The sequence below is a fragment of the Aquarana catesbeiana genome, linkage group LG03 (genome assembly GCF_042186555.1).
Source record: "Aquarana catesbeiana isolate 2022-GZ linkage group LG03, ASM4218655v1, whole genome shotgun sequence".
In the NCBI taxonomy this organism is placed as follows: domain Eukaryota; kingdom Metazoa; phylum Chordata; class Amphibia; order Anura; family Ranidae; genus Aquarana; species Aquarana catesbeiana.
In genome coordinates this window covers 129,223,318-129,358,324 of record NC_133326.1, presented here as the reverse complement: position 1 = coordinate 129,358,324, position 135,007 = coordinate 129,223,318, and the positions used below count along the sequence as shown (strand labels likewise).

The 135,007-nt window shown below is 43.1% G+C and overlaps 2 protein-coding genes across 2 annotated transcripts; one reads left to right on the top strand and one right to left on the bottom strand.

The window, feature by feature from the left end:
• Positions 1-57,845: 57,845 nt before the first annotated feature.
• On the bottom strand, positions 57,846-98,167 carry LOC141131674 (uncharacterized). Its single transcript, XM_073619219.1, has 7 exons — positions 97,958-98,167; positions 83,522-84,183; positions 80,857-81,504; positions 75,965-76,630; positions 69,598-70,095; positions 61,967-62,260; positions 57,846-58,506 (listed from the first exon to the last, which is right to left on the bottom strand). The coding sequence occupies exons 2-7, from the start codon at positions 84,081-84,083 to the stop codon at positions 58,106-58,108; spliced, it is 3,069 nt and encodes a 1,022-aa protein (XP_073475320.1). The 5' UTR covers positions 84,084-84,183; positions 97,958-98,167; the 3' UTR covers positions 57,846-58,105.
• Positions 98,168-98,246: 79 nt separating this feature from the next.
• Positions 98,247-134,628, top strand: LOC141131675 (hydroxymethylglutaryl-CoA lyase, mitochondrial-like). Its single transcript, XM_073619220.1, has 9 exons — positions 98,247-98,405; positions 105,578-105,661; positions 109,576-109,683; positions 115,993-116,088; positions 120,496-120,644; positions 122,436-122,499; positions 122,605-122,793; positions 127,025-127,150; positions 131,203-134,628. The coding sequence occupies exons 1-9, from the start codon at positions 98,328-98,330 to the stop codon at positions 131,302-131,304; spliced, it is 996 nt and encodes a 331-aa protein (XP_073475321.1). The 5' UTR covers positions 98,247-98,327; the 3' UTR covers positions 131,305-134,628.
• The last annotated feature ends 379 nt before the right edge of the window (positions 134,629-135,007 follow it).

Below are 135,007 nucleotides of genomic sequence, written 5' to 3'. Positions count from 1 at the left end.
CTACATTAAGGGTATCATAGGATGATAAGCATTATTATTAAAAACAATACAGTAAAGCACTTTATCTACTGAAAAACAGTTGTTGGACAAATGTTGTTTAATGCATTTTTAACCCAATGAATGTTGGTGCAAATCTACCATTAAAATTGGAGTAAATCACTGACATAAATAAATGGTGAGTGTCAAGGAAATTTCCCTCCAAATAAATAAGAAATACAGTAGTGTTGTAATAAGAGAAAAACGTCTGGGAAAAGCAGTGAGCCAATCACATTGGCAGGAAATATGCAGCCTACACAGTGCCTTCGAGGGCCATGTTTTTTGCAAGGAAGCAACATTAAAATATTTTGGCACTAAGAAGGTATTAATATGAGATTTACTGTAGTAGGTCATTTATAATATTAATCATTTACAAAATGTGCTCTGTAATATTATATAGTGTGATATATTTATATATATATATATATATATATATATATATATATATATATATATATATATATATATATAATATAAACTGTTTATAGCAAATGTTTACTACTACTACTACTGCTACTAATGCTACAACTATTACTACTGATACACAAGTGACAAAAGTCACCTTTGGATTGCTATAATTCTACTGGTTAAATGAATATATATAAAAAATAACACAGCAGCATCTCTATTCTATTTCACATTCTGTTTAAGTGGGGTTATGAGTTCTAGTTTTGCACAAAGCATATACTGTTTCCTTCCTACTCCTCCAGATGGAAAGTCAGCATGAAAGGACATGTACAGTAGAAATATTGTAGTGTAACTGAGGATACATCAGAGCCATATGGACATAAGTGGAAGAATGTTTACATTCTGGTCCAGCAACTGGCATGGGATATTAAAGAACCAGTGAATCACTCTTTTATTACAAGATGCACCTGACTGTGATATTTTTCTGGATGCAATACGGAAACGCTATGAGTGCATTTGAGGGAGAACATTTGACATCATTTAGAAACGTGAAAAAAATGGAAAAACCAAAAGCGCAAGATTAGGCAATTTTGTCTCCAGTTGCACAGGCCGATATATCATGCCCTTATTGCTAATTGTTTAATGAATTTTTATATAATGTGGAAAATGTAACTTCCATGTTAATAAGGTATTTCAATATTAAATACAGGGTTTCAAGTTTTATTGGTGACTGCTATAAAAGAAAGTGTCCTTGAATTTATAATGAATTGGAAATAATATAAATAATATAATGTCAACTATAAATGAACAGCATACTTCATTATATGTTTCTAGATTTAGAGACATTCCACTCTAAATAAGCCCCTTATTTACAGTTACATGGCTTATAAGGTTGAAAAAGAACACAAGTCCATTCAGTTCAATTTACGTGTCTGTATGATTGTTAGTTAGACTGTTATTAAAGTTTTTTGAAGTTGTTGACAGTTCTAGCTAATATCACTTCCTGGGGGAGGGAGTTCCACATTTTTATGTCTCTAACAGTGTTTCGCAATCTAAGATTAACCACTTAACGTCCGCACTGTAGCAGATTTACTGCTACAGGGTGGCCGTTCTGTGCAGAATCACGTATATAAAAGTGATTCTGCACCTCTGGGTAGGGGGCGTGCTGGCGGCGCACCGATTCTGCTGTGATTAGTCATAGCAGAAGCCAATCAGCTGGTGCCAGCCAATTGATCTCCACCGGCACCCACTATAAAACAAGGAGAGAGGCTGGACGGAGCTCTGGCTATGTAAAGGCATATGATGGATTTTAATCCCTGCTTTGCAGTACACAAAAGCACTGGCTAGGCACACATTTATCCCTTTGACCACCCTAGATGTATAACCCCTTCCCAGCTAGTGTCATTAGTACAGTGACAGTGCATATTTTTAGCACTGATCACTGTATTAGTGTCACTGGTTCCCAGAAAGTGTTAAAAGTGTCAGTTAGTGTTGGATTGATCGCCACCATTACTAGTATAAAATAAATAAATAAATAAAAATTCCAGTATATATCCTATAGATTGTAGATGCTATAACTTTTGCACAAACCAATAAATATATGCTTTTTTGGGATTGTGTTTTTACCAAAAAAATGTAGCAGAACACATATTGTCCTAAATTATAATTTTTTTTTTCTAAATTGTTGATCTTTTTTTTGTTTATAGCGCAAAAAACAAAAAATGCAGCGGTGATCAAATACCACCAAAAGAAAGCTCTATCTGTGGGAAAAAAGACATACATTTTTTTGGGCTTAGCGTTGCATGATCGCACAATTGTCAGTTGAAGTAACTCGACGCTGTATCGCAAAAAAAAAAAAAGGCCTGGTCATTTGGCAGGGTAACTCTTCCAGAGGTCAAGTGGTTAAACTTCCTTTCTTCTAACCTCAAATCATGATCCTGTGTCTTTCTCAGAGATCCTAGATTTAACAGTTCTTTACAATTACATTTCATATATTTGTCCATTGTAATCATATACCTTCTTAATTGCTTCTTCTCCAGAGTGAATATCTGTAATCTATGTAATTGATCATAGTGGCTGAAGTCCTCCACCACTCCTATTAATTGTGCTCTTTGCTAAACTCCAGTGATAGGTTAGGATCAGATAAAATACGCTAAAAAGTGCCTGTCCTTGAAGTGATAAAATCAATTTTTTTCTTTACATTTGACATTGATTTGAAGCTCATATAATTAAAGTCTTATGATATTACTGCAGTGATGTTGTACTTGTAGTGCTACCCCTGTAGGAGCCGCTAAGTAGATGCCCTGGGTTCTTTTCCTAGTAAATGCCCCTCAGCCAGGCACACAGTTCCCATCACCCTCCAGGTTCAATATCCAGTCTAGGTGTATGCTTTTTGGGTGCTTTAATGAAAGCTTGAACTTGGGTAGGTAGTGGGTAATTGTAGCATACTCTGGTAACCTTTAGTAGCAATTGGAGGACACTTCTCCTTCTCCTAAACCTTCTTTAAACCTTCTCCTTTAGAACTGTGAGCCAAGTCCCTGCACAAATAAAGGATGCATTAAGCTTTGTAGTAGCAACCTGAGGAAATATAATATAATAATAAATAGACTGAGCTCTTCAAGACACCAGACACAATTTCACGTGTAAACACGCTGACTCTAGTATGGCAGCAGCACACAGTCTCCAGGATCTCTCACACCGGTCTGTACTCACTAATGTTTTTGGATAATTGGTTGCTTCCTTCCAATATCTTCCAGACACTTTCACCCAGTAATACCAGACTAGATCCTGGGAAGACAGCCCCTCAGTCAGCTTCAGGAAAACTCTCAGCAAAGTAGGCCTCCAGCTATCCCAACTGAGGCCTCGATGAACTGCAGGCATATGGCAAAATTGCCTAGAGGGCAAACAGCTCATTCTCAGGGAAAAGGACCACTCTGTTCTCAGTCTGAAAGTATTTGTACATACTCCCAGCCACCATATGGGCACCTCTCCCCAGGAATTGGCCAGGGCTGCATAAATATTCACCTGCTGATTAGACTCTTTCTGCCCACTACATTTCTGGACAAACAGGGGGAAGCAGTTAATCCTGCAGCCACTAAAACACAGAACAGACCAGAACAATCAAACACAGCTACACTGATTACAGTCATCCAGAACTAAATTTGCCTTACGATGAAAGTGGTCTAGTTAAAATTTACCTAACCTAGCATCTGTCTAGGAGGGAGATACATACTTTTCCACATTTTAATGCAGATAAGTCAATGCTCCTCTGTGATCTCTGCCTCTTCCTGTATCTCCTTCAATCTCTTTGCCATAGAACTATTGAGAAACAGGAAGGAATGAGAACAAAGGTATAATTATTCTTATCTCAGCAATCTCTGCTCATACAGCACCCTTACTACACGGCCATGTGTACTAGATACATGCATTTTTGTTTTTTTATTTTTTGTAATAACTTACTGTAATCTGCTTTTATAATCCCTGAATACTATTGTACTAGAGTTAAACATCAAAAATGACTGCTTTTATTTGCTAATGTATTTTTGATGCTAATGTGAGGGCTACTTATCTGAAATAATAAATATATTGGTTTAAATGTTAAAATACAGGAATTGCTTTATCAGAAACGAGTTTTTCTAAATATTAGCCGGATTTTTATTTTATATGGTACAATTTATGTGAATTTACTTTTTTGTGACTTTTAGCATATTGTCATGTGGCATGTTTGTTATCTGCAATATAAAGATTTGTAGATGAGCTATTTTCTGGCCGCCTATCAGATACTGCAGTCAGCATCCTTGGTCAATGACTGCAGCTAGAAAAATCAATTACATAATATGCTGTAGAGAGCTGATCCATGGAATTAATTTACGAAAAGAAAAACTTGGTTATAGTGCTGCACTGGTAAATAGAAAGCATATTAGGGGAGTGAGTATCCCTTTAGCTTCCCTTCTTCAACAGCAAAGCCCTTCCAATCCCTGGCAGAGTGTTTTATTGTAAATTGGATAGTCAGGTTTGATTTCTTCACACAACCTATTCTAATAAACGAATGCATATATATTGTTCCTGCGTGATCAGAGTAAACGTTCAGTTTGAAGAGTGTTACTTTCTGTCTTGTTTTCTATATGATTACATTGAAAGTAACTGACATATAACAACAGTCTGCTTTATGACCAGAAGGTGGCAGCAAACAATTATGTCTGCTACTAGTCATCAAAGAGGCCTGATCTGGGAAATGTTATATTGCACACTTCCATCAAGGTCCTCCTGCCATTGTAAACCTCTGTAGCTAATTATAAATGATTGGATGACTTGCCATTTTCTATTCTTACCTAATTTTGTGCAGACTACACAGATCTACATCTACCTTGTGTGAGTGTGGATTACTTTTGTGGTGTTCCACCAGGCAGAAATTGGATAGAAAGCTTCTCACTTTATTGCTATCTATGTTCTAGTATGGAAACGTTGAATACAAGTATTTAACTGTAACGCTGGTAGATTTTTAATCTACCGCTTATATGTAAATTTAGTGGGTCATCTGTTCTGTACCTAGTTCAGATCTAATCTATGGTTAAATTAGCTTCTGTTCCAGCTTTGGTTGCGTTGCGTGCAGTTCTACTCCGTCGCCTGTAGATGTCAGTGTCACTACGGACCGGAGCTGGAAAGCAAAAACTGAGGTGTATTGAGGGCTCTTCTTTCTCAGAAGTAACTCGGCAGAGGTTGTCCCCTGCGGTGCATTCTGGGAAGGGTATTTAAGGGACAGACGCCATAAAACATGCACTGGTTACTCCCATACGTAAAAAGCTGTCCTTGGACCCTACCAATCTTAACAACCTACGCCCTATCTCCTTGCTCCCTTTTTCCTCTAAACTACTTGAGCGTCTGGTTTACAACCAACTGAGTGACCACCTCATTAAAAACAACCTTCTTGATCCCCTTCAATCTGGATTTCGCCCTCAACACTCCACAGAAACTGCTTTTTTAAAACTCACAAATGACCTACTAACTGCAAAAACCAACGGACACTATTCTGTACTCCTACTTCTGGATCTTTCAGCTGCCTTTGACACGGTTGACCATCCCCTCCTCCTCAAAAAACTTTACTCCCTCAGTCTCCATGACTGTGCTCTTCAGTGGCTCTCATCCTACCTATCCCAACGCACATTCAGCGTCACTTACAATTCTACTTCCTCCACTCCTCTTCCCTTCTCTGTTGGGGTCCCCCAAGGTTCTGTTCTTGGACCTCTTTTATTTTCAATCTACACCTCTTCCCTGGGTCAGCTGATAGCCTCTCATGGCTTTCAATATCATTTCTATGCTGACGACACACAAATCTATCTCTCCACCCCTCAACTCCTTCCATCAGTCTCCTCACGCATCACTGACTTTCTAACCAACATATCTGTATGGATGTCACACCACTTCCTCAAACTCAACTTGTCCAAAACAGAGCTTATAATATTTCCTCCCCCACGTGCCTCTTCCCCTGACTTCTCTGTCAAGAGCAATGGCAAAACCATCCACCCGTCCCCACATGTCAGGGTACTAGGTGTTATCCTGGACTCTGAACTCTCCTTTTGGCCCCACATCCAATCACTTTCCAAAGCTTGCCGCCACAACCTCCACAACATCTCCAAACTACGTCCCTTTCTAACCAATGAAACCACAAAGGTCCTGATTCACTCCCTGGTTATCTCTCGCCTCGACTACTGCAACTCCTTCCTCATTGGCTTACCTTTAAATAGACTATGGCCCCTTCAGTCCATCATGAATGCTGCTGCCAGACTCATCCACCTTACAAACCGCTCAAACCGTGTCTGCTACCCCTCTCTGCCAATCCCTCCACTGGCTACAACTCACCCAAAGAATTAAATTCAAAATACTAACAATAAGTTACAAAGCCATCCACAACTCTGCCCCAGCTACATCACTAGCCTAGTCTCAAAATACCAACCTAATCGCCACCTCCATTCCTCCCAAGACCTTCTGCTCTCTAGCTCCCTCATCACCTCCTCCCATATCCGCTCCAGGACTTCTCCCGAGCCTCACCCATCCTCTGGAATTCGCTACCCCAATCTGTCTCCAAATTTATCCACCTTTAGGCGATCCCTGAAAACTTTCCTCTTCAGAGAAGCCTATCCTGCCTCCATCTAACAACTGCACTATTTTCTCCATTAGCTCATCCCCTACAGCTATTACCCTCTTGTATAAATTGACCCTCCCTCCTAGATTGTAAGCTCTAACGAGCAGAGCCCTCTGATTCCTCCTGTATTGAATTGCATTGTACTTGTATTGTCTGCCCTAATGTTGTAAAGCGCTGCGTAAACTGTCGGCGCTATATAAATCCTGTATAATAATAACAATAATAATAATAATAATATGTAAATTTAGTGGGTCATCTGTTCTGTACATAGTTCAGATCTAATCTATGGTTAAATTAGCTTCTGTTCCAGCTTTGGTTGCGTTGCGTGCAGTTCTACTCCGTCGCTTGTAGATGTCAGTATCACTACAGACCGGATCTGGAAAGCAACAAACTGAGGTGTATTGAGTGCTCTTCTTTCTCAGAAGTAACTTGGCAGAGGTTGTCCCCTGCGGTGCATTCTGGGAAGGGGTATTTAAGGGACAGACACCATATTTCTTGGTCTCTTTCTTTCCACCTGCTGGCCCTCCTGGCTGACAGGTATGTGCTAGGAGTCCTACCTTGTGGTCCTCTGGGCCAGAGGACTGCGTTGCTGCAGCATGTGGGTGGGCCCAGAAGTCTGTCTGGGGCCTACTACAACTGTTGCAGAGATGGTCCTGTGCTGTCTGTCTTGCGGGAAGAAGCCAGACAATTGAAAAGAATCCAGGGGAGGACCCATCTTGGAAGGATCATGCGGAGCGCTGGTCTGGAGAGGGGCCTGGTGACTCAGTTGGAGGACGCATCTTAAGTTAACCTAACACATAATACTGCCGGGTCGGCTTAAAGGTTACTGTGTTGCTGTTCATCTGAAACTACTACATCCTGTGGCAGAGGATCGTACAGTTTTGTTTTACTCAAGTCTGTGGCAGAGACTTTTTGTTCGTGCTACGCTCTGGCTGCTAGGTTAGTGAGAGAAGCCTATCCGGGCGGGCAAAGATTTAATTCTGAACCGAAGATACATTCATCCCTGAGATTTTAATTCCTTAGTGCTACACCAAGAAAAGGTATTTGAACTTTCCTGCAACTCTTCTTCTACCTTTTTCCTGCTACTTCTTCCAGTTATCTCCCATTAAAGCATTGGATAAGTACTAAAGTGACTGTTGCCTACATTGTCAAATAATAAGCTCAACGTGGACTCTAAGTCTGGTATTGGTGAAAATACAGATAAAAAGGTGACGGAAACAGCCCGCTTTAAATCAGCAGCTCCACCGTGAGTTATTGCTACATAAATAAAGTAGGAATAAATTAAATTAAAAATGTGTACAGGAGTGCAGAGCCTGCAGCAGCATGGGCGTGTTTAAAACCTATGATCACAGTGACTGTCAAAGGAAAGTTTTCCAGCACCGAGTTTCTTTGCAGATCTGATATGTTATGTGATAAAAGAAAGAAAAGAAAAACTGTAACCTTCATTTTGCTCATTTGTTTATGCAAGCTGGAGTATCACCAGAAAATTAAGGATTATTTTTAATGATGGTATGGTATTTTTTTTTTTTTTTTTTTTTTATTAGAGTTCATATCATTTTTCACAGAGCAGCAGTCATTTTTCTCAGCTCATGAAGTAGTTTGTTCTTTATAATTCATCCCTTACAATCTCCTGTTTTTATATATGTTCTTTCTTCTCTGTTATTCTCTACGTCTTGTCCTAGTACTTGTACTCTGGTCCCCTCCCCCACCCATCCTTGATTATCTTGCAATGGGCATCCTTCTTATGGGCCTGTTCTTCACTATGCCAAACTGCATATGCATGATAGCCATATTGTCTTGGCCATGGCAACTGGCACATAAGCATAAAACCATTTCCGTTCTTTCAACTATATGGTTCCTCCCTTCCTATTAGCTTGCTGTGGGCATCCTTCCTTATTGGCGTAACACCTCCGCCTGATTTACCCACTGCCCTAGGCTGTGTCTGTATATGCACAGCTGGCATGTTGGCTTGGATACTGCCCCCTGGCACATGCAAATAACGCCACTTCTGGCAGGTGGCCATCTTGGTGTGGTTCATCTGGTGCAAGAAATAGTATGGGAATGGGGTGGGCTCCACTGCATTCCTGAACTGCGGCAGCCACAGTTGCTCAAGTAGGATCTGCCTTCCTGTATGCTGAGCATACTCTGGACCTCCTGAGGCAGTTGTTCCTGGGGCTGTAATTACTGCTACTATTAATGACCTGTGAGTAGATGGTTTGGATCCTCTTTTCATAATATGTATTTTTCTATCCTAGCTGCTCATTCTGTTTGCGATGGCTTTGTATCTACATAAACCTCTACATCTACTCTCTACATCTACATAAAACAATTCCCAACAGTCCGTTAGTTAAGGGGTCACCTGAAGGATAGGTATTTGATTCTAAAAGAAGGCCCACGATTCTAACACTTGCTCCTGTTTCTAATAGCCATGTCAGAAAGGACCAAGATCTGGAGGTTCACAATCTCATCACTCCTCTAGACGTAACTGTTCATCCGCAAGATCGCACTAATCTTATCGCAGATGGTCCTCCTCTCCTTTAGAGAGAATTGCTCCTATTACTCTCTATAGTGTATTCATGCCTAGTACATGACTGCTAAACCTGTTAGAGGAAAGTACTACCTGATAAATTAGTGGGCCAAAACTGCTTCTCTGATGTGACTAGAGACAGAGACTCTGAGGATAGCCAAATGGCTTTAATTGTCCACCTGGTGATGAACAATTCTTTTGCAGACTCTTTTGAGGCTTTAGATCGTTAACCACTTCAGCCCCGGAAGGATTTACCCCCTTCCTGACCAAGCCCTTTTTGCGATATGGCACTGCGTCACTTTAGCTGACAATTGTGCGGTTGTGCGACGTTGTACCCGAACAAAATTGACGTCCTTTTTTTCCCACAAATAGAGCTTTCTTTTGGTGGTATTTGATCACCTCTGCGGTTTTTATTTTTTGCGCTATAAACAAAAAAGATTGACAATATTTTTTACTTTTTGCTATAATATATATCCCAAAAAAATATATAAAAAAACAAATTTCTTCTTCAGTTTAAGCCAATATGTATTCTTCTACATATTTTTGGTAAAAAAAATCGCAATAAGCATATATTGATTGGTTTGCGCAAAGGTTATCGCGTCTACAAAATAGGGGGTAGATTTATGGCATTTATATTATTTTTTTTTATATTAGTAATGGCGGCGATCTGCGATTTTTATCATGACTGCGACATTGCGGCAGACAGATCGGATACTTTTGACACTATTTTGGGACCATTGACATTTATACAGTGACCAGTGCTATAAAAATGCACTGATTACTGTGTAAATGTCACTGTCAAGGAAGGGGTTAAACACTAGGGGGCGATCAAGGGGTTAAATGTGTTCCCTCAGCATGTTCTAACTGTAGGGGGGATGGACTCACTAGAACATGACAGAGATCACTGCTTCCGATCACTGGGAGCAGTAGATCTCTGTCATGTTGCTAGGCTGAACAGGGAAATGCCTTGCTTACATCTCCCCGTTCTGCCTCTCCGTGCCCACTAGCTAGTCGCCGATGACGGAGTGATGTACGGGTACGTTGTTTTGCGCACCCGTGCTAATATGCCGACATATATCGGCGTGAGCCGGTCGGCAAGTGGTTAAGAAGCTCCTTGTGCTAAGCCTGATCCTGCAGTTATTGATCAACCCTGTGCTCCCATACCAAATCCTAAATGGCTGGAAGAGGCCCAGCAGCTAAAAAGGGATGAATCTGAGGAAGAAGTGGAGGAGCCAGAGCACTCTTTCTCCAGCTTTGACTTTGCCTTACTCAGTGACTTTGCTGTGGCCAAGTCCTCAATTCAAAGGGAAGAGCTGGAGGAGGCTCCCAAATATTTGCCCCCATACTATCCACTCTTGAAGAGGGAATTACATTCATTTTCCTTAATGGATGAGATTAGAAACATTTTTTGTAAGGAATGAGAGAAGTCAGAGGAAAAAAAACAGCACTGCATAATCACTTATCCAAGCAGTATCTCTTACGACAACCTGGTTCAGCTTATATAATTTATAAGGTCGAAAAAAAAAGACCCAGGCCCATCCAGTTCAACCTATGTGGTTGTGATTTGTGTTGTCTGACAATTCCCATGGCCCTGTATATTCTACTCCTTGAGGAAGGCATCTAAAAGTTTTTTGAGGTTGTCGACATTATCAGCTAGTACCACTTCCTGGGGGGAATCAGTTCCACATGTTAACTGCTCAGTAAAGACTCCCTTCCACAATCTGAGATAAAGTGCCTTTCTTCTAGCCGTAAGGCTAGGTTCACATCTGTGCAAGTGATTGCTGCTGTGCAGAAGATGTGTGTGGGTGCCATTAATCCTCATGGCATGACATATGCACTGGAAATCGCTCCCACTGGGAACCTGGCCTTAATAGGGGTTGCATGCCGTCTTCAGGGACCTTAGAATAAATGGTTTATCACAGTTACTGAAGTCACCTTTGATGTATTTGTACATTGTAAACATATCCCCTCTTAAGCACCTCTTCTCCAGAGTAAATAACTCTAATCTAAGTCATTGATCCCTATAGTTGAGATCCTTCATCCAACAAAAGTTGGGGTTGGAGGCCTCCTAATAGGAAGTTACAAGAGGATCATGCAGATTAAACACAGGATTTTTATTAAAAAATAATAGTACAGAGACTAGATAAAAAATTTCACCACCTTCACCTCAGTTGTATTTTAAAAGAAGACAACATTGTCTTAAGTGGTGCAGCTGCAGCATACGTTGCACATACATACTGTACAAACATCACATACTGTACATGGTCACGACACCACGTGAGTTCTGACGTCACAGATGATGCAGCCTAGCACATCTGCACATGCTCCATGTACCTAACGAGGACAGTGGGTTCCATCTTGGAAAAGGCACTCTGATCTGACCCCACAGAGACTAGACCAGACGGGTGGCTATCTCTTTATCTCCTGAGCGAGACCCAAGTAACCAATGCTGTTTCAGCCTCATTCCTGAGAGCCGCATGTACGAGGGAGCTGGCTCCAGGAAACAGGTTACTTCATCGCATATGGTCGGGTTACTTACCTTACTTTGACTTTTTCAGAGGGACTCTGTGCTTTATAGTGAGTGAAGATATTAGATTCATATGTTGCTTGGAAAATGCCATTTGATGTCTACAATATCCTCAATCTGGTATACTCACTGAGTCACACATTCATGAATCTTTAAATGGAACTTCCTATTTCACAGCCAGTGAAGTTTGATTTATTCACCCGATGTCTGGTTATAGCCTATACTTTAGCTATAATTACAATTACAATGAGTCTATCATCAGTTTACATACTGTCCATTTAATACACTTATTCCCAATACCGGCTGGTTAGCTAGACATTCCTAATTATGTATATGATTTATGTATATATGTGCAACGTGCGATGCAGCTGCACCACTTAAGACAATGTTGTCTTCTTTTAAAATACAACTGAGATGAAGGTGGTGGAATTTTTTATCAAGTCTCTGTACTATTATTTTTGTAATAAAAATCCTGTGTTTAAGCTGCATGGTCCTCTTGTAACTTTCTTTTAGGGGGCCTCCAACCCCAACTTTTGTTTAATGTCTTTATGAGTTACCTGGACCACACCTCTATAGTCAGCAATCACCTGGGACGCTGTATTTGATTATATACTGAGCCTTGCAGTGCTTAGACTCTAGTGAGTTACTGGCACACAATCTTTGTGTTCTGTTGGTTCTTATGAGGTCCTTCATCCCCCTTTTTAATTTTGTTGCCCTTCGCTGTGAACTCCTTTAAATTGAACATGTACGGTATGTCCTTTTTAATGTATGAGAATATTTTTCTAGCTTTCTTTGCTGCAGCTTGGCATTGCATACTATTGCTAAGTCTATGATCTACAAGCACCTCCAGATCCTTTTCCATCACTTATTTCCTCTCCTAATGTGTATTTTGTATGTGTATTTTTAACACTCAAGTGCATAACTTTACATTTCTCAATATGGAACTTCATCTGTCGAGTAGCTGCCCAAACATCTATTTTATTAAGGTCTTCCTGTAATGATGCCACATCCTGTGATAAAGTTATTTCCCTGCATAATTTGCCATCATCAGCAAACATTGAAATTAAGCTCTTAATTCCAAACTCTATATCAATAATAAACAAACTGAACAGCATCAACCCCAAAACAGAACCCTGGGGCACACCACTCACACCTTTAGACCATTTAGAGGATGAGTCATTTATCAATACTCTCTGGACCTGTTCATGTAACCAGTTTCTTAACTATGTAAATACATCAACTCCAACAGACCTTATTTTTTACATTAAATTTGTATGAGTTACATTATCAAATGCCTTAGCAAAATCTAGATAAAGTACACACACTGTACTCTCACCACCTATTTTCTCACTTACTTCCTAAGAGAGCAATAACATGTTGTCTGACAAGAACAGTTTTTCATAAATCCATGCTAGTTTTCACTTATGATACCTTTATTTCTGTAGAGGGTCCCTGCTCATTACCTCAAATACATTACATACTATTAATATTAGGCTGATTGATCTGTAGTTTTCTGATATACATTTTGATCCATTTTTGTAAACTGATACCACAATTGCGCTACGCAAATCAGTTAAATCTATTCCATTCAGTAAAAGTGTCTTTAAAAAATCTGAAATAGCGGCTTGGCTATGACTGAGCTAACTTCCCTAAGGACTCATTGGTGTAAGTCATCTGGACCCTGATGTTTTGTTTATATTAACTTTCTCTAGTATCTTTTGTACCTAGTTTTCAGTCAACCAAGGAATGTACCTTTGGTGAAACATTATTAATATTACTGTTAGGACTAATAAATCTGACTTTTGCATCTGTAAAAACTGAAAGAAATTATATAAAACCTCTGCCTTTTACATGTCATTTATGACTAGCTTCCCATGTTCATCTGTTATGAGGCCTATCTGTTCTTTTCACAGCCATTGTACTATTAATGTATTAAAAAAAAAAATATTTATTTTACTTGCTATAGCAATATGTTTCTCATATTCCATTTTAGCAGCCCTGGTTGCTCCCTGACATTTTTTATTGTATTCCTTGTGTATGGTACTAAATTTTCATCTAACCCTTAAATTATTCTATTTATTGCTATGAAAAGCCAAAATAAAGGAAAATTACTGATAAAAAAAATGGGATAAACCAGACATTTTTGTGCATTAATCCTCATGATTCATGTTACTGGGGACATGGCAAGAACATGTAATTCACCTATAAACTTCATGCTATAATGTTTCCATCTTTCCCATCTCAGAAATTTGGTAGACATGTATTAGGGTTGCCAGACTGACAGCTCCCAACATGCCTGGGGATTTGGTTTACATGTAGAACAAAGCAGATAAATGATACCAAGCTTTAGAGGGCAGGATTAGGGTATTTTCCCAAACTAATTGACATCAGGCAGGAACAGTAATGACACTGAGTGGAGAAGCCAGGACTATAGTGAGGATCACAGGGGGGTAAAGACTAAGCGGCTCCCATGGACCATTGGATGCCCACCTTCCATGCTTTAAGAGTAGTACACATCAAATAGTGAGCAAGTAGAGGGCTTTAGGTCTGACAGAAGATGTCCGAGGGTTCCACTGAGCCCAAAATCAAGACCTCTAGAGTGATCGATTAGTTTTTTTAGATCTGGGGTAAGCCATCAGTGGGCAGTCACCAACTATGTTGCTATGTAATAATTGTACAGGTACGGCATGGCCAGTCCTTCCAATTTAGTAGGTCTAGTTAATGCAGGGGTGGGCAAATAATTTTCCCAATAATAATTTTGGAGTTTTGTGGAGAGCTGCACCAAAGTTTACTGTATAGTGAAAAAATATTTAGATTAAACCAGCAGCCTTAGGTGAACAGCACTTGACTGTGAAGGTCCATAAGTAAGTAAACATAGAGAAAACAAAGGAATACTAAAGCGCTGCCTAATTGAATGCTACCATGCATAAATAACAAATTAATTTAAACACATGCAAAAAATAGTCCACATGTATCTTCCAGAAATGAACAAAAGTGCAGTTTCTTAGTAATGCTGTGTGCTATTCCTTTAACTGAAGTGCAAAATCATTTTAGTGCGGTACTCCCCTCCAGTGCTCCCACTCACTCACCAACGGTTGTAAATTCTTACATATGAGTTAAGAGTTATATGCACTTGATACTCAGTTGTCCTGGTGTTGCCGGGGCTTATATTCCTCCTCTGGGATCACTCCTTTTGTGCAGGAGCACTCCTAGGATTGCTGGGACTTGTGTTCCTCCTCTGGGACTGCTCCTTTAGTGTAGTAATAATGCTTGGGGTGATGGTTTACTCTCACATGTAATGGGAATGACAGAAGGGATCCACATAACGTAATTTTGTTTATTTAAAATCACATGCAAAATTGGTTATACTTACCTAAACAGTATAAAACAGAGAAGGCAGGACGCGCAGAATCTATATAAAAATCTGGTTTTAATCAAGGCAGAGAATAATAGATTCTTGCAGAACCAAAAGCACTACGAAATGGGGGAACAGGTGGGTCATATGTTAGCAATGATAACACGGAACCAGGAAGGCTCATCCACTATAGCTGCTATTGAAGACAGAAAGGGGATAATAAAGTATGATACAGAGGGCATCCAAAAGATATTTGTAGATTCCTATTCACAGTTGTATGAATCTGAAAACTTAAATGTAAGGGAAAAGACTGAACAATTCTTAGATAATCTAACTATGCCCAAGCTGACCTCAATAGAAAGGGAATCCTTGGATATTCCTATAACTCTGGCAGAGCTGGAGGAAGCGGTGGGACAAATTCAAAGCAACAAAGCTCCAGGGATGGATGGACTCCCCGTGGAGATATATAAACTATACGGTCAGATCCTGATCCCAGAACTCCTCGAAGTACTCAATGAAGCATATGTCACACGGGAACTCCCTAAATCAATGATGGAAACAATAATAATCATAATTCTAAAACCGGATAAAGATCCACTAAAGCCCGGTTCTTATTGCCCAATATCTCTCCTTAAATCTGATGTTAAAATACTAGCTAAGGTCTTGGCAAATAGGTTATCCAGACACATTGATACTTTGATCCATAGGGATCAAACAGGTTTCATCCCCTCCAGATCAGCAGCAACAAATATTCGCAGACTCTTTTTGAATCTGCAATTGCCAATGGACAACGGGGGAGCTGGTGCCATTCTGTCATTGGATGCCCAGAAGGCATTTGACATGGTAGAATGGGAGTATCTATGGATGGTATTGATTGCCTTTGGTATAGGTCCAGGCTTTATAACCTGGCTAAAATTATTATATAAAGACCCTAGGGCAAGGCTGCGGATCAATGATACTATGTCACCAGCTTTCCCGTTATCCCGGGGAACTAGACAAGGTTGCCCCCTATCCCCGTTGCTGTTTGCATTGGCGGTGGAACCATTGGCCGCCGCGATTAGACAGTCTTCGGGGATAGAGGGATTCCGACGTGCAGGAAGAGAGGACAAAATATCCCTATTTGCAGATGATGCCTTAATCTTTCTGAGCGACCCCACAAAATCCTTAGAGGAACTCATGACACTTGTATCGGCATTTGGACAGTTTTCTGGGTTTCGCATCAACTGGGAGAAGTCGGTATTGATGCCACTATATAAAGCAAAAATTTCATTACCAGACTGTGCAAAACAAATTCAAATAAAACATAAAATTAAGTATTTAGGGATCCAGGTAACTCGAAAAGTGGGGGATTATGTGGACCTTAACCTTAGACCACTATTGACTAGGCTTAAAGATAAATGTCGGACCTGGTGCAAACTCCCATTAACTGTGATTGGCAGAGCCAATCTTATAAAGATGATTTGGGCCCCACAATTATTGTACATTCTTCATAACTGCCCGATGTGGATAGCCGCATTTTGGTTTAAAAGGATAGAAACGCTTTTTCGCGAACTCATTTGGAAGAAAAAATATGCACGTATTAAATTAACAACCTTAATGCTGGCTAAAGATGAGGGGGGACTCTCTATCCCACATCCAAAAAATTACTTTTTGGCTTCACAAACCCAGCAATTTTTTGGCTGGACAGAGGTAGATGAGAATGATCCCATACAGGGGTTATTACTTCCACTGGGTAAGGGATATTCACTGATGTCCCTACTAGAGACAAAAACCTTTCAGAAAGATAAGAAATTCATGACAGGTGAGCTATTCAGTAAGGTATGGCTAGCAATAAAAAAGATTACTAGCATTACAGGTTATACTTCCTATACACCAATATGGAATAACGCAAACTATGAGGAAGTGCAGAGATTGGAGGGATTTGGGCTTTGGCAAACTCAGGGGCTGAGATATGTGGAACAACTGTTTTGGAACGATAAGATAAAATCATTTGCGCAAATATCTGAGGAATTTGGGATTCCAAGACAGAGGTTCTTTCAGTATCTCCAGCTTAGACATGCTTTTCATGTCCAGGCCCGTACATCTGTATTTAAGCTTAATGTCTCTAAAATAACAATATTGTTGAAGAAAAGGGATCAAAAGAAGGGACTTATCTCTAAAATATATGAGATATTGCAGTGTAAATTTAAGGAAACGGTAGTGGTGCCGGCCAGGTCGCAGTGGGAACGAGACCTGGGAGCACTGACTGACGCTCAGTGGTCGGAGGTCTTGTCTGCGATCCCAAAGGTATCTCTGTCAGCTACTCAAAAATTAACACAACTTTTTATTACACATAGATCATACTATACCCCCAAAAAACTATTTAAATGGAAACGCAGGGAATCCCCCCTATGCCCCCGATGCAGTGGTGCACCGGCTAATCTAATACACATGTTGTGGAAATGCCCCAAACTCCATCGTTACTGGCAGAATATAATTAAAAACATAAATAGCGCATTAGGTATAGAAATTTCACTAGACCCAAATTTATGTTTATTAAATATAGTGGAGGAACCAAATATCTCAAAACATACCCATACTGCAATGACGAGAGGCTTGTTTCAGGCACGAAAGCTAATCGCTCAGAAGTGGATATCTATATACCCCCCAACAGTCAAAGAATGGAGAACACAAATAAAAGAAACCATAATAAAGGAGGAATTTATTTATACACATAGAGGGAGCCAAGATAAATTTGACGCTATCTGGAAAAGCTGGGTAGAGGCCTGGGACAATGAAAATAAAAGATGAATCAATATGGGAGAGGGACAATATTGGGTTTGGGTAGGGGATGGGAGGACGGGGGGGGGGCTTTTGGGGTCGAGGGGGGGGGGAGAGATACAGTAGGGGGAGGAAATTTATTTTTGTTGTCGTTGGGTTTTGCCCCCTTTTTTTTTATTTGAGGGCGGGTGAATGTTAGAAGCAAGATTATGTATCTGGAATAAAATGTATGGAGAAATGTATAACTTGTACTGCTATGAAAAGAATAAAAAAAGTACTGAATCAGATAAAACAGAGAAGGATCACCAGACCAGAAGTGGCACATCGACGTGTGTTCCACAATGCGCTCCACTGACCAAAAATGACGTCACCAATAGTTACCACATAACATGTTTCGCCCCTCACACTGGACTTCTTCAGAGGTCAAGAGGAGCTAGCCACATATAATCCAAGGGAGAGGCTATTACATACTTTCATGTCTGAGTGTCAAAAGAGCAAATTGCTCAGATAACAACATCCAGGGGTGTTACACCAAAGTGATCTCCTATCTATAATGCAGGGTATTTATATGGTAACAGAGGGATGTTCAATACAAATTAAATGTGAGGTACTGGCAAGCCACGCAAAAACCTATGCGATGCAGAAAAACCAGGATGGTGCCTGTCCATCTAGGTTCCACGGAACGTATGACGTTATCATGCACAGTGGTGCTGGCACAATAGGCGTCCCAACTGATAGGGTGCATCGGCACCTTAGCACGGAAGGGCAGGCACCACACAGTGGAGGAAAGTCTGGGGGAGGGACGGGGGGGTACTTGCCAAAGGCATTGTTCTCAACACCCTGGGAGAGTAGACAACTTGGACACAACCACCAAGGGAACCAAAAAACCAAGGCGCCACTAACACCCCCAACCAAGGAGGAGCACAGAAATGCCCCAGGTGCACTGGGCAAGGGTGAGAAACGCCAAGGACTGCACCACAGTGACACACCAAAACCAGACTACAACAATATAACCATATATGACCAATGCCATTTTCAACAAATATTGAGTTTAAACTATGTGTATACAATAAAATACATACATGTCATATCATATTACAGGAAACATAATTAACAATGACTAGATTTTATATACACAAGTGATAAAGTATAGAATATGCAGATCACATTATTGACATCTCTTTGCACCACAATAGAGACCAGAGAGATTGAAAAACACACTTTTTGACTGTCAAACAAAATAAGAAGAAAAAGTTTATTCCAAAAATGGTTTATAACTTGTGGCTTTTAAGCTGAAGGGAGAGGTGGCTTGTAAATGGACAGTCCGCCTCATCATAACCTGAAGCAATTGTCTGTTCCGTTCCCCTCCACGAGGGCCCTTGTGCACCCTGTCAAGTTCAATAAACAATACATGAGAAATGTGATAGTTATGTTGAAAGGCCATGTGTCTGCCAATAGGAGAACTTAAAAGAGAAGTATGGGTTTTTGTTTCTTTCCCCATTTATACTTACCTAGGTGGATGCAGCATGGGACCGATGCTTCGTCTGTTCCACGGCTTCTCTACACTGAGAACCGAGCCATCGAACATCGCCGATGGCTCAATTCCCACAGATCCCTGAGAGGAGAGCTGCTGACTGTCAATCAGCAGCTCTCCTCTCTGCTCCGCCACACTCACTGGAGCGCTAAGCTGTGGAGGGGCGGGGATTGGCCGTCTCAGTCTCGCTGTGATGCTGAGACAGGCATCAGTCCAGGCACCTGGCAGATCCAGACTTCATGATCCTGATGACTCGGTGCCTGTACTGATTCCAGAGACGTCAGCAGAGAGCGGACTTCAGACCGCTCTCTGCTGAAAACGGGTCACAGGAGTGCAAAACAAATTCCACTCCTGTGACCCTTAGGAAAAGCCCAGCAAAACGAGCTCAGGCTGGACTTCTCAGGCTGCCCATCGCATACAGGTGGTCTCGCACATGCATCCAAAACGGCCATTGGGTTTTTTCCACATAAAACAAGCCACACTTACATTGAAACAAATAAATGACTCCTGCATTATTACAATTTACAAAATGTCTGGGCCTAAACAAACTATCATCAGGGACAGCCACATGCCTGTTGGTCTCAACATGATGACAGTAGGCACATTCCTCACATTAATAAGTGCCATTTGTAATATAGGTATCACCACTCCTAACATTGGTACATACTCTGCACCAGGGAATCTCTTAGCAAGGTGGCATGCTTGTATGTAAATTGTGGAATTTTGCCAACAAACTTTTTAACTGTAGGATCATCCATAAGGCGATACCAGCATTTCTTCAAGATATTCAAGTTTTGGCCCTGTTTTGTGTATCTCGTAATTAGCCGAATAGTATCTTGATCATCTCTCTGTCTCTTTTGTTGCAATAATTTTTCCCTTGACTGCACAGTAGCCCTTTCATAGGCTTTCTTCAAACAGGATCTGCTATACCTTTTCTGAAGTAATCTATCAGTAATCTAGCTTATCAACCTCCTTGTGGAAACAGATATCATTAAAGTAATTCCATCGGATCTTTAGGCATTGACTAAACAGAATTGACTTTAATAAGGTGAGAGCTATCAGTGTGAAGAATCATGTTACCAGCAGTGCTTTTATGAAAGAGGCCATTATGTGCGTTTTGCTATTATCTGATCCTGAAAATTCTACGTCAAGAAAAGTGACTTTTCGTTGATCATAAGCAGTGGTAAATTTGAGGTTGAAATCTCTATTCTCGTTATTATCATTGTTATTAAATTGTAGCAGAGACTCAAAGACACCCCATACCACAAAGACATCGTCTAAATAGCGATGCCACAATAGTACATGATTGGTGTATGCAGTCAAATTCTCATCAGCAAGCATTTGGCGTTCCCATTTTCCCAGACACAGTTTGGCATAGAAAAGAGCACAGGATGTACCAAAAGCCACCCCCTGTATCTGGAGGCAATGGGAACCACCACATTAAAGATATTATGTTGGAGAATAAACTTTAACATATCCAAAATAAACTGATTGTAGGCCCATTGGTCCTTACTTCTTTGATGAACTACAGTGTTGATGGCCACAAGGCCCCTGTTGTGGGGTATACTACTGTTCAATGATTCAACATCAATGGTCACCAAAATGGTGCCTTTAGAAAGCTGTAGATCCTGTATGGTCTTTAGAAAATTAATAGTGTATTTTACAAAAAAATAGAAGACTGAATATGTGGGGGCACAGATGTGCATCTATCATATGACTAGCCTTTTCCGTAAGATTCCCTCTACTCAAGACTATTGGTCTACCAGAAGGTTTTTTTTTACACTTTTATGAATTTTCTTGAAGGCATAAAAAGTAGCCACTTTGGGGTCCAGTGTTCTTATATATTCCAAAGTGACTTTTGAAATAATTTCATTATAGAAGGCCAAATCAAGCAACCTATATAAATCCCTATTTGATTTTTCAATCAAGGATGTAGGTACTGGCCTATACCACTCCTTATTGCGTAGAATTTTATGGCACATCGCCTCATATTGATGGTTGTCTATAATGACCACATTACCACCTTTATCAGATGGCTTAACCGCTTGCCGACCGCTTCATGCACATACACTGCGGCAGAAGGGCACGTACAGGCATACTAACGTACCTGTACGCTGCCCCTTGAGAAGCGGCTTGCGGGCACGCGCGCCACAAGCTCCGTGAGTGTGATCACGTGGCCCACGGACTCAATGTCCGCAGGGATAACTGCGATCGTCTCACGGAGAAGACGAACAGGGAAATGCTAATGTAAACAAGCATTTCCCCGTTCTGCCTAAAGACACTGATCACAGCTCCCTGTAATCAGGAGCGGTGATCAGTGTCGTGTCACACGTAGCCCCTCCCCCCCACAGTTAGAATCACTCCCTAGGACACACTTAACCCCTGCAGAGCCCCCTCCTGGTTAACCCCTTCACTGCCAGTCACATTTACACAGTAATCAATGCATTTTTAATCGCACTGATCGCTGTATAAATGTGAATGGTCCCAAAATAGCGCCAAAAGTGTTCGATCTGTTCACCATAATGTCGCAGTCACGATAAAAATCGCTGATCATTGCCATTACTAGTAAAAAAACAATTATTAATAAAAATGCCATAAAACTATCCCCTATTTTGTAGACGCTATAACTTTTGCGCAAACCAATCAATAAACGCTTATCGTGATTTTTTTTCCCAAAAATATATAGAAAAATACGTATTGACCTAAACTGAGGAAAAAAAATATTTTTATATATTTTTTGGGGATATTTATTATAGCAAAAATTAAAAAATAATGTGTTTTTTTCAAAATTGTAGCTATTTTTTTGTTTATAGCGCAAAAAATAAAAACCGCAGAGGTGATCAAATACCACCAAAAGAAAGCTCTATTTGTGGGAAAAAAAGGACGTCAATTTTGTTTGGGAGCCACGTCCGCACGACCACGCAATTGTCAATTAAAAAAAAGTGCTCTGGTCTTTGGCCAGCCAAATGGTCTGGGGCTTAAGTGGTTAATAGTGATCTCGCATTAGTTTCTAAGTTAGTGTAAAGCTTCACATTGAGATTCTGTAAAATCAGATTGCTGCGTGTTCTGCATTGGCATAGACATTATCTTCTTGATTGTTGTAAAAAAATAAGGATGTTAGTATTTGTACGTAATGTGGGAAATTTGCTGGCTTTATTCTTAAATTTGTCAATATAAAAGTTCAATCATTGCCAGATGCCTCAAGAAGAAGTTGCTCTAGATCAATCTCATCAATTTAATTTCTGACCTCATTTTCCTCAAGGAGGTCACCCTAGAGTCCGTCTCATAAACCGATACCAATCTACATCGTGAAGGTCATCTGTAGTATTGTTCTTGTCATGTAAGACTCAGAGAATAAGTTTATGGGCAAATAGGTGAAGGTCTATAATGATTTCAAACTTGTCTGTATTTTGATCTGGGCAAAGGCTCAAACCAAAAAATAATGTAAACTTGGTTTATCTGAAGTTAACATATGAGAAAAGAGGTTGATGACATCTAAGCCACTCTGTCTGTGTTCAGGTGGGTCACATACAGTTGTATGCCCATGCAAGTTCACATTGTAGAGGGTGTGTCTCCCCGTTGATTTTCTAAAGAAATGGTTGCACTACCTTGTGTTTTGGGGATAGTGCCTGATAACGTGGAAGTCAGTGTTAGTAATTGTACATCATCCAAAGAACAAAGTGCATAGTTGTGACTAGACCACCAAAAGTTTAACCTCTTTTTTTAGAGCAATAATGCCGTGCTTGTGTTACCCCTGCTCTACCTATACTTATACCTATATGGGACTTAATTAGGAGCGAGGCTTGTTTGAATAGGTATGAGGGCTATGTATGTAGTGATGTATTGTGGACACCTATTTAGGGATTTGAGCAGCCATGTAGACGCAGGGTTGTCATATTTTTCATATAGTTACTATGTACAGGGTTAAGTGATTTTCTTACCTTGTTTATAATTTACTTACTTGTGATGGAGCGCTTTTTTAATCGGCTGGCATATGCTGTGTCCAAATTCGGTAGCTCTGTTCCTATGATCCTTTGTGCTGTTTTCACCACATAAAACAGGCACTTCTTATCCTCCGCCCTGCAGCTGGCATACCACACTACAGCGCAGTGGAGAAGAATACTCTCAATGGTACAATGATAGAAATTGACCAGATGCCTTAAGGGCAATCCAGCCTGCTTCCTGCTTTCGTCTCTGCTGCACTTTTTTCACAAAAAAAAAAAAAAAAGTATTTTGAGACCATGACAACTCCCTTGTAATATGCACTCCCAAAAATGTAATAGTGTCCACCCTTTCCACCTCCTCACCACCTATATAAACCGGGAAATGATTGATCTTTCTTGATCTCCTATAATCCACTATTATTTCTTTAGTTTTTGCCGTATTGAGTATTAAATCATTTTCTCTACACCACTCAACCAAATGCTGAATTTCCTGCCTATAAGCTGTCTCATCATTATCTTGTATGAGTCCCACTAAAGTGGTGTCATCAGTAAACTTCGCTATAGTGTTAGATGCATGTATGGGAGAACACTCGTGCGTGAACAATGTAAACAGGGCCGGACTTAACAAACATGAATGTGGTACCCCTGTATTCAAAATAATAGTGTTAGACACCTGATCTCCTATTCTCACCATTTGTGGCCTGTTTGTTAGAAAATCCATAATCCATGAGCCCAGCAATGGACATAGGTCCAAAGCTTTTAACTTTTTCACTAATTTGTCAGGGACTACTGTGTTAAATGCAGAGCTAAAATCAATGACTAACATCCTAACATATGTGTTTGAGTGCTCAAGATGTGTTAAGGCAGCATGCAATGTAATAGCAATTGCATCATCTGTGCATCTATTTTCACGATAGGCAAACTGATACTTATCCAGATCTACAGGAATGCTTGCCTTAAGATGTGAAAATACGAGCCTCTCAAAACATTTCATGATGATAGGAGTTAGGGCAACTGGGCCATAATCATTTAAGCATGATACAACTGATTTTTTTAGGTATTGGGACAATAGTAGTAGATTTAAAACAAGAAGGTGCTGCAGCTTGCTTCAATGACAAATTAAAAATATCAGTAAAAACACCTGCTAACTGGTCTGCACATCCCCTCAGTATACGGCCTGACACCCCGTCTGGTCCTGCTGCCTTTCTGATGTCAATCTTCCTCAAATTTGACCTGACCTCATGTATTTTTAATAAAAAAATTAAAAATAAATGGTCGTCCTCCACTAGTTCTTTACTATGGGTTTCACATCTCATATTTTGACCCTCAAAGCGAGCAAAAAATTGGTTTAAGGTGCCAGGGAGCACTTTACAAACCTGTGTATTCCTAGATTTAAAATCTACCATTGTTTTAATCCCCTTCCACATGCTACAATAATTTTGATTTTCAAAATTAGATTCAATGCACTGTTTATATCTACGCTTAGCATCCTTAATGCCTTTCTTTACTTCATTCCGAGCTTTCCTATAGGCCATAGGGTCGCCCGATCTAAAGGCCACATCCCTTGCTCTAAGCTGAGCCCTTACTTTACCATACCACTATGTTGTATGCTTTTCAGTGAACAAATTCTCTTCACCCCTGAGGAAGAAAGAAATGTTGAAACCCATCAGGAATAAAGAGATTTGTACACAACAACCATGACCGTACATTTACATTGACAGACCCTTGAGTTTTTTACCTTACAGTATTACAGGTATTAGTTTTAAAGTATTTGTTTAAAAAATGATTTTTTTATGGATTTATATTCCCAAGTAAGTCAATTGCTGTCCTTGCTGCATGTTGATAGAGCTATCCATTCCAAAGGTTGTCTCAGAGTCAATGAAGAAAAATTGTGACTTCTCTCAGTTCACTTGAAGACCAGAAACCTCGGCATACCAGCCCCACACCCACAGAGCAAACATAGGGAAGACCCAGCATCCTGTAGAAACAATAAGAGATTGTCAGCATATAGGGCTACCCTTTCTTCGAGCCAGCCTAGTTTCAAGCATGTTAAAAAGCAAGAGGTGCCTCTGCAATGAGCTCCATCACAATAACAAAAAGGCCTCCGTAAAGGCAAAAAGAGCCACTGAAATGCATAGCTAACATGGGGGTCTGGTTAATTTCTGGATCCAACTTATGAAAACACAGGAAGCCCATTCTCCCAATCACTGTCAACAGCTAAGACAACTATTGTTGTCTTGTATTGTGTCAAAAGTTTTTTCTATGTCTGGGAAGACTACAATTTCCTGCCTGAATTTCTGAGGGAAGTATGTACATTTGTGAAGAAACACCCTAAACAGATATCTGTGGCTTTTAATGTGATAAACCCAGTTTGGGTTTCCTACACTTTCTGTTCTCTTTCTTATACACCCTGTTTTAGAGTGAGATTTAACTGCGATGACTGATACTGCACCTCTGTGGAAATATTGTTCCTGTTTGCCTTTTCTCTTTTTTTGGTTTCCAACCACTTTTTGGTTTATTGACAATGCTCCTTCCACTGTTACTTGCTGTACCACATAATATGGAAACATGTATGTGTTTTGTGTATTCATCTCAATAAACATTTATTAAAAAAACAAAACAAAACAAAACAAAAAAAACTGTTTTGTCTAGATCAGTGACCGAGGTGATAATGTTGCTGAGACAGGTCAATAATATTTTTTGAGAATATTCAGATCACAATTAGGGAGGGCTATGGGCCTATCAGGAGAACAAAGAAAGTTCTTTGGGGGGGTTATGAATGAGAACACATTGAGATGAAACCACATCTAAATAGGGACTGATTCTGGAAGACTGTACAAAGGATAGTGTTAGCAGCAAATTTTTATGGACTTCACTAACAAAACAAAACCGAGCTTCAGCTAACACTTTATAAACAGCAACTTTTTTTAAGTTAAGATAAAGGTTTTACATAAATTAATCATAGATGACTGATGTAAGCACAGAAAGAATTTCTCCTGCGCTCGTGAAGGCGTTGTTGGTATTGTGGTAGTACTTACAAAAGAAGAAAAATTATAAGATGATCATGCGTGTCCCACTGCCTAAACTGGCCAGGGGTGGTCCGAAGAGGGCTAAGTGGAAAAAAGAGGTGGAAGGCGCATGAACTATCGCTTGGATCAAGATGATACAGTTTATTCATATACAAAATAGATAAATGCATATAAAAACATTCTACGTATTCATAAAAGCTGGGTTACAAAATATACACATTAAAAGTTAGAAGTTAGACATGCCCATGCAGGGGCAAGTGCTCAAGGTGGGCAGACGCATTTCGAGGGGTTCCCTCTTCATCAGAGCCTTGAAGAACAAAAGAGAGTCCAATATGGTAGACCAACATGAAAAGGAGTGGCTAGTTGAGAGGTGTATCACATGGTAAGTGATCGGTTCTCCTTAGCTCTACAGCTGTCCACATCCCAGCGCTCTATATTGCGTAGAGAGATGCAATTATATATAGCGTAGAGAGATAAGCGATTGGACAGGTCCACCATATGTGTATATAAGCACCAGGTTCTGAGCAGCCACGGAAGCAAGTCCCTGCATGTTTCAGAGTATAATGTGCGACTTGAGTCAGAACTAGGCACGAACAATAACATAATTTATAATTAGTTTTGATGAGTGCCAGTACATTCTGAGCACATGATTTAGTGGTGTCCCAAATTGGCTGCCATTGTTGTGGCTCCAGGGTGATGCTGAGATCTGATTCCCACTTCTGTATGTAGACATGACAGGAGCCAAAAATAAGATGAGAATATTCTCAGAAATACTACCGGTACCTCGAACTACATTAGAAAGGTAGAGGGAGATTAGGGAAGTAAACAAGTGGCTGAGGAGCTGGTGTAGTAAGGAGGGGTTTGGGTTCCTGGAGAACTTCTCAGTCAGTTACCAGTTCTATAGAAGAGACGGACTGCACCTAAATGAGGAGGGTCCAGATCTGCTGTGAGTGAAGATGCGTGACATTGGTGAAACCAGTCAGGGACCAGCATTGCTGGAACAGAGTGACGCTCCAAGTTGCCAGGGGAAGAACTCCTCCAGTGAGGATGGGAGTAAAGCCAAGGGGAAGGAAAGGAAAATTTTGGTGGTAGGGCATTCAATTCTCAGAAGGACGGGGGGGGGGTGAAGACCTGGCTGTCATAGTGCACGTTGGCACCAATGACAAAGTCAGAGGAAGATGGAGTGTCCTAAAAAACGATTTTAGGGATTTAGGAGCTAAATTGAGGAATAGGACCTCAAAGGTAGTATTTTCAGAAATACTACCGGTACCTCAAACCACATCAGAAAGGCAATGGGAGCTTAAGGAAGTAAACCAGTGAAGGAGCTCATGTAGAAAGGAGGGGTTTGGGTTCCTGAAGAACTGGGACGATTTTTCAGTCTGTTACCAGCTCTATAGAAAGGACAGACTGCACCTAAATGAGGAGGGTGCAGATCTGCTGGGAGTGAAGATGGCCGAAAAGTTAGAGGGGCTTTTAAACTAGGTGACGAGGGGAGGGTCCAGAGGTAGATATAGTCAGCGCGGAACATATTCCAGAGGGTAGAATTGGGGACATTAGTGGTAGGTTGACTAAAGCACATAAACCCAAGGTAAGTATAGTAACAAGTCCTATTTGCAATCTCAGAACACCCAATAAGAGGACAGTATGCGACCAGTCTAAACTACGTGGCATGTTCTCCAATGCCAGGAGCCTGGCGGACAAGATAGGAGAACTAGAGATACTGTTGTACGAGGAGGATTTAGATTTTGTGGGCATTTCAGAGACTTGGTTCAACAGCTCTAATGATTGGCTGGCAACCATTCAAGGGTATTCCCTTTATCGCAAGGATAGAGAGGGTAAAAAAGGGGGAGAGGTATGCCTGTATATCAAGAATAATGTACAAGGGAATGTGAGAGATGACATCACTAAGGGAGCTAGGGAGGAGGTGGAATCCTTATGGGTAGAGCTCCAAAGGGATGAAACTAAGGGGAAAATAATACTGGGAGTATGCTATAGGCCCCCTGAGGAAGGAGGGGGAGACGGACCTCCTATCACAATTTGGATTAGCAGCAAGGATGGGAAGTGTCACCATAATGGGGGATTTTAATTATCCAGACACAGACTGGGCGGAAGAAACCATGCATTCGTCTAAGGCTCACCAGTTCCTAACTGACTTGCAGGACAATTTCATTGGTCAGATGGTAGACGCATCAACTAGAAAGCGTAACTAGACCTACTGATTTCCAACAATACAGACCTGATCACGGATGTGGAAATAAGGGTCAATTTAGGAAACAGCGATCACAAGTCAATTAGCTTCAGTATAAATCACACAAATAGGAAACATAAGGGGAATACAAAGACACTGAATTTCAAAAGAGCCAACTTCCCTAAACTACGATCCTTGCTAGAAGATATAAATTGGGATAGAATCTTAGGAACAAAGAAAACGGAGGAGAGATGGGTTTGCTTTAAGAGCATATTAAATAAGGGCATTAACCAGTGCATCCTATTGGGGAATACATTTAAAAGAGTGAACAAAAGTCCTGGATGGCTTAACTCCAATGTAAAAATGCATATAAAAGCAAAGGAGAAGGCCTTCAAAAAATACAAGGCTGAGGAATTATCATCAGCATTCAGACTTTACAAGGAATGCAACAAGAAATGTAAGGGTGCAATTAGGACGGCTAAGATAGAACATGAAAGACACATAGCGGAGGAGAGCAAAAAAAACCCAAGAAATTCTTTAAGTATATAAACAGTAAAAAAGGGAGAACAGACCATATTGGCCCCATAAAGAATGAGGAAGGAAATCTGGTTACAAAGGATGGGGAGATAGATGGCGAGGGTATTGAATGTATTCTTCTCCTCAGTCTGGGGGCTTCAGTAACCAAAACTGTAGTGTTTATCCTCATGACACATCACAGGAAGCACCCTCATGGCTAACAGAGGGCAGAATTAGAGATAGACTTGAAAACGTAACATTAATAAGTCACCGGGACCAGGTGGCTTGCACCTGAGGGTCCTTAGGGAACTCAGTCAAGCAATTGCCAGACCATTGTTCCTAATTTTTACTGACAGTCTACTAACTGAAAGGGTACCAGATGATTGGAGAAAAGCCAATGTAGCATCAATACTTAAAAAAGGGCCAAAATACATCCCTGGGAATTACAGACCAGTTAGCCTAACATCAATAGTATGCAAGCTCCTGGAGGGGATAAGGGACTATATACAAGATTTTAGTAATGAAAATGGTAACATTAGCAGTAATCAGCATGGATTCATGAAAAATATTTCTTGCCAACCATCTATTAACCTTCTATGAGAAGGTGAGCTGCCATCTAGATAAAGGAAGGCCCGTAGACGTGGTGTATCTGGATTTTGCAAAAGTATTTGACACAGTTCCCCGTAAACGTTTACTGTACAAAGTAAGGTCCGTTGGCATGGACCATAGGGTGAGTACATGGATTAAAAACTGGCTACAAGAGCGAGGTTGGAGATAAATGGGGAGTACTCGAAATCGTCAGGGTTGGAAAGTGGGGTCACCCAGGGTTCTGTGCTGGGGCCAATCCTATTTAATTTGTTCATAAACAACCTAAAGGATGGAGTAAACAGTTCAATCTCTGTATTTGCAGACGATACTAAGCTAAGCAGGGCAATAACTTCTCAGCAGAATGTGGAAACCTGAAGATCTGAACAAATTAATAAGGTTTAATGTGGAAAAATGTAAAATAATGCATTTGGGTGGCAAAAATATGAATGCAATCTACTCACTGGGGGGAGAACCTCTGGTGGAATCAAGGATGGAAAAGGACCTGGGGGTCCTAGTAGATGATAGGCTCAGCAATGGCATGCAATGCCAAGCTGCTGATAACAAAGCAAACAGAATATTGGCATGCATTAAAAAGGGGATTAACTCAAGAGATAAAGCAATAATTCTCCCACTCTACAAGACTCTGGTCCGGCCTCACCTGGAGTATGCTGTCCAGTTCTGGGCACCAGTTCTCAGGAAAGATGTACTGGAAATGGAGCGAGTACAGAGAAGGGCAACAAAGCTAATAAAGGGACTGGAGGATATTAGTTATGAAGAAAGTTTGCGAGCACTGAACTTATTCTCTCTGGAGAAGAGACGCTTGAGAGGGGATATTATTTCAATTTACGAATATCACACTGGTGACTCCACAAAAGGGATAAAACTTTTCCGTGCAAGGGAGTTTAATAAGACATGTGATCAGTCATTAAAATTAGAATAAATGAGGTTTAACCTTAAACTGTGTAGAGGATTCTTTACTGTAAGAGCGGCAAGGATGTGGAATTCAGTTCCACAGGCAGTGGTTTCAGCAGGGAGCCTCAATAGTTTCAAAAAACTATTAGATAAGCACATGAACGACCACAACATACAGGGATATAGAATGTAATACTAACATATAATCACACACATAGGTTGGACTTGATGGACTTTCAACCTCACATACTATGTAAATATATTTAACTATGTAATATCAAGCTTGGGGAGTATGGATCCTTATGACAGCGGTTTTCGAAGGGGGCGTCAAGGTTACCCCTTTATCAGGGACAGGGACCGTAGACAGAATTAGATATCTGACTTTTTTTTTTTTTTTGAATAGCGGAAGGTTTCGATTCTAGGCAATTTCATGTCTGCTTGCAAAGTATTAAATTACTTAGGGCCACAGGAATTCAAGAGGCTATGCATGTCAGTGATTTTCAGGTCAACCCGATGCCAAAGCGCATGTGGGTTCTCTTATCCTGGTGGAAATGCATGGTTCCCAGGGAAGGACATTAAGGGCAAAAGAGGGGAATGAAGCCTGTCGAAAATTTAAGGTCATCCCATATGGATAGGGAATGCAGAGTGACGGGCTTCTATAAGGAGGATCTATCACATTGAAGAAGCCATAGTGTGCTAGAAGTAGAATATAATTTTTTTAGTGTAGGTAAATTGTCAGGCTTGGCTTGCAGCCAAGCCTGTTTTGTTTTGATAATCTGGGTTGGGTGAGTAACTCAGGAAGGGCTGAATGACTCACAGGCAGCATCTCTGAGACCTCACCCTACTTCTAGAAACTTGCAGAAGATTCTAGAAGAATGAGAGTGGAGGAGAGGAGGAGTTGCCTGGAGTATTCTGAGGGCCATGACCAATCCCCAACAGATTGGTTGGCAGGGGGCAGGCCCCTCAAATACTCAGGGTCAGCCCAGCTGGGGGCAGTGGATTTTGGGTGGGAGATGGAGTGTTAGGCTGTCGGTGGCCCTTGAGGGTAGCCCCTAGTCTGGGGGGAGTGACCTCAGGCCTGGGCTCGGGTGCAGAAGGGACCTTCTTCATGATAATGACACACAGAAGGGTCCTGACCAGAGGCACGGGAGCAAAGTCGAGGATAGCAGAACACTGCCGGGTGAATCTCCAGGGAGGAAGATAGCCAGGAGGACTGGTGAGTTTACAGTCGGAGGACTGAGAGCCACGCCTTAGAGGACTGGGTGCAAGCAGTCTGGAATGGATGCAGAATCAGTCTGGGAGGACTGTGGAGTCTTAGCCAGGAGGACTAGAGAAAGGGGCAGCTACAGCCAGGCGGGCTGGCAGTGCCTGAAGGGGTGGTACTGGGATCAGTATCCACAGGTGAACAGCTTGGCACTAGGACTTTCTTTTGTGCTACACCACCAAAGGGGCCTGCGGGTCCCTGCCTGCAAAAGACATTTGCTACTGGTCTGATTGCTGTTGTCAGACCATCCATACAGTGCCAGCTGGTCCTGGGAGTTGTTGTTCTACAAGCAAGATTGAGCTGGAGGTAGAAGGAGAAGTGTATATAGGGACTGTATATAGTTGTGTCCCTGAAGAACTGTTTGCTGATCAAGTGGGCATCTCATAATACCCTCAAAACGATCCATTTCAATATCCCTAATAAAATACAAAAAAACAAAACTGCAAGGACTGATTCTTGTCTACAGCATGTGGTGGAAAAATCTGTGTGCCTGGCTGTGCAGGATGGAAGATACTTACATTCACCAGTGGCTCCTGCGGGGGTAGCGCTACAGGGGGTATAGGAGCAAAGTCCACTGCTTCAAGGTATACTTCAGCCATAGCATGATATCGGATGAGAATGGTCAATTTAAATAATACATTTTTGTAGAGATCCTTACATCAGGCCAAATAGAGGGTCAATTGATGAAGAAAGAGGGACAGAGAGAGTTGTTTGTGTCTGTCTCATTTGCCCTGCAACTCAACCTCTCAATTTAGCAAGCTACATGTTTCTGTCTGGATTTTCAGCTGTTGGCAAAAGTGATACTAAAGTCTTGTTTTTTTTTTTCTTTAAAAATAACAAATATGTTATACTTACCTGCTCTGTGCAGTGGATTTGCACAGAGCAACCTGGATCCTCCTCTTCTCGGGTCCCTCTTCGGTGCTTCTGGTCCCTCCCCAGGGCCGGATTGGCCCTAGGGATAGCGGGAATCCAATCCTGGGTGGTTGCATAGGGTGCACCCGCCCAGGCGCCGCAAACAAAGGTGGGGGGCACCCAGGGCCGGCCCTACCATGGGTCCCGCCACTGGGTTCATTGGGCTGCCTCTGAGGGGAAGGGGGGCAAGCGCCGGTGGATTACACAGAGTGGGGATCTCCCACTTACCTGGCGGCTGCTGTCATGTGAAGTTCCGCATCCTGGACCGACTCCTGGGATGGACGTCACACTGGACCAATGCGTGTGACGTCCATCATAGGAGCCGGTCCAGGAGGTATGACAGCGGCCGCTGAGTAAGCAGGGAGATTCCCGCTCTGTGTAATCCGGCGGCTCTCCTCTCTCCCCATGCACTGGTAAGGCTGCGCTGATGGACACTGATGAGGCTGAGCTGATGGGCACTGATCAGGCTGCATTGGCTTAGCATGAGGCTGCACTGATGGGCACTGATCAGGCTGCACTGATGGGCACTGGTGACGCTGCATTGATAGGCACCGATGAGCACTGATCAGGCGGAACAGATGAGGCTGCATTGATGGGTACTGGTGAGTATAATACACTCTTCAAATTTGCTTTAAAACACATGGTTTTCCCTTTTATGAACAAGAAAACAATGAAGCTATGCTGTTGGGCTGGTATAATAATGCCATGGGGCTGGTATGAAATTATTTCCAGGGCTGGTTTTGAATCCAAGTCCGGCCTTGCCCCTCCCTCCTTTTGAGTGTCTCCACAGCAAGCAGCTGGCTATAGGGGGCACCCAAGCCGAGCCTCAGCTCCGTGTGTCCATGCAGATACTGAGCCATGGTTCGGCCCCACCTCTCTCTCTCCTGATTGGCTAACTGACTTTGATTGCCAGCAGCGGGAGGCAATGGCGCCGCTGCTGCGTCTCAGCCAATCAGGAGAGGGAGTCCCAGATGGCCGAGGCACTCGTGCACATCGCTGGATAGAGATGGGGCTCAGGTAAGTATTTAGGAGGGCTGAGGGGAGCTGATACACACAGAAGGTTTTTTTTTTTAACTTAATGCAATGCATTAAGATAAAAAACCTCCTGCCTTTACAACCACTTTAATTCTGAGGGTCACAGGCAAGGAGTAATTTTGCAAAAAACCATCCCCACCATCAAAGGCTCAACTAAAAACTAGACACTTTAGAGTTTGCACTTCAGAAAGAAGTGCCTGCCATCTGCAAGTAATACATACTATGACCTAAAACACAAGATAAAAGTTGCTGTGATACAAACAGAGAACAGATTTATTAAAAAATCTATTTCTATATCTATCTATAGAAAGACAGTTGGGTTATACTGCTGTTTAAGATTTGTACGAGATCCTGTGTCCCTCAATGGACTCCAAGAAAAGGTAATTAAGGTGAGTACAAAAATCCTGTTGATTTTCTCATCTATTGAGGGACACATGGATGGGAATTTACCAAGATAGCAGCCAGAATCTGGAGCAGTTGGGCAACCAATCAGCTTCTAGCTTTTATTTCTGAAGCTTAAAGTATGGAATTAAGTATGGGATTGTGTTTTTTTTTTTTTTAAATCATACTTACCTAGCCATTGATCCGATGCTGCATCTGTCCTGCGCCCACTCTAATGCCCCATATACACGGTCGGACATTGATCGGACATTCCGACAACAAAATCCTAGGATTTTTTCCGACGGATGTTGGCTCAAACTTGTTTTGCGTACACACGGTCGCACAAAGTTGTCGGAATTTCCGATCACAAAGAACGCGGTGACGTCAACCACGTACGACGAGACTAGAAAAGGCCATTTCAGAACCAAGCGCGGCACCCTTTGGGCTCCTTTTGCTAATCTCGTGTTAGTAAAAGTTTGGTGAGAGACGATTCGTGCTTTTTCAGACTCGTGGCTTTCAGATCGTTTTCTGCGGTTCAGTTTGTGCTTGTGGGTTTGTATCTGCTCTTCAGTGTGTGCAAGCAAGCTCCGCGTGACTTAGTCATTGTGTTCTTGTTCGTTCGTTACTGTTTTTCAGGTCGCTCTTCACAGGCCTTGCTGTTCTTCAGTGCGTTCTGTTACTTCGTTCTGAGCAGCCGACCGTTTTCTAGCCATGTTGCGTATACGTACTCCTCGTAGAGTTCGTGCTGTGCGGGGGCTTGGTGTTGGGGTCCTGACCTTGACACAAGTCCAGTCCATGAACAGGGTGGGGAGGAGTTCATGGACCAAGAATTGGTTGCTTCAGCGTGACCAGTTCTCTCATATGCCTTTGCTCCGTGAGATCCGTGAGAATAATCCTGATGATTTCAGGAACTTTCTCAGGATGACGGACCCCGTATTTCACCATTTGTTGGCTTCGCTGACCTCCTATATCAGCAGGCAGGATATCTGCATGAGGCAAGCCATCACTCCGGAGCAGAGGCTAGTCGCTACCCTGTGGTACTTGGCGACAGGGAGAAGCCTGCAGGACCTCAAGTTCTCGACAGGCATCTCCCCCCAGGCTCTGGGTATCATTATCCCAGAGACCTGTTCTGCCATCATCCAGGTCCTGCAGAAGGAATATATGAAGGTAAGATTTTTATCATTTAATATCACATTTTATTGTATATAATGTTTGCTAATGTATTGTATTTCTTTCCTCATTCCCTAATTACCATGATTGTAATATGCTGTGAATGTCCCCTTTGTCCTCATTCATGCTGGATTTTTATGTTTTGTTTTTTTTGTCCTTTATACATATTTGCCTTCACTTACCTCCCCAGCATGGTCTCCTGGCCCTATATTCACCTCATGTAGTCACTTAACAATGTATTTTATCAGCTCCATAGTAGTGCTTTACCCCAAACACCCCCTAAAATGTTTTTAAATGTGATTTGTGCTTTAAATTCAGGCAGAGTGCCAGAGGCTTTTTTTTGTGGTGTCCCCAAATCATTTTTAACCCTCCCTCCCCCCAACTGCTAAGTCAGCTGATCCCAATTCTCTATCTATCCTCAATCATCTATCTGCTGACTTTGCCAAACCCATACACACTATACGCACCTCTTTTGTGGTCAGATTTATGGATGAATTCCCCAAAGCATGTAGTGCAAGGGCCTGCGTGTATACTTTCAAATGGTACTGTTTAAAGTTTTTGTATTCTATTATTATCTTGATATGTAATAGCAGAATGTCCAAATGTGCTCAAAAGTGTACAGTGTGTATTTATATCTTTGTATTATGACACTTCTTACCTGTCCAGTGGTCTGCCAATAGTTTAACTAAGGAGGGGCTGTTCAAAGTAATACCCATTATTTAGGCATTCATCTCTTAATGAAGTGGAGAGGGTTACCTGTCCAAGAGCTCCCCCCCCTATAATGTTAGAAATGGCCCATGGGGGGGGGGGGGGGGGGAAATATGATAGGTGTACCTTATACTTTGGTGTTGTAAAATTCCCCTTAATAAATGTTATCTGGATGTTGGCCAAGAATGTTTGTGTCTAATCTGCTTTCCATGTTTGTGCAAAAATACTAATTTATTTTTTTTTCATCAACAGTTTCCTTCCACGCCACAGGAATGGCAGTCCCAGCGGTGGGACTTTCCTAACTTCGGAGGGGCAATTGATGGGAAACACGTCCACATCGTCCCACCACCCAACTCGGGGTCGTACTATTATAATTACAAGGGGTTCAATAGTATTGTGATGTTGGCGGTGGTGTCGGCTAATTACGAGTTCCTGTATGTAGACATGGGGAAGAATGGCCGGATGTCCGATGGTGGAGTCATCACCCAGACAGAGTTTTACAGGCGTCTCCAGAATGGCAGCTTGGACTTGCCACCTCCAGAAGAGAATGTGGAAGGACTCCCATTTGTTTTCGTTGCGGATGAAGCATTTGCGCTGGGGGACCATCTTATGCGGCCATTCCCGATGAGGACCCTCACCCCGAACAGAGGGTTTTTAATTACCGGCTGGCCAGAGCCAGTGGTGGAGAACACATTTGGAATGATGGCCAGCCGGTTCCGCCTATTTCTTACACCCATCCATATGGCGGGGTATAAACTGAATCATATATTCCTGGCATGCTGTGTTCTACATAATTTTTACGTCAACATTCTGCCAACTATGCTAGCTCAGTTGGGCCTGAGGCCGGAATTATAAATGAAACAACCCTGAGGGCGCTTGAAAGTGGCCGTCCTGGCTTGCCCTCCCTGAGTGCCCGTGATGTCCGGTTAAGATACCTTGAGTTCTTTGCGGGTAGGGGGGCCATCAATATGCCAGACAATTTGTGAAACCTTGATCCAATAAAAACAAAAAAATTTGCAAATCATTTGTGACATTTACTGCTCGTGTTTATTTTAGCTGACCCTGACAGAAATGTGGTGAGTCCCGAAAATGGCGTGATTGTGTAACCTTACAAAGCACTGTTGGGTGTTATTTACTAAAGGCAAAGACACTTTGCACTACAAGTGCACCTGAAACTGCACTGAAACTGCACTTGTAGTGCAAAGAGGATTTGCCCTTAGGAAATCACCTTCATTGTCACAGAAAACAGCAATTACACCACCACAAAAGTGATTAACAATATTTTTAATACCGATGAGCGTGATGTGCGTGTGACATCCGCACGGGGGAGGAGCCTAGCGCCGGCTCCAGGGGAGGTGTAGAGACAGCGCGTCCTTGATGATGCCTCGTGGGGCGAGAGACCGCGAGATGCCCGGACATGAGCAAGACCTCGGCCGCTGTCTGGTCTAGCTCACCCCGCCTGCCTTTCCCCCCTTGCCGTAGCTGCAGAGACACTGGTGTGAAGTCCCTTTGGGCGCCCTGTTGGTAGGCGCGGCCGTGAACGGAGTACTCCATTCACTTTCCATCCACCCGGATAGTCGGGATAGAGGAGAGAAAACAAGTCCCGGCCCAGGGACCGGAGGAGCGGAGCTGCTGCCTATCCACTGAGGACCTGCTGCCTGTAATCGAGCGGTAGGGGGCTTTTATAAAAAGGTAAACACCAACTAGTATCTGCCGCACGCTGACAGAAGAAGCAAGGTATGAGAAGACATGTTGATGTATGTGTAACGTGTTAAAAATCGGCAGCATGATCTGTGGACACTAGACTTGGGCTGCTTGTTGGGAAACAGGAAAGTAAGAAGATATACACTCTCAGGTCTATCAGGGGACACTGATATTTTTCATGTCTGGTGAAGGGCTGGCTGAAGTCAAAGGTTACTTCTGTCCCCCTCCCCCTCCTGTAACATGCTGTGAATGAAAACAAACCAATAGACAAAACTTTATATGACCAAAACAAACAGGGCCAGCAACACCATTGTCCAGCCCGGGGCTGAATTCTATTAACAAATTGGTGTGACAAGTGAGGCTGTGTATATGCCCCGTTGGGCCATGTGGGATTGTATGAACTGTCCTCAATATATGCCTCATCCCTCTGATATGCCAATCCTGATAAGCAGGGTGCTTCCCCTCTCTAACGGGGCTGGTCTTACAATTAAAGAAATTTAAGAAAGGGGACTTACAAGGGGATCTGGGGCAAGAGTCCCCCCCCCCCCCCCACATCTAGCATAAATAACTACCTGGGTTGGATAAGGAGGTTGTTACTCTCTGTACTCAGCATCTGTGTGATTGGCCCTTCTCCCAATGATCCAGTTCAGGGGGAAAGGGGGATCGGGATAGAGAGAAGCACCTGGAGGCATTGACCGTGATTTCCTCATTACTACCCAATTATAACGAGGGGGAAACTACCGGCAGGAAGGGGAAGCATGAGAGGCCGCTCATCGCGAACAACTGAACCCCAGAACACGAGGGAGAGCCTAAACACCAGCTCTATCCAAAAATATTTAAAAGAAGTAAGCGCAAAGAGCCCGGGAATGGAGGCAAAACAACTAGGAACAAAGGATAAGAAGAAAGAACAACAGAAACAAAAGGGGGGACAGGGAGACAGAACCCGGGAAGAGCTTGACTTCGAGGGCGCGTCCGCCTGGAGTACCGCAGATGAACAAAGAATAATGGCCCTGGTACCAAGTAAAACAGACCTGAGCGAAATGTTCACTAAATTAGAAAATGTGATTAAAGCTGAAATTTCAAATGTCCGAGCTGACATGGGACACCTCCTCCGCTGGGTGGAGGAGGTAGAAGATAAGAGGTCTCAGTGACTCAAACCAAAGAAATCTCGGACCTAAAAGAGCAGGTCAGTAAAATGCGGAATGAAAATCGTACATTGACGTTCAGACTGGAAGAACAAGAGAACCAAAGCCGGCGACAAAATTTACGCATCAGATTTATCCCGGAACAACAAAATGAGGGGGAGAAGATGAAGAAGATTTTCAACCCTATTCTGGGGAGGCGAGAAGAAGAAGCCTTACGGATTGATAGGGTACATAGAATAAGAAGGCCCCCTCATATAAAGCAAGAAACCCCAAGAGACGTGATCGTCAAATTTCATTTGTATGAGGACAAAGAAAGAATTTGGAAGAACCTAAAGGGGGCTCCCCCAATAAGTTTTGAAAACAAAGACTTGCAGATATTTTCAGATCTATCAGCAGGAACTCTGGCGCGGAGAAGACAGATGAGACCAATTCTAGATCAACTAAGGAGATCAAATCTCAAATATAGCTGGGGGTTCCCAACATCCCTGATAGTCATAAAGGATGGAAGATCATGCAGGATGAGATACTTGGAAGAGACTCAGGACTTCTGTAACAGTCTGGGCATTCCCATCCCTGATATGTTACAATCATAGAGGAGATGGGGATTTAGGGGCGGGGTGGGGAGTGGGGGAGATACCACTCGTTTTTTTTTTTTTTTTCCCCCTCTCCCCCTCTCCTCCCCCCTCCCCTCCACATCTTTGGAGGTATAGGCACAAAAGTGAATGGACTCAAGTTGTATCTGGACAATGAGATGGGGATTAGGTTGGGGCGAGTCATCTGTGGTCTCTCCCTAAATATGCAGGGTCTGGGCAGGGGAGAGGGGTTTGGAGGTGGGGGGGTATTACCGGGATGGGGCGGGCTAAATTTACGCCTCCTTGTGCCTCTCTCTCCCTCGGGAGGGGTGGGCACTGGATGCTGGTGCTGGAGCTACACCCCGGGGGAGGAGCCCCGTAGTCTGGAATGGGAGTAGTTCCATGCTTGTGGGCTCGGGGTGATATTTTTGCCAATGGGGGGGTGGGGGGGACGAGGGGGGACGGGAGGGGGGAGGTGATGGGAGGGATGAGTGTGGGCAGGGGGCGGGAGGGGGGGTTGGAGAGGGGGGGAGGGGGTCACTGCAGGATGTGCGTAGAGGAGCGTGGGGTATGGTAGAATGACCGGTCAATAGTCATGCCAGAGCTTAGATTCATCTCCTACAATGTGAAAGGGTTAAATTCGCCCAGGAAAAGACATAAAATATTAAGGGAACTGGATCACCTGAGGTGAGGGGTGATATAGTTTTCCTACACCTGACCTTGGACACTAGAATAAGGCTATTTTCTCCTAAGATTCCTCAATGGCTGTATGGAGACTCTCCTGCTAGGGGGTCGAAGGGAGTTGCTATAGGGTTTTCAAAGGCTTCGAATTTTTCACTAAGGGATAGAGCGATAGACCCCGAGGGTCGTTATATCTTTTTAAAAGGTAATATTGGATCTAGGGTGATTACACTAGCAAACGTTTATTGTCCTAATAGGAACCCCTCTGTTTTTCTGGGACAAGTATTGAAGAAGCTGTGGGAATTCGGGGAGGGGGAGGTAGTTTTGGGAGGGGACTTAAATTTCTGCGTTGACCCTGATCTGGACGGTACGTCCCGGGCCCAGGGGATAGGGAAGGTGTCTTTAGGAGCAATTAGGCGGAAGCTGCATCGTTGCCAGTTAATGGATGTGTGGAGAATGCAACACCCCAAAGAGAGAGATTTCACCTTCTTCTGCCCTGTGCACGGGACCTACTCCAGATTAGATTATTTTTTTGTTGACCATAGTTTACTGGAATGGGTCGAGGAAACAAGAATAGAAATAATGTCCCTTTCCGATCACTCTCCAGTCACGATGAGGGTGAAGATCCCAGAAGTGCAGGGGCGGCTTTTCTCGTGGAGATTGAACGAGGACCTGTTGAGGGACCCTAAAGTGGTAGAGCGACTCCAAGATGAGGTGGATTTCTTCTTTAAATCAAATGACACGGGCGATGCGTCATCGTCCATACTATGGGAAACACACAAAGCTTTCATCAGGGGGATCCTTATTTCAATAGGAGCAGGATTGAAAAAAAAGAAAAGAGAAGAAAGAGGAAAGCTGATAGAGGAAATTTTTTCCCTGGAGCAAGCACATAAAAAAGCAAAGGGTCAGGACCAGGATGGTTATCATCTATTAGTCGCTAAGAGAGAGGAGTTAAGGGACATGATGGAGCAGGAGGCTAAGAGAGCTACAAATGTTATAACTAGGAACAACTACTATTGGGCAAATAAGCCTAGCAAACACCTGGCTAGACTAATAAGGAAAAAAAGAAGCAGGAACTTTATTGAGAAAGTATTCAACAAAAGAGAGGAAGCAATAGTGACGAGTGTGGCTATTGCAGATGAGTTCAAAAAGTTCTATGGTGACCTTTACTCGATAGGGTATCAGGGGGCGGGGGATAGTGCCCGGCTAGATAGGGGCAAGGAATTTTTAAAAGGAGCGGGATTAGCGGAGCTGCCTTCTGAGGATAGGGACCTCTTAGATAAACCCATTGTGGAAGAGGAAATACTAGTTGCCCTGAGGGACTCCCCGAAGGGAAAAAGCCCAGGACCGGACGGTTTCACCTCCATTTATTTAGAGAAAATGAAACATATTTTAGTCCCTAGGCTGTGCCGGTACTGAATGAACTTGGTTCCGGATGTGGAATGGTTGCCGATGCACTGACCGCCACGATCACATTGATCCGGAAAGAAGGGAAAGATGCTGGGGTGTGTTCAAGCTACAGACCAATCTCACTGCTGAATGCAGATGTCAAGTTATATGCAAAAGTGTTAGCTAATAGACTGAAAGGGAAAATGACAGCATTAATACATCCGGACCAGGCGGGCTTTGTTCCCGGTAGACAGTGTAGGGACAATGGGGTGCGGGCGGTGCTGCCGTCAGAATTCTGCAAACACGGCGGGCCCCCAGCTCTATTCCTGTCAGTCGACGCTGAAAAGGCGTTTGACAGGGTAGACTGGGGGTTCATGATAAATGCTCTGGGGTTTGGCCCGAGGTTTATTTCCTGGGTCAGGGTTCTTTACAGCAGCCCTGCAGGGGTGGTAAGAGTCAACGGGGCCATCTCAAAACCTTTCAGGATGTTCAACGGAACAAGGCAGGGATGCCCTCTTTCCCCGCTCCTGTTTGTCTTGTCCCTCGAACCTCTCTTGTCCGCCATTCGTAATAGCCCTGATTGCAGGGGTGTAATGGTGGGAACAGAGGAACATAAATTAGCGGCATTCGCCGATGACATTCTGTTCTTCATTACAAACCCCAGAATCACCCTCCTCAATCTGCTCCGGATCATCAGAAAATATGGAGACGTCTCAAATTTTAAAATAAATTCCAAGAAGTCCGAAAGTTTAAATATCAACTTGGGCAAGCAAGAAGAAGAGCATTTAGCCGCAGCTTTCCCTTTCCCTTAGAAAGGGGAAATTAAGTATTTGGGGATTAAATTAGCCAATACTTTTAATAAATTGTTTCAAAAAAACTTTATTCCATTGCTAGATGAGACTAGGCAAGAAGTGAGAAGATTACGTACTAGGCCTCTCTCGTGGTTTGGGCGAGTAAATGCGATCAAAATGAATCTAACGCCTAGATTTCTGTATAAATTTCAGATGTTGCCTATTCCTTTACCAAAGTATTATTTCAAAGCTCTTAGGAGTTTAATTAGCGAAGCTGTCTGGGGTGGCAAAAAACCTTGTTTCTCCAATTTTGAGTAGGGGGAAAAAAAAGGTGGAATAGCTCTACCAGACTTCAATAGGTACTACATTTCTGTAGTGCTATCACGGGTCACGGAATGGTGTAAAAAAGGATCGGATAAGCGTTGGGTCAATATCGAGCACGCGTTGAGTAATACTAATTTAGGACACTTACTTTGGAACCCAACCAAAATTCAGAGCACTTAGCACGAACACATCTTTGTTAACGTATAACACTTTTAAATATTGGGACATGGTGCACACTCAGTACAAATGGTCATACAATTCACCACTGATACACATGAAAAACAATTTTTTTTTTTGAACCAGGTTGAAAGAAGACTCTATTCAATTAAATAATTTTATAAATAAGGGGCGAATACGCACACTTTCGGAACTAAGTTTAGAATCTGAGTCATGGGTTATGAATGGGTGGAGGTATCTCCAGCTCTCCCACTTCATTGAGAGTCTACCGAAGCCTCTCAGGAGTATGGAGGAGCTCAGACCGTTTGAACAGCTCTATACGAAGGAGCAATCAGGCGGTGTCATAACTCAAATATATAAGATCCTGGGATCAGAGCAGGAGCTGGAGGTGCCCCCATACATCAAAAGGTGGGAGCAGGATTTGGGGTCACATTGTAATAAAACTATGATAGACAGAATTTTGAGGCTGGTCCATTATCTAGCAGCAGATACTAGAAGAACAGAAATTCACTATAAATGCATCGCAAGATGGTATGCCACCCCAGACAGGGTAAGCAAAATGGATAGGACGAAATAAAATACTAGTTGGAGGGGTGTACAACTCCAGGAACAATGGCCCATATATGGTGGGAGTGTCCCACCATCAAAATATACTGGAAAAAAATTTTGGAACTGATAAAGGACATTACGGGGAGGGAATTAGCAGAGGACCCGTGGGTCTGTCTTTTCCACGGGACCTCGGAATCAGTAAAGAGTTATAAATCCTCTCTGGTCCCCATAATGTTAGATGTAGCTAAGAGACAGATTGCATCGAATTGGCAGACCACCTCGAGCCCGTACACTCGAGATTGGCTTTTCGGCCTTAATGAAGTATACAATGTCGAGTGTATGGACAAAGGGGGAGCCGATCCTGTGGAGGAAGACCATTCAGGGAAATGGGCAATATGGATTAAGTTTAAAAGGACTTGGAGCTACTTAAAGGAGACTCTTAGTCAGGCATAATTAGGCAGGTATCCTTTCTATTTAGCTGAGAGACCAGGAAGGAAGCGTCCTCTGCGAGCAGTATCCTGCAGGGAAGGGTGAGTAGGGGGGAGGGGGGGTGTAGGGGTCAGGAGGATGTGGGGGATAATCATTATATTTTTTATATATTAATGTGGTTTTGTATTATGGAATATCCCCGGTGGGAAATGCATTGTTATGAAAAATGATAAATAAAGATTTAAAAAAAAAAAACAATATTTTTAATACCAGCGCAATCACATGTGCATTTAGAAAAGGTTTTTAAAACAAACCAACATGTTTGTTGTATAACAATTTTTGGGGTGGCATTATCAAAAATAGAAGTGTCCATTTAAGATAAAACAGGCATGTGTAAAACCAACAAGAAAGACACAAATCTTGAACTTACAAAGTTCACATTTGGTAGAACTTAAAGGCAATATCAGACATGAGTATTTAGGAACTGTGTTTGATATTGCGTTCAGATGGGGTGAAGTCACCCCAGCAAAAGCCAAATTTGGAAGATGCACACAAATTTCCGAATGTCAACATGTGCTAGCTATAAAATATAAAAGTGTGGCGCTAAATATTACATAACAAATGAATATACAAGTACAGTGAGTATAGATCAGATAATACGGTATGAACCGAATAAATACGTGAATATATAAATTAGTAAATATATAGTGACAATCAATATACATGTATTGAACAAAATATATGAAAAACGTGAAGTATAAAGTCCCAATATATGTGCAAATAAGCAAAAAAAAGTCTATAATAGTGGTGAAAAGATAATGATAGCCAGGTATCTCCTGAGCATGCAGGGGGATGGTTCAGAGCCGGCACCTTGGCATATGAATGGACCGTAGAGAAACCGGAAGTGCACAGAGGATTGATGTCGGTGTCAGGACCATCACCAGAAAACAAGGAGGCTTACCAGAAAATATGGCCTGAAATGGCATATGCCAAACAGGTCAAAAAAGCTTGAAGACCACCAGGTCTAGGCACATAATCTGGCCGGATGTCATCAAGAAAGGAGGGAAGAGGATCAGCACGACTTCCTCAGCAGTGGATGCACCATGAACCAGATAATTGGTATAGATAACATGTGAGGGAAAAAACACTCACATAGCGTGATAACGTTTGAACTTGGATTTATTAAAAATAAAGAGAAAACAAACTCACATTTTTTTAGAAGATAAAAACAGCATGTAATCTTGTAGCGGTAGTTATGAGGGGTCCACCCGACATGTTTCAACTAAAAAAGTCATCATCTGGGGTGTGGACCCCCTCATCCCACCGCTCTATATATAGATAAATGTTGGATGATGACCCCCACTGGAAATGACCGAAACCGGAAGTGCTTCTGACAACTTCAATTTCCGGTTCAAGGGGTATAAGTGTTCCCAAATCAAACGAAATATATGATCAAGCTAATCAGAACAAATTAGATCCGAAAAAATTTTGATTTGATGTAAAAAAGATAGGGGACAGCAGAGTTAGAATGGCTTGGATTAGGGCCGATATACGACCCGGAACCAAGCTTCACTCTCGATTTCTCCAAGGCAAGTGGGCGGAAGCGCAGTGATGACACCACGCTCCGCCTCCTGAGCCAAGCCACGCTGTCGCGTTGCGCGATGACGTCATGCGCGGAACACGGCAGCGTCGGCATGCGCTCCACGTCGGTCTAACCAATCCTCTCTTTGGGGACGCTTGTAAGTGAATGGGGATCGGTCACAACTCCCCCGGAGGTGGAGCTCTACTAGGATACAGGACCGGAAACGCCACCAAAGTGTCAGCAAAGGCTGCCACATACAGAAAAAAACTGTATGATAAGTGTATAAAGGCTGAATGGTTTGAAAATATGATTGGAAAAGATTAAAAATGTTTCCACAGGAATCAGTGGAATGTAAATATATTGGAAACCGGGACGTGTTTAACATAAATGAGTATGAAAGTAAAATCTACCGGACATCACCAGTAGGGGGCACCAAACAATCCAGAGCATACTTAGATACATATATATGATAAGATAATACATATGAGGGAATATAGTAACCAAGGAAACATAATATGGTATGTTGGATTGTACATGTTCCTTTGTAGAAAAATTATTTTAAATTTAAAAAATAAAACTTAAAAATATTAAAAATATTAAAAAGTATTAAAAAAGAGAGAACAGAAATACATGCATAGCTATGCTTGGTTGATAAAAGAGTTGATGTCCCATTCAACGTTGATACCTTGCGGAAAATGGGACCCCAACTCGTATATCCAATATGTCTCCAAACGGGAGACGCCCCTAAGTGTCGACCCCCCCCCGCCAAGGGGCCGTGTATTTGTCTATGATAAGAAACTGAGTACCCTCAGGGTTTCTATCATGACATTCCCTGTAATGCCTAGGGACCGTGTTTGGTACTACCTGCTTTAATTAAATTAATATGTTCCGAGACGCGTACCGTAAAGGATCTAATAGTACGGCCCACATACTGTTTCCCGCAGGGGCAGGTTAACAAGTATACAATCCCTGTGGTTGCACATGTGCTAAATTGTTTTATTGCGTACGTGCGACCAGTTACGGTAGAGGAAAAATTATGGCTGACCCTTCTCCCACAAGTGTTATGCTGGCAAACCAAACATCTTTTACAAGGATGAAATCCTGTCCAATTGTGAAAGAAAGATGGTTTCTTTGGTGGGTCAATGACGTTAGGGGCCAACTTGTTCCTAAGGGATGGAACGCCTCTGAAGACAACCTTGGGGGTCTCGGGTAGTAATGGTCCTAGTATTTTGTCTGTTCTGAGAACATCCCAATGGTGTTCAAAAATCCTTTTGATATGCTTGTGTTGCATAGAAAAGGACATCAGAAATGACCATTTGAAATCGTCATTGGGGTGTTTAGGTCTATCTTGTAGTAGTGTCTGGCGATCCACCTTATAGGCATTTTCAATTTCCCTATTTAGATCGGGGACATTGTATCCCTTTTCCAAAAATCGATCCCTCAGCATTGTAGCCTGAACCATGAAGGTATCGTGGTCGGTGCAATTCCTGCGTAACCTCAAGAATTGACTCCGGGGAACTGATCTTATCCAGGAGCTATGATGGCAGCTATCGGTCGGTATATAGCCATTTCTGTCGGTGGATTTGAAATAAGTACTAAATGTGAAACCACCCTCCTTTCTGTCAATGACCAGATCCAAAAAATGGACAGAGGTAGTACTAGCCTCAAAGGACAGGGAAATACCCCTATCATTTGTATTTAGAGATGCCATGAAGTCAACCAAATTATCATGGCTACCTGTCCATAGGAGGAGGATGTCGTCTATGTACCGGGCCCACAACAAAAGATGCGGGTTTCCCATGGCATAGACGACATCCTCCTCCCACTTGGCCATGAACAAGTTGGCCAAACTGGGGGCAAACTTTGCCCCCATTGCAACCCCCTTGTGTTGGCGATAGTAATTACCGTTAAACCAAAAGTAATTATGTTGCGTAGCAAACTCGATTAACTCCATAATAAAATTGATTTGGGGGGAAGCAAGAGTGACGTCTCTGTTCAGAAAATGTTGTACAGCGTTCACACCTTGACAGTGCGGAATGCAGGTGTAGAGAGACGCCACGTCAGCAGTGGCCATGATAAGGTCACCGGAGTAGGAGACATTGGATAGTAGTCTGATCACATCTTTTGTGTCCTTAAGATAAGATGGCATTTTAAGTACAGACGGCTGGAGGAAAAAGTCTATGTATTTCCCAATTTTGGAGGTAACCGAGTCGATACCACTAATTATGGGACGACCCGGGGGGTGTAGAGGGTCTTTGTGAACTTTGGGCAAATAATACATAACTGGAATGCGCGGAGCTAAGGGAACTAAAAAAGATCTCTCCTTATTATTTAAAATACGAGACTCGTAACCTTTATTTATTAATTTCTTCAATTCTCTCTTATACTCATATGTAGGATTATTTGGTAATTCTATATAAGTTTCACGGTCTCCTAAAATGCGATACATTTCTTCACAGTAATCAGTTTTATTTAGTAAAACAATGCCACCGCCCTTATCAGCGGGGCGGATGACCAAGTTCTTGTTATCACAGAGAGTTTTCAAGCCCGTTGGGGGCAAAGGATTATGAAATTTACGTTTAAGTGGAATTTTCGCTAAATCTCTTATCACCAATTCTTTAAATAAATTGATGGCTGGTGGAGGTTGTGTTGGGGGACTGAAAAGGGAGGGGTTTGATAAACCGGAATGTACCGTGCCAGACGTTGCTGCCCTGGCTATATTTCTGGTAGGGTTCGAAATAATATATCTTTGAACATTGATTTTTCTAATAAATTTATGAATGTCGATGAACGTAGTGAATTTGTTCAGTTTGTGTGGGGGGGCAAACTTAAGCCCCTTATTCAAAACACTTTTCTCCTCCTGTGTGAGAACAGTGTCACTCAAATTAAATACACCCTGACACATTATGTTCTTTTTCGTTTTCCGTCTTTGAACCCTCCGCCCTCCTCTGGTCCCTCTCTTGTTTCCGGACCTCTTTTTCTGTTCGGAGTGTCCTCGCGAAAACCCCGATTAGCCCGTGAGTTCGAATAGGGTTGTTTATAAGAGGGTGGATCCCTGGTTATCCAACATGTGCTAGCTGCCATCATGGGGGATCAAGGGACGTGTTTTGGGGGAGAAACCCCTTCCTCTCAGCTACTTTTTATTGAGGAAGGGGTTGCACCCCCAAAACGCGTCCATTGATCTCCCGTGATGGCAGATAGCACATGTTGGCACACTGTGTGCATCCTCCAAATTTGGCTTTTAGAAAAATCGCTAAAAAATTTTGAACATTGTAGCACACAAAAAAAGAAAGTGATTTGGAGTTGTTTTAAACTCTACCCAAAACATCAATGGTGTTCTTATTTTTTTGAATAACATCATTGATGTTTTTCTGGAGGTTTTCCAAAGCTAAATTACACCCCATGATCTCCCCGATCAGGATCTGGGCACTTTCTGATGTGAAAGGATCTGGATCCACAACATCACGATCACCTAAAAAGAGAGAAACCAAACAAAAACAGGTATAAAAAATATGCCGGCATCCATCTCTTACCTGAGCCTGTGGTCGCAGACACTCACCTGTTGTGGTGACTATTTCCACCACGTCTTCTTCCTCCTGCTTTTCTTGTGTTGGGGTTATTTCCCCTTCTTCCAGAGAGGGGGGGGGCTCTGGTCTCCTCGGATGAGGGGTGTCCTCCGAGTCTTTTCTCCCCTATGTAAAACAAAATGGTATACTTAGCACACAGATATTTGATGGCAGAACTATAAATAGGAAACATTGCTTGGAAGTGTGGTACAATTGTCTATTTTGGCAGAGTTCCAAAATGTAGCATTTTCAGTGTCCTTTGTCAAGCTGCAATACTTTACCTGTTTGGTACAAGCTTCACAGATGGAGACCCCCCTATAGTATACACTGGAGCACCTGTGTGGGCCCCCTAATAAAAATGATGTTCTGGTGTCCCACACTAGTGCTCCAGCGTCCAGATGTGAAAACAGCTGCTCAGTGTCCTCTCCTTACACAGAATCTAGTTTGCATTTCATTCTAGTAACAAAGCCATCTACACAACCAAATTAGTTTCATACAAGTAGGGCGTAAAAAATGTGGCCAAATGCATATGGCCAAAACAATGGTGTTTTATAGGCCGAAAGAAAAATGTTTGATACGAAAATGTACAACACTTTTAAGAAAAGCACATGGAGCAGCACGAACGTAATAAAGACAAAAAGAATAGGAACACAGTACAACTACTTACTTACTCCGGATCTTTCTGTACTGCTCATGTTCTTGTAATTTGAGGTCCGACCACCGTTTCCTGAGCTGATCTTTCGATCGTCGTACCCCGAAATTCTGGTGCAGACTTTTGACCACTTTCGCCATGATCTTGGCCTTTCTGACATTGGGGTTGGGGTAAGGTCCATACTTCCCGTCATAGTCGGCCCTCTTCAGGATGTTCACCATCTCCAACATCTCCCCAAAGGACATATTTGATGCCTTAAATCTTCTCCTTCTGGATCGGGACATCTCCGGATCCGGGCTTTCCTCCTCCTCCTCCTCGTTGCTATAATTAGCATGCACCTGCTGTGTCTCCGCCATGTGCTCTTCCCCCACTGCGCAGAACAAAAAGGGGCGGGCAATAGACTAGAAAGAACGTCAGGGGCGGGTGGAGTTACACGCATGCGCAGTGTGTATAAAGCGTAACACGCGTGCGTAGTACGTACGATCTGTGAGCGGAGGAAGGAGTATAGGAGGCGCCGATCGTGATAACGAAGGTAAGATCTAAACTTGGGCCTATACTGCTTCTAGATTGAGGCCTATATTGTAAACAAGATTAGGAGAGTTTGGCCTGACCTTAGGGTTTGTCTTGTGTTGTGTCACAGAGAAAATGGATGGCTTCAACGACCACAATTTCCTCCCCCTGTTCATAGACAAATACAGGGAGCTGCCCTGTCTGTGGCAGGTGAGACACCCCCATTACAATAATAAACAAAAGAGGCAGGCAGCGCTGGAGAAACTGCTGGAGTTGGTGAAGCCGGTGGTCCCCACAGCAACCATCCCCTATTTAAAAACCAAAATTGGTGGCCTGAGGAGCACTTATCTTAGGGAGCGCAAGAAGGTCACGGATTCCCAGAGATCAGGAGCTGGAGCAGATGACGTTTATGTCCCCAGACTGTGGTACTATGAGAGACTGCGATTTCTGTCAGACCACACTGAAGTCAGGGAATCCCTCTCTACTCTTCCTTCCACTCTTCCTTCCACCCCAGCTGAGGCTTCCGATGTCCAACCTGGGCCTTCAAGCCAGGAAGAAGTGGAGGAGCCCAGCTGGAGTCAGGTATAGCATTGTTCTACAGATTTCTGGTCAATAAAGAAATGATCTTTACTAGATGTCAATATTGATCACTAATTGCTGATTGCAAAAAGTGTTTTACATATCAATAGACAGTAGTGGGTACCCAAAATTGGGACAAGAATGAAAAATGCAGGGCTCAGAATGATAGTCTTTTATATTTGTTAACATTCAATTTGCAACAGTCAGGAGGTGAAAATTGTGTGTGATTGATGAAAAAAAAATACTAAAACAATGTCCCTTTTTCATACACAGGAAGACCTCAGCCAGGAGGAGGTTGTGGAATGTGGCACACAGGAGGAGGCTGTGGAATGTGGCAGCCAGGAGGAGGCGGGGTTAAGTTGCAGCCAGGAGGAGGCGGGGCTAAGTTGCAGCCAGGAGGAGGCGGGGCTAAGTGTCAGCCAGGAGAAGCCTGGGACAAGTCGTAGCCTGACCGAATCGCAGGTTCCTCCCCTCCGCCTTCTATACAAAAGAGAGAGGGAGGCGACTCACATGCAGGATTCTGCGGTCAGGCTGATTCAGGAGGCTTCTGCGTCCCTCAGAGCCTTACCCACTCCTGAAGTGGCCTTTGCCTGCATGGCTGCCACAAAACTGCAGGGCACGCAGGAGGGTCAACGCAAGCTATGTAAGGACCTTCTGTATAAAGTCCTAAGTAAGGGGGTGAGTGGGGAACTAACACCCAATACCCACCTGAGTGAGTTGGCCGCTCCTCCTCCTCCTGCTGCCACAACTCCACCACCAGAGCCACAGCGTGGAAGGAGGCGTGGAAGGAAGACAAGAGAGTGATGACCTGGGTTCAGTCTGGTCTGGCAAAAGATGCAGGCTCTTGTATGACCACAGCCTGGGGACACAGATGTCATCTGCTGCTTTCCGGATCTCTGGGACTTCTGGACCAGACTGCATTTCCTTAGATATGGACTCCTCAGGCCACCAATTTTGCTTGAAAATAGTTGATGTGTGCCCTGGGGGTCCAAGGCTTCACCCATTTCTGCTGTTTCTCCAGCGTTGCCTCCCTCTTTGTTTAGTTGTGAGCCCTTAATAAATTAAATTTTTTCTTCAATTATACTCTCCTATGTGTGTTTTCATTCAAAAAGGACAGTTTGTTGGTGACGATTCAGGTACATTTCTAAAGTACAATGTGAAATTAACAAGAGACACCAACACCAAACAATCTCCTACAGATTAAATATAACAACATATCAATGGTGTTGTGGTAACTTGACACACAAAACACACACAAAAATATTCTGGAGTAAAACTAAAAATACAATAAAACAAAGATCAGCCTTGAAAAAAATACAAACCCCAAAAAAATAATCTGCCTTAAAAAAAAAAAAAAATACAACACAAAAATAATGTTGTCAGATGTGACAAATCAAAATATACTGAGGGAATCCCTATAAATAGTAAAGAAAGAAGTTTGTGAGAAGTGTGTGTGAATATGAGCAGCAAAACTACTTCATTCTTCTCACATTATAAAGAAGAAGAGAGTGCGCTGTATTAAACCATTTTTAACATTGCACCGTGACGAAAGTGTTGTATCCATTGCGAATGCTAAGTTTACCAGACCGAGCTGTTCCGTCTCGGAATTTCTTCTGAGCATGCGTGGCACTTTGTACGTCGGAACAGGCCACACGCGGTCGAAATTGACGCGATCGGATTTTGTTGCCGGAAAATTTTATAGCCTGCTCTTAAACTTTGTGTGTCGGAAAATCCGATGGAAAATGTCCGATGGAGCCCACACACGGTCGGAATTTCAGACAACACGCTCCGATCTGACCTTTTCCATCGGAAAATCTGACCGTGTGTACGGGGCATAAGGCTGTGAACTGAGAGATCAGACACTGCTGATGGGTACAGCTTTTTCTGAATTACTGCCATATTACATACTGTTCACCTACTGTAAGTACCTTGTTATTTAAGTATTTTTTATTTTTATTTTACTTATTTGGAAGAGTTCAGGTCTTTCTATTTTGTGGGCTCTGACATCTGCATGGTTAGTGAAGCGAGCAAAAGAAAGACAAGTGAAGGCCGCTCTGGATCTCAGTCACATGTCAAACACAAAAAAGCACTTTAATGTGGCACAAAGGAGAGGAGACGGGCTTGACTGTGATTCCATGTTGCTATGTTATACAACTAATGGTTTTCCTAGGAAACAATATGAAAATTGTTTCCCTAGTCCCCTAGTGTTTGGCATTGCAAATGTCAGAGGAAAAAGTAGTATCAAGGTATGTGCAACACTAACAATTGCCACTAGATGTCAGTCTTGGAGTCCAAATAAAATGACATTAAAAACAGTTCTAATCTCCATATAATTCCCACATGGTACAACAAGAACACTATAGTCATGGTCTGTACTAAAATTCTTAAAGGTGAACTTCCAGATAAAAAAAAAAAACACCATTTATTCAATTTCTGGATAAATTAAAAGGAATAATTACATGTATTTTTTTCATACAGTTCATAGAACTACCTGAATCTGTTTTCACGTAAACCTCTAATCCCTGCATAACAGCACTCAGAGAGGGTGGCAGCACTGTATCAGGCTTTGCTGCTTTGCACAGCGCTGTCTATCTGGTGCTGTCAACTTCCCAAAAAGAGGCAAGTCACAGGCCTAGACCAAACTAAGCTCAGATGCAGAGTCATCTAAGGTTACTGGATTTTCAGTGTGAAATACGGGGACACCCTCCTGACCATGCCCACAAAAGCGTGCCCTCATTTGTAGCCACACCAACAAAATCACACCACCAGATTTTTAACATGCCCTGAACCAATTGGTCACAAAGGATATGATGCAATGCAAGTTGGCGAATGGTGTGCGTTGTCAAATTGCAGTAACAGTAGGCGGTGCTTAAAGTGTAACTAAACTCTATATTTAACTTTTTCTTCAACAGTCTGACGCCCACAAGGTCCCTTGCTGGCATCTTTTTCCCTAGCTTCTTCCAGGTGCCGTTCTTCGGCCATCTTAATTGGCTGGCATGGAGTGATGTCACTCCCACTCATGCGCAGAAGTGCATTCATCCTGGAACACAGGCAGCGTGCCGGAATGAGGAGATAGCTGAACCGGACATGATGCCAGTTTGCTGACAAAGTGATCGCTCCCATCATTGGATGGAGCGGGTCACGTGATAAAGGGCTGCTGTGATTGACCCTTTACCCTGATCTGTGATGCACTGGGTCCCGTGGTCCCAGCAATCATGGACACTTCTGGAAGTGTGCCCCAGGGGGTGTGCGAGAAGCACGAGCATGGAAGGCCATTACATGATGGCATCCCAGACAGTGGCGGCCCGTCCATTAGGGACACCCGGGCACCGCCCCCTCTGCATAATGGATAGATTCATGCATAGCATGAATCTATCCACGGCCGCCTCGGCCACCCCCATTCATGCTTCCGGGCGCATGCATTACAGCGGCCAGGTTTTTTTTTTTTTTTAAGCACCTGATTAGAGCCAGAGGCTCTAATAGGCTTCAAAGTATGGTGGGCTTGGGTCGCAGAGGATGCGTCCGGAGCCCACCCAGGTACGTTACAACAGCAAATGAATACTGGTCCTCAATCCAGCCAATCAGAAGCAGGTGTGGGACTAGTTTTCCGATTGGCAAAAAAGAGAGGACTCCCGAATGGCTGCCGAGGAGGATGGAGGAAACGGAAGCCGCCTCCGTCGCCGTGATAACCAGGAGAAAGGGAGGCCACCACCGTGATGACCAGGGGAACGGGAGGCCGCCACTGCCACCGAGCAGGGGAAGCCGCCGGTGATGGGGTAAGTGCTACCTACCGACCAACGGGGACAGGGGGTGTTGGCATACTGTTTGCCGCCCCCCCAAGAAGTTTTTCCACTGGCCGCCAGCTCACAGAACTAGCCAGCCATGCTGTAGCCGTCATTTGGCTATAGCACGATCAGCAAGTGGTTAAGAGTGCAGGGATCAGGTCAGCAGAACATTACTCACATACCCAGGGTCCAGCATCATCCCAGGGAGTCGGGTAGAGTAGTGTAAACTTTGCATTGTGCAGGCTCCAACTCATCACACTGGGAAAGTGTCCATCCAAAATAGCATGGCTGGAGCAGTCTGTGCATGCACAGCAGCAAGAATCGCCACACATGCATAGAGCGCTCTAACAGCACCATTTTTGAATTACTGCTTGCGCAGTGTGAGGGATTCGAGCCTACACACTGCAAGCTTTAACCCCATATTTTACCAAACAATTGGGCATAATATTGTGTTTGTTTGCATCAAAATTCATTTTAGTGTTATTTTTCTTGAAAATATGTGTTTGATAAATAGCTTTGCAAATATCATGCAACATAAAAAATTGTAAATACCATTATTCTGTTCTCCGAAGTTCTCCACAAACAGTAAAAATCCTCCCTTTGCACTGCAAGGGTTAAACAGCAATGGTTACTGTTCCTTGGTGTCCTCATGTCCAGAGCAGAACTATGGGCTCTGCATATGTCTTGATAAGGTCAGGAGCATCTGACCACCAGAGCATATGAGGCTGCGGGGGCTGGTCTTGCAGTGCAGATGAGTCTTCAAGAGCAGAGGATCGGGTAAGTAAAACTTCTCTTCCGAGTCCTGTAGATATAGACAGGCACTTAACCCTTTTAGTGCTGGAGCAAACTCACAGCAAAAGAAAATATTTTTGCTTGCCCCAGCTTTTTAATGGACAGCTAGTAGACCAATGATTTTCTTATTTAAGTCATTGGGTATGCCATTGTATCATTTTTATGTGTAACGCCCTGGTAAACACTAGAAGTTCCTACTTCCTGCGGATAAAAATACTAGTCCATTCACTTACCATTAATATGATGGTGGGGCAGCTATCTGCTACAACTTCTACATATCAGGAAAAAGCAGCAAGTGTTGCCACACAGGCTGGAGCATTGAGGTGCTGTAAGATTGCCACATTTATGGCCCCTGACATTCCAGATGTGCTAAGGAGTATAGCTTCACTAAAGTTGCCGCAGAGAAACGGCATTCGGATCTGTGGGTTGAAACTCTGGCAACATCCATGATCCAGCAATTTCTTGCACGAACGACATGAAACCTGTACTGAGAGAAATGCTGGGCCTGGCATTGCTGACCTTCTGAAAATACTAATTGCCTGGCTGTCTCTGTGTCAACTCATCACTGTACAAGAGGAGATTTCCTCTGTAAGTCACTGATCAACCCCATATGCCCGTATGCCTAAAAACCTGCATGCAAAATGTTAACATACATTTGTGACAAACTTACAGTAGTATCCTTTTGTCTGCATCAGTGGTTTTTGCACAACAGTGAAACACATTGCAGTGTACTTTAGCTTTGGTTGTAAAGTTTCTGTCAATGTGGAGGATCTTATTGGACTGGCTGATTCTGCATGAACAGCCCTCTAATATCAGTCCCACAAGATTCTATGGCACAGACCTTGTATCTATTACCCAAATTTGGTCACACTTATTACAACAAAATTTGATTCTTTCATTAATATTCAGTTATATTATCCACTTCCAGACCACCCGCCCACAATGTACTGAGGACAGGCGGCCCATGCAGGCAAAGTGACATACTGAGCACCCCCTCACTGTGATTGTACGCAGCGAGAGTCTGTCATCAATCCCTGCCAATGATTCATGGCTGAGACCTGATGATCAGGTGTGTCCAATCACAGCCCAGAGCCCTGTGTTGACAATCAACACAGGGCTCTCTACAGAGGGAACAATTTCTCTGTTTCTTGTCCCTGCAAAGCACCAGAGCTTCACAGGTTGCCACTGGAGTCCTCTTCCACTCCTCCATGACGACATCATGGAGCTGGTGGATATTAGAAACCTTGCGTTCCTCCACCTTCCGTTTGAAGGTGCCCCATAGCTGCTCAATAGGGTTTAGGTCTGAAGATATGCTTTGCCAGTCCATCACTTTTCCCCTCAGCTTCTTTAGCAAGGCAGTGGTCATCTTGGAGTTGTGTTTGGGGTCGTTATCATGTTGAAATACTGCTCTACGGCCCAGTCTCCGAAGGGAGGGGGTCATGTTCTGCTTCAGTATGTCACAGTACATGTTGGCATTTATGGTTACTTCAATGAACTGTAGCTCCCCAGTACCGGCAGCACTCATGCAGCCCCAGACCATGACACTCCCACCACCATGCTTGACTGTAGGCTTTGTACTCCTCACCTGGTTGCCTCTACATATGCTTGACACCATCTGAACCAAATAAGTTTATCTTGGTCTCATCAAACTACAGGACATGGTTTCAGTAATCCATGTCTTTAGTCTGCTTGTCTTCAGCAAACTGTTTGCAGGCTTTCTTGTGCATCATCTTTAGAAGAAGCTTCCTTTGAGGATGACAGCCATGTAGACCTATTTGATGCAGTGTGCGGTGTATGGTCTGGAGCACTGACAGCCTGACCCCCCACCCCCACCCCTTTAACCTCTGCAACAATGCTGGCAGCACTCGTACGTCTATTTCCCAAAGACAACCTCTGGATATAATGCTGAGCATGTGCACTCAACTTTTTTGGTCGACCATGGCGAGGCCTGTTCTCAATGGAACCTGTCCTGTTAAACCGCTGTATGGTCTTGGCCACTGTGCTGCAGCTCAGTTTCAGGGTCTTGGAAATCTTCTTATAGCCTAGGCCATCTTTATGTAGAGCAACATTTTTTTTTTCAGATCTTCAGAGAGTTCTTTGCCATGAGGGGCCATGTTGAACTTCCAGTGACCAATATGAGAGAGTGAGAGCGATAACACCAAATTTAACACACCTGCTCCCCATTCACACCTGAGACCTTGTAACACTAACGAGTCACATGACACGGGGAGGGAAAATGGCTAATTGGGCCCAATTTGGACATTTTCACTGAGGGGTGTACTCACTTTTGTAGCTAGCGGTTTAGACATTAATGGCTGTGTGTTGAGTTCTTTTGAGGGGACAGCAAATTTACACTGTTATACAAGCTGTACACTACTTTACATTATAGCAAAGTGTCATTTCTTCAGTGTTGTCACATAAAAAGATATAATAAAATATTTACAAAAATGTGAGGGGTGTACTCACTTTTGTGACTGTAAATTTAATTTGGGTACAACCTTGCATGACCGTGCAATTACCAGTTAAAGTAGCACAGTGCTAAATTTTCAAAAAATGGGCTGGTCATGAAGGGGGTAAAACCTTTCGGAGCTGAAGTGGTTATACAGGCTGAAAAACACGTTCTGTGTTTACCTTAGGTCTGATTTGAAAAAAAAATTAAAATCACACACGATACACATTAGAGATTGTCCTTCATAGACAGTTTCTGACATATTAACATTAAATACACATATACATGAGAAACCTGATAGAAGTATGTGAAAGTTTTGCAGACTTTTCTTTGATGTCTGTTTTTGGCTTCTTGGCATGGATAATAAAATTTGTTAGAATGGATCAGCAATTGGGGCAAAGTTGGATTAGTTCCCTTTATGACAAGTCTAGTGCTGTAAAAACCTGGAATGGTTCCCAAAGGTGTCCCCATATTCAGGGCAAGTTAACATCTCTCAAGAGTGAGTCCTCATGTGTCTGACCATAGAAGACTTGAGGCCAAACATCTTCCCACACTTTGTACACATAAAGCTTTTCTCCCCTGTGTGGACTCTCTGATGTACAATAAGGGAAGACTTCCGCGTGAAACTTTTCCCGCACTCAGCACACAGAAAGCGCTTTCCTCCACACTGAGCTCTGCTGTCCTCATCTGATCCATGAACCCATGTGCTGACTCCTAAGCTGCTATTAGCTGCATGCTTTAATGTGGTCTTCTCTAAAGGGCTTTCAATGTTCTTCATCTTGTCAGAGTTCTCTTTGTTTAATGCTTTAGAAATATAAAAGTCAAGTCCCCAGCCAGCTGAGTAGGGGAATACAGTCATTTCTCCACTGGTGTATTTCTTAAGGTGCTCACCAGCTACAAGAGAAGAACACAAAATTATGAAAAATCACAGTAAAGAAGAAAATAGGCTTTTAGTCTAGGTTTACAGTGCCCTGAAAAAGTACTGATACCCCTTTAAATTTTCCACATGTGTCATGTTACAACCAAAAAAGTAAATGTATTTTATTGAGATTTTATGTGATAGACCAACACAAAGTGGCACATAATTGTGAAGTAGAAGGAAAATGATAAATGGTTTTCAAATTTTTTTTACAAATAAATATCTGAAAAGTTTGGTGTGCATTTGTATTCAGCCCCCCTGAGTCAATACTTTGTAGAACCACCTTTCACTGCAATTATAGCTGCAAGTCATTTTGAGGATGTCTCTACCTATTTTTTTGTATATAAAGAGTGACATTTTTGCCCATTCTTCTTTGCAAAATAGCTCAAGTTCTGTCAGATTGGATAGAAAGTTCAATTTTGGTCTCATCTGAACAAAACACCTTCTTCCACATGTTTGCTGTGTCCCCCACATGGCTTCTCGCAAACTGCAAACAAGACTTCTTATGGCTTTCTTCTTGCTACTCTTCCATAAAGGCCATATTTGTGGGGAGCACGACTAATAGTTGTCCTGTGGACAGATTCTTCCACCTGAGCTGTGGATCTCTGCAGCTCCTCCAGAGTTACCATGGGCCTTTTGGCTGCTTCTCTGATTAATGCTCTCCTTGCCCGGCCTGTCAGTTTAGGTGGACGGCCATGTCTTGGTAGGTTTGCAGTTGTGCCATACTCTTTCCATTTTCAGATGATGGATTGAACAGTGCTTTGTGAGATGTTCAACTTAATCTCTGACCTGTCTGGTGTGCTCCTTGGCTTTCATGTTGCTGTTTGTTCACTAAGGTTCCCTAACAAACCTCTGAGAGCTTCACAGAACAGCTGTATTTATACTGAGAATAAATTACACACAGGTGGACTCTATTTACTAATTAGGTGACTTCTGAAGCCAATTGGTTCCACTAGATTTTAGTTAGGGGTATCAGAGTAAAGGGGGCTGAATACAAATGCACGCCACACTTTTCACATATTTATTTGTAAAAAAAAATTGAAAACCATTTATAATTTTCCTTCCACTTCACAATTATGTGCCACTGTGTGTTGATCTATCACATAAAATCCCAATAAAATACATTTAAGTATTTAGCTGTAACATGACAAAATGTAGAAAATTTCAAGGGGTGTGAATACTTTTTCAAGGCACTGTACATGTGTGCGGGTGGTGCGACTCACATTTGAGTGGGTACAGCAGCCCATTCATGTGATTAGACTACTGTACCTGTGTTTCCTGCAAGGTAAAAGTTCCTTTTGTAATGCAGCCGCATGATACTGCATGGTGTGTTTAACTCATGTGGTGTTAAACACCCAAAAACACTGCGTTTTATGATGTGTGAGGGTGTCTTTAAGAATTAAGGACACCCCCGCGTTGCTGCAAAAGAGCACTCGCATTCTGGCTGCGGACGTGGGAACATGTGCAATGTACATGCAATCCTGCACACCCTGAACCTAGTCTTATTACTGCTAAGAGTCTAAAGCAGAACTCTGGGCTAAAACCTCTTTACGTGTCCTTGTTGTTTATTTCCTGCCTTAACTGAATATGTCATCCATCCTCTGGTTCACTCAGTAGTTTCTCTGAAATAGCCTATTTATTTTGAGATCAAACTGTTAATTCCCATTGGTTTCCTGTTTGTAATACCAGTGGCTGCTTTGCCTCCTATTCCCCCAGCCACTGGTCTTGGCACATCTCTCCTGTAGTTCTTTCTCTAGGAAGCAGTGATATAATTCAGCCCTACTTGCAGTGGTGGGTGGACCGAGACTCGCAGATGCATTCAACATGTACAGGCCTAGTGTACCCACCCACATGCAATACAATTCAATACAGGATATGATGTAATCCCTGTTTCACATCCTCCTTGGCAGGGCAGATGCTGTTATCTTTTGAATTACAGATATAAGGTCATGAAAATTCAATTAGACTTTTCCCCTAAATGGTAAAGGATTTTAAAAGCTGTATTAGAGTTCCACCCAAAAGTGGAATTTCCGCTCATTGTACTCCTCCCCCCCTACGGTGCCACATTTGGCACCTTTTGGGGGGGGGGGATAAGGTACAGGATACCTGTATAATATCCTATTCCCACTTCCGGGAGCCTCAGCCGCGGGTATTGACGTCACCACCCGGGCTCCCTCCTCCTTCCCTGGCCGCCGGGCCAGTAGGAGAGAGGAGCGAAGCCTCGCGCATGCGCAGTAGGGTTCCCGGCGTGAAGCCGTAAGACTTCACTGCTGGGTTACCTTACTCGCAATGAAGGCGGCATACACCCGACAGCTGATGGAAACATCAGCTGCGGTGCCAACATCGCTGGACTCCTGGACAGGTAAGTGTCCGATTATTAAAAGTCAGCAGCTGCAGTATGTGCAGCTGCTAGCTTTTAATTTTTGCAGCGGTTCGCGAACCTCCGCTTTAACTCCTTAGTGTTTTGTGTAGGAGGGTGTACTAATGGGTGATTTTTACCTATCCCAGAGTTCTCCTTTAAGTATGTCCCAGTCATGGCAGCCATCATGCGGGTCTGGATAATGTTTTATAAAAGGAGAGCGACAATAGACAGCGACAGGGCTGCTTCATAGATTGTTGTAAGGCAGTGATGCCATCTTAAAACAATACAACTTGTCCAAAATTATATTTTTGAAACCACTTTAGCTCTTATACCTGTATACTTCTTAAAATGCGCAAAAGCAAGTTTTAAATTTCTCCTAAGAACTGTTTATCCTGCAATTACTTTGTCATTACTTCTAGATTGTAAACTCTAACGAGCAGGGCCCTTTGAGACAGAGACATTGGCTGCAGCCTTCAGTCCACTCTCTGCTGAAAACGGGGTCACAGGAATGCAAAACGAACTGCACTCCTGTGACCCATAGGAGAAGTACAGCCAAACGAGCCCAGGCTAGACTTCTCCTGTAAGCATAAGTTAATATGTCAAAAAGTCCCAGACCATATAAGGGGCAATGCAGTATAAAATCTGCAACACTTTTCTGGTGACTGCTTTCTGAATGTCCTGTGCCAAATTTAGAAAAGCAGTATGACGGTTCTAATGCGATTATAGCAACACTTTTACATTACGTTGCAATCGCAGCAACTATGCTGTAATTCATAAAGAAATACGTCAGTTTTGGAGATGGGGAAACTTGTGGTAAAAAAGACCAATGTCATTTTGAAGTAATTTGTGTTGGGACAGAAGAGAATGTCTAGCCCCACATTGTTGGTTGTGAGATGCTGGTGGCTCCACGGCCACTGGTGTCCTACCACCTAATGACACTCGGCCACAAAATGTTATTGGTTGCTAAGATGCTGGCAGACCAGAAGCCAAGAGCAGCCTAGTAATCAATGAAGCACAACATCCTTGAGACCTGCGCACAAGGTCAGCTACACTTTAGTACAATTTCTGCTTACCAGTGCATGGGTTTTCTAAAATTTCCTCCTTTATATTTAGAGAATCTTCTTTTGTTATCTCCTTTACATTGGTACAAGATGAAGCCACGCAGTTAATAACAGGTGCCCCAGGTAATAAACACGGGCTGTCATGTGACATCTGAGCTCGGTCTAATAAAGCAGATTCTAGCTCATTCATTAATGGCACTGGCACAACAGTATTATCTGCATCTGATGAACGCTGTATATCTTTTAGCCTCTGTTGTTCATCAGGCTCCATCTTCAAGACATCATCAGGATTCAGGGGCAGCTGACCTGATCAAAAGAAAAAAAAAGACTTGATTTTACAAGAAGTTAAAGCGGTAGTGAAGTTTAGAGAAAAAAAAGCATTTCCCCTGCAGGTTGAGGGCTAAATATGCTAGTATGCATCACATACTTATCTTAAGACGAAGCCCTCCAAAGGAGTGCTGTCACCACTGACAGGGCTTCCATCTCATCTGCACCCAGTCTTCCTTCCAGGCTCTGACCATTTGAATGGCCAAGCTGCAATGACGCAACTCTCACGCATGTGCACGGGAGCCAAGAACGTGGCACAGCGCTCTGAAGATATGGTATACTCTGTATGCCGTTGCATCAGAGCACAATGCGCATGCGCCGGTGATGCGACTAACTGCAGAAATAGTGAATATCTCCTAAACGGTGCACGTTTAGGAGATGATATTCTATGTACCTACAGATAAACTTTACTATAAGCTTACCTGTTGGTACAAGTCACCAGGCGGTATTTACTACAGCTTTAAAACAAAATTTAACTTGAAGAACAAACAGTCTGTGAGGCCAAAATCATTTCCTGTCGAAGGCATAACAGACATTATTTGCTGCTAGGCCAAAAATGCAGCTTCTACAAGCTAAGAGAAGTGTACATGAGAACAGACACTTGCATCCTTTACTAAGATTTATTGTCTCTGTAACGGGCCATACAAAGTAAGACTCAGATTGGTTAGCATCAACACATCTACCATTCAGCCAAAAAGAGCATTTGTGAGATCAGGCACTGTTGTTGGACCAAAAGACCTGGTTCACATTCAGCAATCCAATTTATTCCAAAAGGTGTTCAATAGGATTGAGGTCAGGGTTCTGTACATGCCACTTGAATTCCTCCATACCAAACTAATCAAACTATGCCTATTTATAAAAATGCCATTATATATATATATATATATATATATATATATATATATATATATATATATATATATATATATATATATATATATATATATATATATATATATATATATATATATATATATATATATATATATACCCAAAACGTTTTTTTTTAAGTTCTGGATAGAATAAGGAAAACCCCCTGTCAGGTACCACTGCTATCCAGGGTCCCGTTAGGGAGATTTTCCCTCACTTTCTATACTGGGGACAATGTTTAACCAGTCAGGAAGTGAAGGAACATCTGCACTAGAGAAACCGACAGCAATAAGGTGTGAAGAGAGATTCTAGCATTCCCCAACTCAATTTAAAAATTAGAAATTTTTTACTTAAAGCGCTGCGCAAAAAATTGCTAGCCAGCACAGGAATAAGCGACCCCCCCCCACCACACACACACACACACACACACACACACACACCATTATTATTATAAAGGATTTATATAGAGTCGATAGTTTACGTAGCGCTTTACAACTTGAGGGTAGACAGTACAAATACAATACACTTTTATACAGTAAGAAATAAGAATCAGAGGGCCCTAGAGCATGCCCCAGTTTTGTAGCAAAGTAGTCTGATGAAGAAACCTGAAGAAGAAACACTTTGGTCTGAGTTGGGTCCAGGACTCAATCAAGACAATCCAAATGATGAGTCCAGTTCTAGCAAAAATTTCAGAAGGTTCAAGATCCATCCGAACCATTGTAATGTCTGTACAGTCAAAGCCACATTATCCAAAAGAGCCCATGTCAACTGTACCATTAATAGGAGGTTGTCTGAGTATCCCAAGATGGGAATGTAAGGAAAGTGCGGTAGTATTAATATTAGGACCAGCACAATGGAGAATACCCAAGGTGCAGACAAGAGGCAAAGCCATGTTTGTAATGTAGGGGCCAGATAGGAAACACTGATGTTCTTGAAAAATGGGGACATATAGATAATAACCACAGAAACCAGGTGCAGTGAGGCAAGGATAGACCTGGTGGATTCTATCCATGATTTCTGGACTAAAATGAGGACATTTCGAGTTTTGAGACTGAAGTAGGGTGGACACCCCCTTTGAGTATGAAAACTTTAAGTGTTAATAAACCCACAACAGTAAAATCTGTCTGTATATGCAGTAAAATGTGCTTGGTATTCTCACCGTGGAACCTAAGGGGTTAAGCCTCTGCACTGTGTAAAAAGGCTGTTTGATCCTGTCTTCTCTGTTCCTCCCCTTCTTCTACAGTCCCCAAATCATCTCCTGATAGTACAGAGCCTTGTGGGAAAGCTGCACATGCTCAGTTTGGTGTGTATTGCTAGAGAGGCTTTTTTTTTTTCTTGGTAGAGTGCACTGACACAGACTAAAAAAATTTGATGTAGAATTGATCCAAAGAGATGTTGTCCTTCTAAAACCATGTGGAATAAATGCTTCTTATACAGGAATTCCACAGCCCAGCACCTTAAAGTGTTACTAAACCCAGGTCCCTGCATTCACTATATCTGGTCTCCCACAGTACACAGAGCATGGAAATGCGATTATTTTAGTAAATATAAACCGCTAAATACCTTTTCTCATCAGCAGTCTATATCAGTCTTGTGAGTGCTATCTGGTTAAAGCTTGTAGGAGGAGTTTTCATTCTCCTCTGATTGTCCTATGAGGCTGCAGGACCCCTGTCCCTTTGTCTGGGCAGTGCCAATTGGCCCCGTGCTGATCACATGCACCCTCCCAAAAAGAAAACTCTCTAGCAATACACACCAAAACTGAGCATGTGCAGAGTGACTCCAAACGCTCTGTCTTATCAGGAGATGGATTGGGGACCGTGGAAGGGGAGAATCAGAGAAAACAGGACCAAACAGACATTCTACACAATGTGAAGGGTTCCACAGTGAGTATAACAAGCATGCTTTACTGCATATACAGACTGATTTTACTGTTGTGGGTTTAATAACACTTTAACTAAGATGTCCATACATTTTTAGTTTTAGCAAACTGTCACAAAATTAAAAGCCGAAAAAAAAAAAAAAAACTCAACCAACATAAGCTTACCAGTTACACAAAACTGTGAGTTGCAAAGCAGGGGAGAGGAAAACTGCCTCAGCTCTGGACTGATAACTCCATAAGAAATTCCCACCAGTGAAAACTGGGAAATGCAACAAGCGTTAGCAAAGTCTTCCAGGATTTAACTTAACTGGCATAAAATCCACAAGCGCTGGTTGGCTAACTGGCATGAATCCTTCAAGGATTTAACTTATCTAGTGTGAATCAACAAGCAGCTGTTAACAGTAGAAAGAAAATCTCCCAAACATACTGAGAACAGTGTTGCTAAAGAAGAGATCACATCCACTCTCCTGAGGATACTAGCACAAAACTGAGGCATGCTGGTTGTGGGGGGTGGGGGGAGGGTTTGTGTGCAGCTTTTGTTGCCAGTGTCCATTTCTCCTGTAGGCAGCAGTATAACCCAAAAGTTATAGAGAAAGTAAAGTCCTACGTATATATTGTACCTATAGTTAAGCCTAGAATAAGGCTTACCTATAAGTACTGTAAATATCTCTTCAATATGCACCGTTTAGGAGATATATACTGTATATGCAACCGATTACATCATTGGCACATGCCCTCTGAAGGAACGACCACCTGTGCCGTTTCTTCAGAAGCCTGTGCCGTGACTGCCAGCTCCCGTTCGCATGCGCAGGAATGACGTTACGCGATTCCGGCCAGTCACATAGCCGGAGACCTCGGACACGGAAGGAAGATGGGCGAAGATGGATGCGGTATCCACCAGGGACGACGAGGACTTCGTTTACAGGTAAGTTTAACAGAAAGTGCTATTATGCAATGCATAATAGCACATTATGCCTTTACTTTTGCAGGTCAGAAAAAGAAAAAAAGAACAGGGCCTTACTTCCTCTTTAAAGACTTTGTGTCCTTCCATGGACAATAAAGAAAAAGCATGTTTAACTCTGTCTGTGTTGCTCCACCTATGAGACACTCCACCTTGTTGCCTGCACTCAGGACAACCTATTTACAAGACAGGAAATGAAAGAGTCTCTCCTCCGACATCAGTAAAACTTGGGACAGGGTTCTAATCTTTCCCCACTCTAAAAAAAAAAATGTTTGGACTATTGATACGCTTTAAAGTGGATGTAAACCCTCACATATATCCAGTGAAGTGAACAGCCTCAGATGATACACAGAGATGAAACAAATCTCCCTACATAAGTTTACATGTATGTGTTCAACAGTGCAGTGAAGTCTGGGCATACAGCCAAGACAGCTGATTGGAGGAAAGGCACACATCCCCTTCCCTCATAGGTAGAGACTTTCAGCTCTATTGGTTGAATGGTGCAGCACTCTGCTAATCTATTTATAGCAACCTCCCCAACACAAAACTCTGGCTGCTTTTATCATATGTGACGGAGAACTTGTCAGGGGTTATCAGGCTGATAACAGAAGAACGGAGCAGGAGACAGCTATGAGACATAGTGCTTTGAAGAGAGATAAAAAAAAAAAAAACAAAAAAAAAAAAAAACAAAAAAAAAAAAAACAAAAAAAAACACTGCAGATATACGGTTAGGTCCATATATATATATATATATATTTTTGGACACAGATACAATTTTTTTGCAGGTATTTACCAAAACATATTCAAGCTATAGTTCTATAATGTAAATGGGCTAAAAATGCACACTCTAAAGGTTTAATTTAAGGGTATGTACATGCAAATCGGGAGGAAGGGTTTAGGAATTACAGCTCTTAAGAATAGACACCCCCCCTTTTCCAAGGGACCAGAAGTAATTGGACAATTGAATCAAAACCTGTTTCATGGCCAGGTGTGGGCTACTCCTTTGTTATTTCTTCATCAATTAAGCAGGTAAAAGGTCTGGAGTTGATTCTAAGTATGGTATTTGCATTTGGAATCTATTGCTGTGAACCTACATCATGCGTTAAAAGGAGCTGTCCATGCAAGTGAAACAGGCCACTCTAAGGCTTCAAAAACAAATCTATCCGGGAGATAGCAACAACATTAGGAGTGGCCAAATCAACCGTATGGTACATTCTGAGGAAAGAAGTACGCATTGGTGAGCTCAGCAACATAAAAAGGCCTGGATATCCACAGAAGACAACAGTGGTGGATGATCGCAGGTCGCAGGTAAAGAAAAACCCATTAGCAACATCCAGACAAGTAAAGACACTCCCCAGAAGGTGGGCGTATCATTGTCAAAGTCTACATCAATAGAGTCTAATCAGTCTAATCAAGAGAAGACTTCACGAGAGGGAAAACAGAGGGTTCACCATAAGGTACAACCCATTCATAAGCCTGAAGAATAGAAAAGCCAGATTAGACTTTGCCAAAAAACATCTAAATAAGCCAGACCAGTTCTGGAAAAGCATTCTTTGGATGGATGAATCTAAGATTAATCTGTACCAGAATGACGGGAAGAAACAAGTGTGGAGGAGGCTTGGAACAGTTCATGATCCAAGGCACACAACATCATCTTTAAAACATGGTGGAGGCAGTGTGATGGCATGGGCATGCATTGGTTCCAGTGGCACCGGGTCATTGGTGTTTATTGATGATGTGATAGAAGAAAGAAGCACCCGGATGAATTCTGCAGTGTTTAAAGATACACTGTCAGCCCAGATTCAGCCAAATGCAGCAAAGTTGATTGGACGGCGCTTCACAGTAAAGATGGACAATGATCCAAAACACATTGCAAAAGCAACGGAATTTTCTGCAATGGCCGAGTCAGTCACCTGATCTCAACCCAATTGAGCATGCATTTCACTTGCTGAAGGCAAAACTAAAGGCAGAAAGACCCACCAACAAAGAACAACTGAAGACAGCTGCAGTTAGAGCCTGGCAAAGCATCAGAAAGGAGGAAACCCAGTCTCTGGTCCACGGGTTCCAGACTTCAGGCAGTCATTGCCAGTAAAGGTGTCAGGAAGATACTGCCAGTAACCGGTGCCCCAGGCTCACTGGTGTGCATTTGCGAGCGTCACTGTGCTCATGCGCACGCATCCCTGTCGGCGCTAGGCGGGCTATTTAAGTCTGTCTGTCACTTCCAGTCCCTGCTGTCTGCTCTACAGCGTTCCGTGTGCTTAATCTGACCTGATCTGAGATTACCTGTTTAGACCCAGCTATCTGTTTGTGACCAACCCAGCTGTCTGCCTGCATCTGACCTCCGACTTGCCTACGACCATTCTTCTGTTTGTTCCCTGGTACCTCTGCTGTCCGCCTGAAACTTGACCACCTGCCTGCCTGACGATTCTTCTGCCTGACATTCTGGTACCTCCTCTGCCTGTCTGATATCTAACCTGGCCTGCCTGACCTCTCTGTGCCTGCTGTTGTTCCTGGTTCCTGTCCAGCACACCAGTCTCCAGTCTACTTGCCTGCTGTTGTTCCTGGTTCCAGTCCAGCCCTCCAGTCTACTTGCCTGCTGTTGTTCCTGGTTCCAGTCCAGCCCTCCAGGCTCCAGTCTACTTGCCTGCTGTTGTTCCTGGTTCCAGTCCAGCCCTCCAGTCTCCAGTCTACTTACCTGCTGTTGTTCCTGGTTCCAGTCCAGCACTCCAGTCTCCAGTCTGCTTGCCTGCTGTTGTTCCTGGTTCCAGTCCAGCCCTCCAGTCTCCAGTCTACTTACCTGCTGTTGTTCCTGGTTCCAGTCCAGCACTCCAGTCTCCAGTCTGCTTGCCTGCTGTTGTTCCTGGTTCCAGTCCAGCACTTCAGTCTCCAGTCTACTCTCCAGGTCATCTCCTGGCTTGTAGTGTTTCCTGGACTTCTGAACTGACTGTTGATCCTGCCAGGCACTCATACCACTCCCTAACTCCTGTGCCCTCTGTCTCCATTCCAGGGGGCCGTGAGTGGAAGCCGTAGGGGAGGCCTCTCTCTGCAGTTCGGGCTCAAAACTACCAGGTACGTGACAAAAGGATTCTCAACAAAATATTAAAAATAAACATTTTATTTATGATTATATTCATTTGTCCAATTACATTTGAGCCCTTGAAAATGGCGGGACTGTGTATAAAAATGGTTGCAGTTCCTAAAATTTGTACTTGATATTTATGTTCAACCCTCTGAACTAAAGCTGAAAGTCTGCACTTCAAATTAATTTGAATTGTTTCGTTTTAATTTTATTCTGGTGGCATACAGAGCCAAAAGTATGAAAATTGTACCTGTGTCCAAATATATATATGGACTGTGCCCAGCTCAAATTTCAAGGTTCGGGTTTACATCCACTTTAACTCACTAAATTGAAGGGGTGTCCATATTCTTTTGACTATATAATGTATTTACTACATACAGTAATTGAAAGACAGTTTAGTTGGTTTAGAGTTTTGTATGGTATATTTATCAATTAAAAAACAAAACAAACATTAGCTCTATATAAGGGTAGCCATTAATAGATATGCTATAAAAGCAAACAAAATGAAAAGAAAGAAATCTACTCACTATTATGGATTTCCATATGCACTGACAGATCTTGATAGCAATTGAAACAAATACCACATTGAGAGCAAATATTAGGGGGTTGACCAGTGTGGGTCCTCATGTGTCGGACCAGAGAGGACTTGAATGAAAATCTCCTCTTGCACTCTGTACACATGTAGAGTTTCTCTCCTGTATGAACTCTCTGATGTACAATAAGGGATGATTTCCGAGTGAAGTTTTTCCCACATTCAATACAGTGATAAGGCTTTTCCCAGCTATGAGATCTTCCATCAGGATTTGATTTAGTGGCTTTGGTAAATTTAGCTCTCTCCACTCCACTGAAAACAAGACCCTGCAATGCTTTTCTAGAGCCATTATCTGTTGCCTTACAACTGCTAAGATGTGGACAGTTTCTTTCTTCTGAAAAGGTTTTAAAGTAATCTTTGGTGTCACAACCTTGAAAGTCAATATTTACCGGATTCTCTGCATGCATCAGCCTGTTGGAAGACATGGCACTAGCTGAAAAATACAATGCATTATTAGCTGAAGTTCTCAGTCCATAGATAAAACACACAATACCACTACCCTATTAGTACACAAGCATGCTATAAGAACATTTCACTTTGAAGTAGTGACAGTTTTGCAAAGAAAGATGTTTTGATGGGTTCACTTTGGGTTTCTACCCTTGGGCTAGTCCCTTCCATCTAGTAACCTAACGGTTACCAATACTACCTCATTGAGACATTATTTTTTATTATACAGGATTTATATAGCTCCAACAGTTTACGTAGCATATTTATATGGGACCAGTGGCAGCCCGTCCATTAGGGGCACCCGGGCGCCGCTCCTTCTATCCATGGCTGCCACATCCTAATTAATGCCCTATGATCCACATGCCGCTACCCCCTATTCATGCGTCTGGTCCCTTTCAGGATGCCAGGTGCATGAATTACAGCGGCGGGGGTGTTTATTTTTTAAGCACCTGATTAGAGCCAGAGGCTCTAATAGGCTTCAAAATAGGATGGGCTCATGATGCAGAGCATTTCGCCATGAGCCCACCCAGGTGTTACATCAGCGAATGAATATTCGCTGTTGCAACACTGATCCTCCTCCCATCCAATCGGTAACCAGGCCTGATACCCGTCACCCGATTGGCTGAAAGGACAGGTGATCCTATTGGACACCTAGGAGGAGGGGAGGAGACCCACTGCTGAAGCGAGGAGAAGACACAGGAGCCGCTGCCTGATCCCTGCCACTGCCCGATGTGCCCACCGCCTAGATAGGGTAAGTCTTGGTGGACCAGCAGACAGCAAGGGGGGGATTGAGGTGCCGCGGCGGGGGAGGGGGGATGGTTGTTTGCCGCTCCCCCAAACAAAAAAAACTCCAGCCGCCACTGCATGGGACTATACCGGTATACCTTGATTTTGATACTACTGTATGCCTTTACCTTTCTTGATAGGCTCAGCAATGTAACAACGTCTACAAAATTACTCTATTTTGTAAAACTAATAAGAACAATTGAAACAGAAAAAGAAGCATTTCGACGATATACAGTAACAAGTCACTTGCGGAATGACTCGATGATTTTCTCATCAGCCGCCACTGTAGACTTTTTAATAGACATGCAAACAAAATGATGTGCAATAACCTGCTGTGCTAAAAAGAAATGATATAAAGCTTTAAACAACAAGCAAGCACTGGATGGTAGAATTATTTATGTTTCAGAAAGGATACACAATGAAACCTAAAAATATAGAACAGTCCCACATAAAAAGAAAATAACACATACTTTCATTAATTTATTTTCACTTGTAAACAAGTTAGGTCAAACTGCGCAGTCAAAGTTTATGCCAAGCAAAACAGTTTCTTCAGTTTGGATAGGGGGACCCTTGTACAGTTTTACAGCTACCTGGGGCTCTGTTATACTGGCCATACTCTATACGAAAAATCGTTCAAACTCGTTTCCGAATAAGGAACATTTGGCCGTGAGAGCAAACGATAGTGCCATCATGTAATGACCCAATTTTCGATCAATAATGGACATAAATACATTCGTTATTCATCCAGTACAAACAATTCCATTTTTAACAGGCAAGAAACACATTAACCTTTCAATTTATCACTTGTTCAGAAGAATTTTCCAACGTGTTCTCCGATTTTTTTTGCCTTTGAAAAGTTAAAACCGATTTTCTATTTGTGCCCATTAACTGGACAAAAAAACGAACGAATGGTCCAAATGACAGATTTCCAAAGATTTTTCAGCTAGTGTATGGCCAGCATTAGAGAGGTTTCCCTTACCTCCTTTTCTGGTGACAATGTTTCAGAGACATTAATTGATGTTACTCTCCAAAGAAACCCCCTTGAGATTTTTTTTTTTCTGTCTGTATTCCTGTTGCAGATTTCCCCTCACTTATTGGTAAATCTGTTGTCACTGGGACAGGAAGAGGGAAAATATCTCTAATGGAGCCCCTCATAGCAGTAAAATCCAGAGCTGTGTATGTGTGTTTAATAAAATTCTTAAAGTTGTTCTAAAGGCAGAAGTTTTTTTTTTATCTTAATGCTTTCTTTGTATTAAGATTAAAAAACCTTCTGTGTGCAGCAGCCCCCCAATACTTACCTGAGCCCCATCTCTATCCAGCTATGTTGTACAAGAGACTCTGCCTTTCAGGACTTTCCCTCCTGATTGGCTGAGACACACTGTTAGTCAGTGAGCCAATAAGGAGACAGAGGGGGCAGGGCCGAGCCACGGCTCCATGTCTGGATGAACACACACAACACACACAGCAACACACAGCAGTGGCTCGGTTTAGATGACCCAATAGCAAGCTATGGGGGCACTCGGCAGGAGGGAGAGGCACGGAGCGCCAGTGAGGGACCCGAGAAGAGGAGGATCTGGGCTACTGTGTGCAAAACCACTGCATGGAGCAGGTAATTATGACATGTTTGTTATATTTAAACAAACAAAAAAAAGACTAATATCACTTTGAGTGCCAGTTCACACTTGTGCAAAGTCAGACACTGCATGTGATTTGCTCCGCACTGCGATGTCTGTGCGATGCAAATTCAGCCATACAGATTGCATGGCTGAATTTCCATCGTATTTGGACCAAAATCGTGCGGGACCCTTTTTTTTTTTTCGTCCCGCACCAGAATCAGATCACATCGATCAGTGTTCACACCTATGCTTTCTGATTCCTGTCCAAATTCACAGTTCACACTGTGATCTGCGGACAGATCTGGGGGTGTCATTAACTGTGGATTGACACTCCCTATAGTTTCCATAGAGCAATGTGAACCGCCGGCGATTCACACTGCCATGCGGGAAACCCCACTGGATTTGCAGGGTTTCCCACATTGCACCAGTGAGAAACCAGCTTAAGCCCTAGGTTCACACTGACTGCAGGTTAGAAATCGTGCAAGTTCAGCTGAACTCGCACAATTTCATACCTGCATGTCAGTCCGACGTCGGGAGCGATTTCAGAGACATCTGTGTGGGTTCCTGCAAATACAGTGGGGACGAAAAGTATTCAGACCCCCTTAAATTTTTCACTCTTTGTTATATTGCAGCCATTTGCTAAAATCATTGTAAAGGTAAAAGTTTTTTCACCTTAATGCATTCTATGCATTAAGGTGAAAAAACATCAGACAATACCAGCCCCCCCGTTTTACTTACCTGACCCCTCGAAAGTCCTGCGCTCGCCCCTGACATCCTCTTTGCCGCTTAGCCTGGCCGTTGATTGGTTACAGTGGATGGATTAAAAGCAGCGCAGCCATTGGCTCGCACTGCTTTCAATCACATCCAATGACGCAGCGCACCGGGGGGGGGGGGGGGGGGGGGCGGGGCCGAGTGATACAGTGAGCGGCTATGGCCACCGGCTGTATCACGGGAGCGCGCCAGCAAGCACTCAACACCATGCAAGGGAGCTCGCATGAAGGTGTTGAGTCCTTGCAGGGGGGAGCCGAGACAGCCGCCGAGGGACCCCAGAAGACCAGGTTTGGGGCCACTCTGTGCATAACGAGCTGCACATTGGAGGTAAGTATAACATGTTTATTTTAAAAAAAATATATATATCTTTTGTGATCCTTTAAGTTCATTTTTTTTCCCTCATTAATGTACACACAGCACCCCATATTGACAGAAAAACACAGAATTGTTGACATTTTTTCAGATTTATTAAAAAAGAAAAACTGAAATATCACATGGTCCTAAGTATTCAGACCCTTTGCTCAGTATTTAGTAGAAGCACCCTTTTGATCTAATACAGCCATGAGTCTTTTTGGGAAAGATGCAACAAGTTTTTCACACCTGGATTTGGGGATCCTCTGCCATTCCTCCTTGCAGATCCTCTCCAGTTCTGTCAGGTTGGATGGTAAACGTTGGTGGACAGCCATTTTTAGGTCTCTCCAGAGATGCTCAATTGGGTTTAAGTCAGGGCTCTGGCTGGGCCACTCTTTCGTTATTTTAACTGTGTGCTTAGGGTCATTGTCTTGTTGGAAGGTAAACCTTCGGCCCAGTCTGAGGTCCTGAGCACTCTGGTGAAGGTTTTCATCCAGGATATCCCTGTACTTGGCCGTATTCATCTTTCCCTCGATTGCAACCAGTTGTCCTCTCCCTGCAGCTGAAAAACACCTCCACAGCATGATGCTGCCACCACCATGCTTCACTGTTGGGACTGTATTGGACAGGTGATGAGCAGTGCCTGGTTTTCTCCACACATACCGCTTAGAATTAAGGCCAAAAAGTTCTATCTTGGTATCATCAGACCAGAGAATATTATTTCTCACCATCTTGGAGTCCTTCAGGTGTTTTTTTTTTTTTTAGCAAACTCCATGCGGGCTTTCATGTGTCTTGCACTGAGGAGAGGTTTCCGTCGGGCCACTCTGCCATAAAGCCCCGACTGGTGGAGGGCTGCAGTGATGGCTGACTTTCTACAACTTTCTCCCATCTCCTGACTGCATCTCTGGAGCTCAGCCACAGTGATCTTTGGGTTCTTTTTTACCTCTCTCACCAAGGCTCTTCTCCCCCGATAGCTCAGTTTGGCCGGATGGCCAGCTCTAGGAAGGGTTCTGGTCGTCCCAAACATCTTTCATTTAAGGATTATGGAGGCCACTGTGCTCTTAAGAACCTTAAGTGCAGCAGAAATGTTTTTGTAACCTTGGCCAGATCTGTGCCTTGCCACAATTCTGTCGCTGAGCTCTTCAGGCAGTTCCTTTGACCTCATGATTCTCATTTGCTCTGACATGCACTGTGAGCTGTAAGATCTTAGATAGACAGGTGTGTGGCTTTCCTAATCAAGTCTAATCAGTATAATCAAACACAGCTGGACTCAAATGAAGGTGTAGAACCATCTCAAGGATGATCAGAAGAAATGGACAGCACTTAGGACCATGTGATATTTCAGGTTTTTTTTAATAAATCTGCAAAAATGTCAACAATTCTGTTTTTCTGTCATAGGATGCATTAAGGTGAAAAAAACACAAGGGTTTACAACCCCTTTAAGCTGCATACACAATAAGATTTGATCCATCATATCAACAAAATATGTCAAAACCTACTTACAGGTAAACAATCCACTTAAAGTGTACTGAACCCAGGACCCTGCATTCACTATATCTGGTCTCCCACAGTACTCAGAACACGGAAATGCAATTCTTTTAGTAAATATAAACTGCTAAATACCTTTTCTTATCAGCAGTATATAGCAGTCTAGCTGGATACACACCATACAACATTTGTTGTTAGATTTCCTTTATGTTTACCTTCGACTAGGTAGTACAAGGGCCTGCCTGATTGCATACAAATTGAAAGTGTTGGAGGTTTGACCTCGTATTATATGATTTTGGTAAATCTAAAGGAAAAAAAATCTAAAGAAAATTGTACAGTGTATATCCAGCCTTATAACTTCTATGAACTTGTAGGTTAAGTTTTCATTCTCCTCTGACTGTCCAATGAGGCTGCAGGACCCCTGACCCTCTCTCTGGACAGTGCCGATTGGCCCTGCGTTGCTCCCAAGAAAAAAAGAAAAAACCCTCTAGCAATACACACCAAACTGAGCATGTGCAGCATGCCCAAAGGCTCTGTACCATCATGGATTGGGGACTGTGGAAAAAGGGGAGGATCAGAGAAGACAAGATCAAACAGCCTTTTTACAAAATCCAGAAAATTAACCCCTTACGTTCCACAGAGAGTATAACAAGCATGTATTACTGCATATAGAGACTGATTTTACTGCTGTGGGTTTAGTAACACTTTTTATATCAAGCAGACCCTCACACTACTCAGCTGTGTGTTAATCTGATGAATCAAATCTGAAAGGACACCCAACTATAAATGTCCAGTGTTATTTACAGTGTATACACATGATCCTCATGGAACATGAAGACTTACCTGTATGTACTACCTGATGTCTCAATAACAGATCCTGCTGCCAGAACTGTTGACCACACTGCAAGCACACATGGGATTCCCCTGCACCACTATTAATGACATTGTTGTTTCTTTTGTCTTCTGCTTTCAGATTTAATGTCTGTGTCTTCTGTGTTTTCAGGTGCACTACAAGCTGTGATGTGTGCCGGAAGCTCTTTTCACACTGAGAACGCTTATTGGGTTTCACTCTTCTGTGAACTTTCTGGTGCTGGAAAAGGCTGGAATAGCGAGGGAAGCATTTGCCACAATCGGGACATAAGAAGTTCCCGGTCTTTGGGATGTGGATCCTCAGGTGTCTGACCATGGAAGACTTGAGACCGAACCTCTTCCCACACTGTGTACACATGAAGCGTTTCTCTCCAGTGTGGACTCCTTCATGGACAATAAGAGAAGATTTCCGGGTGAAGCTTTTCCCACACTCGGCACACAGAAAATGTTCCTTAGCACTCCTGACCTTCTTGTCTGCTTTATTGCCAATGTACATTGAATGCTTTTCTACCAAATTTAGCTGGGCAGTGCTACATGTGTCTTTATGCTGGGCATTCCTACTTTCTTCACCTCTCTGACCAGTTTCACACACACTGGAACAAGTTCTTGTGTCAAGGACTGTGCCAATAAAATATTTACCTGCAGAATAAAGAGAAATAAAAGGAACATAATTTCCATTACATTAGTCAATTCACAGTATTTGTGAAGAGTGGTAAAATACATAAAGGGACCCAATCAAAAATGGGCATTTGTATTCATTTAATATTCCAATCTTGTCCTGATAATGAAGCCATAGCTCCTCCTTCAATACCGGACACTTTTGCCCCCTTCCCACCCAGCTCAATTTTCACATTTCTGCACACAGTTACACTTTGAATGACAATCAGGGCCGGTTCACACTGCTGCGGTGCGAATTTAGTGCAAATTTGATCCAATTGTGGTGCGAATTTTTGTTGCGTTTTTTTTGTGACAAGTGCAAACAGTGTAACGCTGTACCCAAAGGAATTTTTCATCATTTTTTTTTCACATAATAGAGCTGGTGGTATTTACTCACCATTGGACTTTTTATTTTTGCTATATAAACAAAAAAAATATTGAACATATATTTAAATTCAGGCCAAAATGTGTTCTGCTACATTTCTTTGGTAAAAATACCCCAAATCTGTGTCTATTCTTTAGTCTGCGTGAAAATTATAGAGTCTACAAACCAGTGGCGTACCAACGGGGGGGAGGTCCTCCCCGGGTGCCACACAATGGGGAGTGTAAGGCCGGCGGCAGCTGCCCGGGGTCTTGTCATTGTAATGGAGCCCATCGCGCTGCACGCAAGATGTTTTCCCGGCCAGGGCTGACTGATCATTCGGCACCAGTGTTAATTTTGGCAGCAAATTTCAATCAATCTCGCCCAGGGACTGTGACGGCATAAGGGGGCGGGGTCACCGCCTATATAAGTCATAGCAGAGCGCCCAGACAGCATTACAGCCGGAGAGAGCGTCGTGTCAACATCGGAAGAAGAGAAGAGGGAAGAAGGCGATGCAGAAGTCCAGACCACCGCTAGCAAAAGAGCGGCAGAAGATAGCGGAGGAGCCGGCAGAAGAACCGGATACCGGTAGAAGAGGCCGGAGGGACCCCCGAAGTCGGAAGAAGATCCCAGGAGCTGTCTAATAAATTACTTTAAAAACCTGTGTAGTGTGTTTTTTTATTGACACTTTTTCCCTAGGTGAAAGGGTAGAGGTACAATGTACCCCATACTCATTCACATAGGGTGGGGGGCCGGGATCTGGGGGCCCCCTTGTTAAAAGGGGTCTCCCGGATTCCGATAAGCCCCCCGCCCGCAGACCCCGACAACCAACGGCCAGGGTTGTCGGGAAGAGTCCCTTGTCCTCATCAACATGGGGACAAGGTGCTTTGAGGTGGAGGGGGACCGCAGGGCACCCCCCTCCCCCAAAGCACCCCCCTATGTTGAGGGCATGCGGCATGGTACGGTTCAGGAGAGGGGGCGCTCGCTCGTCCCCACCCCCTTTCCTGACCGGCCGGGCTGCATGCTCGGATCGGGGTCTGGTATGGACTTTGGGCGGGACCCCACGCCGTTTTTTCGACGTAGGGGGTTCCCCTTAAAATCCAGACCAGACCTATGGGCCTGGTATGCCCCGCAAGGTGTCAATCTCGCCGATAAAAGCGCCGAGACTGACTACCTTTTCTAGTCCTGTCGTACCCGTGTCACGTTCAAAATGAACGGACTTGTCCGTGTGTGGGCAAGTCCGTCCATTCGGAAAGTCCGCCGTAACTCCGTCGGGAAGACCGGCGGACCTAGTCTGCCGGAAAGTCCGGTCGTGTGTAGGCAAGTCTGTCCGTTCAGAAAGTCCGTCGGGAAGACCGTCGGACCTAGTTTCCCAGAAAGTCCGGTCGTATGTACGCTGCATTTGTCTTTTGACTAAAATGGCATTTTAGTTTTAGTCATATTTTACTCATCTCAATTGTTTTAGTCGTATTTTAGTCAACTAAAATAGTATTAATTTAGTCAACTAAAATGTTTTAGTCGCTTTAGTCGACGAAACTAATACTGTCGGGCACCCAGGGTCAGTAGGCGGCCCCATGTCCTCCCATCTCCCAGCTTCCCCCCCTCTCCACTGGGCCTCGGATCTCCTGCCATGTGATAAACCCGTCTGGATGCCTGCTGTGGCTCCCTGACCTCCTCTCCAGTGTGCAATCCTGCACAAAGCCAGCACACTGCAGACATGACTCGGGATAGCAAGAAACAAGGGACCCTAACAGGGCAAAAAAGGTCCCATCTCTCTGTGTCTGCTCACAAACTACACATCCCAGCATGCCCAGCCGGACACAGGCTGCTGGGGCATCATGGGACTTGTAGCTGTGGATTGGATGTTGAGTGTAGGGCACATTCCTGCTGACCTGTCAGTGGGCATAGGACCAGTAGCTGAGTGTGCATACCTATCCAATGCTGACTGCTGGAAGTTCGCCCTCATCAGGAGTTAATTGCTCCAATCTGATTTCATCCAGGACACAAAATCCCCTTACTAAAGCCCCATACACACGGGCCGAATGTTGGGAGACATCAGCCAGTTCAATAAAAAGTCAGACATTTGGCTTGTCTGTATGTCAGTCTGTCCGACAGACGGGCATGCCAGAAAACCAGCAGCCAACCAACTCCTGATCGGCGCTCGCAGCCAATTCGCGCTGATTGAAGTGTTCTGGCAGGGGGACCATCCCCCTGTCAGAATACAACAGCTCAGTGGGGGAGATCACTGTACTAACATCAGATCGTTAGTACAGCGGCTCCGACCAGAGCGGTCAGTTTTGCACAGAGCAGATCCTCCTCTTCTCGGGTCCCTTTTCTGTGCTCTTGGCCCCTCCCTCCTGTTGAGAGCCCCAACAGCAAGCAGCTTGCTATGGGGGCACCCAAGCGGAGCCGCAGCTCCCTGTGTCTGTTCAGACATGGAGCCACGGCCCGGCTCCCTCCCCTCTCTCTCCTCATTGGCTCATTGAATTTTATTGACAGCAGTGGAAGCCAATGGCGCTTTGCTGTTGTCTCAGCCAATGAGGAGAGAGAGTCCCAGACAGCCAAGTCTCTCAAGCAACATCACTGGATTGAGATGGGTAAGTATTAGGGGGGCTGCTGCACACAGATTGTTTTTTAACTTAATGCATAGAATGCATTAAGATAAAAAACGTTCCGTTTTTACAACCACTTTAGGCTTGCCATACACGGTTCGAATTTTGTTCAGTTCCTGATGAACCAGACAAAATTTTGTTTCTAGGTGGCCCTGTCCGCCTTCTCCCATTTAAACATCCTCTGATGAGGAGCCAGGCAGAAAACTGACCAACAGAGGCTGCAACCAATTCCAGCAGGAGGATTCATCTATCGGTGTTGTATAGCATAGATGGAGGAATCTGCAGGCTGTACAAAAAATCTCAGTGTATGGCGAGCTTAGTCCGTAGGGTTCAATATTGAGTTGGCCCACCCTTTGCAGCTATAACAGCTTCAACTCTTCCGGGAAGGCTGTCCACAAGGTTTAGGAGTGTGTCTATGGGAATGTTTGACCATTTGTGAGGTCAAGTACAGATGTGGATGAGAAGGCATGGCTCGCAGTCTCTGCTCTAATTCATCCCAAAGGTGTTCTATCGGGTTGAGGTCAGGACTCTGCACAGGGCAATCAAGTTCCTCCACCCCAAACTCACTCATCCATGTCTTTATGAACCTTGCTTTGTGCACTGGTGTGCAGTCATGTTGGAACAGGAAGGGGCCATACCCAAACTGTTCCCACAAATTTGGGAGCATGAAATTGTCCAAAATGTCTTGTTATGCTGATGCCTTAAGAGTTGCCTTCACTGGAACTAAGGGGCCAAGCCCAACCCCTGAAAAACAACCCCGCACCATAATCCCCCCTCCACCAAATGATTTGGACCAGTGCACAAAGCAAGGTCAATAAAGACATGGTTGAGTGAGTTTGGAGTGAAGGAACTTGACTGGCCTGTACAAAGTCCTGACCTCAACCCGATAGAACACCTTTGAGATGAATTAGAGAGAAGACTGCGAGCCAGGCCTTCTTGTCCAACATCAGTGCCTGACCTCACAAAATGCACTTCTGGAAGAATGGTCAAACATTCCCATAGACTAAACCTTGTGGAAAGCCTTCCCAGAAGAGTTGAAGCTGTTATAGGCTAACTCAATATTGAACCCTACGGACTAAGACTGGGATGCCATTAAAGTTCATGTGTGTCTAAAGGCAGGCATCACTATACTTTTTGATAATATAGTGTACAGTATATACTGAAACAAGATAAAATCAGCTGTGTGCGCAATAACCTAGTTATCAGCATTATGATTTGAGGCACCTTTTTCTTACCTTGGTGTACGCTCTGGTGTTCTTGGAACATACTTTGCTCCAAAAACCTCTGACTGCATGATGGGCCCATGTGGGGCTCTTCTGCAGTGCCTGCATTGTTGGTCAATTTATCTCTATCATCAGAGTCCACTTCAAAGTCTGGCTCCAGGTACGTCCTTAGGGATGTGCATTTTCTCTGGTGTGCGACCAGCTGTGATGCTCCAGAAAAGCTCTTCTCACACTGGAATGATTTTTGCCTCCTGTGAACTTTCTGGTGCTGAAATAAGCTTGAGTAGCGGTTAAAGCACTTTCCACAGTCAGGACAAATGTTTAGGATTTTTGGAGAATGAGTTCTCAGGTGTCTGACCATAGAAGATTTGAGGCCGAACCTCTTCCCGCACTGCGCACACATGAAGCGTTTCTCCCCTGTGTGGACTCTCTGATGGACAATAAGGGAAGACTTCCGGGTGAAACTTTTCCCACACTCAGCACACACAACGCGTCTCTCTATACTGTTCATATTCCCCTCCGTGTGATTATATTCATCTTCTAACTGACCAGAACCGTTAGTCCTAACCAGCTGAGAGGATGTATCTGAATCGGACTTATGGCCAATAGAGCTGCCATTTGTGAGTCCACAAACGCTGACAGCAGGCAACAAAGGCTTGGCTGAAAAATAAAATTTAAATGCACTATTAGAAATCCAATGTTTAAGATCTTTATAAAGAATAGTTCTATATTTTAAAGCAAACCTGTCTTGTGGCCCTGCAGCCTACACATATATTTGCAAATGTGTGCAAACTAAACCTCTGGTTTTAACTTAAAAGTGTTAGATGGGACAATTTGTTTTTCTTTTTTGCAAACTGGCTGGTAAGTGAGTTTGGAATTTTTCTTTGTTGTTTTTTTGACATGTGTCACCCTTCCATGTGCTTCTTGCTGTAAAGACCAGTTACAGGCTGGGGTGGTTACCATTTGTTTGTACCGTCTTGTATACTGCCACAATTACCTAAATCTGCCTAATCACTTATTATGCAAAAATAGTTCCCCAACCTCTAGCAGGAGGAGTTAAAAAAAAAAAAACAAACCCTAACAGCACTTTTCTGGCACTATGGCCTGTGATAAATTCAAGAATCCCTGCCTCCTGTTTTGGTAGCTTTCCCGATAAATGTGTCGGATTCAGGTAGTTCTTAATAGCGCCACTTTTACAAAGTGGCGCTATTAATGGACTAAATTAAAAAACAACTACCTCTACCTCTGATAAGGAAACTGGAGGTAATTAACACCTTGGCGCCAAGCACGTGCAAATATGCGTCCTCTCGGCGGCCGGGCCTTGGCACTGAGCTGTCGCATTTTTGTGTGAAATAGCGTCCATAGAACTGTGCCGTGAGCGCCGCCTCCAGCACAGTGACTGGTGGCTCACAAAAAGATCCTGATCGCTGCTTGTGATCGGGAGTTTTCCAATCATGTGACCGCCATGACAGCCAATCATGGCAGTCATATGGTCACAAGCCACACCCCACCTCCAGGCATTCCAAACCCCTCAATGGGCCGGCACGAGCCAGTGCCAAGTGGTTAAGGCCAATTATAAGCTGGTGTACAGAGACAGGCAGATTGCCTGTCTCTGTACGCAATGTAGCAGGTGGCATATTTGCTGTCGCTACCCCTTCCCCTTCCCCTTCCCACCTATCACTGATTGTTAAGGACATTGTTAGCTTGTTCCTCATCAGGTCCACTCTCCCAATGTGATTGACAGCAAGCAGTAGATAGATTCTATAGCCCATTGATAACGAACCTTAGCAAACCCTAGCACCCTAGATGTTTTGGAACTATATTTCCCATGATGCTCAACTACACTGCAGAGTGCATGAGCATCATGGGAAATGTAGTTCCAAAACATCTGGGGTGCTAAGGTTTGCCATCACTGCTATAGCCATTAGCAAGCTATTGGCCAAGGATTCACTCACTGCCAGCTGTCAATCGTGAGAGATGAGACCCTATTAGGGAACTATTATCTGTAAATACTCATTTCGCCCACCCAGCTTTAAAACTCTACCTGTTACAATATCTGTTATACATGTACCTGTTGCATCTGTGTACAGATCTCTGTGACTGAATGAGGCGGCTGTGGAGGTGAAGCCCTGTACATCTGGGCTAATTTCAAAAGTGTCAGTGGCTGCAGGGGAAGGGCGTGGGTGGGACAAATAGCACCATGTTACACCTGTGACGTGTAAAAGATGAAGTTAGCCTTTAAAGGCTCTTTAACTCCAGACAGCCATGCTGACTAGACAGCTGCCGGTGTGTGCTGGCAGGAAGAGTGCAGATGTGCCAATACTGTGCACGGCACCATTTATCTTTTTTTTTTGTTTTGCAAACTTTATTAAAATGTCAAAAATTACATTTCAGAAAGCTCTTTTTACACAGTGGCATTGGGATGCATTAGTTTGCGTTGCAACCAGCTGCATGCAGTTTTTTTTTCAGCGCATACCCTGGGCACTAAAGGAAACCGGGGATTTTACCTTGTCTTGCACTGGGACTGTGCTTGGCAGTCCTGCCTACAGCAGTCCCAGCATGCTTGGTGTGAACAAATCCTAAAAACATTGGCGTTTGTTACTTGTTGGCTGTGTAAAATATAAACCCATTAATTTCCGGTAGGAAGTGACTTTAAAGCCAATATACTTTTCCTCACCGATGCGTCTCCCCTGGTGTCTGATAAGGGAATTGCTCCTTCTAAAGCCTTTCTTGCACACATTAGCTTCCTCTGCTCTGTTGAGGATGGGGACATGATCCACAGCATTAGAACTTCTTTCAAAACTTCCCTTTCTTCCATGTATCCTCTGATGGACCACAAGTTCTGATGTTTGAACAAAACTCTTCCTGTACTCACAGCATTTATAGTGTCTATCTCCTTTATGGACTTTCTGGTGCTGAAAAAGGCTGGAATAGCGAGGGAAGCATTTGCCACAATCTGGACATATGAAATTCCCGGTCTTTGGGATGTGGATCCTCAGGTGTCTGACCATGGACGACTTGAGACCAAACCTCTTCCCACACTGTGTACACATGAAGAGTTTCTCTCCTGTATGGACTCTCTGATGGACAATAAGAGAAGATTTTCGGGTGAAACTTTTCCCGCACCGAGTACAGATATATCTCTTTTGTCCATTGTAGTTCTCTTTCCCAAGGTCAGTTTTATGATCACCATTTTCCACCTTTTCATTCATTTCTGCCTGTCTACCACTGTTCTGCATATACTAGTATTGGAGGATGTTTCACTCTCTGTTCCTGTAGCCATGCTGTGCTCTTGCATGTTGTAATCATATCCAGACATATAGGGAGGATTTTCTTCTCCTAAAAAAAGGATTAATAAAACAATGATCTATTACATATTACTGGTAGTGCAGAACACAATATACCACCCAATATATGAGTGGGTGGAGTTTTCTCAGAAAAACATACACGCTTCTGATGCAAGTGGCCAGGACCGGGGCAAGGGGTGGGCAGGAGGGGAAATCAGTGCCGAATTACAATGCAGCGCCACCAGTGCCAGTACCAGCAATCAGTGCCCATCAGTGCCAGAAATCAGTGCCCATTAGTGATGCCAGTCAGTGCTGCCCATCATTTCCCACCATTGCTGCCCATCAGTGCCACCAACAGTGCCCACCAGTGCACACAAGTGCCACCCATCAGTGCCGCTCAGTGCCAGCTATCAGTGCCCATAAGTGTGGCATATTAGTGCCTCCTCATCAGTGCAGCCTATCAGTGCCCATTAGTGCCGCCTCATCGGCGCACATAAGTGAAGGAGAAAAATTACTTACTTACAAAATTTACTGACAGAAACGAAGAAAAACTTTTTATTTTTTCAAAATTTTCGATCTTTTTTTTTGTAAAAAAATAAAAAACCTAGCAGTGATTAAATACCACCAAAAGAAAGCTTTAGTTGTGTAAAGAAAAATTGACAGTTACTTACCGATAACTGTTTTTCTAGGATATCTTCCAGGACGGCACACCTGAGAGATGAGAGGCTCCTCCCTACAGGAAACACAATCAATCGACAGCTGTTTTAAGTCCCCACCCTTCCCCTTGATCCTCAGTTTGTAGAGAAGTAACTCCTGAACCTGGTTCACAAGGGAAATCATTCCTCATAGGTACTCACCTTCTAGTGTTCTACCATTTTCCCTCCTCCAACGGGCGGGAAGTAGGCCTGCCGTCCTGGAAGATATCCTAGAAAAACAGTTATCGGTAAGTAACTGTCAATTTTCTCTAGTCAGCTTCCAGGACGGCACACCTGAGAGGATAATCAAGTACCTCAGGCCTACCTTAGGGTGGGACCACTGCAAGACCCTCTTGGCGAACCTTGGTTCTGCAGTGAGTTTTACCTCCACTCCATATGCTTGATGAAGGTATTATAGCTGGATCATGCAGCTGGTCTGCATGTCTACTCCACCGATGTCCCTGCCTTCTCTGCTTCGGATGCAGGACCTAGGTGGAGTGGGCTCTTAAAGATGGAATCAGAAAACACGTTAAACTTGTAGGTTATCAATGTTGCCTGTCTCACACATCTAACAACCCTGGCCTATTGTGCCTGTAGGTGCTACTTAGAACCCTTAAAGGTTAATCAGAGACCTGTGTTGTAAGACAAGGACACTAATTGATCACTAAGAGGGCCTGTCTAACACTACCCTGTTCAGGGAATTAAAACTGCAAAAAAAGGTGGGCCCCTAACAGACAACCTTTTTTGTTCATTTTTATCTTTACATCAGCCAAGACTAAAGGGAAGCCTACTTAAGGGTAATAGATTAACCGAGGCTTGATCCCTGGGTTTAAGGCATGCCCACTCTGTGGCTTTACTTACGCCAAAGTGCCTACTTCAGGAGAATAAAGTTCATAGCAGGAGTATAACACTTATACTGCTACATCTAGTTCTGCTAGAAGGGTGAGATGAAGGCCATGCACCGAGCCGTAACCTATTCGGTCGGGTGGACATCTTTATACTTCATCTTCAGGTCATAATACTCCTCTGAACAGAACTTCCCAAGTTCTTATTAAACAGGGTGATTCTTTATCGCCTTCCTCCAGTGTCCTATAACCCTACTGGGCTTCAACCCTAGGAAATGGTTCCAGCATTCCTGAATGTATGGGGCTGAGGCTTTCTGACATGTGACGTCTGCCGCCAGAACTCCAGGCCCCTCCACGGAAAAGAGGGCTGAAATACAAAAGGTGATACATGCATTATTAATATCACAAATTAAAAAAGATCATAGATTGTGGACCCAGCACAATAGATTTAGACAAAAAGGACACAAGCATAGACAATAATGTGTATCTGAGTGTGGCTAGCTAAACCAACATATCAAATATGGGAGAGACCCAAATCTGAACTTCAATGTAGACAAACAGTCCTCACAGTCTGGTTTTCTGATGTGCAGCCAATCTGTAAAAACATTAAGACACACGCAAACCCTCAGTCTTGGTTCACACTGGGACGACTTGTCAGGCGACCTAGTCACCTGACAAGTAGCGTCCTGTTCTGTGCAATGGAGCCGTTCTAAATCGGCGCGATGCAAGTCGCTCCGGCTTAGAAAAAAGGTTCCTGTACGACTTTGGGGGCAACTTGCATAGACTTCCATACAGAAGTAGTTTCGCAAGTCGCCGCTGAGTCATGTCCTGGGTCGCCTGAGGCAGTCGCGCTGTAAGTCGTGCTGCCTTAGTGTGAACCGACCCTAAATGCTGCGTGTTTCTGAAGTGCAGCTAGCTAGGTCATAACTGATAGAGAGAGATATATACACACACACACATACATATACATACACATACATACATACACATAAAGGACGGGAGTCCTGTTTACGGTGGAGTTTTACTGATGTACAGCAAAACAGGGCAATAAATATAAGACAGAAAGACCCAAACTTCTATGTTGCGTATTTCTGATGAACCACCAAATACAGTTATAAGATCAATATGGTACTGGCTAGCTAAACCAACATAACAAGACAATATCTTTTCTGTTATGCAGTTCTGTAGTGCAGTCACATAGAACCAACATGGAAAGAACCCAAGCAACCTGCAGCATTGTGTTTTTCCGAAGTGCAGTAAGGTAAGGGAATCTGAAACAGAAAGCACCAACAAGCTTCAATGTTGAGTATTTCTGCTGTGCAGCCACATAAAAACAGACAGCCTTCCTAGCTGCGATCTTTCTGGTGTATTGCAAAGTAAGGCAATAAACTCCATGATGTCTATTCTTGTGTGTAGCAAAACCTCAACCAGAAGGGAAACTTAGGGCTCCCACACCTGTGCGACCCAACCTGCAACCGCAAAAACGCAAGAGAAAAGTCATAAACTATGGCTTCCAATGGGAACCAATTGTGTCTGTGCAACTCCAGGTCGCGGCGCCACCAAGCAGACCCTGCTTTCTGGATCCACAGACCTCAAGATTACACAGGTCGCAGGTAACTTGCAATTTTCAGGTTGAACAAGCGAGGGGTCCCCAATGCTGTATCTCCCTGGAGGCGTGCAGCCAACAACCCCCTGCTGTGTATCCTTAAGAAGCAGCAAGGTAGAACAATGAGAAACAGAAAAGACACCCCTCACTGCTGTGCCTTTCTGATATGCAGCCGATAAGGCAGTAAATATAGAACATACAGGACACAAACAATCTTCAATCTTTGTGTATGTCTGATGTGTAGTAATATACCAATACTGAGCAGATACGCCACCATCCTCAATGTGTCTCCCTGCTGAGGCAGTAAAAACAAATCAGAAAAGGACAAGCAACCCCACTGCTGTGTCCCCTCTGATATGCAGCCAATAAGGCAGTAAATGTAAGACATAAAGGGACAGACAACCTTCAATCTTGTATATATCTGATGTGCAACAATATAACAATCTGAATAGAGATAGCACATCCATATTGAAGGGATTTGGCATGCGACTCAACATGTAAAATCGCATGCCTAAAATCGGCAACCTTTGCCGTTAATAGCACTGTCAGCCTGACGCCACTTTGCGGGGCTGCACCTATTACCAAAAGGCAGTACCAGTACTACCCCTGGCACAGGTTCAATTTGTATTTCCCCACAATTCAGGACCATCAATCTTCACTACTGCCTTTCTAATAAGCAACCAATAAGGCAGTAATACAGGACACAAAAAACCCCAGACAGAACTCAATTTTGAGTATGTCTGATGTGCAGCAATATAACAAATATGAGCAGAGATGTCATAAAACTCAATGATGTGCATTTCCGCCATGCGTCACAAGACCAGAAAGTACAGACCACCTTCCCTGTTGTATTTTTCTGATCTGTAGCCAAATAAGGCAGTACCTTTAGGATATAACAGACAACAACAAAGCTTCAGTGCAGTGTATTTCTGATGTACAGCACTATACCCCTTATGAGCAGAGATGTCACAAATCTCAATGTGTATTTCTGCTGTGCCACAAAATATCCCAGCAAGGACAAACCTTCACTACTGAGGTCTACTGGTGAATCCCTTTATGCAATAACCAAACAGAGCAATTTGATCCCTAGGCATAGCCTGGGCTGTAGATACTAACACTTCACCCCCCAGTGAAGGAGCAAATTCTAAAAATGGTTAGACACCTTACCATAGTAGCTGTTGTCCTACCTTACCTCCGTAGACTGCGCAAATGCTGGTCAGCTCACACACAGGTGGGGCTGATCAGAAACTAAAGTCTCAATGAGCCCCGCCCTAGAGACCAATTTAGGACAGCCTCTAGAAAAGGTGATCACCAATTTAGCCTGGAGGAAAATAGCCACCTGCAGGCCTTAAACAAGCAATCATGTATCTATCTAGCTCTTGCATATGTTTGCACAGAAAATCCTTAATTAAAGGATATAGGAAGCGATTTATGGTAAATCGCCTTTAGATCTGTCACTGAGTTGACTGCAGCCCAAACCAACAAAAAAGGTTTTTCTTACCTCCTGCACTTCAATATAACCACAATGTAAAGGTGGAGTGGGAGGTTGGGGCTTATGACTTCAGATTCCTAGCAGCTGGGCTAATAGGGCCATATAACCTAGTGCACCTGCTGACCAGGAGAACTTACTCCTGAATCCTTCAACCATTGCACAATCCATAAATTGTTCAGTGGTATACCTGGCCTGTAAGGAACTCTTTGTATCTACCAGGTCCTCCCCCCCCCTTCGCTCTATTCATCCCTACTAATGTCCCACAACCGGACATGTAGGGAGAGTGTTGGAAACCTACTGTTGTGATAACCACAGTGTCTCTGCTGTAAGAGGGAGCTGTGGCTGGTGGTATTAGCAGTAGCTTCTGGGCTATTTTGTTATGCAGACCCCAGGTCCTGCACTGCACCACTTAGTAAATACAGGGGGAAGGGGAAGAAATGCCTTACCTACCTCTTTCCCATCTGAGGTGGTTTAGGCACACTCGCTCCTCTGCACCACTAGTCCACCATACAGCATCTCTGATGTAAGAGGGAGCTGTAGCTGGTGTTTTTAGCAGAAGCTTCTGGGCTATTTGAATCTAGACCCCAGGGGAGATTATCTCAAATGCCCAGAAACCATCAGGCTGGGATTGGGGATTTTGCAGCTAAATTCCCAAGGTAAAGGAAAGTACTCACCGTTGTAGTCTTCCCCTTTTTCCACAGCCACCGGGCTTGCTTTTCCATCCTTATGGTCCACACGCAAGGAGGATAGCCGCCAAAGTGCCCCCCCCCCAACTACTGTCCCCATAGGGAGCTGCAAGGTTAGGCTGTGTCCTGCCAGTCAGTATATACACCTGGGGGGGGGGGGGGCAATGCCGTACGTTCCTCATTCCATTCTGGAGGTGGTTTAGGCAGACATCCACCGTAGTGAACTGGTGCCTCCTCGAAAGGAGGATGTGGGCGCCTGCTCCTGCTGACTCTCAGCCTTCCCTCCTGGGTAAGAACGCGGGTCGTTCAAGCGGCGCCCTCCCCAGCAGCCCACGCGGGCTACCAGGGGCCCAGGAGTCGGGGGCCCTGGAAAGAACTGACAGCCAGCACCCCTGTCTGAACGGACGCCCGGACAGGTAAGGGGGGGAGACAGGAAAAAGGCCCCTGAAGTTCTGGGGACACCACTGTACCCAGGGGCCTTCAGCTCTCAGGGGGGCTCTTCCAGTTTCTGCTGCCCCCCCTGAGGAAAGGATAGGGGAACCCCCCAGGAAGGATAAATATATCCGGCCAGACCCAGAGGCCCATCAGGTACTAACCAGGCCCGACCCTGCTTTGCCTCCGAGATCCTACGAGATCGGGCAGGCGGCGCCCTCTTTCACTTTCAGGGTGATGTGGCCGTAGGCCTTCCCCAGGCATTTGGTCCGGCTCCCAGGGGGGGACCACCAGCGCCAGGCTTCGGGTCATTTGAAAAAAACAAACGGTTTCGCTGTGTAGGGAGAAACACAATCAAAAACTGAGGATCAAGGGGAAGGGTGGGGACTTAAAACAGCTGTCGATTGATTGTGTTTCCTGTAGGGAGGAGCCTCTCATCTCTCAGGTGTGCCGTCCTGGAAGATGACTAGAGAAATGATACAATTTTCACATGGTTACAGTGTAGCATGACCGCACAAGTGTCATTCAAAGTGTGACAGCGCTGAAAGCTGAAAATTGGCCTGGGAAGGAAGGGGGTGAAAGTGCCCTGTAGGCAAGTGGTAAATCCAGCATTTTCATGATTCATGTAACAAGTACAGGGCAGTTCTCTGCTCTGAGAGATGAAAAGAAACAATGTATCATTTGGTTCTTTTAGATCAAAGGAATGAACTTTGGTCTCTAAATGAGGTCAGTTTGACCACTTAAAGACTAAGCCTTTTTTTGATACTTGTTGCCTACAAGTTAAAATCTGTATTTTTTGCTAGAAAATTACTTAGAACCCTCAAAAATGATATATATTTTTTTAGCAGAGATCCTAGAATAAAATGGTGGTCATTGGAATATTTTATGTCACACTGTATTTGTGCAGCAATCTTTCAATTGCAATTGTTTGGGAAAAAATACACTTCAATGAATTTAAAAAAAAAAAAAAAAAAAAACTAAACAGTAAAGTTAGCACAATTTTTTTGTAGAATGCGAAAGATGATGTTACGCCGAGAATCGTGATCTTTATTCTAAGCAAACAAATCGTGATTCTCATTTTACCCAGAATCATGCAGCTTTATTCCAGATCAGTGGCTCTGAACCAGCGGGCCACGGCTTCATGTCTGCTCTAACAACTACTGCTGTCACACTGTGCTCTGACATGCCCACTCTCCACCTCATCCACCCACAGGTGACACAAAAAAGAACACACTGTGCAAGTGCAACTACCTTCAGCTGGAAAACAAGCGACTATGCATGTACAGTGCGCACTCCATGCCAACCATGGGCAGCAGAAGCAAGGTGGCAGAGAATTGGTGCAGGGCGGTAAACCAAATTGACATCATACATTAGCAGCGGGGAGGGGGCGCAGTTCTGCATCATTGCCCTGGGTGCTGGATGAACCTATCCCTGTACTGCTAGTGACCCTACTGTGTGTACATGTGATCACTTGTATAACTCTAGGACAAGGACTGGAATGTACTATGTACAGTGCCATTTAAACTAGATCGAAAGCCAAAATGTATGTCTAATTAAAAAAGACCCTATCACCAGGCAGAAACTTTACCATAATTTTTAATCCCATCTCTGGGCATAACATACAATGGATTTTTAAATGCGAGCAGTGTAAGTATCAGAGTCTTAACTGATACCAGTTGCTTGCAGGGTTTGAGTGCAAGAGGAAGCACAAGAATGCAAAATCATTTTGTGCCCTGACAAGAATCATGCCAAGAGGAGGAGAGAACAGAGTGACAGAGAGATGAGTCCATCACTGTGCTGCTTCTCCTTTCACTGTCCAGTTACAGGCTGGGGGAGGGTCCAGGCTTAGAGGAAGTGGAATGAATGATAGTGGCTATCAGACCGAGGACATCCAGTGGCAGAAAAGAGCACTGCAAGGGGAATCTGTGGATTGAAGGTGTGTTGCAGAAAAGGCTGGCTTTATCATTTTCTTTTAATGAGCCCAGAAACTCCAATACTATTTACAAGCAAAGTTCATCTTCTGAAAATGCTGGTTGCTTGGGTCTAATACTTTCGAGCAACACATATACGGTATTACAAACTCAGAGAAAGAGTGCCAGAATAAAAGTCAGAAACCCTTATTTCATAATTCCAGGTGTGTGGTTTAAAAACTCCAACTTTATAATGAGAAAAATAAATAATTCCAGGTTTAATGGCACCCGGCATCATTCAGCTCAGTTCCCAGAGCATTAAAGCATTAGTAAAAAAAAAAATTTTAACTTATCCCTTACAGGTAAGTTTATAGTAAGTGAATGTGTGGTTTAGGAGCTATTCACCAGCTGGTGACATCTCTTGTGCAGTGCACTCTACATTCAGGGCACACTGTACCATCAATGCAGAGCGCTATGCCCTAATCGTGACTCCCATGCACATGTGTGGGAGTGATGTCAGCTGACAAGAGAGTTTGAACCCAGAAGGAAGACTGGGTGAAGATGGAAGGACCTGCAGCAGTGGCAGCTCACCACTGGAGGGCTCCTTTTCAACGCTCAATCTTTCATAATGTGTTATTCTTTGTTTGAAGCTTTCCAGCTCACACAGGGCTTTTACAGCCTTGTTACTGTCTGATCTTGTATAGTCAGCATCTGTTGGTGCCCCATGATCAGACTGTTTTTATTATAGTCTACAGGGAACTCCATATGCATTCTCCTTTAATACCAATTGCCTGATTAAGGCTGGGTTCACACTGGAACACGCTCCAGCTCACAGCATGGAGCACAGCACAGCGTATTCACATCTAGGCAAGTGAGGCCTTTTTTCCTGTATCCCTCCTTTTGTGTGTCCTGAGGAAGCGGACCAGCGAAACACGTTGACGCACAGGGGCCCACTTATCTGTGATTATGTTAAGACTCACAACACACGATCCGAAAATTGGATGACAGATCATCTGTTTTCCTTTGCATGCTAGTCGCATATCGAAAATGGAGAGGTTACTAAAGTACGACAGAATAAAAAAAAATTGGAAGTGATGTCATGAGTTGTATTTTGGGATAACAACTGTACTGATCAAACGAAAATCGTACGATCTGGTATCATATGAGAAAAATGTTCGTGTTTGTCCGATATAATAATTACGGATGAACTGTCGTGATCAGCTCCCGAAAGCTCTGTACTAACTATCTGATTATCGTACGATCGCTTTGAAAGCGGTATTTTTCGTCCGCTTTTCAGATCGTGTGTATGGGCCTTGAGTCTTCCACTTCCCCTCCCAACAGACTGGCAATGCTTCTGTCCACAGGTGTCTCCATTGCTCTTCAATGCAGAGGGGTGACATCCTAGGACAGGAAGTGTGTTACTGGTCAAATCACCAGGTGGAAACAAAGGAGAAAAAAAAAAAAAAAAGAAAACGAATGCAGCCCTCACATGCAAGGTTTGGCAAGCTGCAATATACTACATGTTTGGTTTTGGGTTGAGATACGCTCTCCCAGGGCAAGTCATCGGGCCTTGTTTGACTCACAGGAGAATGCTGCAAAGAGCAGAGTAATGTCATTACGACACAATTCAGGACCCATCCACCACCAAAGACCAGTCCGAAGACTTCAAGAAAAATAAAAGTGTACAAGTATGGGAAAACATTTGAGCGTGCTGGAGTTTGAGCGTTAGGCCTCATACACACTGGGCATTACCCGACTCGCCTAAATGCTTTTCTCCTGGCAGGAGAAAAGGGCTTTAAAAACACACCTAAACCATGCTTTTGCAAACGTGTTTAGGAGCATCAAGAGCCGATGTTCATTGATTGTTTCCAGCCAATATTAATTTATTCTGGCCATTGAAATAAATGAATGCTCAAGCACTGAACGCACCTATCACTTAGCGCTCCTCTCTCAAATACACAAGTAATGTTTTTTTTCTCTTCCTAAGTATGTGTGCGCGGACACAAAGACTAACATACAGAGGCGTTTACAGGCAGAAAAAAAAAAAAAAAAAGTCAAATGCCTGGAAAACTGGCATTTTTGAGCTGCAGAGTACATGAGGCTTTAAAGGGATTGTAAAGACAGAAGGTTTTTTTTATGCTATGCATTAAGATAAAAAGGCTTTCTCTGTGTAGCAGCACCCCTAATACTTACCTGAGATCCCTCTCTGTCCAGCGGTGATATCCACAAACGTCTCAGCCGTCTGAGATTCTTCTTGCTGATTGGCTAGCTGACAGCAGCAGGAGACAATCAGGGGAGAGAGGGGCAGGGCCGGCCGAATCGGGCTCCATGTCTGAATGGACACAGGGAGCTGTAACTCAGCTCAGGTGCCCCCATAGCAAGCTGCTTTCTGTGGGGGCACTTAACAGGAGGGAGGGGCCAGGATCACAGAAGAGCGACCTGAGAAGAGGAGGATCTGGGCTGCTCTGTGCAAAACTACTACACAGAGGAGGTAGGTATAACATGTTTGTTATTTTTATAGGGACAAAAACGAGACTTTACAATCATTTTAACCTTTTCCAGCTGGCCGTATGCATATATGCAGCCCTAGCTAAACATCTTTCTGTGCTGAGAGTGTACACTCTGCGCACTCCTACCACAGAGACCAGCGGGTACCGGAAAGCTCCTGATGCATACTTGTACTCGGGAGCTTTCCAATCATGTGAGGTCTCGTGTTCAGCATGCCCGTCTCCCACCATTTAAAACCTCTTAATAAACCGGGGGTCCACCTATCTATCGTTCTTTTTTTATTTTGCGTTCATTCACAAACTTTTCTTCTCAGCATTACATACTCACATATTGTGTGTAATATGTCTGCCTGTGTCAGATTTCGTCGGAAAGAATAACTTATATTATTCACTGCAGGCAGTTTCCATCTTCATTGTGGGCATTTGAAGCCCACAAGCATTTACTTCCTGGATGTGGTGAATGCTGTGCTCCCAGCATTCACCGCTCGTTCCCGCACATGCTCAGTGGCATCCTGGGAAGCCTGAGACTAGCTCCCAGGAGTCTGGGAGAGACTAGAAACACGCCTACTCCCACGGGAGGAGAACCAGGAAGTGCAAAGAAGAATAGAAAAATAAAAGGTAATTACGGCGATTTAAATTTTTTTAAACGGCATGTCAGCATCTAGGCAAGGAAGAGAATACATACAGATATTGTTCAAAATTTGGGTGGAACCCCGCTTTAAAGGGCCGGGAGCGGCAGTGGGAAGGGGGTTAAACTGTTGGATCTCCTTCACAGAAAAAGTATAAAAAAAGTGAACCAACTCTGTGCACCCCCCACTGCCCTGGTCCCTTGAATGTCACACGCCATCCCAAACAGCACCCGGCATCACCGCCTCCCTTTACCCGGTCCATGGTGCGGGCTGCATCCCAGGAACACATTACATGGAAGTGGGCTTGTTTGTACTGCAGCCAGTCAACCATCCTAGTAGCATCTCTCCGCTTCTCATACTCTGTGAATGATCCTTGTTGGAGCCAGCATATTTGGTAATTCAGTTACGAGGAGAGATCACAGAAGTTTTCGATCAGCTGTTCTCAGCTGCGCTGCATAGTGCTGCCTTCACAGCTCCCGGCTGACAGTGAGTCTTTTATTCCTATATCTTCATTGACTGGCTATGTGATCTGATGCCAATTATCATCCTGATCATTATGCACATATCTGGGAACAGACTATCATTCATCGTGTTTTCACAGTGAATACCTGACAGGCTATATATAGTGACATTTAAATGCCATTCACAGCCATTTGGATTTCAAATTAGCTGTGGATATACATATGTCATTTCAGCCCTTGCCACTCCCTTCCCCTTTCTATCCTTTGGACTGTTCCTGACTTCCAGCCTTTTTTCAGCCACGGACTGGTGTATGTATGTTATAATTCTAGATTGTAAGCTCTAACGAGCAGGGCCCTCTGATTCCTCCTGTATGGATTTGTATTGTAAGTGTACTGTCTGCCCTCATGTTGTAAAGCGCTGCGCAAACTGTTGGCGCTATATAAATGCTGTAGTATAATAATAATTTTTGAATTTGGGATAATCCTTTTTGAACATTGCAACGGCTGTTGCCTTCATTATCATCTGATATATGCCTGGCTGGTGATGTAGTAATCTGCACTTCCCTATAGTGCCTCATTGGTGCTACTGATTCATTTTGGAGCGGCATCTCATGTTTTGTCTTCTGTGTGTGTTTTTCGTTTGTCCTTGTCCCCCACACTATCTTGTTTATTTGCAATGTTTTATGTAGAATTTTTGCATACTTTTTAATGATTGGTCTGTTTTTTCAATAAATGTATTTTGAATTAAATATGTATTTTTTGGTTATTATTTCCCTGGGCTCTCATGTGGCACTTGGCACTGTGCCCTCTTCCTGACACAGTGCACATTTTTACATATGTTCCTTTCAGCCATGGAGTCCCACTCGATCTGAATGTGCGGATAAATACCTGGCGGCACCGCGGTGTACCTTACATTATTGGTTCCCTCTCCATTCCTTTGGTTACCTGAGCTGTCAGTGCACATGCAGCCGGTCCAGGGATTCGAAATCTCAAGTCTTCTACGTGCAGCACTTCCAGTACAGACCAGAGCTCTTCTGATTGATCAGTGCCATCTCTGATCCATCGCAGAAAGCACTGTAGAAATAAAAGGAGAGAAGAACCCAGATTACTGATCACCCGACCGCTGGACCAGCTGCATGGGCGCTGACAGCTCAATATCTCCGGAGGTAAGTACAGCCAGGACCGGGGGTGGGGAGGGCGTTAGGTGACCTTTTCATTTTTCTAAAAGGGTAAACTAATGCTGGCCATACACTATTGGAAAAATCGGCCGACACATTTTCGAAAAACGAACGTTCTATCGTGACCGCAAACGATCGTGCCATCATGTAATGACCGATAAATCGTTAAGTGGACATAAATAAATAATTTTTTGCTCGTTTTTTTTTTACATATACCTAGTGCAGACAGTTCGGACGGGAAACACATTAACCTTGCAATTTATCGTACGTTCGGCAGAAATTTTCCAAACTTGCCGTTCGTTTTTTTTTCCACAAAAACATCACAAACAATTATTGATTTGTGCCCATTAACTTGACGAAAAACGAACGAAGTGTTTATATGAACGATTTTTCGGCCGATTTTTCGTATATTGTATGGCCAGCATTAGGCTCCATGCACACTGGGCTTAAAAAAAACAAACAAAAAAACCAAAACGTTGGTTCTCTTGGGAGTAAAAAACAGTCATATAGAGCATTTTTTGTACAAAGTCTAGATAAGTTTAGGAGAGTTTTACATTTTTTCTCCCAGTGAGTTCCAATCAGAAACACAAATCAGGTTTTTTTTCCTGCCTCTAAACGTTGATCTGATAATATGCCTGTAATCGTCTTCATGTGTATCTACACATAGGATAACATTGAGCTTCTTCTACAGGCAGAACACAAAACTCCTGTAGAAGAAATGTTTTTTGAGCCAGCATGCATGGAGCCTAACCCTTTAAATCCACAAAGGCAAAGCGTTAGCATGACAGCCAAGCAATTAGCATTGTGAAAAGGAGACATCAGCAATGGCAGACTACACATTCCTCAGGAGGCCAGCTCCCCTCTGGAGAGAAGCTGCTCTTTTCATGGGCTGGTGAAAGAGTTGCCACCTCATCCATTTAAACCCGAACACATATGAATTACACAGGTTCTGAGGCTAATTAAATGCAGATAAGGCACCAAGTGATTTTTATTACCACCTTAATCAGCCACAGAACCTGTGTAATTAATATGTGTTTGGGTTTAAAGGGATAAGGTGGCAACCCTAGCTGGTCACTCCAGAGGAAGTGGGGGGAATCTCCCCAATGGGGACACCACAAGACAAATATGGCAGCGGTCCATCCTTAAACACAGACTGCAATATAAAGTATCATAAGGATCTGCCCACCATGTCCCGGTGACCGCAGAGGAAGTGGAGGGAAATGTCCCCAATGGCAACACACAGAAATAAAAAGCAGCCAGAGGTCCACCCTACAACACAGGCTGTGATCTAAAGCTATGACAACATTGTAGAGGCACGTAGTCATGGAGGTGTGATAACACAGCACACCATACACACACATACATACATACATAGAGACGCTCACATAGCAACACAGCTCACCGCTCCGCCCCCTGACCCCGACCCTTCACACCTTCTAGATCCGGTGCTCATGGAAGCGCAAGGCTTTCTGGGAGTTGTAGTTCAGGCGGCCCTGTACACCGCGCACGGTGGGTAGTACGAGAACACTGTGACACTACAACACCCAGCAAACACCGCCTTTTTCATACACAGTAGCACAGCCTGTCATGAGGCGGGGCTGCCGATAGATGTCGCACTCTGCTAGTTTCTAGGCCAACAGCAGCGGGTGGGGGTGTGTCCATAGCGTGTTTCGGGATTGGCCCATCTTTCATACAATCAGCGTGCGGCAGGAAGACTGGGCGGAAGTGTGACTTTGTTTACAGGTGTCACGGAGGATGTTAGCAATGAGTGTCCGGAGAGCGGCTCCGTGGGGGATCGGGGCTGCCTGGACTCCGAGGGCTGTGCTGCGCCAGGTCAGATGTACAGTATAGTCTCACCTTAGCTGTGTCTGTCCTCCGGGTGTAGGAGAGGTGACCCCACACATCCATTATTCTCTATGGGCATTCCATCTCCCTGTTAAAGTCTATGGGCATTCCTTTCTGTCATTTCTTTTAGTAAGTCCACATATCCATTCATGTATATGAGAAGCCAGTACTAGGTGTGGAAAAAATAATAGATTTAATACCAGAGGCCGGAGAGTTCTCTACAGGCACCACCTCCCCTATATATAGTCAGAAAATAAAAAGAAACAAAATTGGGAGTTTTGAGGTGCAAAAAATCCAATCGAATTGATAGTACCAATGTCATAATTTTATTTAAACATACTTGGTTAAAAAAAATCAATAAAGTTTAAAAGCAGAACATGAATGATCATGCGGTCACAATACCAAAGTTGGTTGTCTCTACACGTCTCTCCATAATCATGGCTTCTTCTGGAGCTTTTGTAGGATCTTTATACAATGTCACCCAAACGTGATGAAGGTTCCAAAGGACCCTCAGGGCCCGCCAGGATGTCCAATGAGGTATCAGCGTGCCATAAAGGGGGGACAATAGCCCTAAATTCACACCCTGTTGTGATAAGAAGTCAAGGAATTCACAGGCTGATAATTATATTACTCCTAAAACATATATTTCATATACTTGTAAGCTTCAAAGGGACTGTACTATCTAAACGCTTCCTTCATTGAAGATAACCATATTCCTTAGTATCAATATGATACCATTGAACCAGGGGAGACCAGTGCTAATCTATCCCAAGGGAATATCCCTTTTCACCTTAGATTTAGAATTCTGCAGGTACCATACAGGGCAAATGGCCACAGCAACCTTGGGATCGGGGCTGTCTGGACTCCGAGGGCTGTGCTGTGCCAGGTCAGATGTACAGTATAGTCTCACCTTAGCTGTGTCTGTCCTCCGGGTGTAGGAGAGGTGACCCCACACATCCATTCATGTATATGACAAGCCAGTTCTACCTGTGTCTGTCCTCCAGGTGTAATAGAGGTGACCCCACACATCCATTCATGTATATGACAAGCCAGTTCTACCTGTGTCTGTCCTCCAGGTGTAGGAGAGGTGACCCCACACATCCATTCATGTATATGACAAGCCAGTTCTACCTGTGTCTGTCCTCCAGGTGTAATAGAGGTGACCCCACACATCCATTCATGTATATGAGAAGCCAGTTCTACCTGTGTCTGTCCTCCAGGTGTAGGAGAGGTGACCCCACACATCTATTCATGTATATGAGAAGCCAGTTCTACCTGTGTCTGTCCTCCAGGTGTAGGAGAGGTGACCCCACACATCTATTCATGTATATGACAAGCCAATTCTAGCTGTGTCTGTCCTCCAGGTGTAGGAGAGGTGACCTCACACATCCATTCATGTATATGACAAGCCAGTTCTAGCTGTGTCTGTCCTCCAGGTGTAGGAGAGGTGACCCCACACATCCATTCATGTATATGACAAGCCAGTTCTACCTGTGTCTGTCCTCCGGGTGTAGGAGAGGTGACCCCACACATCCATTCATGTATATGACAAGCCAGTTCTAGCTGTGTCTGTCCTCCAGGTGTAGGAGAGGTGACCCCACACATCCATTCATGTATATGACAAGCCAGTTCTACCTGTGTCTGTCCTCCAGGTGTAGGAGAGGTGACCCCACACATCTATTCATGTATATGACAAGCCAGTTCTACCTGTGCCTGTCCTCCGGGTGTAATAGAGGTGACCCCACACATCCATTCATGTATATGACAAGCCAGTTCTACCTGTGTCTGTCCTCCAGGTGTAGGAGAGGTGACCCCACACATCTATTCATGTATATGAGAAGCCAGTTCTACCTGTGTCTGTCCTCCAGGTGTAGGAGAGGTGACCCCACACATCTATTCATGTATATGACAAGCCAGTTCTAGCTGTGTCTGTCCTCCAGGTGTAGGAGAGGTGACCCCACACATCCATTCATGTATATGACAAGCCAGTTCTACCTGTGCCTGTCCTCCGGGTGTAATAGAGGTGACCCCACACATCCATTCATGTATATGACAAGCCAGTTCTACCTGTGTCTGTCCTCCGGGTGTAGGAGAGGTGACCCCACACATCCATTCATGTATATGACAAGCCAGTTCTACCTGTGTCTGTCCTCCGGGTGTAGGAGAGATGACCTCACACATCCATTCATGTATATGAGAAGCCAGTTCTACCTGTGTCTGTCCTCCGGGTGTAGGAGAGGTGACCCCACACATCCATTCATGTATATGACAAGCCAGTTCTACCTGTGTCTGTCCTCCGGGTGTAGGAGAGATGACCTCACACATCCATTCATGTATATGAGAAGCCAGTTCTACCTGTGTCTGTCCTCCGGGTGTAGGAGAAATGACCTCACACATCCATTCATGTATATGAGAAGCCAGTACTACCTGTGTCTGTCCTCCGGGTGTAGGAGAGATGACCCCACACATCCATTCATGTATATGAGAAGCCAGTACTACCTGTGTCTGTCCTCCGGGTGTAGGAGAGATGACCCCACACATCCATTCATGTATATGAGAAGCCAGTTCTACCTGTGTCTGTCCTCCAGGTGTAGGAGAGGTGACCCCACACATCTATTCATGTATATGACAAGCCAGTTCTACCTGTGTCTGTCCTCCGGGTGTAGGAGAAATGACCTCACACATCCATTCATGTATATGACAAGCCAGTTCTACCTGTGTCTGTCCTCCAGGTGTAGGAGAGGTGACCCCACACATCCATTCATGTATATGACAAGCCAATTCTAGCTGTGTCTGTCCTCCAGGTGTAGGAGAGGTGACCTCACACATCCATTCATGTATATGACAAGCCAGTTCTAGCTGTGTCTGTCCTCCAGGTGTAGGAGAGGTGACCCCACACATCCATTCATGTATATGACAAGCCAGTTCTAGCTGTGTCTGTCCTCCAGGTGTAGGAGAGGTGACCTCACACATCCATTCATGTATATGACAAGCCAGTTCTACCTGTGTCTGTCCTCCAGGTGTAGGAGAGGTGACCCCACACATCCATTCATGTATATGACAAGCCAGTTCTACCTGTGTCTGTCCTCCAGGTGTAGGAGAGGTGACCCCACACATCCATTCATGTATATGACAAGCCAGTACTACCTGTGTCTGTCCTCCAGGTGTAGGAGAGGTGACCCCACACATCCATTCATGTATATGACAAGCCAGTTCTACCTGTGTCTGTCCTCCAGGTGTAGGAGAGGTGACCCCACACATCTATTCATGTATATGAGAAGCCAGTTCTACCTGTGTCTGTCCTCCAGGTGTAGGAGAGGTGACCCCACACATCTATTCATGTATATGACAAGCCAGTTCTAGCTGTGTCTGTCCTCCAGGTGTAGGAGAGGTGACCCCACACATCCATTCATGTATATGACAAGCCAGTTCTACCTGTGTCTGTCCTCCGGGTGTAGGAGAGGTGACCCCACACATCCATTCATGTATATGACAAGCCAGTTCTACCTGTGCCTGTCCTCCGGGTGTAATAGAGGTGACCCCACACATCCATTCATGTATATGACAAGCCAATTCTAGCTGTGTCTGTCCTCCAGGTGTAGGAGAGGTGACCTCCCATATCCATTCATGACAAGCCAGTACTAGCTGTGTCTGTCCTCCGGGTGTAGGAGAGGTGACCTCACACATTCATTCATGTATATGAGAAGCCAGTTCTAGCTGTGAGTAGAGGAGGGAATGGTTAACAGAACACACTTGACAAGATTTGATTCTTTGTGTCCCATTGAGGAGATGTCCCCTACATTCTGGGTTTCCTAAAAGGGAATCCACCAAAACCAGTGTCCCCATAGGAGGATTACCTCCATTACTAGTACAGTGACAACTCACAATTCTGAATCTTCCCTCACTTTGGGCTTGTTCACACACATGAATATTATTGCTGCCCCCCTGAAAAACAGGATAGATCGCTTTTCAGAGGCAGTGGGGAGATATGTTGCATCCTCACTGCCTGTTTTAACCCTCAAAATGCCCACCCACCACGCCAAAACTGTGTGCAGCAGTGGCATGGTCCCATCCGCTTTAATGGGTCGAGTTCAATAGCAGTATGCTGAATGTTACATGTTGCTTTCTTTTTTGGCCACGAAGAAAAGCTATGCATCCATGGCACATCCCTAAGCATTTTTGTGTTGCAGTGGTAAAACCACAACTCGGTTTCCTGCTTTTACCACCCAAAGTGTGAACTGTGTCTAGGCTGCATTTACACCTGGGCAATTCTTAAACGTGCAACAAAGCACAGAAATTATTTTTATACAGGATTTATATAGCGTCAACAGTTTGGTCAGCACTTTACAAGGTTACGTCAGACAGTACAATTACTATAGAGGGCCCTGCTCTTTAGAGCTTACAATCTAAAATTTCCATGTGTTTCAGGAAACGCATTGCACTTGCAGGTCACGCTTGCAGTGCCAGTAATTGTTAATAGAACCTCAAGCGCGGGTAGCAGAAGAAAACGTGCTACAGATGTGGAAAAATGTGCACTGAAAAAACGCCCGATGCTTCACAACCGAAAGGTTACTTTGGGCGTTTGTCACCTAGGGCATGAAAAGCAAAGAAAAAACATGAGCAGGAACACACATCCCCGGCCACTATGCTCAGGTGTGAGTGTGGCCTTACCGCTGACTGTGTGAAGGAGCTCTTCTATCCCTGGTGACCCAGATCTCTCCAACAAACTGAAAAAGTGATTGATACTGAGAGCCCCTTCACAGTAACATGTGTGCACTCCTGCTGTGTGATGTGCAGGGGCACCATGATGCATTGTTACAGTACATCACACTGTTTACTGCTTTTTTTTTCTCTCTTTTTATCCTTTAACTTTAATTAAATGTTACAAAATGACACTTTATGGAAGTCTATGCACTGCAGCATGTTGCAGTGATTTACAGTGAGGTTTGTTATGTAAAATTGTACCATGTCTACCTTTTTATACAATGCACTGCATCCCTCCTCAAGGCAGCATTGTGATGTGAATGGGGCATCTAGAGAACAATCCTTTTCTACATGCCCTTAAGCTGAGCCTGCATTGATCTGTGCAGAGCAATGCAGCTCAGTAGATATGGTGTGAAGGAGCCCTAATAGGAAATTCTCGATGAAGCCTTTGCACTAAAGATGAGCTCAGGCGTGTTTGCAAGTCCACGTGCCCGCCAAGAAGCTGACCCTCCGCATCGCTAATCACAGGCAGTGCAAATCACAGACAGTGGGACATTTCTGGATCCGCGGCTGCACAGATCGGGAAAAGTCTCATTGCCTGTGATTAGTGTTGCGGGGTGTCAGCTTCCTGGCGGGCACGGGCACGTGGACTTGCGAACAGGCCTGAGCTCATCCTTACTCTGCACACTGCTATATACCCTTGCTTTTTAGTTTACACATATTGCAATAAATGTTCAAAGTCATCCCTCTATGACAATTCATACTCTATTCTGCAAACACAAATGCTACTGTGGACAGGGTGGTAACCTGGGGCAAACAGACACAAAATTGTGGAGAAAATTGTGGTACTAGGTTCAGGTCTGGTCACTGATCTGCATTGCAACAGAAACAATATATACGTGTGCTTAAATCCCAATGACTTGTGCATGCTGTTTTATCCAGAATTTCTAGTTAACATGTAGTTACAAGTCTTTAGCACCTGATAAATTATATACACATACAAGCTATTGGATTTTGAGCACAGGTGTATCTTATTTCAAAGCCCTAATAGGGGCACAGAGAACAATAAAAAAAATGAACAGGGCCCTTCCGTTTTCTATTCAAAACTAAAAAAAGTGTCTGCCTTTAGATACACTTTAGCACACTGAAATGTATTCTGCTAAAGCATTAGTTGTAAGCCAGTATTAAAGTAGAAATCCACTTACATTTTTTTACTTTGTGGTCCCTTCCATACCCTGTATTTAGGGCTGGTTCACACCAGACGCAGTTCAGCGTATTTTAATTCTGCGTCAAAAAATGCATGGGTAGTATTTAACATGGATTCCAATGGCCTTAGTTCATACCAGTGCAGTGCGTTCCTGTACAGTTGACAAAAGTAGAACATGCTGTATTTTTTCTGTATGGAACACGGCTAAATGCATCAAAGTACCGGAACACCCATGTCAAATATAGGGGAAAAAGTGCACTGGAACGCATAGAAAAACACTAAAAATGCGCATGCAGAAAAGCATCCAGAATGCTGAAATTGTTGTGTGAACCGGCCTTAAAAAAAAGAAAAAGTGGGATCTACCCGAATTCAACTAATCTCTGCTGGAAAAACTGTAGATCCCCAGGAACTCCGCTCCACATATGGTGGGACTGCCCAATCCTCACCACATTGTGGACTATGCTCTCCAAACTCCTCCTTTCCATTCTAGCAGATCCTGTACCCCTAACACCGCAAATGGTACTATTAGGCCTAGACATGGAACTATGGCTTTGTTCTTCATGCACGATCATCTCCCATGTATTTATTGCAACACGCTTGGCTATTGCCAAAGGTTGGAAATCTCTCAATTCCCCTTCTAACACGGAAATAACTGCCCTCTTGAACAACCACTGTCTAATAGAATTTATGCACGCCAAAGCCTACCTACAACTTCCTAGATTCCAAAAGAACTAGGACCTTTGGCTCAAACACCCTAAATGCATAGCCCCCATGAATGAACTTCCACCCTAGGTAGACCCTCCATTGATGTAATGACTTGACTACCACCTGTATACCTGTACGTTACTCAATGTTTGCTTTGTAACCTGTTACATATGTAAAAACCTCAATAAACTTAAGTTCCAAAAAAAAAAAAAAAAAAGTGCCCAAGCCTTACAAATCCTCTCCACACTCCATGCTTCCCCCTCCTTCCAGCACTACCGGTCCCCTCCAATCAGAACAAAAACTCTACCCATATCCAGTCATTTACACACCCCTTGGGGCTTAGTATTCAGCAGGCTGGGCCAACAGGACTCCAGGACAGGGTGGTGCTGTGTGAGTGGGACTCACTAGTCTAGGAGGAATTTTTAATTTTTTTTTAATCCAAAAGCATATTGTAATTTGGTAATAGTGATAATAAAAAGCCTGAAGTTCCCCGATAAGATCTACCTGATGTTTGAAACTGATGATAAGCCATGTGTGTTGACAGGTCAGTTCATTACCTGTATATGCCTTCCCTTCGGAGGTGAAGGTTGTTGAGGTTGGACCTCGGGATGGATTACAGAATGAGAAGGTAAGCCGACCATTAGGCTACATTCACACTTGAGCTGATCGTCTTCAATCGTTTTACAGGCTTAAATATTTGCATAGGCAGTTTTGCTTGAGACATTTTTTTAAGGCCTCATGCACAGGACGTTAAAAAAATGCCAGCACTGCTGTCAGGGAAAATGCAGCACTAAAAACTCGCTTTTCGCCGCATTTTAAAAAAAAAATTTTGAGCGTTTTTGAGCATTAGCGTTTTTAAGCGTTTTTACTTAAAAAAAAAAAAAAAAAAAAAAAAACTCCCTTATTTTACACTATCATATAAAATGTAAAAATGCCTGTAAACAAGTTTTTGCGGTTTTAGGCCTTTTGCATTTTTACAGCCAAACAGCCCTTGCTCCAGGATGCACTGGCAGTCCTTCTTTTTTTTTTTTCCGTCTCTAAAAGCCTATGCCACCAAACTACTCTGAAAGTTTACATGTGCATGGACACATAGGCTAACATGGAGGAGCGTTCAGAGGCAGTAAAATAAAAATGCCAGACGCCTCTAAAAGCAGCTGCAAAAATGTCCTGTGTGCATGTGGCCTAAGACTATTTTGGCCAATGGATAGTTATTTTCTAGGAAAAAAGAAAAACGTACAACGAGTGCTTTCTTTAGGTATTCCAATTGAAGTCTATTGGGGCCAAAAATACTTGACACTTGTAGCCGAAAAGATGCTCATGTACTTTTTTGAGCTACCAGCTTCAAGTGACACTGCGCTCAACTGTGAACAGGCACAACTCAAAACCATGGGATTTTGAATATTTGTTGTTTTCCAACTACAAAATTGGGCTAAATTGTTTAGCTAAAAAACATTTCCTTTAGCTTCGGTCACATCACTTAGTATGTCCTACGAAATGCAGGTGGCTGGTTTTTAAAGAACTCTAAACCGCAAGGATCTCAGGAGTGATGACATCACTTCCTGTTAGTGTTCCATTGCTGCACACTGAGACTGCAAATCCCACCCCCTAGGAATTATTGTCTTAATGGGCAGCCATGTGAGTGAGACAGAACAGGAATCTTCGGGCTTGTCATTTGGACTATGCAGTACAGTGGGTAGAACATACTGGGAGTGTGACACTCCTGGGTCCACCTACTACAGCGATCAGTAATTATGTCACAGTTTGATGTATAAAATAACTACAGTGGGGAATGTACAGGACAGGTCACCAGGGGGATAGCACATAGCAGCCAATAGTCTTAAAGCAGTAGTAAACCATGTTAAAAAAAAAAAAAAAAACACACTGGCCCCCTGCCGGCTCATGTCATGATGTGCTAGTATGTCGCGTACTAGTACATTATGGCAAACTTACCTAAAAAATTAAGCTCTCCAGCAGCGCGCTGTCACTGCTGACAGGGAGTCCATCTTCACCCAGGCTTCCTTCTGGGTATACAAATAGTCACAAACACAAATTCTTCTGTGCTTGGGAGTGAGCCTGCTCAGGATGAATAAGCTATATCTCCATCTTGGTTCAATGAGGATAAGCCACGTCTTGCTGCCCTCTAAAGACTGGGGTAGTCTGATATTCTAAAACCACAAGAAAAATAAAGAAAAGGGCACCCCAACCTCTTGCATTATCCTAAAATTATAAGGTTTAACCTTGAAACGCGTTAGCCTATTGGGTCTTCACTTCCTGCCTAAGATTTTGATGCACTATGGACTGAACAATGTTGTACCATACGATGAACTTTGATGCTATACCATGTGATGAGCTCTAACTCAATTGTGATTTTGTGAGTATAAAACTTACCACTTTTTAACAATAAAATTATGGTTTTAGGATGATGCATTAGGTTGGTGCGCCCTTTCTTTCTTTTTCTTGTGGTTTCCTTCTGGGTTTGTGGGCCCTGGCCATTTGAATGGACGAGCCCCGGTGACGTCACTCCTGCAGCACAGACCTCTCAATATAAAATAAGATGAAAAATCCGCGCTTAGGTCTAAAGGGCAATAGGTGTGCAGCCTACCCTGCTAGGTCCCCAAAAGGAGACTAGAGTGTGAATAAAAATAAAATTAAGAGTAATATGGCGCTACCTATATAAAATAAACAAACAACAGACCCATATCATTTAATGTGGTGTGAAATACCACTAAAGGCGACAAGCCTAAATCACCTGTGTAGTGAAAAGATAAAAATGTGCAACTAATGAATGTGATAACAAATAGTAACCACTACTAAACAGTGATCAGCGACAAGCCTAAATCGCTAAAATCACTATGCAGTAAAAAGGCGACAAGCCTAAATCACCTATGTGGTGAAATGTGCTACTGTGGTAATATATTCCACTACTAATATCATAGAAAAAGCATGTGACAGAAGTGTAATACACTAACCATAAGTGATAATGGCAGTGATAAATACAAGTAACTATATCCAGAAAGAGTGATACTCAAAAACATATACAAATATTCAAAATAAACCCAAAAAAACACAAAAACAAAAAGGAATTCAGTCCCAATATATGTGAAAAATAGATGTGAGATATAAATAGATAGACCAAGTCCAAGTTGTAACATCCAAACTCCTTCAAAGACCAACAAAACAATAGTCTTTTATAATTCTTAGATGCTTGGTGACTTCCTATTGTGACTATGGACACAGGAAAAATCCAGGTGACTTTTGGTGCTCCAGGATATTTGGTGCTCCCCCAAGGATATCTCTCGTTTGGATCAGATTGGGTGCAGGTGGAGATTCCACCTGCACCCAATCTGATCCAGACGAGAGATATCCTTGGGCGATCCATTGAAGTTGGATATTGGATGTCAATGCTGGAAACACCATCTGAACACTAAGGCTGTCCTACATGCGAAATAACCCTGTAGGGGTGATTGGAGCTGGTGAGTGGGGACCTAAGAGGGGGAGCACCAAAAGTCACCTAGATTTTTTCTGTGTTCATAGTCACAATAGGAAGTCACCAAGCATCTAAGAATCCTTGTAGTGCATTGATTCTTCCTGCAGTTCAGTAACTATCTGCCCATACGGGTATACAGCTGTACTAAGTGTCTGCAGCAGTGGCAGCTGGTGGTATATTTTTTTTGGGGGGGGCGGAAAACAATGCACCCGCAGCCACCCCCCAGTCGGTCGGGTCACCCTCAATACCCCCCAGTCAGTCGGTCGGTCGGTCACCAGCTCTGCACTTACCCCATCCAGGTCGCGGGCAGCGATTCTTCCGGTCGGTGGCTTCCCCTGCGTCTCCTCCTCCTCGGCATCACGGCGGCTTCCACGGTGTGTCTCCTTCCTTCTCCTCCTTAGGCCGCCAATAGGATCGCTTCTCTCGACCAATCGGGTGACGGACTTTAGGACCCACTTCCTGATTGGCTGGGAGGAGAATCAGGAAGACCATAGCGAATATTAATTCGCTATTGTCACACAAGTGGGTGGGTTCACTGTGCCCCAAGCCCACTCTTTTATTAAGCCATTTAGAACCTCTGGTTTCCTAAAAAAAAAAAAAAAAATACCCCATTGGAATCCATGCGTCCGACGCCCTGCATGTAGATTAGGGGCCGGGCGCATGGATCAGGGGGGCTGCGCCCTGCGCCCCGTATGGACGGGCCACCACTGGTCTGCAGGAGCCTGACATTGAACCTGCGATCTGCTAATTATGGGTGAAATTCTCTGCAGGCTCCTAAGAAAAAAATATTAAATGCACATTTGTTTTACCTGCAAAATCATGTCAAGTTAGCCTTTAAAAAGGTTCGAAGGGCTTTTCCAGGAACAAAAAAGGCAGGTGTTCTCACTGCCAGGATTGTGAGTACTTTCAACAACAGTAAAGTATTTAAAAGTATATAGGGGCTTTTTAAACAACCAATAGATTTTCTGCCCAGAGTTCAGCCTTAAATATTCTTGTAACTGGAATATTCCCCAGCATTCTGTTTTTTTAAGCTGCTATCCTTGTATGTCTTGTAGACGAATGTACCAACAGAAGTGAAAATCAACCTCATTAACATGCTATCCGAATCTGGGTTGAAATCAATTGAAGCAACAAGCTTTGTATCTCCAAAATGGGTTCCTCAGGTATGTACGTTTTGTTGAGCTGTGGAGTGACAGAGAGGAATTTTCTCAAACCAATAATTTTGTTGATCTCCCTTAACAAATTGCATGATATGTCTATAAAGAGAATATGTATATACAGTGGCTTTGTACATGTGTTCTTTCTTTAAGTATTATGGACAGGATGAAGTCTGTTAAAAATCAAATATTCCATATTTTGATAAATTTTTCAAACCAGCCAGCAGGTGGAACTCTAGCCTACGTTTCATGTTTTCAGCTATTTCATTTCAGCTTTGTTGAAAAAAGGACAATGTTTACACAATTCTAGTGTACTTCACAGCAATGACCAATCCCTTATCAGACTGCTCAGTAGAAGGAGCCTTGAATCAGACAAATAGAACTTCATAGCTAGCTTTGTTTAATGTGCTATCCCATAGTGCTCTTGGAAATCATTGCCATGCATCAGTTGTTTTTTGTAAAAATAAAAAGGTTGCATATATGATAACAACAAAACAGATATAAAACAACAGTTTAAATAATGTAATAAACATTACAGGTGCACTGCTTGTAGAGTTTAATGCTTAGTACTGCCTTTCTCTTTTTCTTTTTCAAGGCTCTCCCACAGCAATCCAGGGCCTCCAAAGTCATATCCCTCCGGAGAGCATTATGTTGTCTCCCCTAAATATCCCTCCTCTGCGTGCCATTGCAGAGCCCGATAATGATTGTCCAGCTCTATCTCCTGCTGGACCAGCCTGTCCAACTCAGTTACCCATTGCTCCTGGGGCCGCTCTCCCAGGAATGAATACTTTTTCAAGGCACTGTAGCAGTCTTGAGTATGGGTCAACTGATTATTGGAGCGGCCAATTATTGGGGGCCAACATTCACATTTTTCAAATAATCGGTATCTGTCAGAAACTTACCGATGTTACCAATATTGGTCAGACCTCCTCCCCCTGTCTCCCTGTGACGCTCGTTGCAGTCTCTGTCAGCGGTGCGACGGACAGCATAAAGATGACATTATCTCTCACTGCCTGCCTCGCATTACCGTTGTTCCGTCCCTGCAGCAGGGCCACGAAGGCTGCTCTTGACAGAGTTGCAGCCCCGGGCAAACAGAGAGATAGTTTCATCATCTGTCACTGCCTGCCCGCATGTGGAAGTTTACCCGCTCGCAGGCCACTGGGGAAAGGCTGCCAGAAGGCTGGCAAGTGACATGCTGCATCTGGTGGCAGGTGACGGTGATGTACAGAATATCAGTACCTTATATTGGCCTGAAAGGTGGCCGAAAAATCGGTATTGGCCCCAAAAAACTATATCCGTCGACCCATAGTCCTAAGGGGGTGAGTGATCCTTGTGTACTGTGCTTGCCAGCTCTGTAGTGGGGAGATGAGATGTAATATGCCATTTGGTCCACATATGTCTTGATTCGACATATGGCGATGTAAATGATCCAGATTGCCCAGTTCTTCGGAGTGTGGCTTCACGTATGTTATCCCTTAAAGGGGAAGTGCTGATTTAACAACATATTTATAAAAGGGTCCTATTGTGGAGGTGAACAGCTGAGAGTGTCACAAGGTGAAAGGGTTGCACCCAACAAGATTGAAGGGTGAATTTTGAGCGCTTTTTCCATTCACTTCAGAATGGGATTTTATCACCAATGAACTTTAAATATAGCTTGATCTGTGTCACACTTTGTCACTTTTTGCACTTTAAACAAGTCTATATATTATATTGCGATTTATGGAAGTGAAATATGCATGTTTATCATTCATTTCTGTAGTACAATTTTCATAAATTGATTAGGTAGTACAAATTCTGTATTTGATCTGAGATTTTTTTTTTATTATCACAATATTTGTATGTAGCAAGGTTCCAGGTCTCCTTTGGTCTAATGAGAACCTTCAGGGCCAGAGATAGCTGACATCCTTCTGTATGTAGTGGGTTGTGAGGCATAGTGGGCGCAAAGATGGTGAAAGTTATTGGGCACCAGACACTTCTTGGATGTAAAAGAGGTTTTATTTCTCTTAACTGTCCTTTTTGTATTTTTGAGGGGAAAGAGGGTTAGGGCCAGGACAGCTTTAGATAGTTGCAAACTCAATTAGCAGACTCCGAGACTTTAATAGGAGAACCGCCGTGCAGGGAAAGGTCTCCAGCAAGAAGCCACATCTGCACATGCAGGAATGCTGTCTCCTATGGCAATAGTCTTTAACAGTTCCTAAAACAAAGTGTAACAGTTCTTTCAGCTTCACTACAACTTCTCCTTGTAGTTCTTCCATACACTGAGCTCCCGGTCTCTCACCAGACCCCCGATCCACTGCCACTGAATCACTTGAGCTCCTCCAATCTTCTCGGTGTTATCTTCCTCAAGCGTCACCCCCCTTCTCTGTTGGGTCCCTAGCTTGGCACTCTAGATACCTCTCAAGCTTCACCCACGCTGGCCCGCTCGGTCCCTAGGTTGACGCACAAAGCTGCTTTGCAAGTGTCACCTCCACTGGCTGGGTCCCTGGCTTGATTCCCACTGAAGTTTCCGATTCTTCACCATCCCTGTCTGGTGAAAATACCGCTTTAGTACTTGCCTCAGTTACTCACTGTGGTCCCTGGTAATAAGGCGGATAGTCCCTTACTGTCGACACCTTTCCCTCTACCTTCGACCATGACAGGTTCTCCGGCCGGCAGAACTGTCACTTTTGGTTGGACTGCAAGCCGCAGTCCAAACCCTGCACTGCTCTCTTGCTTCTGGTTAGGCCCTCGGACTGCCTAGCAGCCAGATGTGTCCGGGATAGGCCCAATCTCCGGCCTAGCAGCCCAGGCAATATGTGTGTATGTATGTATATATAATTATATCTCTGCTTAAATTGATTGCGCTATATGAGTACATGTAATAAATACATTATGATGCTGATGATTAAGGAAATATTAGTGGCACTTTAGCATATAATTCTGGTGCTTTGGAGGAAATTAGTGTTGTTGTGCTCATAGTAGGGTATATTAATTTGGTACCAAGTTATGTTTTTATGATACTGATGCTGAGGGACAGTATTGTAGTGCTGGTGGTGGGATATATTATTACATTGCTGGGGAAAATTATTATTGTGCAGAGATCTTATATGGCTGGAGGACATTATTATGGTACTAGCGTTGGAGGATACAGTATTCTGGTTGGGTATGGGTAGAGATGGGGGCAAACTCCGAATCCGCGTCTATGGGACTCGAACTTGAAAAATCAAAAGTCCCCATTTTGAAGGCTTATATGCAAGTTATTGGCCATAAAAAGGGTATAGGGGCCCGGGTACTGCCCTGGGGGACATGTACCAATGGAAAAAAACTTTTAAAAACATAATTTTTAAAGAAGCAGTGATTTTAATGATGCTTAAAGTGAAAAAATAAAAATGAAAAATTCCTTTAACCGCTTCAGCCCCGGAAGATTTTACCCCCTTCCTGACCAGAACGTTTTTTGCGATTCGGCACTGCGTCGCTTTAACTGACGATTGCGCGGTCGTGCGACGTGGCTCCCAAACAAAATTGACGTCCTTTTTTTCCCACAAATAGAGCTTTCTTTTGGTGGTATTTGATCGCCTCTGCGATTTTTATTTTTTGCGCTATAAACAAAATAAGAGCAACAATTTTTTAAAAAACGCATTATTTTTTACATTTTGCTATAATAAATATCCCCCAAAAATATATAAAAAAACATTTTTTTCCTCAGTTTAGGCCGATCGTATTCTTCTACATATTTTTGGTAAAAAAAAAATCGCACTAAGTGTTTATTGATTGGTTTGCGCAAAAGTTATAGCGTTTACTAAATAGGGGAAAGTTTTATGGCTTTTTTATAAATTTTTTTTTTTTTTTTACTAGTAATGGCGGCGATCGGCGATTTTTATTGTGACTGCGACGTTATGGCGGACATGTCGGACATTTTTGACACATTTTTGAGACCATTGTCATTTATACAGCGATCAGTGCGATTAAAAATGCACTGATTACTGTGTAAATGACACTGGCAGTGAAGGGGTTAACCACTAGGGGGTGGGGAGGGGTTAAGTATGTCCTAGGGGAGTGATTACTAACTGTAGGGGGATGGGCTAGCAGTGTCATTACTCTGATCACTGCTCCCGATGACAGGGAGCTGTGATCAGTGACACTTGTCAATAGGCAGAACGGGGAGATGCTGTTTACATCAGCATCTCCCCGTTCGTCCTCTCCGTGAGGCGATCGCGGGTATGCCCGCGGCGATCGAGTCCGCGGGACCCACGACCCGACTCACGGAGCTCCCGGGCGGCACGCACGCAATGGCATGGCGGGGAATTCAAATGGATGTACCTGTAAGTCCATTGGCCCACCCGTGCCATTCTGCCGACGTACATCTGCGTGCACCAGTCGGGAACCGGTTAAATATAGTGCCGGGGGGGGGTCCCCTTAGTCTGCCTGTAAAGTGGTGCATCTGTACTGTGTATAGAACCTGCTGCAGCAAAATTGACACTTCTAAAGAAAAAAGAAAATTACATTTATATTGCCGGCAACACAATACCATTGCCGGCAATAGAAAAATGTGAAAAGAAACGGTGTGGGGGTCCCCCCAAAATCCATACCAGACCCTTAACTGAGCATGGAGCCCGGCAGGTCAGAAACGGGGGGGGGTGTGAAACGAGCAAGCGCCCCCAATACCAGGCCACATGCCCTCAACATGGGGAGGGGGGATGCTTTGGGGTGGGGGAAGGTTCTGGGGACAAGGGCCTCTTCCCCACAACCCTGGGCTGTGGTTGTGGGGGACTGTGGTCAGGGGGCTTACCGAAACCGGGAAGCCCCCTTTAACAAGAGGACCCCCAGATCCCGGCTCCCCCCTATGTGAGTGAATATGTGGTACACCATCCCGGGTGACCCCACCCCTTACCTAAATAAGGAATTGTCAAAAACTGTGTTTTTTTTTGTTTCTTTTTGACACTTTTTTAGTGGATAGGTAGGGGTACTGTGTATCCCATACTCATTTACATGGGGGGAGGGGGGGCGGGATCTGTGGGCCCCCTTGTTAAAGGGGGCTTTCAGATTCTGATAATCCCCCTGCCTCCAGACCACCACAGCCCAGAGTTGTTGGGAAGAGGTTGTCCAGCAACATGGGGACAGCACCCCCCCTCCCCCCCCATGTTGAGGGAATGTGGCCTGGTATGGTTCAGGCATTCTCGGATAAGGGTCTGGCATGGATTTTGTGTGGGGTTTCCCTTAAAATCCACACCAGACCCCAAGGGCTTGCCTGGTATGGATTGGGGGGGGGGGACCCCAATGCTGTTTTTTTATTTTTTCACTTTTTTATATATTCCTGCCATTTTTTTTATTTATTTATATAATTTTTTTTTTTTTGCTTGGGTTTTTTTTTTTATTCAGCTGTCAGCGGGGAAGCCCATCGTCACCTTAACAACCAGCTTTTACTGTGCCCTGAGTGGGCAAAGCTTTGTCCATTCAGGGCTTAGAATGCACTGTGCAGTGCGCAAGTTTGGGTGTTCGCTGAACGGGCAAACAGGCGATGCTCGGGCCGAGCTCTTGCTTGGCCCGAACCGTTCGCCCAACACTAGTTATGGGCAATAATTGTATAATGCTGTTTGTAGTGTGTAATATTATCGTTCTGGCTGTGTGTATATTATGTATTAAATTGGGTGTTTAATGCTGGAGGAGGCTGTGCTTGCTGTGATCTCATTCTGAAAATGCTAGTTGCCAGGCTGTGATGTTGCACCTCTTGTTTCAATACTGAGAGACTTTCTCTGACTTTCCTGATGTGTATATTTCAGAAATAGGTCAGTAATGGCAGTCAGTAACCGCTCTATCAAAACAGATTTACTTTAGTTTAAAATTAAAATAGAAAGCCATTCATGGCCTCAGTGCAACAATACATGCCTATAGTGTAGAATCTAATAGATTTAGCAGCTGGATCTGGAATCAGTGATCTGGAAGGAGGGGAGATCCTTAGTGACTAGAGACTCCAAGACAGCTGTGCAGATTCTGTTCTTCTTTTAATGAGAATGCCTTCTTCACTGTCTAGCTAACAGGCTCTGTACATGGCCTAGCGGTGCATCAGTGGTGGCCAAGGATCTGGCTATGTAGTCTGGATGTAGTACCTGGATCAAGATTCTTGTTGAGCAGGATTACCAATCCTCCAATAGGCAAGACAGTATTAATACATATGTTTTACCTGTGTGATTAGCAGTTGACCTGGTATTCAGCTTTAAGTATCTCAGCCCTTCAAATTGCCGATAATAATTAAGACATATTTTGAACACGTAAGTGCTATTTACAAGTCATAATTGTACTTGGAATTTTAAAAGAATGTTTTTTCATTTTGATTAGATGTCAGATCATGTAAACGTTATGCATGGAATAAAGAAGTATCCCAATGTCAGCTATCCTGTCCTAACGCCAAACCTCACTGGATTCCAAGCAGCGGTAAGTTCTTTTTTTTGTGTACACTAATAAGATAGACATATATGTATATTGTATATCAGTCATTTTTTCACTATATCACTAATGTTTTGGACCAGGGTGGTGCTGTGGACATGATCAGTAAAGCATTTCATACAGTTCCACATAATGAACCCATAAAGAGGTTTTACGCACCAGGACTTAACCCTTGGGTGGTTGAGTGGATATGCAATTGTCTAAAGCAGGGGTCTCCAAACTATGGCCCTCCAGTTATTCAGGAACTACAATTCCCATCATGCCTAGTTATGTCTGTGAATGTCAGAATTTTACAATTCCTTGTGGGATGTGCAGTTCCACAACAGCTGGAGGACTGTAGTTTGGAGATCCCTGGCCTAAAGGATAGATGTCAGAGTGTGGTTGTAAAAAGGGTTCATTTGGAACAGAGACCCATCTTCACAAAGCTCTGTACTTGGTCCTGTTCTATTTAATCTATATGTAATGTAATGTATATGTATGTATAACTAAAGGTTTGTTGGGTAAGGGGTATGTCTTTTTGCTGATGACACAAAAGTGTGTAATAAGGTTGATGGTCCCAGAAGTGTCCTGTAACATGGATTATGATTTGGCATTGCTGGAAGATTGGCCAAAGCAGTAGAAACTGCAGTTCAGTGTTTCTATATGTAAAATAATGCACTTATGGAAAAATAATCCCTTTAGAGAGTACAACATTGGTGGTACAGTATTGGCCAGCACTACAGAGGAGAAAGATTTGGATGTACAGTGCCTTAAAGTATTCATACCCCTTAAAATTTTCCACAATTTGTCATATTACAACCTAAAACGTCAATGCATTTTAATGTGATTTTATGCCCTAGACCAACAAATAAATATCTGTGCGGCGTGCGATTGTATTCGGCCCACTTTTCTCTGATACCCCTAACTAAAATCTAGTGGAACCAATTGCCTTCAGAAGTCACCTTTTTAGTAAATAGTGTCCACCTGTGTGTAATTTAATCTCAGTATAAATACAGCTGTTCCGTGAAGCCCTCAGAGGTTTGTTTAGAGAACCTTAGTGAACAAACCGCATCATCATGAAGACCAAGGAACACACCAAACAGGTCAGGTATAAAGTTGTGAAGAAGTTTAAAGCAGGGTTAAGTTATAAAAAAATGTCCCAAGCTTTGAACATCTCACGGAGCACTGTCCAACCCATCATCTGAAAATGGAAAGAGTGTGGCACAACTGAAAACCTACCAAGACATGGCTGTCCACCTAAACTCACAGGCCAGGCAAGGAGAGCATTTATCAGAGAAGCAGCAAAAAGGCCCATGGTAACTCTGGAGGAGCTGCAGAGATCCACAGCTCAGGTGAGAGAATCTGTCCACAGGACAACTATTAGTTGTGCACTCCACAAATCTGGCCTTTATGGAAGAGTGGCAAAAAGAAAGCCATTGTTGAAAGAAAGCCATCAGAAGTCCCGTTTGCAGTTTGCGAGAAGCCATGTGGGAGACACAGCAAACATGTGGAAGAAGGTGCTCTGGTCAGATGAGACCAAAATTGAAACTTTTGGTCTAAAAGAAAAACGCTATGTGTGGCGAAAAACTAACCCTGCACATCACCCTGAACACACCATCCCCACCGTGAAACATGATGGTGGCAGCATCATGTTGTGTGGTTGCTTTTCTTCAGCAGGGACATAGAAGCTGGTCAGAGTTGATGGGAAGATCAAGGGAGCCAAATACAGGGCAGTCTAAGAAGAAATCCTGTTAGTCCGCAAAACACTTTGAGACTGTGGCAGAGGTTCACCTTCCAGCAGGATAACAACCCTAAATATACAGCCAGATCTACAATAGAATGGTTTAGATCAAAGCATATTCATGTGTTGGAATGATCCAGTCAAAGTCCAGACCTAAATCCGATTGAGAATCTGTGGCAAGACTTGAACATTGCTGTGCACAGACGCCCTCTATCTAATCTGACAGAGCTTGAGCTATTTTGCAAAGAAGAATGGGCGAAAATGTCACTCTCTAGATGTGCAAAGCTGGTAGAGACATCCTCAAAAAGACTTGCAGCTGTAATTGCAGCGAAAGGTGGTTCGACAAAGTATTGACATGGGGGGCTGAATAAAAATGCATGGCACATTTTTCATATATTTGTAAAAAAATTTTGTAAACATTTATCATTTTCCTTCAACTTCACAATTATGTTCCATGTTGTGTTGGTCTATCACATAAAATCCCAATAAAATACATTTACATTTTTGTTTGGAACATGACAAAATGTGGAAAATTTCAAGGGGTATGAATTAGAGGTCGACCGATATGGGTTTTTCTCTGGCCGATGCCAAAGCCGATATTTAGAAATCGCGGTGGCCGATGGCCGATATATGATGCCGATTTTTTTGGGCCGATATATTAGGCTGATTTCTTTTTTTTTTTTTTCCCTTCATCGCATAAAATCTAACAGTTAGACCCCTTTCACACTGGGGCGTTTTTCAGGCGCTTTTGAGCTAAAAATAGCGCCTGTAAAACGGCTCCCCTGCAGTCTATGTGAAAGCTCGAGTGCTTTCACACTGAGGCGATGCGCTGGCAGGATGTTAAAAAAAAGTCCTGCAAGCGGCATCTTTGGAGCGGTGTATACCGCTCCTCCACCACTCCTGCCCATTGAAATGAATGCGCACCGCTTCCGAAGCGCCTGAAAAGCGTTTCGGCAGCAGCGCTTCAGGGGCGCATTTAACCCCTTCTTCGGCCGCTAGCTGGGTTATAAGCGCCCCGCTAGCAGCCGAATAGCGCCGCTAAAATGACGGTAAGTCGCCGCTAAAACTAACAGCGTTTTACCGTCAACGCATGCCCGCTCCAGTGTGAAAGCAGCCTTAAGTAATAAGTGATACAGAAAATTTTTTATATTTAAACATTTATTAAACAAAACAAACCTCCAATCAGTTCACTTCTATGTATAATTTAGATTAAAAAAAAAATAACTATCTTAAATATTAAATACACAAAAACAGGTAATCAAAACTTTTGGACGAAAAAAAATGGGCTAACTTTACTGCTTTTTTTTTTTTTTTTTTATTTCATTAGTGTATTTTTAAAAAAAAAATTGCGTTTGAAAGACCGCTGCGCAAATACCGTGTGACATAAAATATTGCAACAACCGCTATTTTATTCCCTAGGGTGTCTGCTAGAAAAAATATATATAATGTTTGGGGGTTCTAAGTCATTTTCTAGCAGAAAATACAGGATTTTTACTAGTAAGCAACAAGTGTCAGAAAAGATTTAGTCTTTAAATGGTTAAACTGAGAACTTCTCCACGGAGTTCAGTCTATTGATAAAAAGAACCTGAAAGAGATACAATGTATCTTCTTATCAGACTTGGCAGGCTGCCCAGAGGAGGAGAGAAGAAAACTTCAGAAAACTTGCAATTGACTTCTATTACAGAAGTCATTTGCAAGTCCCGCTGAAGGTATAATTGGCTTTTTTTATCAGCACAATCGGCTAATGCCGATTAAGTAAAAAAAGCCAAATATCGGCCGATATATCAGTCGACCTCTAATATGAATACTTTTTCAAGGCACTTGAAAGGCACTTCCTCCAGCTGGGGTCACCAGCTGGAGGAAGGAGGTCCTGTTTCTCCTATATAGATCTTTAGTGGGACTTCATTTAGAATACTGCCCAGTTCGGGAGACCTCACTTACATAAAGAGTCCATTGACAGGTAACAAAAATGGTGAAGGGTCTGAGGGATAAAACATATCAGGAGGTACTTCAGGAACGTAATATGTACAGTTTGGAGAAAAGAAGGGAAATGGGAGATCTGATTGTCTCCCCTTTGTGTCCCATTAAATTTTAATTGTAATGTGTGGGCGGGAAATTTGAAGCCAAGCAGCTGGCAGATCAATTGTGAAAGGTGCCAATGCCTGAGCCTCCATCCTTGGGTGATTGAGCTCACCATCCACTGTCTGTGACTGAACTCTTCCCCCTCCCCTTCCTTTTCTCTCCTACTTCCGAGCAATTGAGTACACTAAGGTAAGGGGGACTCTGATGTAAGTGGGGCTTTGGGAACCCTAATTTAAGGGGGAATGCTGGGAACTCTGTAAGTGGGGGCCCTGGTGAGCAGAAACCCCCTTACATCAGAGTTACCCTTTACACCAGAGTCCACAGTGATCCCCCTTTAAAAAAAAAAGTGTTCAGGTTTAGCATGAAGAAAAGGTGGCAACCCTAGTTCAGTGTGGCATGTCAGACCACAGGAGCAGTATTATCAGGGTGGACAGGGCATTTGGTCAGGTTTGGAAACTTGTCCTGGCCTCACCTCTCACCTCCATCAGCTTGCCCTTGTACTTACAACTGCCCTTTTTTGTGATTGTAATGCAGTCATGAAGTGTGCTGTATGTTAAATTACCGAGCATAATTCAGAATCATTCTATTGTCAGGTTGAATGTGGTGCCAAAGAAGTGGCCATATTTGGAGCAGCTTCTGAACTTTTTAGTAAAAAGAATATTAACTGCACCATAGAAGAAAGCCTGCAGAGATTCAAAGCCGTTACTGATGCAGCAAAAGAAGCCAAGATACCTGTGCGAGGGTAAGGACCTTTCTTTATATGAAGAAAGCATTGTCACCTTTTTATGAAAAAAGCAATGTTATCTGATTCTAGTACGTTCAATGACCGTGTTCAACACATCTGTTTGTAAATTGAGATTTCATTCAGCTACTATTGATATATTCTGCAGCTCACTTCCTAGGAAAACAGAATTTCGGGAATTAAAAAAAAAAAACCATACATGCTCACCTATGTGGATGCAACATTGGTCTGATGCTGCAGATGTCCCCTGCCGCCTCTACATCAAGAACTGAGTGATCAAACACAGCTGATCAATTCTCGGTCTTCAGTGAGCAGAGAGCCAGAAAATGTCAGTTACTGGCTCTCTGCTCTGCCCCTCCAGTGCTCACTGGAGCGCCAGGCTGTGCAGGGGGTGGAAGTGGCTGGCTCAGGCTCTCAGCATCGTGCTGAGAGCCTGAGCCAGCTGCCGGTCAGAGATCTGGGTGGAGACTGGACCGGCTGAATATGTCTTGGCCTAAGGCCTCATTTACAATTGCAGTTGGGGGTCAGAAAAAACACAGTTAAGCCATGATTTTACCACTCCCCCTTAAACTGCAAAGGCAGTAGATGTGGGTTTACACATTGCAAAAGCTAAAATGAACCCCCCTTTCGCATTCATGAACAAGGTCGTAACCACCCTACAACCATGTGCATTGCGGTGGTGTGGGTTACAGCAGGCAGTGAAGAGACAACATAATGTCAACTTCCCACCAGTCAAACGCTCTCTGAAGAGCGATCCAGCGTAGATCACACTTTAGAGAACACCACAAGTGTAAATGAGGATTTAATTGGCTGAGAATGACAACTAGGTCAGCATGTAAAGCCAGCGTTGTTGTTTTTTTAAGATCCCTCTTTGTATGTTGTCTTTGACAACAAGAGGGTATTTTAGAGGTACACCAAATGGAAATTTTGAAACCAAAACTCCAGGATGCACTTGCCTGAAACTGAAAATTACAGTTTTAAAAAATAGTTATCTTTTTTTATAAATAATTGTATTGTATTCGACTTTTTATTGAGCCGTTCCTGCTCTGGAAGGTTTCCCCCCCCCCCTTCTGACCAGGCCATTTTTTGCAATATGGCACTGCATTACTTTAACTGAAAATTGCATGGTCTTGCGATGCTTTACCTAAATCAAATATTTTTATTTTACTCCCACAAATAGAGCTTTCTTTTGGTGGTATTTGATCACCCCTGCGGTTTTTATTTTTTGAGCTGTAAACAAAAAAAGACCGACAATTTTGAAAAAAAAAAACAATATTTTTTACTTTTTGCTACAAAACATATCCAATAAAAAAAATGTAAAAAATAACATTTCTTCATCAATTTTAGGCCAGTGTGTATTTTACTACATATTTTTGGTAAAAAAAAATCATAAGTGTATATTGATTGGTTTGCACAAAAGATTTATAGTGTCCACAATCTATGGGACATATTTATGAATTTTTTTTTTCTACTAGTAATGGCGGCGATCAGCGACATATAGTGGGATTGTGATATTGCGGCGGACAAATCGGACACCCAACTGACACTTTTGACACTTTTTTTGGGGACCAGTGACACTAATACAGTCAGTTTTTAATGTCAATTAATATTGATTGGACCCTAGGCAAACATATTCCTGCCCCCCCCCCCCCCAATTACACAGGACTCCTTCCCCCATACTACCCAAATCACTGACATAAAGTATATATGTTTTTCTTACTACTCTCTTTATTAAATTATAAAACCAATCTCCTTGGGTTTTCTGACATTTTGTATCTGGTGACTTTGCAGGTATGTGTCTTGTGTTCTTGGCTGCCCATACGAAGGGAAAATATCACCAAGTAAAGTGGCAGAGGTAAAATAATATATGATCTATTTTCTAAAACTACACTGGTCTTCTCACCTTCTCCACAGATATAAATGAAAGCTTTATTCTTTTTTTTTTTTTTTTTTCCTTTAGGTGGCACACAAGATGTTCTCTATGGGTTGCTATGAGATTTCCTTAGGGGACACGATTGGTGTGGGGACACCAGGAAGTATGAGAGACATGTTGACTGCTGTTCTAGATGTTATTCCATCTAAAGCCTTAGCTGTTCACTGTCATGACACATACGGACAGGCTCTGGCCAATATTCTTGTAGCTCTGCAGGTAACACTATGCCTTTTACCTATCTCTCACATCTGTAGTGTTTAAACATTCTCTTTTTAAAAGGTAAAACCTTCACCATTCCCTCTGGATACTGATTCTGAATTGGAGGGTCTGGTTCATTATAATCACTTGGTGCTATCTGTTTTTTTTAATGAGAAAAGCTGCAGGGCTTGCATCCCTAGGCATTCGCACCAAAATGCTTTGTGGAAATGGCGTGTTTCCTGCACTGCAGGTGAATTATGCGCTGCCCTGGGAGACGCATGTGGGTGCCAATGAATTGTTAATGAACCCTTAAATGCATCTCACAAACGCAGCACATTTGCAGCCACCAAATCGCTTGGTACAGCAGTAGTGCATGCAGTACTTTTTCAGTGTTCCGGTGTGTTTTGCAGCCCCAGTGTGAACTGGCGTTTAGGGCATATTTAACCCTTTGGTGAGTGCCTCACCAAAACTGAAATTATTATAGGGGATGCCAAAATTTGTACTTGTATCTTAGTGTCGCTGGAAAAATCAGTGGACCAATCACACAAGCAGGAAATTACGTCCTTTGAGGGCGTTCTGTACACCAACAGCTGGTCAACGCAAGTGTATGTCATATTTTATATTTTTTTTCCCACAAAAGTAGAGTTACCGATTAAGTTAAAATTTATGTGGCTTAAATACATTTTTTTGAGTATTGAATTATGTATGCAGATGGACATTAGATTTCATGGTCCTGATTTGCTGTTTTCAGACAGATTTAGCTACAATTTTGATGTCTGTGGGCTTTACTGGCAAAGACTCATCAAGGGGAATAGTGATCATACATATTGAATGACTTGTTTGATTGCTTTTGTCTTCCCCCTAATAAGCTGATGCTGGAGCTCTCTGCTGAGTGACACTCCTTGCCATCTCATAGGCCTGAACAAAGATGGTCCATTCGCTTTTAGAAGATCACAGACTGGCACAGATGCCTGCACATCATATTGTCCTCTAGTGTCTCTTACCAGACTGACTAAATAACAATTGCTGTATAGGGGGTGCATTGTTTTCAGTTTATCCCATGACTGGTAGACTTACACTGAGAGGGATGTATCAGGCACCACTATCGGCTCTTTGTTTTCCTTATATTTATACAGTGCCAATATACGGTATTATACAACACTTTACAGGCTGTATAAAAGCATGCATATTAATCCCTTTATACCAAAGGAGCTTGCAATGCCCCAATCACACTCACATCCACTAGAACCAGTCTTGGAGGAGGTATAAAAATACTTCCTAACAGTTTATCACTTCTGCAAAAATAAGTTTGATGCCTCACCAGGCAACCATATAATATCAGCTATGAAACCCAGTATGTTTGTTATATTTGGATTATATTACCAAAGGGTGGCCATAAACAGCTCTGCCCACCCCAGCCAAAACCCAATATGACACTTAGGTGAGGCTAGAGCCACGTAGGGCTATTCTAGGAGGCAATAATGAGCTCTTCCAACCATTGACCAATCACGTGTCTCTTTAGTTTCTTGGGTAAGTAGCATGATGTACAGCGGCAGGTATTTGCACTACAAATGATGCCCTACATCTATTTGGGGTTTATTTGCTGTCTGTGCCCCCTTAGGGAGATTCACCCTCTCTGTTTGTCCTGTTTACCATTCTCATTGAAAGTTAAAGAAAATCCCACATTTTGGGATGTCACTGGAACAGGAATAGAGAGAACATTTACTTTTGGGGACACTAGATCTGGTGATAACCTATTATTCCTTCACTTTGGAGGGCTTTCTCTTGACTTCCAATTTTGGCTACGGGATAGGAAGTGAAGAGAAATCGAGGTGTAATAACCCTTACTTACTCTATCCAGAATGGAAAAAAAGTTTGCCCTAAGCTCTGTTGCAAGTGTGGGTTAAATTATACGTGCAGTAATTCCCTATGTGTTTAGAGTTGTTCATTTGTTAGGACATGAGGTCTACAGTAACCAAATCACAAAAATTGTAACATGTGTAAGATTAGTTGAGTTGAAAAATGTGTCATAAGCTTTAAAGTGGAATTAAACCCATTATTGTATGTTTTTCAGCCAAGAAAGCTGTCATCTTAGCCTCTGTTTGAGCTTCAACTGCCGTTGTGCTGCTCATGTGATCAGTTATGATACCAGACATTTGATAGTTTTACAGTTTGGTTGAGAGCCCAACCAATGTGACAGTTACATTCCTGGTACCTGCTGGGAATGTAACTTTTTTTTGAAACTGTTAAAGTGTAAATCCAATGTCATCCTTTCTAAACTACTGCCATAGGGGTTATCTATAAGGATATACATGCCTCCTGCATGTATCTTTACTTGTCAAATGTCTCCCCTCTGTCTGTTATGAGATCCGAAAAACTGCAGATTCTGTGGGTGGGTCTGTTGTCTGGAGCTCGGTGGGTGGAGTCATGATGTCAGTAGATTCCCCGCCCACCTCTACACTCCCCTTGTCAATATGCATTTTCTCCTGTGTATTTCTAACTGAACTTCTGCTATGATCTCTAACATCCAGTGAAAAGACAGGAAAGTAACCACATGACTTCAGCATGCCAAATCATGCTGAGGTATGGAATAGCCAATCCTTGCAGAGGTGCTGAAGAAAGGAGTGGGGGTGGGAATTAAAAAAATAATGCATGTCTTAGGCTAGTGCACAAGATATGTAAATCACCTGTCACTCACAGCAAGGGGGAGGATTTGACAAAGTTTTTCTTTGTTTGTCAAGTTTTATCTCACTGAACAATAAAAGAGGATTGCTCAGAGCTGGATTAACTCTTGTGGTAAGACTGGGCTCAAATTATAGGAAATGTTATACTCTACAGCAGTGGTTCTCAACTCCAGTCCTCGGGACCCACCAACAGGCCAGATTTTAAGTATTACCTTGGGGAGTTGCAGACTAGAATACTGCAATCACTGAGCAGCAAATGATATCACCTGTGATGTATTTCAGCTATCTTGCAAACCTGGCCTGTTGGTGGGTCCTGAGGACTGGAGTTGAGAACCACTGCTCTACAGTATGACATAAAAAAAAAAAAACATTTCGGGTTTACATCCACTTTAAAGCAGAGTTCCGCCTGTATAAAAAAAAAATAAAAGTCAGCAGCTACAAATAGTGTAGCTGCTGACTTTTAATATAAGGACCAGGTCCTGTCCAGGCACCCCAAGCCGATTTGTCCATTGGCTTCAGGTGCAGGCACCGGGATCTTCACTAAGGGAAACAGGAAGTGAAGCCTTGTGGCTTCACAGGCTGTTTACTACTGCGCATTTGCAAGTTGTGCTGTGCCTTATGAATGTCCCACTGTCTTCTGGGACCTGTGTCACTCCTAGAAGACAGCGGGGGGGGGGGGGGAGAGGAGGGACCAGAAATTTCATAGATCGCCGCAATCGTTGTGCAGCGATCTTACCCGGAGGTGGGAACAGGTACCTGTTTTTTACAGGTATCCCCCCCCCCCCTAAAAAAAAAAGTGTCAAATGTGGCAGTGGAGGGAGGGAGGGTGCGAACAAGCAGAGCTTCCACTTTTGGGTGGACCCCTGATTTAAATCAATGGGTTTAGTTCCACTTTAGGCAGATTGGAACAAAGCTTTAAATATCTATACATCCATCAGATTGTACAGGAGATTTATATGTGCTGTGTAGTCTTATAATGTTTTACATACCATTGTTTTCAAATTGTACACTTTTATGTGACAACTGTGTATAAAAAATATCTTGCAGTTCCAACAATTTTTAAAAGACAATTGGATTGTAAAATGCGATGTATGTGGTCAACATAAGTTCTCTTAAGGGTTGTTAGATATGATGTACAGATTTTTTTTTTCTAATTATTCAGTTGAATATACAATATGGCATTTCAGAACATAAAATTATGGAATCGTAATACTGTGCTGCTGAATAACATTTAGTTTAGCTTCTGGCATAATAGCTAGATACACAGATGGTGTAGCTTCCCACACACATACAAAGAATATATTTCTTCATTACTTAAGGCCATAAGAAGAGCTCTGATCAGAACATTTTGCTAGGATTATAGACCAGGTTCTTTTTTTTCACATTCCTTTCATCACTATGAAAGGATAGATTCTATAAAGCAGTCCAGATCTGTTTTTATTTGTTTAAGGGAAAAAACTATACATTTAATTTTGAACGACCAGTCCTGCATTCCATTATACTTCTGATGTTTCATTCTGCTGTGCGGTTCTGGTTATCTGACACTTTTGCTCTCTGTGTGACAGATGGGAATACATGTGGTGGATTCCTCGATTGCCGGCTTGGGAGGATGTCCTTATGCAAAAGGAGCTTCGGGAAATGTGGCCACAGAAGATGTGGTTTACATGCTTCAGGGCCTTGGCATTCACACGGTTTGTATAAATAACCTTTATTTTGACGACCCTGTCATAATGAGCCACCATGCCACCACTTATATTGTCTCTAAAATGAAACCGTCCTTCACTAAGAACGCTAGTCCAGACGGTATTCATGAATAGATGTGCTGATATAACCTGTTCACATGTGTATGTTCTCTTGGATTCAAATGAACTGCTTGGCAGATAAAGTACCATCCATCCTGGACTTTCACCTACACACTGGTTTGTTGGTGGGACTTAAGTCCAACCATGGTAGAGACGGGGCCAAATGGCTAGGATGCCATGGCTCTTAGAAGTGTACTGAGTATGATGCCCTGCTTTGCCTTCACTTCTATAAAAGTAATGCCCAGGGGTTTGGCACAAGTTAAGGTGGTGGTGCCAGGTGTGGCTAATCCCAAGCAGAACTTGACTAGAGCTACAGTACTTCTATAGGTCTGAGTCTTATTAGTTCAAAAAACAATCATTTATTCGAACTTCAATTACAAAAATAAAAAAAAGTCATATGAAAATTAGAAGGCCATTTATTCTTACCTGTCCTGCTACCAGTGCCATCAATTTTCACTATACCAGATGAATAATCTTAGGCCTCTCACTATGACCTTTACGGATGCGATGGTGAGTGGATGGAACCACAGCACTCCAAAGTGGACAAAGGCATATATGGCAAAAGGAAGAGTCAGATGTAAAAGTTTCTTGATGCAAAAGTATCTTTTGAATACAGCAAAGGTTGGCAGCATAAGAAACTAGATAGGTGTGCAGGGCTGGTGCAAAGAGTTTTGTCTACACAGGCAAAGGTGCATTTTGCAAACTGTCCCCTCTTCTAGTACAAATTCATATCTATGTATCTGTACCGGTTCTGGCACGACCTTCCCAAGATTTGAACAAATTCCTGGTGTCCCGTGAATCCAGGCTGAGTTTTAAAGGCCAGTGCCGGAACACGTGTTCGGGTGCCGTTATCCTATCATGGCACCCCAAATGCGATGTCATTCTGCCGCGATTGTCACACAACAGGATCACAGCAAAATGCGCCTTTTAAAATCACGTGAAGCTTGACACCTGAAAAGCAGCAGGAGCTTCTTTGCAGGTGACAAATGCGCATAGGGCATGTTTCTGGTTGTGTTAGGACACTACCATTGTGTCAGTATGGTACTGACTGTCTCTCCGTGGACATTTTTGGCTTTGGTGATTGTGTCTCTTTGGACATTTCTGGATGTGTCAGTACTGTACTGATTGTGTTTGTGTGCACATGTACTAGATTCTTCTATTTATGTGTGTATTTAGGGGGCTGGGTCGTTATCCTCCCCCCTTATTGGCTAACAGTTCTGCATCTCTCCTTGTTCCTCTTCTTTTATTATAACTGATCCCAATCAGTACAAACATTTATCACCAATGTTACTCCACATTCATTCAATTATCCAATATAGGAACACAGCTTTAACTCATGATTTAGTGCCCTTCGCATGAGGGATCGAACATTCAAATATCCAAACACTTCAACGCCTCAGAACGTTCTTTATGGATATACAATGATACCATCTGTACACTGTACACCTAATATCTTGTACTGGTTGTAGTATTTACTGTAGATCACCTAACCACATATATATTGATTTTATACTGCTTCATTTTATCTAAATTCTAAACATTACTAGCAATTTCTATATAATGTATCTATAGGTCAACATTTTTTTAAATCAAATTTGTTGTTAAAAAAAATGTACGTGTGTGTTTTTCCTATAATAAAATGTATTATTAATGGTAATGTTTGGGAGTGCCTGTTTGTTTGTCTTATTCCAACATGCTGTAATTTCAAATGTATTTTCAGAACAAATAATTTTCAGTAGCTGTAGTGGGCCAACACAAAAACCAACCAAAACGATTTCCCTAACTACAGAAAACTGAAATCTTAACAATTGCTGTGGATCATTGCATATATGATTTTATCTGTTTGTATGGCATTCAGGAACATGACTGGATTTTGGAAAGATCCATATAAAATACAGTCCATGTTCATACCTATATTTAAACGTTACCTCAATCTGCCTTTATATGAGTCTCCCATGATGCCCAGTCAGGCTCTGTTATTCTTTTGTGTTTTGTAATTTAGTATATAGCTAATAAAGTGTTTGTTATTTACAATCTCCTAGTGTGCTTACCATGTGTTCCTGAATGTGTTAACACTGTTGCAATCTTAATATGTTGCTACATTCCAATATAAAATAAACTAAAAAAATGTAATGGCTCTCTTTTACAAATAAAGTGCTAATGCAAAAAACTCTTATCAACCGCCAAATGATTTTGCAATGATCATGTATCTAAAAAAAAAAAAAAAAAACGCTGTAGAAGATTGCTCCCTTAACAGGGAAGGCAATTCAGGCTGGTGTATAATCCAACCAGCAACAAAAGTTTGGATCGGTTTGTCTGTAAACTATGTTTAGGGAATGTGATAGCGCTGCTGCAAACTACAAACAATGATAATGCCAATAACGTTATTTTTATTATCATTATCATCGTTTGTAGTTTGCAGCAGCGCTATCACTTTCCCGATACATATTATCCATTGTTTTGTGATAACATCCAGGTGATAGCAGCAGCTATATTGCATTTGCATATCAGTAGTACAGTGATACCTCGGTTCACGAACTTAATTAGTGAAGCGTTTCGGGTTGCGAACCAAGGCAAATTTTCCCATAGGGTTCAATGTAAATCCGGTTAATCCGTTCTGAACTTTTTTTTTTTTGCTTTTTGAACCACAAAAATATGAAACAAAGTACAGTATGAAGAGAGAAAACACTAACCGGGCGGGAGGCAGTTATTGTTTGGAGGGAGATCTCCTTCAGGGGTTTCCTCGCTTTTTTGTCTCTTAGCTGCAGTACACTCTCAGTACTCTTCTCTGTGACCGCGATCCACCTATAGGCTCGTGTTCGTGAACCGAAGCAGAGTTTGCGTACCGAAGCAAATTTTTATGAACTTTTCTGCTCGCGAACAGAAGCGTTTGTGAACCGAGGTATCACTGTATATTGTGTGTTTATTTCATTCACTTACCACTAGGTGGCAGCGCACAACTGCCACTTATTTATTGTCTGTATGGTGCATCAAAAGGCCTCTGCAGAGGATTACTCCTTGACAGGGAAGGTGCTTCAGGCTGGTTTATATTCTGACCAGCAAAAAGAGTCAGTGAGTTATTTTAGCATGCAAATGGTGGTAGATAACATACAGAGGTGTAATAAAATAGAATCAGATTAAAGATAAAAGTAAAAAAAAAAACTTTTGATAACACTGATGATCACTGTTACTTTGAACAATAATTGGAGACTTTCTTGCATATAATTAATTTATTTTAAAGATCGCACGGAACATTGTTTCTTTTGTTTGCACGGGAGCACGCTATCATTGCACTACATATTTTTTTTTTTTATACATTTTTTTTTTCCTTTATTTACATTTTTGGTTGCAACATCATTGGGTGATTGATAAGAGTTTTTTTGCATTAGCACTTTGACACTTTATTTGTAGAAGAGAGCTATTTAATTTTTTTAGTTTATTTTAGATTGGAATTTAGCAACATATTAAGATTGCAACAGTGTTAACACATTCAGCAACACATTAGGAGATTTAAATAACAAGGCTTCAATAGCTATATAGTAATTACAAACCAAGAAAGAATAACAAGCTTTCTTTTCTCACACCGCTGTTACCCCATGAATATATTTTGAAAATTTGAGTTTTTCTCATTTTTATACAGCAGCAGTGATAACATCATATATATCATCGCGTGTATCATCCAGGCGCAGTTCACATTTGCCTCCAGTCAGGCTCAACCAACACATGAAGAGACCGAGGAAATGCTTTTTCTGCTTGCAGTAGACTGATTATATTTTCTCAACCTAGGCAATGCCCTCTGATTCAAGCTCTGTGAGCACTTTCTAATGATAAATGGTCCTGGTTTTTAGACAAATGATACTTTTGTTTTATATTTTGATGTAACATAAATGTATTCATGTAAATATACTAATTGATCTATTTTTATTGATGTTTCTTTTTAGGGCATTGACTTGAGGAAGCTGACAGAGGCTGGATCATATATATGCACTGCTCTAGGAAGGAGAAGTAATTCAAAAGTAGCTCAAGCGACATGCAAACTATGACCAGCAAAACCAATACAGTATGCACTCTGTATACAGTAATGCCTCCAGTAAGCTAAATGACTTGGGGCTCTGGATCACACTATCCTGGTGTATGAAAGATCTGCTTTCCAGCATATGACTTGGTAGATTATGCATCCTTGCCAAGCAATTCTAACTTGACTGCTAGAAAAGAACTTGTCTAAGAAAGCAGGCCAGTGCAGGAATAGCAGCATATTAAAATTAAATCTATAAAAATCTGTACTAAAAAAAATGTGTAGACTCCAATGTTAACTTTCTTCTAAAAAATGTTAGATGTTGGATGTCGCTGTTGGCACTTTCTGATCAACTAACCTGGAATAAATATGCAATAACGCTTTCATCTGCCTATTTGTTACAAGACAGTATCCGAGAAATTGGTCAGGCTATTGGATCGGCAGGAAGCCAGATAACTAGAAATTTCAGATAAAGATATCAGCAATGGCAGCCAACATGTGTTTTTTTTTTTGTTTTTGTTTTTTTCTTCGCGCAGGTTTCCTTTAAATTTATTTTTACTTTTCATGAAAAAGTGGGATACACCTTTTAGCTATATTCTGCAGCTCCTTATGATTTTATCCAATTCATTTTACTAAGTGTTCCCTATATTAGTGACCAGTAGAATGGAACAGATATCGTCTTTCTTTGGGAAGAATGCCAGCATTATTACAGAAAGCTATCTTCTATTGCATTTTTTACATTCCACCCAGAAAAAAAAGTCAGGCGAGTTAAATGTTTCAAAATCCATGATGTGCTGGTAGATATTTGGGGTTGAAATACTGTAGAAGAAATCACTCTGCAGAAAATGGCTTTTAACTTGTGAAAGCAAAGTTTAACATTAAATAAATAATTGTCTTGTTCTGTTAATCATTAATTATTTTATAAATGCAAGACCTTTCGTCAACTTTACAGGCACTTCCACTCTGCAATACAAACAAGAGGCCATTGCCCCCCCACCTATAACTGGTCTTTACAGCAAGGAGCACTGGAAGGGGAATGTATGTCAAACAAATACAAAAAAAGCTACAGGCCCCGTTAAGGCCGGTTGGTAAGTTTGAGCTTGGATATCTCTTTGCATTTGTTTGACATGCGTCACCCTTCCAGTGCTCCTTGCTGCAAAGACCAGTTATAGGTGGGGGCAGTGGCCACTTGTTCATATTTTTGATTATATTGGTCAGGCAACGCACTGACATCCTTGCTGCCATAGTGCTGGTGTTCAGTGTGCCCCTGTACCCTTAAGGAGGGATGGGCTCCTTCCAGGCTCACCTGCCCTCTGCCTATTCAATAAAATGCATGTGCTTCCATTGTGGAGCCTCAGAAGTTAGAGTTAGGACTACAGAAAATGAGGTGCCTTGACGGGGCCTGTAGCTTACGCATGTATTTGTAAATCCCCCTTAATGCATATTAGACAGGTCATATCAGTTGGTCGCTGGCTGGTTAGTAAGTTTGAGCTTGGAAATCCCTTTGTATTTATTTGACTTCCCATCTGCCGCCAGAATAAAATCAAGCCAGACTGCTCAGCCATTCACATCAAGCCTTGTATTTTATCAATAAATACAATTCCTCTGGCCTGTTTCTCCACCTCAGCCAGTCAGAGGAAGCCTTACATTCATTGATAAAATACATCGCTTCCTGACAGTAAATGAGTATATGTCAGGCTCTGGTGTTAAAGCCTTCCCATGATGCATGTGTGAGGCCCTGGCTACATCACCAGTGCCTTACTCGGCTAGGAAGAAAAAAACAGTAATTGTAAGTAAAAGCAAAAAATATTTGTTTAATTATTGAATGTAAGATGATTTCATATCAGCAGGTGATTTTTGTGATTTTTATTGAAAGGGGGAAAGGTTGATTTAACGTTTAACTGTCTTCCTGTTACACATTAGCTTTTGACACTCAGCAAAGCAAACCACTAAACACACTATTGTATTATACAAAAGTAAATTGATATTTGTCTTCAGCCCATCTCTGGGGGGAATGAAACATGTTATTGCGGTACAGCAACCTGGGTACTCCCATGTGAAAGCGGTCTTCTCACACATTCTTTTGTCAGCAGCAGATACATATAGCTATCAGGTCTCTGCGGACAGAGCCGCTGCACCTAATTTTGACATATGTACAGGTGCATGTTCAAGGCTGTGCACTCTATGCCAACATGAGAACAGGGGTGCCGCAATAGACATGAATGTCATTGCTTGCACAGGAATGCCTGGAACACCTGTGCATCCCCATGGGGGTAAATACGACCCTTACTCAGGTGTACACTGTAGTACACTCCACGTGAGCGAAGCCTTAAGCCTCATACACACGATCGGATTTTCGGCAGGGAATTATGTGATGACAGACTGTTTGCCTAAAAATCAGACAATTGTTGTCCAACGTTCTGCCAACAAATGTTGGATGGCAGGCTAGTAAAACAAGTCCGTCACACAAAAGTCCAAAGTACAAACACGCATGCTCGGAATCAGTGCTCACCAAACACGATATTAGCAGAAGGTGCCCAAAGGGTGGTGCTTAAGAGCTGAAATTTCACGTAGTACGTCACTACGTTCGTGTTTGTTGGCTGACAATTGTGTTCCATTAGTATGCAAGACGAGTTCCTGGCACATGCCCTTCGGACAAAAGTCTGACGCTCTGTTGGCCAACAATCCGATCGTGTGTACCAGGCTTAAAGCACAACAATTGTGCAGCACTGCAAAGTAGTAAGCAGAGCCTGCATATCTAATGAACAGATACAGTTGTCCCCATGTACATTTATAAATACAAATTATACACAGAAATAGCTTTTAAGACATCAATGAATTCTGATTATATCAAGATGATCCTTTTTTTTCATGTTTGTCTAAAAAAAAAAAAAATCTAAATGTTATACAGCATGTCCATTTAAAATGCATATACCTGCCACACACACATACAGAAACATTTTTATTTGAAAACTAAGTTGCAGGCACATGCTTTTGTAAATTACTGCAGATGGTAACATTTGTGCAGACATATGGCAATTGGCTGACTGATGGGCAGATTAGGAAAGGATGATGAAACTAAACAAGTGCCAGTAGCTGAGCAAAGATGAAAATAAAATACAGAGAATATTCTTCAATTCTTCTGTTTCCTTTTTAGTGATTACAAGGAAATTGGACATCCTAATCTGATGGCGTATGATTTCATTTTAAAACATTAAAAATAAAAAAAAAGGTTACTGTACCTTTTGAAACCCCATTGTAACAGTCTAGTCTGTTTATGATTTTGAACATTGTGGAACATGCTGTTTTGTATATTTGCAATTGTTTCAATAAAGTTCCTTTTGAAAACAAATCTAAACTTATTCTGAAAAGACCCAAAAATGAATATGCCCTTTCCAGCTGGATCCAAAACTCAAGTAGGCTTTGGCTTTGTGGTCTTCCCTTAATGCTTTAAAACGCCTTAAATTGTACGGATGTTTCAATACAACACAGAACCGGTGCAGATTAGACAGATGGACATCATATTAATTAGGTCACTCAATATCAGAATTTATAATATCTCACAAATTTTACTTGAGGAATATTTACTTTTCTAACACATTTGCCCTTATTTTCTACTTGGCAAGTCACTCCTTGAATGCATGGCTTGGAGGACCGGAGGTATTTTTTTTTTTTTTACCATTGAACATACTGTATACTTAGGCTGGCCATAGATGGATCTTTTTTTTTTT

Excerpts from the sequence above, each read along its gene's own strand:
- LOC141131675 (XM_073619220.1), top strand. The coding sequence starts at position 98,328 with ATGTTAGCAATGAGTGTCCGGAGAGCGGCTCCGTGGGGGATCGGGGCT. Across the intron at positions 98,406-105,577 it reads CGAGGGCTGTGCTGCGCCAG|GTCAGTTCATTACCTGTATA; the intron begins GTCAGATGTACA and ends GTGTGTTGACAG. Across the intron at positions 122,500-122,604 it reads CACCAAGTAAAGTGGCAGAG|GTGGCACACAAGATGTTCTC; the intron begins GTAAAATAATAT and ends TTTTTCCTTTAG.
- LOC141131674 (XM_073619219.1), bottom strand. The coding sequence starts at position 84,083 with ATGCAGAACAGTGGTAGACAGGCAGAAATGAATGAAAAGGTGGAAAAT. Across the intron at positions 70,096-75,964 it reads ACATCAGGTAGTACATACAG|CTAGTGCCATGTCTTCCAAC; the intron begins GTAAGTCTTCAT and ends TGTATTTTTCAG. Across the intron at positions 62,261-69,597 it reads GCATATGGAAATCCATAATA|GTCAGCTGCCCCTGAATCCT; the intron begins GTGAGTAGATTT and ends TCTTTTGATCAG.